Below are 144,179 nucleotides of genomic sequence, written 5' to 3'. Positions count from 1 at the left end.
AGATTCCCTTAATGTGCCCCTGTGCTAAATTTATTAGAATTTTCACCGTTTTTATAACACTTTATCGCCATCATGTGGTCAATCCAGGAATCTCAGTTTTGATAGTTGCTCATTTTTGGAGCGTTGTGAAAACAATAAATATACACTCACCTAAAGAATTATTAGGACCACCATACTAATACAGTGTTGGACCCCCTTTTGCCTTCAGAACTGCCTTAATTCTACGTGGCATTGATTCCACAAGGTGCTGATAGCATTCTTTAGAAATGTTGGCCCATATTGATAGGATAGCATCTTGCAGTTGATGGAGATTTGAGGGATGCACATCCAGGGCACGAAGCTCCCGTTCCACCACATCCCAAAGATGCTCTATTGGGTTGAGATCTGGTGACTGTGGGGCCATTTTAGTACAGTGAACTCATTGTCATGTTCAAGAAACCAATTTGAAATGATTGGAGCTTTGTGACATGGTGCATTATTCTGCTGGAAGTAGCCATCAGAGGATGGATACATGTTCTCATTCTGTTTACGCCAAATTCGGACTCTACCATTTGAATGTCTCAACAGAAATCGAGACTCATCAGACCAGGCAACATTTTTCCAGTCTTCAACAGTCCAATTTTGGTGAGCTCGTGCAAATTGTAGCCTCTTTTTCCTATTTGTAGTGGAGATGAGTGGTACCCGGTGGGGTCTTCTGCTGTTGTAGCCCATCCGCCTCAAGGTTGTGCGTGTTGTGGCTTCACAAATGCTTTGCTGCAGACCTCGGTTGTAACGAGTGGTTATTTCAGTCAACGTTGCTCCTCAATCAGCTTGAATCAGTCGGCCCATTCTCCTCTGACCTCTAGCCTCCACAAGGCATTTTTGCCCACAGGACTGCCGCATACTGGATGTTTTTCCCTTTTCACACCATTCTTTGTAAACCCTAGAAATGGTTGTGCGTGAAAATCCCAGTAACTGAGCAGATTGTGAAATACTCAGACCGGCCCGTCTGGCACCAACAACCATGCCACGCTCAAAATTGCTTAAATCACCTTTCTTTCCCATTCTGACATTCAGTTTGGAGTTCAGGAGATTGTCTTGACCAGGAGCAACCCCCTAAATGCATTGAAGCAACTTCCATGTGATTGGTTGACTAGATAATTGCATTAATGAGAAATAGAACAGGTGTTCCTAATAATTCTTTAGGTGAGTGTATATATATATATATATATACTGAGTGGATATAAAAAGTCTACACACCCCTGTTAAAATGTCAGGTTTCTGTGCTGTAAGAAAATGAGACAAAGATAAATCATTTCAGAACTTTTTCCACCTTTAATGTGACCTATAAAAATGAACTTTTTCCACCTTTAATGTGACCTATAAACTGTACTACTCAATTGAAAAACAAACTGAAATCTTAAACTAATACTTTGTTGAAGCACCTTTTGATTTTATTACAGCACTCAGTCTTTTTGGGTATGAGTCTATCAGCATGGCACATTTTGACTTGGCAAGATTTGCCCACTCTTCTTTGCAAAAACACTCCAAATCTGTCAGATTGCGAGGGCATCTCCTGGGCACAGCCCTCTTCAGATCACCCCACAGATTTTCAATGGTATTCAGGTCTGGGCTCTGGCTGGGCCATTCCAAAACTTTAATCTTCTTCTGGTGAAGCCATTCCTTTGTTGATTTGGATGTATGCTTTGGGTCGTTGTCATGCTGAAAGATGAAGTTCCTCTTCATGTTCAGCTTTCTAGCAGAAGCCTGAAGGTTTTGTGCCAATATTGACTGGTATTTGGAACTGTTCATATTTCCCTCTAGCTTAACTAAGGCCCCAGTTCCAGCTGAAGAAAAACAGCCCCTTGCCATGATGCTGCCCCCACCATGCTTCACTGTGGGTATGGTGTCCTTTTGGTGATGTGCAGTGTTGTTTTTGGGCCAAACATCTTTTGGAATTATGGCCAAAAAGTCCAACCTTGGTTTCATCAGACCATAACACCTTTTCCCACATGCTTCTGGGAGACTTCAGATGTGTTTTTGCAAAATGTAGCCTGGCTTGGATGTTTTTCTTGGTAAGAAAAGGCTTTCGTCTTGCCACTCTACCCCATAGCCCAGACATATGAAGAATACGGGAGATTGTTGTCCCATGTACCACACAGCCAGAACTTGCCAGATATTCCTGCAGCTCCTTTAATGTTGCTGTAGGCCTCTTGGTCGCCTCCCAGACCAGTTTTGTTCTCGTCTTTTCATCAATTTTGGAGGGACGTCCAGTTCTTGGTAATGTCACTGTTGGGCCATATTTTCTCCACTTGATGATGACGGTCTTCACTGTGGTCCATGGTAGATCTAATTCCTTGGAAATTCTTTTGTACCCTTCTCCTGACTGATACCTTCTAACAATGAGACTAAGAAAATTTCAGGAAAGACCAACTAGAGCAGCTGAACGTTATTTGGGGTTAATCAGAGGCACTTTACATGATGGCCGGTCTATGCTGACTTCTATTTAACAGGAATTTGAATGTGATTGCTTAATTCTGAACACAGCTACATCCCCAGTTATAAGAGGGTGTGCACACTTATGCAACCAGATAATTTTAGTTTTTTTTTTTTGTTTTCTTCCCTCCACCTAAAAGATTTCAGTTTGTTTTTCAATTGAGTTGTACAGTTTATAGGTCACATTAAAGGTGGAAAAAGTTCTGAAATGATTTATCTTTCTCTCATTTTTTTACATCACAGAAACCTGACATTGTAACAGGGGTGTGTAGACTTTTTATATCCACTCTGTATATATATATATATATTTATTGTTTTCACAACGCTCCAAAAATGAGCAACTATCAAAACTGAGATTCCTGGATTGACCACATGATGGCGATAAAGTGTTATAAAAACGGTGTGTGTAGACTTTTTATATCCACTGTATATATATATACGGTAAGTAGTATTGCTATGTCTAGTGAACATCATAAAAAATAATGCACGATGCCGCCTCTTTTTTTATACAAGTAGCTAGTAAACTTGAGATGTCTATCTATCTGTCATGATATTCATCCTTTTAGCCTTTTTTTTTACAAATCAGAGGAATTGTTTGAGGAACCTTAGAGTATGTTCACACGACGCGTTTTACACGTGAATTTTCGGGCAGAAAATCCACATCCAGGGGTTTTCTGAGATTTTTGTACTGATGAGTGACCTATCCTCAGGATAGGTCATCAGTATCAGAACGGTGGGGGTCCGACACCCAGGACACTTGTTCAATAAGGCACCGTCACTTCTGTGAGTGCTGTGGCCTTCTCAAAACTTTTCCTAGGCCAGTGATGACACGTTCATCAATCATGTGGCCTAGGAGCGGCTCAGCCCCATTAAAGTGAATGGAGATGAGCTGCAATACCAGGCACAGCCGCTATACGATGTACGACGCTGTGAGAAGGCCGCGACGCTCCCAGGATCACCAGTGCCTTCTCAATACAGCTGATCTGTGAGTCTCAGGTCTCGGACCCCCACCGATCAGATACTGATGACTTATCACTGTGATTTTGCCCTGTATACATGGTTTTGGGTTATTAGGCTAGGGCTACAGAGCAAAAGTTGTCACACGACCAAGAATCCATGGAAATGACTAGAGTCGTAGCAAAACTCGCATGTTTGCCACAACAGCGATCCCGGATATGCAAAAAACAATATCCAACCCTGGATTTTTTTGAAATTCTGGGCGGCAGGGGTGCACCACTAATGAGGCGAGGTGAGGCGATTGCCTCAGGAAGCACCAGGTAGGGGCAAGAGGGGCGCAACGGAAGGGGGATTATCTGTTTCTGCAGTATACTATTGGGAAGCACAGTGTGGCGCTGTATTACCCTGTATGTAATGTTTTCCAAGTATGTCTTTAACAGTAGGGCTGGAGGGAAGGGGTTAGGTTAAGAAATTGGCATTGGGGGGGTTGGGGCGCCGTTTCAGTTTTTGCCTCAGGCAGTAGAAAGGCTAGGTGCACTCCTGGGTGGTGGCAAACATGTGAGTCACGCTGTAACATAGTAACATAGTACATAAGGCCGAAAAAAGACATCTGTCCATCCAGTTAGGCCTGTCATCCTGCAAGTTGATCCAGAGGAAGGCAAAAAAACCCTGTGAGGTAGAAGCCAATTTTCCCCACTTTAGGGGAATAAAAATTTCCTTCCCGACTCCAATCAGGCATCAGAATAACTCCCTGGATCACCGACCCCTCTCTAGTAGCTATAGCCTGTAATATTATTACACTCCAGAAATACATCCAGGCCCCTCTTGAATTCCTTTATTGTACTCACCATCACCACCTCCTCAGGCAGAGAGTTCCATAGTCTCACTGCTCTTACCGTAAAGAATCCTCTTCTATGTTTGTGTACAAACCTTCTTTCCTCCAGACGCAGAGGATGTCCCCTCGTCACAGTCACAGTCCTGGGGATAAATAGATGATGGGAGAGATCTCTGTACTGACCCCTGATATATTTATACATAGTAATTAGATCTCCCCTCAGTCGTCTTTTTTCTAAAGTGAATAACCCTAATTTTGATAATCTTTCAGGGTACTGTAGTTGTCCTATTCCAGTTATTACTTTAGTTGCCCTCCTCTGGACCCTCTCCAGCTCTGCTATGTCTGCCTTGTTCACAGGAGCCCAGAACTGTACACAGTACTCCATGTGTGGTCTGACCAGTGATTTGTAAAGTAGTAGGACTATGTTCTTATCATGGGCATCTATGCCCCTTTTGATGCAACCCATTATCTTATTGGCCTTGGCGGCAGCTGCCTGACACTGGTTTTTGCAGCTTAGTTTGCTGTTTATTAAAATTCCTAGATCCTTTTCCATGTCAGTATTACCGAGTGTTTTACCATTTAGTATGTACGGGTGACTTGCATTATTCCTTCCCATGTGCATAACCTTACATTTGTCAGTGTTAAACCTCATCTGCCACTTCTCTGCCCAAGCCTCCAATCTATCCAGATCCCTCTGTAGCAGTATACTGTCCTCTTCAGTGTTAATTACTTTACACAGTTTAGTGTCATCTGCGAAAATTAATACTTTACTATGCAAGCCTTCTACAAGATCATTAATAAATATATTGAAGAGAATAGGGCCCAATACTGACCCCTGAGGTACTCCACTAGTGACAGTGACCCAATCTGAGTGTGTACCATTAATAACCACCCTCTGTTTTCTATCACTCAGCCAGTTACTTACCCACATACAGACGTTTTCTCCCAGTCCAAGCATTCTCATTTTATATACTAACCTTTTATGTGGTACAGTGTCAAATGCTTTGGAGAAGTCCAGATATACGACATCCATTGATTCGCCGCTGTCAAGTCTAGAACTTACCTCATCATAGAAACTGATTAAATTAGTTTGACATGACCGATCCCTCATGAAGCCATGCTGATATGGCGTTATTTGCTTATTTTCATTGAGGTACTCCAAGATGGCATCTCTCAGAAAACCTTCAAACAGTTTACCCACAACAGATGTTAAACTTACCGGCCTATAGTTTCCAGGGTCTGTTTTTGCACCCTTTTTGAATATTGGCACCACATTTGCTATGCGCCAATCCTGTGGAACACTCAGTATAGAGTCCTTAAAGGGGTACTCTCAACACGCAGTTTCATACTTACCTGCTCCCGGCACGCTGTCCACTTCCTGGTTTGGGTACTCGGCAGGGGGCGGGCTCCAACTTGATTGAAGTCTTCTCCTGGCCGGGCCGCGCGCTGGACTGAACGCGCACGCCGAGGCCACGCATGCGCCTTGGTGACTTCTTCCTGGTAAGTATACTATACTGGCCAGGAAGAAATCACCATAACGCATGCGCGGCCTTGACGTGCGCTTTCGGGACTGCGAGCGACCGGCCGGGAGAAGAGAAGAAGTCGTCTGCGCAAGCGCGGCCACCGCAATTCCTGAAAAGAGCGGTGGCCGTAACCAGGGGAGACGGAAGACAACAGTCAGGTAAGTATATGCTTATTTTCTTCTAAGGGGTGGGAATTAGTTAATTAAATATATTTGGAAAAATGATCACGGTCAAATCATTAACAGATTTAACAGTGATCATTAAGATGGGAATACCCCTTTAAATATCATAAATAAGGGTCTGGCTATGACATTACTTAATTCCCTTAGGATACGGGGGTGTATGCCATCTGGTCCTGGCGATTTATCTATTTTAATCTTTTTAAGTCGCTGTTGTATTTCTTCCTGGGTCAGACAGGACACTTTTAATGGGGAATTTACTTTTACATTCAGCATTTCATCTGACAGTTTATTTTCCTCAGTGAATACAGTGGATAAAAAAAATATTTAATAGCTTTGCTTTCTCCTCATCGCTTTCTGCGACTCCCCCCTCATTACTCTGTAAAGGGCCGGCAGCCTCAGATTTATACTTTTTACCATTTATATAATTGGAGAACATTTTAGGGTTAGTTTTACTCTCTTTGGCAATTAATCTCTCGGTCTCTAGTTTGGCCGCTTTTATTAGTTTTTTACATGTTCTATTTTTTTCCTTATAGTTTTTCAGTGCTACCGTGCTACCCTCCTGTTTTAGGGATTTATATGCTTTATTTTTCTAATTTATTGCTTTCTTTACATTTCTATTTATCCACATTGGTTTCTTCTTGTTCCTTAACCCTTTATGCCCATAAGGTATGTACCTCTCACAATGAGATTTTAGGATGCTTTTAAAAATATCCCATTTTGTGGCTGTATTTTTATTTTTGAGGACTTTGTCCCAGTTAGTTAGGCCTATGGCCTCTCTTAGTTGGCTAAATTTTGCTTTTTTGAAGTTTGGTATTTTTGTTCCTCCCTGTAGAAACGCTCGTTTGAAGGATAATTGGAAGGTTATTACTTTATGGTCACTATTTCCCAGGTGTCCCCCGACCTGCACAAAATGACCCAGTTAATTTTCTATGGATGCCCTGCTGCACTGTGATCCCTGGTCGTGTGAAACCTGTAGCCCCAGCCTAAGGCCTCATACACACAAACGTTATTTTTTTTTCTGTTTACGTTCCGTTTTTTGCGTTCAGTATGCGGTCTGTATATGGAACCATTCATTTTAATGGGTCCGCAAAAAAATGGAATGTACTCCGTATGCATTCCGTTTCCGTATTTCTGTTCAAAGATAGAACATGTCCTATTACTGGGGCCAGATGTTCCGTTCCGCAAAAAACGTAATGCAGACGGATGTCATCCGTATTTTTTGGGGATCCATTTTTTGCGGACTGCAAAATACTGAAAAAGCCATACGGTCGTGTGCAATAGGCCTTAGGGTCCATTCACACGTCCGTAGAATGGGTCCGCATCCGTTCCTCAATTATGCGGAACGAGTGCGGACCCATTCATTCTCTATGGGGCCGGAAGAGATGCGGACAGCACAGTGTGCAGTCTACATCTGCATTTTCTGGAGTGCGCCCCTGATCTTCCGGTCCACAGCTCCAGAAAAAAATAGAGCAATTGCGGACAAGAATAGGCCGTTCTATGGGGGTGCCGGCCGAGTGTATTGCGGATCCGCAATGCACTACGGACGTCTGAATGGACCCTTAGTCTTGCACTCCATTTCCCTAATCTGTGCCTGCCCTTTATTGATTGTACATTAGTGACACTATTAGTGTCCTCTTACGTGGCATAGAAGCCTTTGTGCACTCATAGACACCCCGGCACGGATATGACCGCCACCTCTGCACCCCCTATAACTACATACCTCCCAACTTTTGAAAATGGCAAAGAGGGACAATATACGCCGGCGCGCATCTCGGCCCTGTTTTCCATACTAGACCACGCCTCTAACTCCGCCCAATGCATAATTACTGACTCTGTCACAACTGCAGCAGCCGGGGATCGGCTAGGTGAGTTCCTTTATTTTTTTTACAGCATGTGGAGCCCCTGGGACAATTTTTTCTCTTGCTCTTCAATATTCCTTTAAATATTAGCACGTAATTTATGGGACTATAGATATTTTAACCCTTTCCCGACTGCCATACGGCTATATATGTGCTTATCTGCACATGCCCCGTGCAGCTAGTACGTATATACTCGTGCTGGCAGCGTTTCAATCCCAGCGCTGATCAGTGCTGGGATTAAAGGTCCTGCTCCTGCAATCTAGCAGGAGCGGGTCGGGTCCCGGCTGACAGACAAAGCAGGGACCCTGAGGAGAAGACAGGAGCGGTTTATTGCCGCAGGAGAGCGGTACCTGAGCGCATTGTGGAGGGAGCAGGAAGCAGCAGAGCCGCTCACGTAACCGCCAGGGGGTCTGCAGGGTCACTATACATGTTATATATCAAAACAATCGTCACGAAATAGGGAACCTATTGCAATGATACATTTTTGTGTCAGTTTTAACATTTGAGAAATAAAAAGCTATAACTAAAACAAAAATTACTTTTTAATAATAATTAGCGGTTTTCCTCCAAATTAAACCTAAAAACCTAAAACCTCGAAAAAAAATGTTCATAAAAAGTCCTGTGTCAAGTAAAAAAAGATATATATTTTCGTAATCAAACGGTCACTAAACCACCATGTGCACAAAATGACAAAAAGTTGCCTTTTTGAGCCCGGTCATGAAAGGGTTAAGGTCCAAATTACACCAAATAACGACGTTATGGTCTAATGTACGGGTAGAATCCGTACAGACAGTTTAGTAAGGAGCAATTTAGTAAATGTATTAATGCACATTTTTTATGCACTAATTCCCCAGGTCAAAAAGAGGGACATTTCAGGATCAAAGAGGGACAGAGGGACTTGGGTCAAAAAGAGGGACAGTCCCTCCGAAAGAGGTTCCCTTGGGAGGTCTGTTACTACACCCCTGGCCAAAAGGAGCCAAACTGATACATCGCTTTCTTAATGTTACTCTGTTTTAGCCTTTCGCAGAAGTCATAACCATCGGGCCCCTGCCAATGGCTTATCATAGTGAAATACCATTAATGTCTCCACTGAGACGACGTTTACCAGTCACGCTCTGGGGGGCCAAGACCCCATAACTAGGCCCCTGTACAGTTTTCAGACCTTACACCTGGATTCATTTGGATTTACTGTCACAATTGTAATACTTTATCGCCACCGTGTGGCCAGTGGAGGAATCTCTTGGGTTCTATAACAAAAGCTGGTTTTTGGAGCTGCTGCTCACTTCAGCTGAAAATGTTGCACACATTGTGCAAAGGGAATAAATTATAGTCTCTGCAGCTTCCACCTTCAAAGCAAAAAATATATACTTAAGGGAAACCTGCAAAAACAAATAAAGGGTCAGAGAGATTTACTAAAACTAGTGTACTGAAAATGCAAATTAAAGGGGTCAATTTCCAGAATTCTGGCTTCAAAAAGTTGCAAAATTGAGCATTGTGACTTATGGAGCTTATTTGCACCAAAGTTGTACGACCTATTAGGGGAACCCCAGCCTTAGGGTACTTTCACACTTGCAATTTACTGCAAAAAATGCACCAAAATGATACGCAACTGACAATACTAGCTAATTCCTCAGAGAACTTTGCCAATATCTTCCATTCAGGAACATATCGGAGCCCCTCATGCACCACATCACAGTGTCTGAGCACGCATTAATCTCAGTGATGCTGTATCATCTGTATTCAGTGAGCGCTTCCTAATACAGGGGAAGCCGTTCAGTGTCAGGCCCCTTATAACCAGAGTCGTCTGCCCTGCCTCTAATGTAGGAACTGCAATCAGTATAAATTCAAGAAAGAAAAAAAAAATTGTTACGTGACTTTAATTTGCACAGTAATAGAAAGCTTTTCCAATCAGCTCAACACTGCGCCATATTTTCTTAGTATGACTTAGCAAACTGCAGTTCCTCTCTTCCACCACCAGATGTCTCCCTTTGATTCCATATAGAAATGCAGCCCCTGTCGGTTTAGCTTTTATTTAGATGGGACATTTGCCATAATGCAATTAATATCATTAAAAAATAACAATAACAACAATAATATTTGAGACGAAAAAATGGTATTTAAAAATGTGAAAGAAACCAGGGAGACACTGCTGTGACCGGGGGGGAGGGTGGGGGGTGGAGGGGTGACGACCGGGACAACGCCTTGACCCAATTGAACAGTTATGTAACACATCAGCGCCTCTCTGGACTCGTGTGGTTTCCAGATATTAGATCAGACGCAGGAGGTTGTCAGTTGTCACCCAGCTTTCTCATACTCCTGACCAGCATATACGCCTAGATATATCACAGAACAGGAAGGGAGGGATGAGGCACAGTATATGTCAGCATATCCGTCATCCAGCAGTATGGAGACGCCGCTAGGTGATAGCTGCTATTGCATATGGCCGCTTAGTTAGTACTACAGTGTGCGCAGAATTATTAGGCAAATGAGTATTTTGACCACATCATCCTCTTTATGCATGTTGTCTTACTCCAAGCTGTATAGGCTCGAAAGCCTACTACTAATTAAGCATATTAGGTGATATGCATCTCTGTAATGAGAAGGGGTGTGGTCTAATGACATCAACACCCTATATCAGGTGTGCATAATTATTAGGCAACTTCCTTTCCTTTGGCAAAATGGGTCAAAAGAAGGACTTGACAGGCTCAGAAAAGTCAAAAATAGTGAGATATCTTGCAGAGGGATGCAGCACTCTTAAAATTGCAAAGCTTCTGAAGCGTGATCATCGAACAATCAAGCGTTTCATTCAAAATAGTCAACAGGGTCGCAAGAAGCGTGTGGAAAAACCAAGGCGCAAAATAACTGCCCATGAACTGAGAAAAGTCAAGCGTGCAGCTGCCAAGATTCCACTTGCCACCAGTTTGGCGATATTTCAGAGCTGCAACATCACTGGAGTGCCCAAAAGGACAAGGTGTGCAATACTCAGAGACATGGCCAAGGTAAGAAAGGCTGAAAGACGACCACCACTGAACAAGACACACAAGCTGAAACGTCAAGACTGGGCCAAGAAATATCTCAAGACTGATTTTTCTAAGGTTTTATGGACTGATGAAATGAGAGTGAGTCTTGATGGGCCAGATGGATGGGCCCGTGGCTGGATTGGTAAAGGGCAGAGAGCTCCAGTCCGACTCAGACGCCAGCAAGGTGGAGGTGGAGTACTGGTTTGGGCTGGTATCATCAAAGATGAGCTTGTGGGGCCTTTTCGGGTTGAGGATGGAGTCAAGCTCAACTCCCAGTCCTACTGCCAGTTTCTGGAAGACACCTTCTTCAAGCAGTGGTACAGGAAGAAGTCTGCCTCCTTCAAGAAAAACATGATTTTCATGCAGGACAATGTTCCATCACACGCGTCCAAGTACTCCACAGCGTGGCTGGCAAGAAAGGGTATAAAAGAAGAAAATCTAATGACATGGCCTCCTTGTTCACCTGATCTGAACCCCATTGAGAACCTGTGGTCCATCATCAAATGTGAGATTTACAAGGAGGGAATACAGTACACCTCTCTGAACAGTGTCTGGGAGGCTGTGGTTGCTGCTGCACGCAATGTTGATGGTGAACAGATCAAAATACTGACAGAATCCATGGATGGCAGGCTTTTGAGTGTCCTTGCAAAGAAAGGTGGCTATATTGGTCACTGATTTGTTTTTGTTTTGTTTTTGAATGTCAGAAATGTATATTTGTGAATGTTGAGATGTTATATTGGTTTCACTGGTAAAAATAAATAATTGAAATGGGTATATATTTGTTTTTTGTTAAATTGCCTAATAATTATGCACAGTAATAGTCACCTGCACACACAGATATCCCCCTAAAATAGCTAAAACTAAAAACAAACTAAAAACTACTTCCAAAAATATTCAGCTTTGATATTAATGAGTTTTTTGGGTTCATTGAGAACATGGTTGTTGTTCAATAATAAAATTAATCCTCAAAAATACAACTTGCCTAATAATTCTGCACTCCCTGTAGAGATGAGCGAACCGGTCAAGATTTGTTTCGGGTCTGATTCGCCGAATCTTTCAATCAAATTTGAGTATCGGGCCGAACCGAAGTTGCTCCGATTGCTCTGGAAGTTGGCATCTAACCTCCTCTAGCCTCCTAGGACATACCTTCCAACTTTTTGGAAGGTCAAAGAGGGATAATTTTGGTTCACTGTGTGAAAGACCAATGTTTCCTATCTATACACTTCAGTTATCTTTTACACAATAGCGCAAAAATTGATCTGAATATGGAAATTTCCAACAATCCAAATTGCATCTCATAATGAAATAATATACAAAGAGGAACCAGAATAGCCTTTTCTGGATCAATATTGTAAATGTAATACTGCAAATCTATACTTCAGATCAAAAAGAGGGACATTTAAGGAGCAAAGAGGGACAGAGGGACTTTGTTAAAAAAGAGGGACACTTGGGAGGTCTGTCCTTAAATTTAGTTTTTTTAGGAAACCTTTTTATCTCTTTTTCTTTTTTATGATTTTTTTCCCTCCCCCCTCCCCAAGCTCTGGAACGCAGTGACAGCAATAGTAGTAGTAGTGATAGTGGCGGCAGATGCTTTGCGTTAATGGTGCTAGCAGTAGGGGATTAACAGCGAGGAGCAGCAGCAGCCATATGGTACATGCCAGGCCGGCAGCAGTGGCATGATGGAGGCAGCGACAGCAGCCGTACAGAACGTGATGGTTGCAAAGTGGCATAAGTGGTATGATGGAGGCCACGGCAGTAGTCGTACAGAATGTGATGGTAGGCAGGCAGACAGCAACAGTGGTAAGATGGGGCATCGCCAGCAAGGCGAGATCTGTTCATCAGAATCAGCCGGAGGAATGTGAAAATGTCAGTATTGATGCAGCAATCGCGTATCTATGCTACTTAATTAAATTGAACCCCCCGAAAAAATATTAAATTGCAATCATTTGGAAACTGAATAAACGGAAACAGACGATTGAGGCTTAACGCTCAATTTCACCTTAATACACTCAGGTAGATTGCTTCCACACCTTGGGTATTGCTGCAGTAATCACGTGTATACTTAATTATATTTTGAACCCCACAAAAAATGAGGGGAACAAAATGAAAGTATTTGCTTGCAGGTAGCTGCTTTTGAGGCGCACCTGCCTGTCATGCCCTGCTCAGACTATGTACGGAGGTCTGCCAGATTAGCAGCATGTGTCTAGTCATTTGTTTTGTTTTGGAGTCGTGCTAGATCCGCCTCCCTTCAGGTGCTCTGGGTGGGGTCGTTGGTTTAAATTACTCTCACTCCCAGGGTTCCGTGCGGGTTATAGCTTCTGTCAGGCTGTGGAAGCAAGGAGTGAAGGATTGGCTTTTCCTGCTCAGATAAGATAAGTTGGTTTCTGATTTCTTTGGTTTGCTGTCTAGGCTGTTTGAGTGTCATCTGTCACCTCCTGGTTCTGAGGGAGCAGGCTGCCCCTTTTCCCCTTTCACCATCTCAGGGATTCTAGGGTATTCTCAGCCCAGGCACGAGGACACATTATTCCCACCTTCAGGGTCTGAATGTGGGCAAAGCAGAATAGGGAGAGCGGTTAGGGATTTGCTAGGAGGTGACCTTATCCCCAACTTCTCGCCTAGAAATTTTGTTTGTTTAGTTATCTGTGTATCTTATATCCTGTCCGCCGTGACACTGCCCTTCTGATAGCGGTACAGCCACAGGTCCTGTCCTCTCTCTCCCTTTCTGTTAGCCGCCCTGCTGGTCTCTATTGTACATAACACTCACAATTCTTCTTCTTTGCAATCCTAGCCTTTCCCGTCAATCTCCCTGGCAGTAGAATACAAGCTTGAATGATTTCTGACTATCCCTGATTGTTTTTTCCCTCTCTCTGACTCCCTAAGATGTTTTTTCTGGCAGACACTGTAATACCCTACCACCCTCATTCACAGCACAGAATGATGTTCTGCTGGGGCACCTCCCTACCTGCTGCAGCACTGGGGGGCTCCTCCAGGCTGTCTGTCAGCATCTGAGCAAATCTGGGCAAGCCCTCCCCCCACTTCCTCTCAGGGTCTTGTTAGAACCCTTCATCTTCTTTCCTGCAGACATGTGCACTAAAAAGGCTCTACACGCCGTTTTAGTGGATTAGTCTGAAACAAACTTGGAAAGATTCAGGTTCATCTGCTGTCCGAAAAATAGCAAAGTTGGGACCGAACTGATTCGCTTATCCTTAGTTAGTACCCATCTTTCCCAGAAACTGATATCACTAAGAAACAATTACGGTGGGGCGATGAGAGACTTGCAGCACATTAGCCTCTAATCAGTGGGCGATGGTGTCATCTCCAGCCTGCTGTGCGCCACACCCACCCGGGGCGAGAATGCAGATTAGTCTCTTCCCATAGTTTATTTTAGCATAAGCAGGCTACTGAGGAAGCGAGATACTGAGGAAGCAGGCTACTGAGGAAGCGAGATACTCAGGAAGCGAGATACTGAGGAAGCGAGATACTGAGGAAGCAAGATACTGAGGAAGCAGGCTACTAAGGAAGCAGGCTACTGAGGAAGCGAGATACTCAGGAAGCGAGATACTGAGGAAGCAGGCTACTAAGGAAGCAGGCTACTGAGGAAGCAGGCTACTGAGGAAGCAGGCTACTGAGGAAGCGAGATACTGAGGAAGCAGGCTACTAAGGAAGCAGGCTACTGAGGAAGCAGGCTACTGAGGAAGCAGGCTACTAAGGAAGCAGGCTACTGAGGAAGCGAGATACTGAGGAAGCGGGATGCTGAGGCAGTGGGATGCTGAGGCAGTGGGATGCTGAGGCAGTGGGATGTTGAGGCAGCGGGATACTGAGGAAGCGGGATACTGAGGCAGTGGAATACTGAGGCAGTGGGATACTGAGTAAGCGGGATTCTGAGGAAGAGGGAAAATGAGGAAGCAGGATACTGAGAAAGCAAGATACTAAGGCAGGTTACATGCTGAGGCAGTGGGATACTGAAGCAGTGGGATACTGAAGCAGCGGGATACTGAGGCAGTTGGATGCTGAGGCAGCGTGATACAGAGGCAGCGGGATACAGAGGCAGCGGGATACAGAGGCAGCGGGATACAGAGGCAGCGGGATACAGAGGAAGTAGAATACTGAGGCAGCAGAATGCTGAGAAAGAGGGATAATGAGGAAGCGAGATACTGAGAAAGTTGGAGGTGGGAAACCAGAGACAAGAAGGCATTGATTGTCTTCTCTGGTGTAACTGGGCTGCTCTGGAGACCACGCTGTGATTGGAATCCATAAACCCAATAACTGAGCTCATCTATAGACAGTCCAGTGTGGCTAGTGTAAACCTGAGCCTGGAAGCAGTGGCGTACATACAGGGGTCGCCGGGGTCCCTGTTGCGACCCGCTGCCCAGTGCTCCTCGTGCCTGCTACTTTAATATACTCACCCTCCCCGGCCGCCACTTTACTGTCCTGAGCGTGTACAGCGTCAGGACGTGGTGCGCGCACTATGACCTGACACTGCACGCTGTCAGGTGACAGTGCAGCGCCGGCTGGGAAGACAGACAGAGATGCGGAGCGTGACTTCTGCCAGAGGCCCGAAGAGGAAAAGTAGCCCCACAGCGCAGAACAGGTAAGTATTGGGGCCTGGGGGAATGGGGATCACTCTGGGCTGCCGCCACTGATTGATGTGAGCCAATAGGGGCTGAGTGGGGGTCTTTGGGCTGATCTGAGGTCTGATGGGGGCTGAGTGGGGTTTTTTGGGCTGATCTGAGGTCTGATGGGGGCTGAGTGGGGGTCTGATGATGATGGGGGTCTTTGGGCTGATCTGAGGTCTGATGGGGGCTGAGTGGGGGTCTTTGGGCTGATCTGAGGTCTGATGGGGTCTGAGTGGGGTTTTTTGGGCTGATCTGAGGTCTGATGGGGGCAGAGTGGGGGTCTGATGATGATGGGGGTCTTTGGGCTGATCTGAGGTCTGATGGGGGTCTCTGGGCTGATCTGAGGTCTGATGGAGCTGAGTTGGCTGATATGAGGTCTCTCGGCAGTGGCAGAGACTCACTGAGGCCAGCAGCAGCCATTTTAGTCAGATTGCAGCCCCTCTGCAGCTTTGGCTCTAACCTGACTGAAATGGCTGCTGCTGGCCTCAGTCTCTCTGCCACTGCTGCTCTTAGGGTGACCAGACGTCCGGTTATTAGACTCCTGGTCCAGCGCAAGGCCAGAACGGACGGCCAGAAGTCCCCCTTTTTTGTTGTCATGAATGATGGGACGGCGGGTCCGGCTCAGGCATGGTCACTTGAAGTACCAATGGCAGGGGGCAGGACCTGGCAGCATGTCTGGATCACACTGCGCGCTTACGTGACGTCACAAAGTTATCAGCGCTGCAGGTCCAACAGGAAGTTAGGAAAAGAGGAGCGCGGGAGCCACTGCTAGTCCGCCACTGCCCAGTAGTCTGACTCTATACTACAGTCACTCACCCCACCTCGCCTCCTTCTCTCTCACTCTGCCAGACATTTCTGCCAGCCTGAGCCCACACTGAGCCCCGCCAGCCTCCAGCACTCAGCCTTGCCAGTTGCCACTGACTTTCAGCGGGTCGATTCAGCAGCTTTCAGCTTGGATCAGTTTCGCACCGGGGCCCCATGGATCAGTTTCGCACCGGGGCCCCATGGATTGTGTGTACGCCACTGCCTGGAAGGAAGGAAGTTCTGGCACTGTTATGTATATACTGCATGGAAGGATTATGTAAGCACAATGTGGCAGTATTATGAAGCCACTGTATGGCAGTGTTATGTATATACAGTGTAGAAAATGTATGTAAACACAATGTGGCAGTAGCATGTGGGCACTGTTATACTATATGGAAGTATTATAAAGGCACTTTATGACAATGTTATCCATATACTATATGGAAACATTATGTAAGCACAATGTGGCAGTATTACACATATACTATATGACAGGATTATATATGACAGTAATATGAAGGTACGGTATGGTAATATTATGTGGCCACTGTATAGCGCTATGTATACACTGTGACTGTATGAAAGGATTATGTTAGCATTATATAGCAGTATTATGTAGGCACTGTATGGCACTGTCATGTATATACTGAAGGGAAGCATGATATGGCAGTATTATGTAATCTGTATGGCAGTGTTATGTGGACACTATATTGTACTATTGTGTCAGTAATATGACGGTAATATTTTTTATACTTTCCTTGCTGCCATGTACTGTGAGCTCTGTCAGGCCTGATACGTGACTGTATTATATGAACGCGCCGCGCACTGTTACCCCTCAATGAAGTCCCATAACATGCATTTTTCATAAATGACTAATGCACGGCAAATCCCGGCCACCTTGCATTTGATGCGTCGTCATCTCCAGGAGCCTCATATTTTCTACATGAATCTAAATTCAACAGACATTTTTTCAATTGGATCATTATTAGAAGTGAATTATTAGAAGTGATGAAGAAAATATTTCTTAGATGTAGCAGTGTCCAGTTTGACAATATTGCAGCGCCGAGTTTGTCATCTGACACAACCGATCACGGTAATGCACTTTGCCATCTGTAAACCACAGTGAATTAGCTCAATGCACAAAGTCAGCTCTGCTACATCTTATTTGAATGTGATACAATTCACATTAGTTTGAAAATTTCAGTAAAAGATGAATGGAGACATTCTGCTTCAGGAAAGCCGCAGCGCATCATTATTCCAGCAGCAGAATGTTGTACTGCAGTGGAGCACAGGACAGCCATGACACTCCCCATAGGATGACATGGGGCAGCCTTTATCCTATGTATTCTCTGCCCTGTGTGAAGGCAGTTCCCAGTAAATGAGTGACTAAAACATACACTGCTCAAAAAAATTAAGGGAACACAAAAATAACACATCATTTATTAAATATTCTTCTGAAATACTTTGTTCTTTACATAGTTGAATGTGCTGACAACAAAATCACACAAAAAAATGGAAATCAAATTTTTCAACCCATGGAGGTCTGGATTTGGAGTCACACTCACACAAATTAAAGTGGAGAAACACACTACAGGCTGATCCAACTTTGATGTAATGTCCTTAAAACAAGTCAAAATGAGGCTCAGTAGTGTGTGTGGCCCCCACGTGCCTGTATGACCTCCCTACAATGCCTGTGCATGCTCCTGATGAGGTGGCGGACGGTCTCCTGAGGGATCTCCTCCCAGACCTGGACTAAAGCATCTGCCAACTCCTGGACAGTCTGTGGTGCAACGTGACGTTGGTGGATAGAGCGAGACATGATGTCCCAGATGTGCTCAATTGGATTCAGGTCTGGGGAACGGGTGGGCCAGTCCATAGCATCAATGCCTTCGTCTTGCAGGAACTGCTGACACACTCCAGCCACATGAGGTCTAGCATTGTCTTGCATTAGGAGGAACCCAGGGCCAACCGCACCAGCATATGGTCTCACAAGGGGTCTGAGGATCTCATCTCGGTACCTAATGGCAGTCAGGCTACCTCTGGCGAGCACATGGAGGGCTGTGCGGCCCTCCAAAGAAATGCCACCCCACACCATTACTGACCCAATGCCAAACCGGTCATGCTGGAGGATGTTGCAGGCAGCAGAACGTTCTCCACGGCGTCTCCAGACTCTGTCACGTCTGTCACATGTGCTCAGCGTGAACCTGCTTTCATCTGTGAAGAGCACAGGGCGCCAGTGGCGAATTTGCCAATCTTGGTGTTCTCTGGCAAATGCCACACGTCCTGCACGGTGTTGGGCTGTAAGCACAACCCCCACCTGTGGACGTCGGGCCCTCATATCACCCTCATGGAGTCTGTTTCTGACCGTTTGAGCAGACACATGCACATTTGTGGCCTGCTGGAGGTCATTTTGCAGGGCTCTGGCAGTGCTCCTCCTGTTCCTCCTTGCACAAAGGCGGAGGTAGCGGTCCTGCTGCTGGGTTGTTGCCCTCCTACGGCCTCCTCCATGTCTCCTGATGTACTGGCCTGTCTCCTGGTAGCGCCTCCATGCTCTGGACACTACGCTGACAGACACAGCAAACCTTCTTGCCACAGCTCGCATTGATGTGCCATCCTGGATAAGCTGCGCTACCTGAGCCACTTTTGTGGGTTGTAGACTCTGTCTCATGCTACCACTAGAGTGAAAGCACCGCCAGCATTCAAAAGTGACCAAAACATCAGCCAGGAAGCATAGGAACTGAGAAGTGGTCTGTGGTCACCACCTGCAGAACCACTCCTTTATTGGGGGTGTCTTGCTAATTGCCTATAATTTCCACCTGTTGTCTATCCCATTTGCACAACAGCATGTGAAATTGATGGTCACTCAGTGTTGCTTCCTAAGTGGACAGTTTGATTTCACAGAAGTGTGATTGACTTGGAGTTACATTGTGTTGTTTAAGTGTTCCCTTTATTTTTTTGAGCAGTGTATATAGAAATACATAAAATATAGATAAAAGACACAAAACCAAAAATAAAAATAAATAAATAAAAATAAAATAGGTGGTTATATAAATAAAACACATACAAAAAAATGCAAAAAAACAGAAATCGAAATCCATTAATAAAATATAAATAAATAAACATACATAATTAACCTCTTCAGGACATGTACAGCAGAAGTCCATTCTTTAAAAATGGTGTCCACTCCTATGCACAGCGGGCTCCATAGCTGCTGAGTTTCTGCTGAGTTTTAAACAGCAGACACCGGGGAGCTAATGTTTGCAATCTGCGATAACGCCGATCGCAGACATTTAACCCTTCAGATGCCATGTTCAATTGTGACCATTGCTTTCCATTGGAGCACTGCGTTCCCAGGCTTCCCCTTGTGCAGATCAGGGAAGGTATTCATTGCTTCTTTTAGGAAACATGTTTTTAGTCCACATCCGAGCCGCATTTTTTGCGGGTCAGATGGGGAACCTATGAGGCTGCAAAAGGATGCATAGAGCACACTGTGTGCTGCCCGCATCCGTATGTCCATTCCGTGGCATCTGCAAAATGATAGAACATGTCCTATTCTTGTCCGTATTACGTACTAGCACATAGGCATGATCTATTTTGTCCGTCACGGGTCTGTGAAAAACACAAACACAGCACGGATGATATCCATGTTTCACAGACCATTAGGAGGAGAGGCTGTGAAAATTATTTTTCATCTGCACAGTGCCCATGAAACACGGATGACACGCGGAGAGCAAAAAACGGACACACGGACCAAACACTGATCTTTCATGGACATCTTCACAGATGAATCACTGACCATCTTATCACGGATTACATCATGGACGTGTGAATGATGCATAATAGAGCTGTAGTTCCCATTGAGCCCTGCAGGTGGCAGTGTTCAATAGGAAAATAGTACCTTTAAAATGCAATAGTATAAATAGTGTTTATTGCAAAGCGAGGGACAAGCGAACTAAAGATTGCGTGTCAAAAACTCCTGAGGGGAATTAGTAAAAGTGTAAAAAAAAAGCAAAAAGTTTTTAAAAGTAAAAAGTTGAAGTTTTTAAAAGTAAAAAGTTTTAAAAAATATAAAACATAAAAATTCAAATCACCTCTTTCACCATTTTCACTATTGCCAACTCCTAAAACTCCTGTACTAATAAAATATAAATGTATTTATCCCATACGGTAAATGCCGCAATGAAAAAAAAAAACGAAATGGCCAATTCGCCATTTTTCATCGCTTCATCTCCCCCCAAAAAATTAAATTAATAAAAAGTGATTGCCCCGCAAAAAAAAAAAAGAGCCCTCACAGCTCAGTATTCAGGTCAGAATATGGTGATGAAAAGAAAAAATGTATTTCGTTTTACCGCATAGAGAACGCCGTAAAAACAAAACCCATAAAACTGTGGCGGCATTGGGTTTTGTTTTTTTTCCACTTCCACCCCAGCACAACTTATCCTGCAAAAATACAAGCCCTCGTACGACTATGTGAATGGAAAAATAAAAAAGTTATGGGAAGTTATCTGGAAAGGCAGAGGATAAAAAGTGGAAAAACAAAAATGAAAAAAAAAATGGCTCAGTCCTGTAAGGGTTAAAATGATAAAAACAAATAGTTAAATAAATAAAATGCCTAAAATAAAATACAATACATAACAAATACATAAAACAAATATGTTAATAAAGTATAAATTTTAATGAATAATTAGAATGCTAAAAGGAATGGTTGACTATAATAATAAAATGCATAAAATAAAACAATAAAAAATATAATATAAATAATAGAATGTCAATAAAAAGAAATAAAGTGCTAAAATAAAGGGTTCAGTAAACTATATTAAATAAATGAATAAATAAAAGTGGAACAAACAATACGAACAAAAGGGAAAAAAAAAAAAAGCTAAGATTATAAAATATTAATTTAAAAAATACCTGGATAGGTTCCAAGTTCTGGTGGAAATAAACTTGCAGCTGCTCTCGAAGCTCTCCCAGGAAATGACTGTATTATTTCCTGAGAGCCCTAGAACGAGCACTTACCTACTTTATCTGCCATCAAGTGGCACTCGTGTCTCTATTATTGTTTTTTTGTAACACTGTATCATATGTTTGCCTCGGGGCTTTTTTTTGCTGTTGTTGCATAAATATTCACCCCCCCCCCCACTCCTTTTATTCTCTCTCAAACTTTGCCCGTCCTTCATAATTTACAAGGGATGAGACGCCCTTTTCCTATTTCCGAGCAGAGTCGCTATTGGATCCCGGTGCCCGTAGAGTCTGCGGTTGCCATGCCGACCATAATCACCTCCAGTTCACAGCGGCGGCGGCATGAGCTGGTGTTTTTCGCTCTGCAGCCTCTTTGATGACTTATATTCCGTGCACATGATATCCGCCTCTGTGGTTGCAGCTCAATTTTTTTTAAAAACAAACATTTTTTGAAATTATTATTATTTTTTTTGCATTTGCTTTTAAACCCGCTTTACCGTCCCCAGGGGTGAAATTCAATTTCCTGCAATGTAACTTTATTTAAAAAAAAAATAAAAAAAACATCCGACTAGCTTCCGAAAGATGCAATTAAGCTGAAGCCTTTGGGTAAAGCGGAAGACGTTTGGCGGAGACCAAAAAAAAATAAATCGAGCACTTGTCTTCACGCTCCGGAGGAAGAGCTCGTCGGTGTGAAAAGTGTGAAATTGCCGGGGGTGGTGCAATTTCTCTTTCTAATGAATTCCTGGTGAAACGCGTGGGGCTGCTGGTATTTCGCAGGACTTGGTGTCTTCCTCGGTCTCTTCTGATTTCCCTGGGTCTGCTTCCTCCAGCCCAGGAGACAATCACAGCTCGGCCAGCGCTGAGGGAATCGCTCCGCTTCGTCCTTTTGCCGGTGCGAAATGAGTCGGTGCCAGAGGAGGTGCAAGAGGCAGCTGAGTAAAGTTGCTCGATATTTTTACCATTTGGTCACCGGGACCCTGACACCAGGTAAGGCTTCACCATCTTGAAGAACCTGCTGCATTACTGTGTCATTTATGACCTATATCAGGAGCTAGCAGGGCTGGGTTTGTCATTTGGCACAACTCGATATCATGTTTTACATAGGACTGCAACGACGTTAACGTCAATCACCTTTTTTTTTTTTTAGTAAGCAACCTTCAGCATTCGCGGTGTGTCGCACTACAAGAACCAGCGTGCTCGGCGAGGGCCCTTCTAATGAAGGATTGATCTGTATCTGATAAAGAACAAATGACAAGGATTTTAGGTAGAAGAGATGTAGCAGAGTGGAGAATGTTACAGGTGCTAGTTTGCTGCTCGGGGTGATCTTATGATGCATTATCCCTGATTTTACAATGGACTGCAGGATGGAGAATTATCACAGGGCGTCACTGTGAACGTAATGACAGATGTAGCAGAGCTGTATTTGTATTTTAACCTTTTTTCATGCATAGTCATATATCATTCTTAATCATCAGAGACATATTGATTGGATATGCCCTAAATGTCTGCTTACATGGCTGGAGGTCCCAGCAGTAGGACCCCCCCCCTCCTACTTGGTGTATCCAGACCATATATCATAAAGTATTTGGGCTGGGAAAAGCCTTTTACGACGATAAGACTGGACATGTAAAAGTCAAAGGAGTGGTCATGATTCCTAATGACTTGTGCCAAATGACAAACTCAGCTCTGCTACATCTCTACATATACCAGTGATTTTTCACACTGTAACTAAAGAAAGCTATCTGCTGGTTGAGCAGAGGCAGGTGGACTTACAGGATAGGGTTAAACGTCTTTCATCATTAAGTACATGAGCAAACACGGCGGATGAAGAGATGTAGCAGAGTGGAGATTGTTAGATGTGCTAGTTGGACGTTTAGGTTTTGTCTGTTAATTGGTGTCACCAGTTGTTGTTTTTTTAAGTGCCTCGTGGACGGTATATCTCAGGGACTGTATAGACCCCACGCCGTGCCCGATGCCAAGTGCTGCTATTGCAAGGTCAAGGGGAGATGATGTAGTGTGCGATAGGGGAGTCGCTGGATATTGCAAAGACGTGTAAACATAGGGACCATTAAAAAGTGATGTGTGTTCAGTATATGTGTATATATATATATATATATATATATATATATGCAGAGAGAGAGAATTTTTAAAAAATATAGCAGAGCTGAGTATGTCATTTGGCATGAGAAACAGCACAATGCAACAAACACTGTGTGTTTCTACATATACATGCAGCGCCTACAGGACCATGCAACATACAGCATGTAGCATCTATACCAGGGATGGCCAACCTGCGGCCCTCCAGCTGTTGCAAAACTACAACTCCCAGCATGCCCGAACAGCCTACAGCTATCAGCCTACAACAGGGCATGGTGGGAGTTGTAGTTTTACAACAGCTGGAGAGCCGCAGGTTGGCCATGCCTGCTCTATACAGTGTCTGCAGTGCCATATACCGCTAAAGCTGGGACCGGTCCACTATGTAATGTGCATGGGGGTCTCCCATTTCTCCCTCTAAGGGCTCATTTACACGAACGTTTATTGCGTTCCGTATACGGTCCGTATACGGAACCATTCATTTCTATGGGTCCGCAAAAAAAAACGTAATGTGCTCCGTGAGCATTCCGTTTCTGTATGTCCGCATTTCCGTTCCGCTACATTTTGAGTCTTGTTCTATTATTGTCCGCAAATCACGTTCCGTGGCTTCATTCAAGTCAATGGGTCCGCAAAAAAAAAACGGAACACATATGGAAATGCATCTGTACGTCTTCCGTATCTGTTCCGTTTTTGCGGACCCATCTACTGAAAATGTTATGCCCAGCCCAATTTTTTCTATGTAATTACTGTATATGCCATACGAAAAAACGGAAACACAACGGAAACAAAAAACGGAACAACGGATCTGTGAAAAACGGTCCGCAAAACACTGAAAAAGCCATACGGCCGTGTGAACAAGCCCTAAGGCAGAAGTTGAGGAAATAAGGATCGGCATGTTGGATGTACACTGCCCAATCCTTTTGTTTTTGGGGAGATAAGCGCACATGCATGCTCGGCTGAGCTGAGTGTGCATCATGTGCACAGAGGGTTCCGGAGGAGATACCGTAGTTTTCAGCTAGCTAGGATCTATGGCTTTGTGCCCCCTTTAGTCAATCACAAACTGGCAGCGAAGTTATAAAGTTGCCCAGTGGTGCCATACTCCCCTGCGGGCCACTTACCTGAATTTTCCATGCACTGATGCCCATGCGGATTGTGTGGTGAGAGGCGGAGAAAAGACAATGGATTGCCAAGATTCTGCCAAGGTAGTAACATCACCAAAATACAGGGACCTACTTTATATAATAAAAAATATCATTAAGTGCAGTCCAGTACAGTACAGAGTGCTTAGAGAGTACATACAGTGACCAGATAAGTAGTGTACAGAGTGCTTAGAGAGTACATACAGTGGCCAGATAAGTAGTGAAGATGGTGCTTAGAGAGTACATACAGTGGCCAGATAAGTAGTGAAGACGGTGCTTAGAGAGAACATACAGTGACCAGATAAGTAGTGCACACAGTGCTTAGAGAGTATATACAGTGGCCAGATAAGAAGTGCTCACAGTGCTTAGAGAGTACATACAGTGGCCAGATAAGTAGTGCACACAGTGCTTAGAGAGTACATACAGTGGCCAGATAAGTAGTGTACACAGTGCTCAGAAACTACATAGAGTAGCCAGATAAGTAGTGCACACAGTGCTTAGAGAGTACATACAGTGGCCAGATAAGTAGTGCACACAGTGCTTAGAGAGTACATACAGTGGCCAGATAAGTAGTGTACACAGTGCTTAGAGAGTACATACAGTGGCCAGATAAGTAGTGTACACAGTGCTCAGAAACTACATACAGTAGCCAGATAAGTAGTGCACACAGTGCTCAGAGAGTACATACAGTGGCCAGATAAGTAGTGTACACAGTGCTTAGAGAGTACATACAGTGGCCAGATACGTAGTACACACAGTGCTTAGAGAATACATACAGTGACCAGATAAGTAGTGAAGACGGTGCTCAGAAACTACATACAGTGACCAGATAAGAAGTGCACACAGTGCTTAGAGAGTATATACAGTGGCCAGATACGTAGTACACACAGTGCTTAGAGAGTACATACAGTGGCCAGATAAGTAGTGTACACAGTGCTTAGAGAGAACATACAGTCACCAGGTAAGTAGTGTACAGAGTGCTTAGAGAATACATACAGTGACCAGATAAGTAGTGAAGACGGTGCTCAGAAACTACATACAGTGACCAGATAAGAAGTGCACACAGTGCTTAGGGAGTTCATACAGTGTCCAGATAAGCAGTTCCCAATTCCCAGTGATCAGAGAGTATATAAAGTGTCCAGATAAGTGCACACAATGCTCAGAAGCTAAATACAGTGGCCAGATACGTAGTACACACAGTGCTTCAAGAGAACATACAGTGACCAGATAAGTAGTGCACACGGTGCTCGGACAGTAGATAAAGTGGCCAGATAAGTAGTTCACAGAGTGCTCCAAGAGAACATACAGTGATCAGGTAAGTAGTGCACACAGTGCTCAGACAGTACATACAGTCACCAGGTAAGTAGTGCCATATGGGGACCAGTACACAACATGCCCTCCTAAAGCGGTGGTTCTGATCAGCTAGCCGCACACTGCGATGAGACACCGCTGCCACTTGTCAAACTCAGACCTGCTGAAAAAGATTTGTCAGATAAAGCGGAGAATAACTTGACATCACAGAGACGAGTTGGTCATTTGGTGCCAATCACGGCAGCATTTAACATAGGCCTGTAGTTAAGCCTCTTGTAACGCCAAAGTTATCACAACAACATACAAGCAAGCGATCCCACAAAGTGACATGACAAATTCAGCTCTGCTACATCTGCATGAAGTTCTCAGGGACGGTTTGTAAGTCTGTCCTGCCTCCTCCTCGTCTGTACTCCTCGCACTGTCTCGTTTATTGATGCACATTGCAGGATTTCATTTATCGCAGTTTTAATTTTCATTCTCCTCTTGGCACTAAATGCAAATTATGTGCTTTCCAGCACGGCAGGCAGTTTGCATAGTGCGCTGGCAGGAGAGTGCCAGGGGTACGGCACTGCCAATTTCCCCTATTATTACTTTGCCAGTTTAGCTCTATGTATAGATTTATGCTTTTTTTTTTTATTGCTCGGTTTTGCAGCCAGGAATGTTGGTGTCACCGGTTTGTATTATCATTTAGGAGATCATTACCTTATAATTCATGCCCTACGATGTCTTGAAAGTATAATCCTTTTTTATTTAAAGGGCCGGTGCAGCAGAGGCCGGTAGATTGCAGATGCAGAACTAATAAAAGGGGTTTTCTGGGATTTAAATATGGGTGGCCTATCTTCAGGACAGGTCATCAGTGATAGGTCAGGATTACCATCACCCCCAACAATCAGCAATCTGAATGCTCTTCGCATCCTCACGTCCATCGGTCACATGGCCCCTTACATTCAAGTGAATGGGACTGAGCTGCAATACCAAACACAGCCACTATACAATGGAGGGCGCTGTGCATGGTTCACTATACACTACAGCAGGGATCAGCAACCTCCGGCACTCCAGCTGCTGTGAAACTACAACTCCCAGCGTGCAAACATGCTTGGCACTTCTAACTCCAATAGAAGTGAATGGAGCATTCTGGGAGTTGTCGTTTCGGAACAGCTGGAGCGCCAAAGGTTGCTGGATCCCTGCACTACAGCATTCCTTAGTGTGGATGGGGCCTGTATCATTGTTCATTCTGCACCTCCTGGTTCATGAACGGAATTTTAGAAGAAGTGTAGACTGACACACAGGAAAGCAGTAGCAGGCAAAGAACAGTAAGGCCTCTTTCACACGACCGTTTTTTTTATTTTTTTTCGTCTACGGGCCATTTTTTGCGTTCCGTATACAGTCCGTAAACGGAACCATTCATTTGAATGGTTCTGAAAAAAAAAAACAGAATGTACTCCGTATGCATTCCGTTTCCGTATTTCCGTTTTTACGTTCCGTTGAAAGATAGAACATGTCCTATTCTTGTCCGCAAATCACGTTCCGTGGCTCCATTCAAGTCAATGGGTCCGCAAAAAAACAGAACACATACAGAAATGCATCCGTATGTCTTCCGTATCCGTTTCTATTTTTGCTGAACCATCTATTGAAAATGTTATGCCCAGACCAATTTTTTATAGTAATTACTGTATACTGTATGTGGCATACGGAAAAACGGAAGGAAAAAATAAAACAGAAACGGAAACACAACGAAAACAAAAAACGGAAGGTACTCCGTGTGCATTCCATTTCCGTATTTCCGTTCCTCATAAAAATAGAACGTGTCCTATTATTGTCCGCATTACGGACAAGGACAGGACTGTTCTATTAGGGGCCAGCTGTTCTGTTCCGCAAAATACAAAATTCACACGGACGTCATCCGTATTTTTTGCGGATCCCTTTTTTGCGGAAATACATACGGTCGTGTACGTGAGGCCTAAGGTACATCGCCCTCAATATGCGTGCATTCAGTTCATGCTGTTAGAACTTAGGGGGCAGAAGGGTAAAGGAAAGGCAGATGATTGGTCAGAGCAGACGGCACAGCGCTGATGTCACTACAGGAAGACTCCGCCCACAAAGGTACAAAATGCAACAGTGTAATAAAACAGGCTGGAAACAACCTTTCTGACTCCACTACATCGCACGCACAGCTACAGAAGCATAAAGATGAACTGATGTTTTATATATTTTTATTTTTAGGGGGTCTGTCTCTTTAAATAGAGCGCAGCTCTGCATTCTGCCATTGTGCAAACACAATTGAATTTCAATCCTGTTATGAGGAATACAAATGAAATAAATGCCCAGTTATGAATGGCTGACCCAGTGACCCTATCCGGCCGTCTCCACTGCTGGTGGGAATCATTCCCATTCAGTCCTGTGTGACCGTCCGTCGTCTGCAGCAATGACATTGTCCAAGGTCACAGCGCCTTCCCTTCCTGACGTTTTTTACATTGATGTTTTTCATTTTAATAAGATTATGGCCATTTACCAAACACAAGTGAAAGACCAGACATGCACCATTAGGCGGCATATCGGTGGGGGAGCTGACATGCTGCATTTTTATGAAGTACGCCGGACTCACCGCAGAGATCCGGCGCCGCCGGGCCCTGAAGCATGAGGCAGAATAAAGAAAGAAATGCTGTATTTTATCAGGAGCCGGCAGCAGTTATCAGAGGAGGCTGCGGACGTGCCTGATCTCTCACAGCACCAATCCTGCTGCCACAACAGTCTGCGGAAATCTTAGAGTTTGGGAAAATTGGAAAGTTAAAGTATTTGTCATATACAGTAATTTACATAAAAATGTACTATACAAAATACGTTGGGTAAATACATCGCATGTACTTATCCTGTACAGATCCTTACAAGTATCCTGCATTACACCCCAGAGCTGAACTCACTATTCTGCTGGTGCAGTCACTGTGTACATTACATTACTTATCCTGTACTGATCCGGAGTTACATCCTGTATTATACTCCAGAGCTGCACTCGCTATTCTGCTGGTGGAGTCACTGTGTACATACATTAATTATCCTGTACTGATCCTGAGTTACATCCTGTATTATACTCCAGAGCTGCACTCACTATTCTTCTGGTGCAGTCACTGTGTACATACATTACTTATCCTGTACTGATCCTGAGTTACATCCTGTATTATACTCCAGAGCTGCACTCACTATTCTGCTGGTGGAGTCACTGTGTACATACATTACTGATCCTGTACTCATCCTACGTTACATCCTGTGTTATACTCCAGAGCTGCACTCACTATTCTGCTGGTGCAGTCACTGTGTACATACATTACATTACTTATCCTGTACTGATGCTGAGTTACATCCTGTATTATACTCCAGAGCTGCACTCACTATTCTGCTGGTGGAGTCACTGTGTACATGCACATTATATTATTTATCCTTTACTGATCCTGAGTTACATCCTGTATTATACTGCAGAGCTGCACTCACTATTCTGCTGGTGGAGTCACTGTGTACATACATTACTTATCCTGTACTGATCCTGAGTTACATCCTGTATTATACTCCAGAGCTGCACTCACTATTCTGCTGGTGCAGTCACTGTGTACATACATTACTTATCCTGTACTGATCCTGAGTTACATCCTGTATTATACTCCAGAGCTGCACTCACTATTCTGCTGGTGGAGTCACTGTGTACATACATTACTTATCCTGTACTCATCCTACGTTACATCCTGTGTTATACTCCAGAGCTGCACTCACTATTCTGCTGGTGCAGTCACTGTGTACATACATTACTTATCCTGTACTGATCCTGAGTTACATCCTGTATTATACTCCAGAGCTGCACTCACTATTCTGTTGGTGGAGTCACTGTGAACATACATTATACAGTATTACTTATCATGTACTGAGTGTACGGGGAGGTTCAAGAAGTGGAACATGACCAAAGAATTTAAAAAACATCGGTGTCATGCTCCACCCCCTAAGGTCCTGCACTAGGCATGACACAATGTATCAGTTTTGCCTGGTGTGTTCCTTCACTGCTTGGATACGTTAATAATACTTTACGGCATATCACATGTCCAAGAGCTATTATAACCTCAGTGTAAATCATCGGCTTATCCTTCTCACAATTCTCTCCATATGATTCATGTTACACGTAACTGTACCCTTCCCCCCCCCCCCCCCCCCCCTTGCAGTCACATGTTCGCGGCCGGATGCGCCTTCTTCTGCATCTTCTTAATTCTTTATAATATCGCCTTTTTTCCTACAGAAAACATTGTATGTTGCCATGGAGACGAAATGTGTGATAAATAGATGCGCCAAATTGAAGTGTTGTCTCCCATCAGCTGCGAAGGTTTTACGTAGATAGAAAGCAAAATGCATCAATGTATTTCATGTAGTAAACAAATGCCTGGTGCACGTGAATGTGCTGAGGCTGATTTACCAACCCCCAAAATGTGAAAATACATACGTGCCTGTGTGCCGCTATATACACCGAGCACCAAGGAAGAATCGGGAAAGGGGTGAACATCAGCCTGTCCTAAAGAACAATACCAGTGCAGAGGATGGGTGTGGTACTGGCCCTGATGAGGAGCAGTATTACAGTACTTATATTCTTGTACATAGGAGGCAGTATTATAGTAGTTATATTCTTGTACATAGAAGCAGTATTATAGTAGTTATATTCTTGTACATAGGAGCAGTATTATAGTAGTTATATTCTTGTACATAGGAGCAGTATTATAGTAGTTATATTCTTGTACATAGGACCAGTATTATAGTAGTTATATTCTTGTACATAGGAGCAGTATTATAGTAGTTATATTCTTGTACATAGGAGGCAGTATTATAGTAGTTATATTCTTGTACATAGGAGCAGTATTATAGTAGTTATATTCTTGTACATAGGGGCAGTATTATAGTAGTTATATTCTTGTACATAGGAGGCAGTATTATAGTAGTTATATTCTTGTATATAGGAGCAGTATTATAGTAGTTATATTCTTGTACATAGGAGCAGTATTATAGTAGTTATATTCTTGTACATAGGAGCAGTATTATAATAGTTATGGGCAGGGCTAAATGCGTCTTGGACGTGGGTAAGGCATGCCGAACCTGAACTATGGCTGAGTTGTGCCGGAAGCCACGGGCGTGGGTAAGCCTGGAGAGGGCGTACCCTATTGGAGTGTGTGAAAAAAGGGGTGGGAGGGAGGGGCAAGTGAGACACACCACCTGAGGGAAGAAATTGGCAGGTATATATAGGGAGCTAACGCCCTGCCCTCAAATACAGGCTGAAATCAGCCTTAATACTTATGGGCAGGGCTAAATGCGTCTTGGACGTGGGTAAGGCATGCCAAACCTGAACTATGGCTGAGTTGTGCCGGAAGCCACGGGCGTGGGTAAGCCTGGAGAGGGCAAAAAGACAAGTACGCTATGTTGTCTACACTGGTTTATTCATATTCTTCCAGCCCGCATGACCTATAACGCCAACGACTGAAAAGCTTGAGAAATTTCCCGGTGTGGATTCGGAATGTATCTGTTGAAGCAAGATGACCTCCAGCGCCCCATGGATCGAATAACGTGAGCGGGGACTTGGTGTTTCGAAGCTGACGATGCCGTCCCAATACGGAACGAGTGACCCGAAATGGCTCCTGGGTCGTACCCCAGACCTGCCGCCAGAGAGCGGATGTTGGACGTGAATTGGTTTGAAGTGAGGGGTTTGTTCTTGAAGGGCAGGAGCAGACTGTCAGGAGGCGCTGTCTGCAACAGGGACAATAATTTATTGAGGATCTGGACTGGACACCAATTATTCCGGGTAGGGAAATATTTAATTTCCGTGGATGGCCCTGTCTGGTTTGTTTTGGTTGACGGAATGCTGAGTACATAATAGTTATAGTGCCACGACAGTTGTTCTTTGCGAAGACCGCCGGGTCTCGGAGAGCTGCCAGTGAACTCTCCTGGCAGGAGGAAGCCGTAAAAACTTAGAACATGGCCGCTTGGATGACCGTGCTGGTCAAGGGCCAAAAAGGATCGCCGTCCAGGGCAGAAGACAAATCCCTGAACAGCTTGCCGAACACCGGCTGTCTGCGGGTGGCAGCCTGTTTTGCATTTTCCTGTATTCCCCTGAGGGCCGCCTTGATGACCTGGTTGGACAAGATAGAAGAACAACCCGGATTACTGAGCATAAAATGGAGTTGAAGGCCTGCTAGGTATAATTTGATAGTATTATATGAGAGCTTTTGTTGGGAATGGCAGAAGGCTATGAACGCCAGTAAGTAAGATATTTTGTCGCGGCCGCCCTGAGAATAGAGAAGTCTAAATCTCTCAAACGCTTTCAACCCCGCTTTATAATTCCTGGACATATTTGGGGCTAATGATTGTGTTATGAGGTGTTTTGCTGTTGAGATCAGAGATTCTAATCCATCACTGGGGTGTTGTATGCTGGGATTGTGGCACCCTTAGGGTCCGCGTCGGGCATCTCCTTGCGGGGCTTTGCCTGCTTTTAGAATGATAATGGCCGGAGACGCTTCTAGGAATCTGGGGGAAACATAAAGTAAACTGAATAACGTACCCGTGGGGATAGGATAAGGACCGTGAGACCCCTTGACCATCCGGGAGACTCCTAACTAAGAACCGAGCCCGGATGGCCTGGAGTGGGGTGTGGCGGACTCAATATGACATATGGCGTGGAAACAACAATGGCTAAATTGAAGGTCCAGTTGTCGCCCAGCATTTGGCTCATCCTGGCGGGACCCAGAGGCAAGATAAATGATGTGACATGGTATCAGTGGTAGCTGAACCTGGACGATCTAGGTGACATACACTGTTAAGTTGGCCTGGACGATCCAGGTGACATACAACATTAAACTCGGCCTGGACGATCCAGATGACATACAACGCTAAAGTTGGCCTGGACGATCCAGGTGACATACAACATTGAACTCGGCCTGGACGATCCAGGTGACATACAACATTGAACTCGGCCTGGACGATCCAGGTGACATACAACATTGAACTCGGCCTGGACGATCCAGGTGACATACAACACTGAACTCGGCCTGGACCATCCAGGTGACATACAACACTGAACTCGGCCTGGACGATCCAGGTGACATACAACATTGAACTCGGCCTGGACGATCCAGGTGACATACAACACTGAACTCGGCCTGGACGATCCAGGTGACATACAACACTGAACTCGGCCTGGACGATCCAGGTGACATACAACACTGAACTCGGCCTGGACGATCCAGGTGACATACAACACTGAACTCGGCCTGGACGATCCAGGTGACATACAACACTGAACTCGGCCTGGACGATCCAGGTGACATACAACACTGAACTCGGCCTGGACGATCCAGGTGACATACAACGTTAAAGTTGGCCTGGACGATCCAGGTGACATACAACGTTAAAGTTGGCCTGGACGATCCAGGTGACATACAACATTGAACTCGGCCTGGACGATCCAGGTGACATACAACATTAAAACTCGGCCTGGACGATCCAGGTGACATACAACGCAAAAGTTGGCCTGGACGATCCAGGTGACATACAACATTGAACTCGGCCTGGACGATCCAGGTGACATACAACATTAAAACTCGGCCTGGACGATCCAGGTGACATACAACGCAAAAGTTGGCCTGGACGATCCAGGTGACATACAACACTGAACTCGGCCTGGACGATCCAGGTGACATACAACATTAAAGTTGGCCTGGACGATCCAGGTGACATACAACATTGAACTCGGCCTGGACGATCCAGGTGACATACAACATTAAAACTCGGCCTGGACGATCCAGGTGACATACAACGCAAAAGTTGGCCTGGACGATCCAGGTGACATACAACATTAAACTCGGCCTGGACGATCCAGATGACATACAACGCTAAAGTTGGCCTGGACGATCCAGGTGACATACAACATTGAACTCGGCCTGGACGATCCAGGTGACATACAACATTAAAGTTGGCCTGGACGATCCAGGTGACATACAACATTAAACTCGGCCTGGACGATCCAGATGACATACAACGCTAAAGTTGGCCTGGACGATCCAGGTGACGTACAACATTGAACTCGGCCTGGACGATCCAGGTGACATACAACATTAAAACTCGGCCTGGACGATCCAGGTGACGTACAACATTGATCTTGGCCTGAGTGGTCCAGGCGACAGATAATTTAAGTACGCAGTATATGTGGTAACTAAACTGATCGCGCGCCACTGACGAATCTTCCCAGCCAAATCTGCGTTTGGAAAACGGGGAGCCTGCCACGCGCAATTTTATACCCCTGGCACCTGCTGGCAGTGTGAATCCCTGCCTCCATGCCGAGACACAATTCTGACCTGCAGGGACCAAGTAGCTTACTGGCCCATGTGCTGTTGATTAATATATGTAAATACGCACACCAAAATTGCCCCTGACACAGGCTGGAAGCTGGGCTGCCGCAGCTTGGCGTAACGCCGGCAACAATGCCCACTGCTTCCCACCTGTGCCGCCTCTGCTATATAGCGTCTCTGCTGGGGCAATGATTTAATTATCCCTTTTTTTTTTTTTTTAAACTGGGGCGGATATTTCCGAATGGACATGTGGCGCGCTCATGGCCGCTGCAGGGAGGGGAAGGGGGACCCCCGTGCCTGCGACCCTGCTAGGACTGGGATGTGCGGTCCCCAAGTGCGAGCCTGGAGTGGACGGACGTGTGTGCCTTTCAAGGGGAACCTAGACTTGTACTCTTTCCCTAACTAAACATAGCTACCCCTGACTGCCCATTTCCTGCCACCGTAGGAGCTCCGGAAGGCAGAGCGAGCGGTGGACGTGTACAGGAGGGTCATTTCTTCGGCGCTCGGCTGAACATGCCTGTGGAGGCCCGGCGGTCACGTGTGCGTTCCACCGTGAACCGCACGCCATCCGCGAGAAGGGGAGACCGACCCGTGGCCGCAAGTATACGGCACGCTCCATTGGACAAGTACTTACCTGGTGACAGACCGGAAAAACAGTTTAAGTATTGCACTATACCGTGTAGCGAACCGAAACTTTTGAAACAACCGTGATGCTTGCACGTGCCGGCAGCTGGATGTGGCTCCTCTTGAGAACGAAAACTTCTCTCAGGAATGTCGCACTGTGCAGAGAATCGTACTGAAGAGAAAAAACAGACGTGAAGCTTGCTGGGCAGCTAGGTGTGGCTCTTCCTACAGATGCAAGTGAGACACACCACCTGAGGGAAGGAATTGGCAGGTATATATAGGGAGCTAACGCCCTGCCCACAAATACAGGCTGAAATCAGCCTTAATACTTATATTCTTGTACATAGGAGCAGTATTATAGTAGTTATATTCTTGTACATAGGAGCAGTATTATAGTAGTTATATTCTTGTACATAGGAGCAGTATTATAGTAGTTATATTCTTGTACATAGGAGCAGTATTATAGTAGATATATTATTGTACATAGGAGGCAGTATTATAGTAGTTATATTCTTGTACATAGGAGCAGTATTATAGTAGTTATATTCTTGTACATAGGAGGCAGTATTATAGTAGTTATATTCTTGTACATAGGAGCAGTATTATAGTAGTTATATTCTTGTACATAGGAGCAGTATTATAGTAGTTATATTCTTGTACATAGGAGGCAGTATTATAGTAGTTATATTCTTGTACATAGGAGCAGTATTATAGTAGTTATATTCTTGTACATAGGAGGCAGTATTATAGTAGTTATATTCATGTACATAGGAGCAGTATTATAGTAGTTATATTCTTGTACATAGGAGCAGTATTATAGTAGTTATATTCTTGTACATAGGAGGCAGTATTATAGTAGTTATATTCTTGTACATAGGAGCAGTATTATAGTAGTTATATTATTGTATATAGGAGCAGTATTATAGTAGTTATATTCTTGTACATAGGAGCAGTATTATAGTAGTTATATTCTTGTACATAGGAGCAGTATTATAGTAGTTATATTCTTGTACATAGGAGGTAGTATTATAGTAGTTATATTCTTGTACATAGGAGCAGTATTATAGTAGTGATATTCTTGTACATAGGAGCAGTATTATAGTAGTTATTTTCTTGTACATAGGAGCAGTGTTATAGTAGTTATATTCTTGTACATAGCAGCAGTATTATAGTAGTTATATTCTTGTACATAGGAAGCAGTATTATAGTAGTTATATTCTTATACATAGGAGCAGTATTATAGTAGTTATATTCTTGTACATAGGAGCAGTGTTATAGTAGTTATATTCTTGTACATAGCAGCAGTATTATAGTAGTTATATTCTTGTACATAGGAAGCAGTATTATAGTAGTTATATTCTTGTACATAGGAGCAGTATTATAGTAGTTATATTCTTGTACATAGAGGGCAGTATTATAGTAGTTATATTCTTGTACATAGGAGCAGTATTATAGTAGTTATATTCTTGTACATAGGAGCAGTATTATAGTAGTTATATTCCTGTACATAGGAGCAGTATTATAGTAGTTATATTCTTGTACATAGGAGCAGTATTATAGTAGTTATATTCTTGTACATAGGAGCAGTATTATAGTAGTTATATTCTTGTACATAGGAGGCAGTATTATAGTAGTTATATTCTTGTACATAGGAGACAGTATTATAGTAGTGTTATTCTTGTACATAGAAGCAGTATTATAGTAGTTATATTCTTGTACATAGGAGCAGTATTATAGTAGTTATATTCTTGTACATAGGAGCGGTATTATAGTAGTTATATTCTTGTACATAGGAGCAGTATTATAGTAGTTATATTCTTGTACATAGAAGCAGTATTATAGTAGTTATATTCTTGTACATAGGAGCAGTATTATAGTAGTTATATTATTATACATAGGAGCAGTATTATAGTAGTTATATTCTTGTACATAGGAGCAGTATTATAGTAGTTATATTCTTGTACATAGGAGCAGTATTATTGTAGTTATATTCTTGTACATAGCAGCAGTATTATAGTAGTTATATTCTTGTACATAGGAGCAGTATTATAGTAGTTATATTCTTGTACATAGGAGCAGTATTATAATAGTTATATTCTTGTACATAGGAGCAGTATTATAGTAGTTATAGTCTTGTACATAGGAGGCAGTATTATAGTAGTTATATTCTTGTACATAGGAGCAGTATTATAGTAGTTATATTCTTGTACATAGGAGCAGTATTATAGTAGATATATTCCTGTATGTAGGAGGCAGTATTATAGTAGTTATATTCTTGTACATAGGAGCAGTATTATAGTAGTTATATTCTTGTATATAGGAGCAGTATTATAGTAGTTATATTCTTGTACATAGGAGCAGTATTATAGTAGTTATATTCTTGTACATAGGAGCAGTATTATTGTAGTTATATTCTTGTACATAGCAGCAGTATTATAGTAGTTATATTCCTGTACATAGGAGGCAGTATTATAGTAGTTATATTCTTGTACATAGGAGCAGTATTATAGTAGTTATATTCTTGTACATAGGAGGCAGTATTATAGCAGTTATATTCCTGTACATAGGAGCAGTATTATAGTAGTTATATTCTTGTACATAGGAGCAGTATTATAGTAGTAATATTCTTGTACATAGGAGCAGTATTATAGTAGTAATATTCTTGTACATAGGAGGCAGTATTATAGTAGTTATATTCTTGTACATAGGAGCAGTATTATAGTAATTATATTCTTGTATATAGGAGCAGTATTATAGTGGATATTTTCTTGTACATAGGAGCAGTATTATAGTAATTATAATCTTGTACATAGGAGGCAGTATTATAGTAGTTATAATCTTGTACATAGGAGCAGTATTATAGAAATTATATTTTTCTACGTAAGAGCAGTATTATAGTCATTACAGTAAATTTTTGTACATGGGAGGCAGTAGTAAAGAAAATAATGTCCTTTCTTTACTTAAACAGCCGTCTGTTGCAATATAACCAACTGACATATTTGATACACTTCATAAAAGATATACGATTCTCCTATAGTCCTCCTAGGTTGATCTGCAGTAAGGAAAATTCTCCTATTAGATTGTTGCTCCATATTAGGGGAACTGACATCTTGTGGCAATGGCCTTAGTGTAAAGCATCCCCTTCTATGGTTCTATCCTCTACAGTAGACTTACAGGATGTTCTGTCATTATGATTAAAGGACTGTGTATAATACCGTCATTAGAATAGATCTGTGAGATCTTTTTTTCTATTGGACATGATTTGGAAAGGCACAGCCCTGTCTATAGAAGGTCTCACGGCTGACAATACATATTACAGCAAAAACCAAGCCATGAGGAGGAAAGAACTGCCTGTAGAGCTCAGAGACATGATTGTGTGGATGCACAGATCTAGAGAAGGAGACAAACATTGTTGCTGCACTGCAAGTTCTCAAAGCACAATGACCTCCATAGTTCTTGAATGGAAGAAGTTTGGAACAACTAGAACTCTTCCTAGAGTTGGCCAAACTAAGTAATCAGGTGAGAAGGGCCTTGGTAAGAGAGGTGACCAGGAACCCAATGGTCACAGGCTGAGTTCCACAGAACCTGTGTGCTAATGGGAAAATGTTTAGAAGGTCAACCATCACTGCAGCCTCCACCAATCTGGGCTTTATGGCAGAGTGTCCAGAAAGAAGCCTCTTCTTGGTTATAAGGGTAAATAATAGCATTCTTAATACAGAATGCTTAGTAAAATGTCCATTGAGGGGTTAAAAATAATAAACAAATTAAACTCACCCCATCCACTTGGTCGCATAGCGGATCTCCTTTTCTTTCTTCAGGACCTGGCAAAAGGACCTTTGATGACGTCACTGCGCTCATCACATGATCCATCACATGGTCCATCACCATGATGATGGACCATGGTAATGGACCATGTAATGAGCGCAGTGATGTCATCAAAGGTCCTTTTCCTCCCAGTTCATCAAAGAAGAAGACAGAAGAGAAGCCGGGCTGCGCGAATAAGTGGATGAGGGGAGTTAAATTATTATTATTTTTTATTTTTTTTTAACCCCTCCATCCATATTTTACTAAGTATTCTTTATGAAGAATGCAATTATTTTCCCTTATAACCATGCTATAAGGGAAAATAATAATGATCATGTCCTCATCCCGATCGTCTCCTAGCAACCATTCGTGAAAATCGCACCGCATCCGCACTTGCTTGTGATTTTCACGCAGCCCCATTTTCTGCGTTGCATGAAAAACGTAGAATATAGAGCATCACCACTCATGTGCACAGCCCCATAGAAATGAATGGGTCACCTCACGCATTGCACTCGCGCGGGAAAACTCGCCCGTGTGAAAGAGGCCTTAAGTATCAAAGAGGGACTTGGGTCAAAAAGAGGGACACTTGGGAGGCATGATCTATGCCTGGTTTGCTGCATCCTATGATTTTGTTTGAATTGTTAGCAGCTGCTTGGCATTGATCAGTCAAATAAAGTTTCCTGTCCACAATATCCAAGCCTCCAGCCTTCCCTCTGTTTAGATATGTACCTTATTATCCTCTGCAAATATTGAAGTTCTGCTCTGTTCGCCCTCAACAAAATCATTAAAAAACCTGCTAGAAAGAAGAGGGTCCAGTCACCCCCGTGGTACTCCACCGGTAATTGTGACCCGGTCTGAGGCTGTAGCATCAATAACCCATCTGACTATAGCTCACTTTATGCCTCCATAGTTATGGTCAGCAGCTCCCACCCACCTGCCCTGGGACTTGTCAGCAGAAGAGTGGTCCATGCATTTTATTATAGAATTAACGTCCTGATGGTGGAAACCACAAAATATGACTTGGGAGTTCAGCCTCCTGTAATAGCGCCACTTTCTTTATTCATTTATGTGTTTCTGTTTTTCATGAAGCTATGCATGGTTTAACCTCATTATGTCGTAAATTAATAATGAGGGACGGGGTAAGCAGACAGGAACCGCGCTTCCCTGGAGAAGACCGATTGAGAGGTGCAAATTGTGTTTCCTTGAAAATGTAGGACAAGGCGTGATCCATTCCACTACGGGTCAGAGAGGAAATGGGCCCCTTTAAATATTCTTTCACAATCTTTTGCTAGGATCTGCAAGCCCGCTGTGTTGAAATTGCACATTAAAGGCATGCTTAAAGGGGTGTTCTGGTTTACGCAAATGAAGTGCAGCACTGCAGACGGCAGTCATTATATAATACAACATTCGGTAACTTTCCAATATCTGTTATGTTTCATTTTCTCACCACTGCAGTAACCTTTGCTTGGGCCCTTTAATATTGATGGGAGTGGACCTTGGGCGACCCACCACAGATCATCCCCCCACTCCCTTGTACTTGTTCCGCTGATGTGCTACTTGCGGGAAGCGCGGGCATGAGTTCAGTCAGTTCGGTGCGCAATCCCATCTTGCGGCACGTGATCCTGTGAGACCCGTGACCTCCCGCTGCGGGTCTCGCGGGATCACGTGCCGCAGGACGGCATTGCGCACCGAAGTGACTGAACTCATGCCCGCGCTGCCCGCAAGTAGCGGAACAAGTACAAGGAGGGTGGGGGGATGATCTGTGGTGGGTTGCCCAGGTCCAATAAATATTAAAGGGCCCTGGAATAGCCAAATAAAAAAAAAATGCTACCAGGCCAGCATAACATTCGGGGCACTGGACAAAACATCCGGGGCTCAAGCCACCAATGTTTTGACTTAACGACCCCCCTGCTCTTAAAACAGCTATGTAAAGTCTCTTATGTGGGGAGGAAAGACTGAGCTTGGGGAGGATATATGAAGTTCTATGTTTTTATTTAGTATTTTTATGTAAAAGCTGTGTAACTGTGACCTGGACCCATAGAGAAAGCCTAGGAGTCCTGCTTTCTCTATCCACTCATGGAGAAAGCCTGTGAGTCCTGCTTCCCCCACACACTGATAGAGAAAGCCTGTGAGTCCTGCTTCCTCTATCCACTCATGGAGAAAGCCTATGAGTCCAGGTTTTCCCACTCACTCATAGAAAATCCTGTGAGTCCACGTTCCCAACACACTTATAGACAAAGCCTATGAGTCCTGCATCCCCCACTTACTCATAGATAAAGCCTGTGAGTCCTGCCTCTCCCACCCACTCATGGAGAAAGCCTGTGAGTCCAGGTTTCCCCACTCACTAATAAAGAGAGCCTGTCAGTCCTGAGTCTACCACCCACTCATAGAGAAAGCCTATAAGTCCTGCTTCCACCACATACTGATAGAGAATGCCTATGAGTCCTGCACCCTCCATCCACTCATAGAGAAAGCCTGTGAGTCCTTCATGCTCCACCCACTCATAGAGAAAGCCTGTGAGTCCTGCATCATCCACCCACTCATAGAGAAAGCCTGTGAGTCCTGCATCCTCCACCCCTCATAGACAAAGCCTGTGAGTCCTGCATCCTCCACCTCCTCATAGAGAAAGCCTGTGAGTCCTGCATCCTCCACCTCCTCATAGAGAAAGCCTGTGTGTCACAGTCATTACCGCTGGCTGTGACCTTCTGTCTATGCTCTCGCTGAAGCTCCGTTCTTCTGTATTATTTGTGGTTCTGTATGGGTTAACTCCCCTGTATTCCTATTTGGAGTTAATCCTCTGTCTGCTCCATGGGTGTGGTCTCTCTGCTGCACCCATGGAACCTGTATTTAAGGCTGAGGTTTCCTCAGTTCTGGGTCAGCTCTCCTGGTGTGTGTTGTCTGTCCTGTTCCTGGTTTGTACTCTCTCCCATGCTGCTGACTAGAGTTGAGGGAACACCTGGATGTTCGGGTTCGAGAAGTTCGGCTGAACTTCCCGGAAATGTTCGGGTTCGGGATCCGAACCCGATCCGAACTTCGTCCCGAACCCGAACCCCATTGAAGTCAATGGGGACCCGAACTTTTGGGCACTAAAAAGGCTGTAAAACAGCCCAGGAAAGAGCTAGAGGGCTGCAAAAGGCAGCAACATGTAGGTAAATCCCCTGCAAACAAATGTGGATAGGGAAATGAATTAAAATTAAAATAAAAAAAATTAAAATGAACCAATATCAATTGGACAGAGGTCCCATAGCAGAGAATCTGGCTTCACGTCAGCAGAGAATCAGTCTCTTCATGCCATAGCAAAGAATCTGGCTTCATGTCAGCAGAGAATCAGTGTCTTCATGCCATAGCAGAGAATCTGGCTTCACGTCAGCAGAGAATCAGTCTCTTCATGCCATAGCAGAGAATCTGGCTTCATGTCAGCGCAGAATCAGTCTTCATGTCATAGCAGAGAATCAGGCTTCACGTCACCCACCACTGGAACAGGCCACTGTCACACATTTAGGCCCCGGCACCCAGACAGAGGAGAGCGGTCCCGTAACAGAGAATCTGGCTTCATGTCAGCGCAGAATCTGTCTTCATGTCATAGCAGAGAATCAGGCTTCACGTCACCCACCACTGGAACAGGCCACTGTCACACATTTAGGCCCAGGCACCCAGGCAGAGGAGAGAGGTCCCGTAACAGAGAATCTGGCCTTATGTCAGCGCAGAATCTGTATTCATGTCATAGCAGAGAATCAGGCTTCACGTCACCCACCACTGGAACAGGCCACTGTCACACATTTAGGCCCCGGCACCCAGACAGAGGAGAGAGGTCCCGTAACAGAGAATCTGGCCTTATGTCAGCGCAGAATCTGTCTTCATGTCATAGCAGAGAATCAGGCTTCACGTCACCCACCACTGGAACAGGCCACTGTCACATATTTAGGCCCAGGCACCCAGGCAGAGGAGAGAGGTCCCGTAACAGAGAATCTGGCCTTATGTCAGCGCAGAATCTGTATTCATGTCATAGCAGAGAATCAGGCTTCACGTCACCCACCACTGGAACAGGCCACTGTCACACATTTAGGCCCAGGCACCCAGGCAGAGGAGAGAGGTCCCGTAACAGAGAATCTGGCCTTATGTCAGCGCAGAATCTGTATTCATGTCATAGCAGAGAATCAGGCTTCACGTCACCCACCACTGGAACAGGCCACTGTCACACATTTAGGCCCCGGCACCCAGACAGAGGAGAGCGGTCCCGTAACAGAGAATCTGGCCTTATGTCAGCGCAGAATCTGTATTCATGTCATAGCAGAGAATCAGGCTTCACGTCACCCACCACTGGAACAGGCCACTGTCACACATTTAGGCCCCGGCACCCAGACAGAGGAGAGGTTCATTCAACTTTGGGTTGCCCCGCAATATAATGGTAAAATGAAATTAAAAATAGTATTGAATGAGGAAGTGCCCTGGAGTAGAATAATATATTGTTAAGGGGAGGTAGTTAATATCTAATCTGCACAAGGGATGGACAGGTCCTGTGGGATCCATGCCTGGTTCATTTTTATGAACGTCAGCTTGTCCACATTGGCTGTAGACAGGCGGCTGCGTTTGTCTGTAATGACGCCCCCTGCCGTGCTGAATACACGTTCAGACAAAACGCTGGCCGCCGGGCAGGCCAGCACCTCCAAGGCATAAAAGGCTAGCTCTGGCCACGTGGACAATTTGGAGACCCAGAAGTTGAATGGGGCCGAACCATCAGTCAGTACGTGGAGGGGTGTGCTCAGGTACTGTTCCACCATGTTAGTGAAATGTTGCCTCCTGCTAACACGTTCCGTATCAGGTGGTGGTGCACTTAGCTGTGGCGTGGTGACAAAACTTTTCCACATCTCTGCCATGCTAACCCTGCCCTCAGAGGAGCTGGCCGTGACACAGCTGCGTTGGCGACCTCTTGCTCCTCCTCTGCCTTCGCCTCTGGCTTCCACTGGTTCCCCTGTGACATTTGGGAATGCTCTCAGTAGCGCGTCTACCAACGTGTGCTTGTACTCGCGCATCTTCCTATCACGCTCCAGTGTAGGAAGTAAGGTGGGCACATTGTCTTTGTGTAGTGTACGGGAACTGTAATACCCGTCACTACCAAAGTGTCACTTGGTGTGCTGTCGTCCCTCCTTAGTTATGGAGAAGTTGGTATATGTCAGTTTTATAAATTGTCATGTAATGTAATGTTATGTATTTCCCTGTTACTGTGAAACTTGCATGTACAGGCCTGCAGGGGTGTCATTCCAGCTTCTAGTCATTAGAGGGAGCTAGGGAGCCCTAGTTGATAAAAGGCCCAGTCAGGGAAGTGCAAGGCAGACGGAGTCTAGTGTCTGTAATCTACAGTTGGAGATTAGACAATGTCTGAGGCAAGTCCAGGCCTGAAGCCTGCTGTCCAGGAGAAGATTCCCTCCTGAATTCCCATATGCAGAAACAGGAATATGTTAGATCAAGAACCTGAGGAAGTTTCCAGCAGCTGAGAGAGACAGAGGCAAAGATCAGGAAAGCCAGAGGTACTCAGAAAGACAGAGGAGGTACTTATAAAAGCCATAGCCAAGGATTTAAAGCCAGAACTAGGTTAATGGGCCTTGGTGAAGATATGCTATATTCCAGGATCAGACAGAAATAGAGTGCTAGCTCCTGTGCTGCAAGTCCTGTGTTCAACACTCTGTAATTACCCTGCTATAACTGAATTGCCTGCATCGACTGAATTGCAAAATCGACTGTATGCTAAGGAACTGCATTTCCATTATTGTCTCTGCTTGAAAAACTACTAAAGTTGGAGTTCTGTTTTAAGACTACGTTTCCTCAATTTATTCCTGCATCCGCAAACGGCGTGCCACCGTTTACTTGGCACTGGCGTCACGAACTATCTTTACCTATACCTGCCCTTGCAGAGAGTCAGCTGTACCAGGTTAGTGTATATTGCACTACATCACCCAGAAACACCTACTACACACAACTTGAGTACGCTGCACCTCTCTTTTGGCGTCACGAACAGGATACGCACGCTTTCTAGTGCAAGAAGCGTGAACTTTGTGCCTTATACCGTTGCCCTGTGACCAAAGTGACAATTTTCCTGTTTTATTCAAGTGGACTTTGTGGACTGAAAAACATACCCAAAGTGTACCTAAAACCTCTAAAAAGCGCTGTGCAGTGTTGCGCTACCCAGAGGAAGAAAATCGCCGCATTGGAGTGTGGTTTTGTGGACTTTTTACAATCCTGCTTGCTGTCAGTGAATGGACAGCGTTTTGCTAAAGATGGCCGCTGAGCTGGCTGAATTTACTGCTGCGTCACCTTCATCCCGAAAAGGCGGGAAAAATTGGCGCCTTTCTGAGGAAAAAGCGGGAAGAAGGTCAAGGGCAGGCGCCACAGCTTATCTGGACATTTGCATGTCTGCCAGCATGGACACCGCCTTCCATATACTGGAATACCTGGGGGGCGGCTCCCCAGTGCAGTGGGAGGAGCTGGCTACTCTAATTGACGCGACCCTATCGCTCTCCTCAGAAGGATCGAGCATGTTGGATTGTGAACAGAGCGTTGCTGCAATGTCCGCACCTGAAATTGCACAGATGTCTAATGTTGGTGTAGAGCCAGAGGAGGCTCCACCGGCCTACTCTCCGGGACCGGAGCAACCCGCCTGCCGCCCAAGGGAGAAAGAACCCGAGCCCTGCTATGGCTCGTGGAGGGACTTTTTCCAACCATCTTTTAAATGGTCCTCCCTGATGGCGGAGATCCGAGAGGCCGCTATCAAGCGGAATACAAAGACCAAAATCATCTATGAGGAACTAACCAAGACCATACATGAGAAGCATACGCACACCCAACCCCGCCTGGAAAGGAGAAAGGGAGTGGTGCTGTCATTTGACAAACCCCGTGGCTACGGGTTTATTCAGGACTATCTAACTGGCAGAGACCTCTATGTTAATCGAAGGTCTGTCAAAAGAGACTACCTCCCTTCGTACCAGCACAGCCTCCGCGAGGGGGAGGAAGTGGAGTACACCCCTGCCGAGAGCCTACGAGGCCCTTATGCAACTGCCGTGACCCGTTCCAAGCGAGTTCCTGAGGACTGGGAGGCAGAAGAAGGAGAAGACTACTCTGGCTGCGAGCGAGAACCGGAACGCTCTCCAGAGCCGGCCAATCACGCCTTTCAGGAGCGGAGCTCCTTCATTGGGCCAAACGTCTTCTGGCAGCCAACCGTGTTGGAGAAATGGGTGAGCCCCTATCCTTCCCCCGAGCTGCCTCGTCGGGAGAAGACAATATCGGAGCTGGAGCAGTTAAAAGGACTTAGTGCTACCTTTCAGAACATCCGGATGGGACGGAGACCAGACGCATCGCCAGAACCTGCAGAGGCCGAGTCCGCGTCATCGGTGACTGTACCTGCGCCGGCGGCGCCAGCAGAGGACAGCGACTCCGACACAGAGAGCATCGGTGAGCAGATCGTCCGGCTGGAGGAGAAGTTGCGGGAGTTGCGCAAGAGGTACACCGCCAGGATCCAGACACCGCCGAGGAAGGATGAGGTAAGGGTGCCTGTCACCACCCGTAAACCGCCTTCTGTTGCCACCGCTCCGTCAGTGCCCCAGACCGGACCCGCGATTGCCGTAAACTGCTGCACACAGAGCACCGGACCGCTTGCTGCGGCGGTGCCAAGCCCATCACACCCTGCAGTGATCATGCCAGGGCCGGCACGGTCCATCAGAGGGTTCACCCCTAGGCCTATGGGGCCAATACCTATTAGGGGCCCCTTTACCTTACAGCTGCCCCCTGATACAGTTATGTGGGCCCATCCTCCTGTAGAGGACTACTACAGACGGTACTTGCCAGCGGAGCCAAGTGATTACAATATTTCACTGTGAATCAGCCTGCTAGGCCTTTGATTGATTTCATCAGAAGTGATGTTAACCCTTTCAGGACAGGAGTCCTATGTTTCTGGTCCTTTGTTGCGGCTGCCAGTTTGTCCACGGCTCAGTGGTAGGTGTTGACCACTGAAATATCAAAGCTAACAAGGCCACGTTTGTTTCCAGGACCTCCTGCCTGCTTTTGTTACCCCACGCCAAGTTGTGCCTGTTCCTTTAGTTGCACCTTTTACCCTTCACCCCCTTTTCAGGTTGATCAGGGGTATTACAGCACTTGTCTTTGCTGTCCTTTTATTGTGCAACTTCATACTAAGGAACCGTGCCCGGAGACAGACTCAAAAGTACCTGAGCCTCTGAGATTCTTACTCTTTTAAAAGTAATGTGCCCAGAGATGGACTCCACCGCATGAGAGCCTCTGTGATTTAATAAGAAATAACCTGGGTACGGACTCATGTTTGTTATTTGAGCCTCCAAGAACTTTTATACCGTTTTTCTACTGTTTAATCATGGACTTATTCATTGTCATGGACTATCCTGGTTATAATGTTACGCTGTGCCAGGTCAGCGCCCCCGTTCCATTCATTATCCTGAGAGAAGAGAACGACGCCCCTTGTCACTACCCTTCACTTTTGCCAATTGGACCTGATGTAAATGTAAATGCAGATGAATTACATGTATGTATGCCTGCATGTCTCTATTTTCTATTTCAGTTAGAGATTCCAGTTGGGCGACCCATGATGGAGTACGAGGTCGTACTCAGCTTAAAGCAGTGGGGTATGTAGTGTACGGGAACTGTAATACCCGTCACTACCAAAGTGTCACTTGGTGTGCTGTCGTCCCTCCTTAGTTATGGAGAAGTTGTTATATGTCAGTTTTATAAATTGTCATGTAATGTAATGTTATGTATTTCCCTGTTACTGTGAAACTTGCATGTACAGGCCTGCTAGGGGTGTCATTCCAGCTTCTAGTCATTAGAGGGAGCTAGGGAGCCCTAGTTGATAAAAGGCCCAGTCAGGGAAGTGCAAGGCAGACGGAGTCTAGTGTCTGTAATCTACAGTTGGAGATTAGACAATGTCTGAGGCAAGTCCAGGCCTGAAGCCTGCTGTCCAGGAGAAGATTCCCTCCTGAATTCCCATATGCAGAAACAGGAATATGTTAGATCAAGAACCTGAGGAAGTTTCCAGCAGCTGAGAGAGACAGAGGCAAAGATCAGGAAAGCCAGAGGTACTCAGAAAGACAGAGGAGGTACTTATAAAAGCCATAGCCAAGGATATAAAGCCAGAACTAGGTTAATGGGCCTTGGTGAAGATATGCTATATTCCAGGATCAGACAGAAATAGAGTGCTAGCTCCTGTGCTGCAAGTCCTGTGTTCAACACTCTGTGATTACCCTGCTATAACTGAATTGCCTGCATCGACCGAATTGCAAAATCGACTGTATGCTAAGGAACTGCATTTCCATTATTGTCTCTGCTTGAAAAACTACTAAAGTTGGAGTTCTGTTTTAAGACTACGTTTCCTCAATTTATTCCTGCATCCGCAAACGGCGTGCCACCGTTTACTTGGCACTGGCGTCACGAACTATCTTTACCTATACCTGCCCTTGCAGAGAGTCAGCTGTACCAGGTTAGTGTATATTGCACTACATCACCCAGAAACACCTACTACAACTTGAGTACGCTGCATTTGTACCGGGGATCCAGCAGGGTGGCAACCCAGTAGTCCGCACACGTTAAAATGTGGGCAACTCTGCTGTCGTTGCGCAGGCACTGCAGCATGTAGTCGCTCATGTGTGCCAGGCTGCCCAGAGGTAAGGACAAGCTGTCCTCTGTGGGAGGCGTATCGTCATCGTCCTGTGTTTCCCTCCAGCCACGCACCAGTGATGGGCCCGAGCTGCTTTGGGTGCCACCCCGCTGTGAACATGCTTCATCCTCATCCTCCTCCACCTCCTCCTCATCCTCGTCCTCCTCGTCCTCCAGTAGTGGGCCCTGTCTGGCCACATTTGTACCTGGCCTCTGGTGTTGCAAAAAACCTCCCTCTGAGTCACTTCGAAGAGACTGGCCTGAAAGTGCTAAAAATGACCCCTCTTCCTCCTCTTCCTCCTGGGCCACCTCCTCTTCCATCATCGCCCTAAGTGTTTTCTCAAGGAGACATAGAAGTGGTATTGTAACGCTGATAACGGCGTCATCGCCACTGGCCATGTTGGTGGAGTACTCGAAACAGCGCAACAGGGCACACAGGTCTCGCATGGAGGCCCAGTCATTGGTGGTGAAGTGGGTCTGATCCACAGTGCGACTCACCCGTGCGTGCTGCAGCTGAAACTCCACTATGGCCTGCTGCTGCTCGCACAGTCTGTCCAGCATATGCAAGGTGGAGTTCCACCTGGTGGGCACGTCGCCTATGAGGCGGTGAGCGGGAAGGCCGAAGTTACGCTGTAGCGCAGACAGGCGAGCAGCGGCAGGGTGAGAACGCCGGAAGCGCGAACAGACGGCCCGCACTTTATGCAGCAGCTCTGACATGTCGGGGTAGTTGCGAATGAACTTCTGCACCACCAAATTCAGCACATGCGCCAGGCAAGGGATGTGCGTCAAACCGGCTAGTCCCAGAGCTGCAACGAGATTTCGCCCATTATCGCACACCACCAGGCCGGGCTTGAGGCTCACCGGCAGCAACCACTCGTCGGTCTGTTGTTCTATACCCCACCACAACTCCTGTGCGGTGTGGGGCCTGTCCCCCAAACATATGAGTTTCAGAATGGCCTGCTGACGTTTACCCCGTGCTGTGCTGAAGTTGGTGGTGAAGGTGTGTGGCTGACTGGATGAGCAGGTGGAAGAAGAGGAGGAGGAAGCTGAGTAGGAGGAGGAGGAGACAGGAGGCAAAGAATGTTGCCCTGCGATCCTTGGCGGCGGAAGGACGTGCGCCAAACAGCTCTCCGCCTGGGGCCCAGCCGCCACTACATTTACCCAGTGTGCAGTTAGGGAGATATAGCGTCCCTGGCCGTGCTTACTGGTCCACGTATCTGTGGTTAGGTGGACCTTGCCACAGATAGCGTTGCGCAGTGCACACTTGATTTTATCGGACACTTGTTTGTGCAGGGAAGGCACGGCTCTCTTGGAGAAGTAGTGGCGGCTGGGAACAACATACTGTGGGACAGCAAGTGACATGAGCTGTTTGAAGCTGTGTGTGTCCACCAGTCTAAATGACAGCATTTCATAGGCCAGTAGTTTAGAAATGCTGGCATTCAGGGCCAGGGATCGAGGGTGGCTAGGTGGGAATTTACGCTTTCTCTCAAATGTTTGTGAGATGGAGAGCTGAACGCTGCCGTGTGACATGGTTGAGATGCTTGGTGACGCAGGTGGTGGTGTTGGTGGTACATCCCATGTTTGCTGGGCGGCAGGTGCCAACGTTCCTCCAGAGGCGGAGGAAGAGGCCGAGGCGGCGGCAGCAGCAGCAGAAGAGGCTGAGGCAGCGGCAGCAGCAGAAGAGGCCGAGGCGGCAGCAGCAGAAGAGTTAGCAGGGGGAGCCTGAGTGACTTCCTTGTTTTTAAGGTGTTTACTCCACTGCAGTTCATGCTTTGCATGCAGGTGCCTGGTCATGCAGGTTGTGCTAAGGTTCAGAACGTTAATGCCTCGCTTCAGGCTCTGATGGCACAGCGTGCAAACCACTCGGGTCTTGTCGTCAGCACATTGTTTGAAGAAGTGCCATGCCAGGGAACTCCTTGAAGCTGCCTTTGGGGTGCTCGGTCCCAGATGGCGGCGGTCAGTAGCAGGCGGAGTCTCTTGGCGGCGGGTGTTCTGATTTTGCCCACTGCTCCCTCTTTTGCTACGCTGTTGGCTCGGTCTCACCACTGCCTCTTCCTCCGAACTGTGAAAGTCAGTGGCACGACCTTGTTCTCATCATCAGGAAAAATAAGTGGTTGTGCGTTAGTGCATTCTATCTCTTCCACCCCTGGGGAAGGGCTAGGTGGATGCCCTTGGGAAACCCTGGCAGCAGAGTCTTCAAACAGCATGAGACTGCTGCATAACTTGAGGTTCAGACAGTTTCCCTGATATGCATGGGGGTGACGTGACAGACCGATGGGCTTGGTTTTCATGCGCCATCTGTGCGCTTTCTGCAGAAGACTGGGTGGGAGATAATGTGAACGTGCTGGATCCACTGTCGGCCACCCAATTGACTAATGCCTGTACCTGCTCAGGCCTTACCATCCTTAGAACGGCATTGGGCCCCACCAAATATCGCTGTAAATTCTGGCGGCTACTGGGACCTGAGGTAATTGGTTCACTAGGACGTGTGGCTGTGGCAGAACGGCCACGTCCTCTCCCAGCACCAGAGGGTCCACTAACACCACCACGACCATGTCCACGTCCGCGTCCGCGTCCCTTATTAGATGTTTTCCTCATTGTTCCCGTTCACCACAATTTTGAGAATGGCAAATTTGGGAATGCTTTTTCAACCCAGAACAAAAAGTGTGCTTTTACGGTCACTACAAATAACTTGACCAGCTAAAACAGTGCAGATTTGGTTGAATAGAGATGTGAGACCTGTTTTTTTTTGCGCTGTGTGACAGGTATAGGTTTAATCACAGAATCAGACTTCTATCAGCACGCTAGCGTGTGTCTTAGGTTTTTCTGAATGACACTATCAATACCTTCAATGTAAGATTTTCTTTTTGGGATAGATTTCAAGTAGGCCTCAAATACCAGAAACTAGTTATTTTGAGAATGGCAAATTTGGGAATGCTTTTTCAACCCAGAAAAAAAAGTGTGCTTTTACGGTCAATACAAATAACTTGACCAGCTAAAACAGTACAGATTTGGTTGAATAGAAATGTCAGGTCTATTTTTCTAGGCGCTGGGTGACAGGCTCAACTTGCCCCTGATGTAATATATGGCCAAAAAATAACCACACTGTTGATGGTTAAATGCACTTGGGTGACACAGGCTCAGCCTGCACCAGATGTAGTATATGGCCAAAAAATAATCAGACTGTTGATGGTTAAATGCACTTGGGTGACACAGGCTCAGCCTGCAGCTGATGTAGGATATAGCACAAAATAACCACACTATCGATGGTTAAATACACTTGGGTGACACAGGCTCAGCCTGCAGCTGATGTAGTATATGGCCAAAAAATAATCAGACTGTTGATGGTTAAATGCACTTGGGTGACACAGGCTCAGCCTGCAGCTGATGTAGTATATGGCCAAAAAATAACCAGACTGTTGATGGTTAAATGCACTTCGGTGACACAGGCTCAGCCTGCAGCTGATGTAGGATATAGCACAAAATAACCACACTATCGATGGTTAAATACACTTGGTGATAGCTCGTGCTGGCGCACCACAAGTCACAAAATGTCCGCCGATCACCCCAGAAAAAAAGTGATCTAAAAACGCTCTGGGCAGCCTCAAAAAAGTGAGCAAGTCAATAATAGCACTTTAATGATCCACAGCTGCAGATCGATCACAGAATGAAGTCTTTTGGAGGAGTTAATCTGCCTAATCTCGCCCTAACGTCGCAGCTGCAACCTCTCCCTATACTGATCATAGCAGAGTGACGTGCGGCGCTACGTGACTCCAGCTTAAATAGAGGCTGGGTCACATGGTGCACTGGCCAATCACAGCCATGCCAATAGTAGGCATGGCTGTGATGGCCTCTTGGGCCAAGTAGTATGACGCTTGTTGATTGGCTGCTTTGCAGCCTTTCAAAAAGCGCCAAGAAAGCGCCGAACATCGAACCCGAACCCAGACTTTTACGAAAATGTTCGGGTTCGGGTCCGTGTCACGGACACCCCAAAATTCGGTACGAACCCGAACTATACAGTTCGGGTTCGCTCATCCCTACTGCTGACCCATGGGATCTGTGTCTGTCTGTCAGTGCTCTGTGAGTTTCCCTACTTGTTAATTTGCGTCCTCTTTCCCGTCCATTTTGATGTCTTCCTTCCTGTCTTTCTGTTATCTGTTCTGTCAGTTATGTTTTAGTTACTTTGTGTTTATTCTGATGTCTGTGTTCAGCAAGCCTTTGCAGCAGAGTGGCATGACAAGGCCATGCAGTTTACTACTGGTGGAGCAAGTCCTTCTCTGCTTATTGCCACTCCTGCTCCCTTGCGTGAACTCCTGCTCGTATTATTAGTTCCCCTGTTTTGTATTCATATGTCTGTGTTCAGCAAGCCTTTGCAGCAGAGTGGCATGACAAGGCCATGCAGTTTACTACTGGTGGAGCAAGTCCTTCTCTGCTCATTGCCACTCCTGCTCCCTTGCATGAACTCCTGCTTGTGTTATTATTTGCCCTGTTTTGTATTTACCTGTCTGTTATGTTTACCTATGTGCCGTCTCTACCTTCTGGTACCTGTTGTCCATTCGCTCCTGCTGTCACTGTCTAGGTCACGCTCCAGAGTGGACCCTGGCAACTTCCTGCGGCTAAGTCTAACCCTACCATCTAGGGCTCTAGTGAAAACCAGGAGTTGCTTAGTTACGCCCCTCTGAAGTATTACTAGTCAGTGGCGCAGTGGGGGTTTTCTCCCACTGTGCTGACGGTACATTGAGCTCATGTTTTATCTGTGCTGCTTTCCATGTTTCTGTTTGTGCAATAAACTCTTATGTGTCTGTACCTGATTTCCGTTTATTGCTTGACGATGCGGTGGTCTCTCCTGGGACCTCCAACTCGTGACAGAATGAACAAGTAGGGAAACCCACAGAGCACAGACAGACAGACAGACACGGATCCCATGGGTCAGCAGCATGGGAGAGCAAGTACAAACCAGGAGCAGGACAGGACAAGACAACACACACCAGGAGAGCTGACCCAGAACTGAGGAAACCTCAGCCTTAAATACAGGTTCCATGGGTACAGCAGAGAGACCACACCCATGGAGCAGACAGAGGATTAACTCCAAATAGGAATACAGGGGAGTTAACCCATACAGAACCACAAATAATACAGAGGAACGGAGCTGCAGTGAGAGCATAGACAGAAGGTCACAGCCAGCGGTAATGACTGTGACACTGTGAGTCCTGCATCCTCCACCCCTCATAGAGAAAGCCTGTGAGTCCTATATATCTATCTATAGTCGTTTTTCATACTATTATTATCAGTCCTCCATAATCTTGTCCAGGCTCTATAATTTACTTTTGTGGGTCTTCCATTCCTGAAAATAACTGCTGATTTGGTTTACAGGATTGTATGTTATAAGGGTGAGAGAGAAGCGATTAGAAATCTGCTGACATAGGAAACCAAGCAGAACAAATGCTCCATCCCAACCTTCTTATCTCAGGACTGATAGGAGTAGTTGTGTTACCGATAGTCATCAGCACTACTACAGGGGTGGGCATATCCAGCGCTGCCTCGTCTGCTGAATACATGTAATCCAGGAACGTGAGCAGCTTCAGTGTAGGATCACAGCACGACCACTGTTTATGGAGAAGTCCCCTTTAGGGGATATAGCTTCATGATGGCATTGCTAGGATATGCCATCTCTTCCCATTTGGTGTTGGTCCAACTGAAGATTCTGGCCAGGGTCAAAATGAGTGCTGTGATCTTGCCCAACTGAAGATTTGTGCCCAGCAGGTGGAGAGTACAGATCATCAGAGCTATTCTGAGACTGCACGGTGCCTTAAAGGAATTGTCTACTTTTGGTTGAAAGCATGGTATGCATTATACATTTGCTGTGGTTATTATGATGCATTGACCACGTAATGCCCATGCATACCTCAGCACTGCATGATATATGGCGTAATAATTTATTATCCCTAAATACGGTAATGGCCCTTATAATAATTTCTAGAAGTCATAGAAGGCAACACATGCTGCTATCCTCTATTTCATTTTCTTTGGAATTGCTTTTCTCCTACACTTTCCTAAACAGCCTTCAGCAGTCGGGATGGATTCATAAATCATGAAATGGTGCTGGAAGTGTCAAGCATGAGAATTCTCCAAAGCAGAAATATACTGGAGAGACCAACACGTGGGGAATGTGACAGTGATGATCTCAATGTGCAGGAACTGTGCAGAAGTTGCAGTCTGGGGCAGTTCTTTGTGCTAAACATTGCACAGATACAAAGTAACACTTGGTGCCACTGCTTGTACTCCTATAGGTAGGCGAAATAAGCAGGGGTGGCTGCTATATCCTACAACCCAACAGTCAACTCCCAAATTGTGGGATATTTCATGCCTTGTCCCGCTCCTTCCAGGAAAATATCCTCATATCATAAACTTTAAAATAAAAAAAATTGTTTAAATTGTATTCCTTGTGTTTACACTATAGTTGAATGTGAATTAGTGTAAACTGACGCATGCAACAACCCCGTCAGTAATTTAAGTAATGGATAGTGAGGGACGAAAATCGGCCGCCATTTATATGCGTCTTAAAGAGAAACTCTCAAAAATGTGCCCCAAAAATTAGGCATTCACCTGACAGAAAAGAACTTGTGATGATGTGGCTGGAGGTACATTAGGCAGTTACTGGATAAAAATTTTAATGTAGGCACTTGAATATAGTCCCCAAAAATTAGGCATTCACCGGACAGAAAAGGCCTTTTATGCCGTAGTATATACATAAGACATGGACCATTCTTTGTTCTGGGTAGTGGCGGATGTGTGTGGGCTGGCATGAGGAAATTCAATTACACGTGGTCGTCACATTAGTGTTGAATTCCTCAGAGATCCATGTCTAATTCATTTTTAGAAATGTGAGGTAGTCCACACTTTCGTGAGCTAGGCGAGTGCATGAATCGGTCAGGACACTCGACGAGGGGCAAACCAAGAGTTCCATGGCAAATTGTGCCAGCTCTGGCCACAGGTCAAGCCTGCACACCCAGTAGTCCAGGTGTTCATCACTTCTCAGAGCATCCACATCGGCCGTTAACCCGATGTAGTCGGACACCTGTCGGTCTAGGTGTTCCCTGAAGCTGGATCCGGAGGGCGACTGTCGATGGGTTGGCTGCAAGAATGATCTCATATCCGAAGTGACCAACACATCTTCAAACCGCCCTCTTCTTGCAAGCGGGTAGGATTGGTACCCACAACTGTTTTGCTGTGGGTGGAAATTCCTCTGCCAGCGCCCGCAACAGCAGAATGCAGCATCTCTCGCAGCAAGGCCTGGAAATGATGCATTCTGCCAGCCCTCTGTGATGCTGGTAACATGTCCGCCATTTTGTGTTTGTACAGGGGGTCAAAGTACATTGCCACCCAGTACTGGTCCCTGCCCTTTTTGCTTTTTATATGTGGGCCCCTCTTCAAACACTGGAGCATGAAAGCCCCCATTTGCACTAAATTGGAATTGGTGGAGCAGCCTGGCTCCTGCTCATCGCCCAAGAGAATGTTGTCCTCGGTCTCCTCCCCCCAGCCACGGACAACACCAGGGATCCACAAAAAGTTTAAAGTCCCCCTCAAAGCCTGCTCTTCTTGCTCCGTCATAAGGTTCACCCAGTGGGCAGTAAAAGTTATGTACCTTCCCTGCCCATGTTTGCTAGACCACGTGTCTGTGGTCAGATCTATCTTGGCACCGACACTGTATGCCAGTGATACATTAACTTGCTGCTGAATGTGGCCATATAGCTCTGGGATGCCCTTCTGGGAAAAATATTTCCATCCGGTGACCTTCCATTGTGGTGTGCCAATTGCCACAAATTTTCTAAAGGCCTCCGAGTCCACCAGTTTATATGGCAGTAGTTGGCAGGCTAGCAGTTCCGACAAGCCAGCGGTCAGCCGTTGGGCAAGAGGGTTATCTGGCGTCATCAACTTTTTATGTTCAAACATTTGGGCCATGGAAGCCTGCCTTTTGCCCGATGAACGCGACGATGGCACGGTGGAAGGTGGAGTGGAGAACAAATGGGAGGAAAGAGGAGAAGGAAAAGGAGAAGAGGCAGGACGTGGAGCGCCGGGAGTGTGGCTTGGTGGGTTCTGATGGCGTTGGTCCCACTGGGCTCGGGGATGGGAGGCCAGGTGCCTTCTTAAGGCGGTCATCCATAGGTGAGTGTTGGGCTTACTGTGACTTATGCGTTGACACCACAGGCTGCAGATGGCAACACTATTGTCAGCAGCTGACACGTTAAAAAAATCCAACACTGCGGAGCCATGTGCCGGCGTCCTGGTAGCGCCAGAAGTGACCGTGCATGGTGGATGGCTCGCTCCAGATACATTTGCAGTCTGCTTTTTGCCTCCTGTGCATTGCAAGTTCTGCCTGCTTCTCCTCCTCCTCCCTATCTGCTGCTCTGTCTCTCCCTCTGAACTCCCTTCCTCTTCCTCTCTTGTGGGCACCCACGTGACGTCCATCGACACGTCATCATCGTCACCTTCACCACCCTGACATTAGAGATCTCGGAGTAGGCAGCAACAGCGGGCACCTCCCTCCTTAGACTGATCTGGGTATTGTCGTCAGACCGCTGGGTGGCGGCCGTTGCTATCTCCTCATCCGATGTCAAGAATGGCTGAGCATTGGTATGGTCTGGGAATGGATGGCAAAGTAATTCCTCTGACTCAAGTGGAGGGGCTTTGGTGGTGTTGGTGGTGGTGTCCAGGGGCGTAACTAGAAGTGACTGGGCCCTACAGCAAATATTTGTAAGGGCCGCCCCCCCAGCGCGCTTCGCACCTCCCTCCTCCTGTGTAAACCCCACTCCTTTGGCACAGTGTAGCGGCATACTGTATATTGTGGGGCACAGTGGATGCTATATGTGTATAACATAAACATATTTCACATGAAAACTTACAGTTACTTGACCCTTGGGGATCTCGGACGCCACTTCCACACTTGGCCGGGGGCTCGGCGGAGCTGATGTTGTGCTTTATCCTAATGAGAAAGTTTTCACAATAAGGATTTGGAGAAGGGGCAGTGGGGTCGCAGAGCAGGGAGAGGCTGGTGCTGCTACTAGGGGGTCATACCATGGGGGAGTAATAAAGCCCACCATAATGCCCCCCCCCCCCCAGTAGTAATAATTCTCCTTATAATGTGACAGTGCAAAAATACCCCCTTGTAATGCCCCCAGTTGAGCTAATGTCCCCATAGTGCCCCCATAATGTCCCAGTATAAAATACCCCTATATAGTGCCCCCAGTAAATTCCCCCATAGTGCTCCTCTCCCCCCTTCCTGCTAGTGCCCCCATAATGTACCAGTATAAAATGCCCCATATATAGTGCCCCAGTAGATGCCCCTCAGTGTCCGGCCTCTGATAGGCTGCCGGCCTAGTGTCCCCCATAATGCCCCCCCATCATGTGCCAGTATCAAGTGCCTCTCTCCCCCCCCCCACATGTCCCAGTATCATAGTGCCATCTCCCCCCCCCCACAAAAAAAGCGCCAGTATCAAGTGCCTCTCTCCCCCCCCATGTGCCAGTATCAGGTGCCAACCCCCCCCTCCCCCAGGTGCCAGTATCAGGTGCCAACCCCTCTCCCCCCCCCCCCATGTGCCAGTATCAGGTGCCTCTCTCCCCCCTTCATGTGCCAGTATCAGGGGCCAACCCCTCTCCCCCCATGTGCCAGTATCAGGTGCCTCTCTCCCCCCCCATGTGCCAGTGTCAGGTGCCAACCCCCCCTCCCCCCCATGTGCCAGTATCAGGTGCCTCCCCCCATGTGCCAGTATCAGGTGCCACCCCCCCCCCCCAGGTGCCAGTATCAGGTGCCAACCCCTCTCCCCCCCCCATGTGCCAGTATCAGGTGCCTCTCCATCCCCCGCAGGTGCCAGTATCAGGTGCCTCTCCATCCCCCCCAGGTGCCAGTATCAGGTGCCTCTCCCCGTCCCCCCATGTGCCAGTATCAGGTGCCAACCCCCCCCCCCCCAGGTGCCAGTATCAGCTGCCAACCCCTCCCCCCCCAAGGTACCAGTATCAGGTGCCAACCCCTCTCCCCCCCCATGTGCCAGTATCAGGTGCCAACCCCCCTCCCCCCCAGGTGCCAGTATCAGGTGCCAACCCCTCTCCCCCACCATGTGCCAGTATCAGGTGCCTCTCCCCCCCCCCCCCTCTCATGTGCCAGTATCAAGTTCCCCCCGCTCCCCCCATGGCAGTAACAGTCGGGTATTAAAAAAAATAAAATAAACACTTCTACTTACCTCCATGTCAGCGATGCGATGCAGCCTCTTCCTGTGTCCCGCCCTGTATGTCCATATATGGAGTCAGTGCTTGTATTTCAGAAAAGGTTTCTGCTGGGATTCGAACCCACAACCTTCTGTATCAGAGGCAAAGCACCTAACCTCTAGACCATAAGATATGCCTTGCTGCTGGTTGAAAAAAAATGAGACTTCAACTATTATAGCTGGCTAAGTGTACATCTATACACATGACAGCTGCTCATTTATAGAGATATAGCAGAGCTGAGTGTGCTGGGACAGCTGTCATATAGAGATATAGCAGTGCTGGGTGTGTTGGGGCAGCTGTCATGTGTATAGATGAACACTTAGCCAGCTATAACAGTAGAAGTCAAAAAATTTTTCACTCAGTTGTAATGCAGCCTTTATGGTTGTGAGGGTAAATGCTTTACCTCTGATACACTCAGACTTTGGAGGTTGTGGGTTCGAATCCCAGACACATCAGAAGATTTTAGGAGACAGTAAGATTAGATCACATTAGCGAGGGGGCCTGGTCAGCTGCTGTGAAGGGGCCCTGAACAGTAAGACATCGATATTTAACGAACTTGAAAATAAACTGTCACACACGCTGCCGGGACGCCAGGCCCCCTTGGCAGCCCGGGCCCCGAAGCAGCTGCTTGCCCGGTAGTTACGCCACTGGTGGTGTCTTTGGGGGTGCACACAGCAGAGAGTGAGGAGGGTGCAGAAGCGGAAGGCTGAGTGAGCCACTCAACCAACTCTGGTGCGTCCTTTGAAGTAATCGCACGCACCTTCTGCAACTTCCCACTTAGGCTCCGGCCTGGTGCACCTGCCCGACCCCTACCACCCCTGCGGAACTGCCGGCCTCTTCCTCTGCCTGTCATTTTTTTTATTACCCTGTGACAAAGTAACTAGAGAAAAGCAGTATTTTTGGAAGCAGGTATATTGCAGGCCTCAATCAATATTTGGTGGAAGCCGGTATATCACACCCCTCAATTTTTTGCCACAACAGTTATATCACACCACCCTGTTTATTTGGGGCAACAGGTATATCGCAGCCATCAGTCTGTACAATACAAATGCACTATAATATAATATTATAAGTATATCGCACCCCTCAGTAAGTCACACCTATCGATAGCACACCTATACCAGTCCTTAAAAGGAGTTTTGTGGCCCTATTAGCTAGCGTTTGGTGTCCCTAACAGCCTGTCTCTGCTCCACACAGCAACCTCTCCCTACACTGGCAAAACACAGAATGTAAAATAGCGGCCAGATCGGGTCTTGTGATAGGGTAGGGGGTGTGTCCATGTGCTGAAACGTCTCAATTGGCTTAATTGACTGAAAAAATACTGATTTGGTAGTTGTATGAAGAAACTGAGTCACAGAGGCCAACTACCTAAAACTTAACTTTTATTCTTATGCTATAAGATAGACAATATCCCTCTCTGGGGAAAAAAAAAAAAACAAAGATTGCTATCGGATCTTACCCTCCGATCCCACTGAGAAATTCCTGGGGGAACTCACTTCCATACTTAATGATGGAATATCAAAGAAGGTTATCAGTGATGCAGAATATCGTTTCTTGTTACCCAGCACACCCCTGACAGCCACATTTTATGGGTTGCCTAAGGTTCACAAGGGTATATCCCCTTTAAGAGGTCGTCCCTACATAGATAACATACTTAAGAACTTTGTGTCCTCTTTACCTTCGCATACAAGGGACACGATGGACTTTTTACGCAAAATCGAAGCCCTTAACATCGATCCATCGTGTTCCCTTGGAAGTATTGACGTAGAGGCACTCTTTAGCTCCATCCCCCATAAGAAAGGCCTCATGGCAACATCAGAGTTTTTAAAAACCAGAGCCGTGTGTCACAAACTACACAACACTTTTGTATTGACCCTTCTTGAATTTGTATTGACGCATAATTTTTTCCTCTTCGATGGGCAGTTTTTCCACCAGCTCAGGGGGACCGCTATGGGGAGTCCCTGTGCTCCGACTTATGCGAATCTCCTCCTGGGCTGGTGGGAGGACCAAGTAGTTTTTCCTGATACCTACAATTGGTGGGGTGACAAGATCGTCTTCTGGACCAGGTACATTGACGATGTTTTTATCATCTGGAGTGGGACTCCGGAGGAGTTTACCAGGTTCGTTGAGGCTCTCAACATCAACGAGCTTGGACTCTCCTTTACCTCAGAGTTCCATCCTGATTCACTAACGTTTTTGGACGTTAGGGTCACCAAAACAGAGGGCGGTCTTGTCACCTCCACCTTCAGGAAAACCACAGCCACAAACAGCCTACTGGACAGGGATAGCCACCACCCAACCAGCTTGAAGAGGGGCATTCCCCGAGGGCAGTATTTACGAATGAGGAGGAATTGTTCAAACCAAGAGGGTTTTTTACCAAGAATCAAGAAAATTGCAGAAGAGGTTCATAACACGGGGTTATCCGCAGCAAGTTCTGAGGGACGCTTTTCATAATGCATCTGTCTGTGAGCGAAGCTCTCTCTTGATACCTAGAGAGTCAAGGGAGAAAAAGGAGGAGACGATTAGAATTATTTCCACATTCGACACGAAAAATAAGGAAGTCAGGGAAATTATTAACAAATACTGGCCGATCCTCCGGATGGATCCGGACGTGTCAGATATTCTATCCTCCTGTCCAAGTATTTCATTTAGAAGGGGGAGATGTCTTCGTGACCGACTGGTTCACAGTCACTATTCAGGACCTGTTCCAAGGGGAACATGGCTCGATCGCAAGCCATTAGGCACATTTCGATGTGGGTTCTGTCTAGCCTGTAAAAACATTAACCCTTCTAAACAGAACATCTGTTCACTTACGGGTAGAATGTATGACATACGGGACTTTATAAACTGCCGCAGTAAGGGAATTGTCTATCTGGCCCAATGCACGTGCCCAAAAGATTACGTCGGTAAAACGTCCAGGGAATTCCGTAGACGAATCCTGGAACACGTGAATGACATCAAAAACAAGAAGGACACACCGATAGCCAGTCACATGTGGGATGTCCACAACGGGGACTTCCGATTAATCAAATTCTCCGCTCTGGAATTAATCAGACCTTCCCCCAGAAGGGGTGATTGGGACCGGAGGATCCTCCAGAAAGAAACGGAGTGGATCTTCCGGTTCCGCTCACAATCTCCAGGCGGTTTAAATGAACAACTAACTTTCTCTAGTTTCCTATAAGACATACGGTTATCCTGTCAGAACCGCGTTTTAGCTTCTTTCCTCACTTAAGACGAAACTGGATATCGACACGCGAAGTGTCAATCTTATTATCACTAGGACCTATCCAATGATTCAGGTCACATTATTATCATATGTATTTGTCACACACAGTATTAACGACCACCCTAGCTCCAGGTTGGAGGGCAAACATCTCCAATTCTCACCCATGTGGTGCCATACCAATATCCCTAACGTATGAGATGCCAATGGTCTGAAAATGATTTCATTATTTATCATATTTCTAATACTGGTTGTCTATCTGTTCTCTCATATGATCAGGATGTAACATTAATCGGGCGTAACACAAAATACATAGTTGCACCTCCCCCATCCTGAGATATATTTATATATATATATGGAGGAGTGACCCACATAGATTATTATCAGCAGACCTCCATAACCCCCTCATTGTATCACCCTACCTGTTGAGTTTCTGTAGTAATAATAGATCTCTGATGACCTCCCGTCAGAAACAACCAGCACCTCCCCTTAGCCGGCCTTGTACAGCAGGTGGAACGCAGTGGAACGCATAGCCACGCCCATAGTACGCGTCGCTGGAACGCAAGCATAACTGCGTTCCAGGCATCGCGTTCTTTTGATGACGCCGCAGGCCTGGATTGGCCGGTCTATGGTGGAACGCACGGCCATCTTGGAGCCTCGTGTGTTCCACCCAGCATGATCCAAGATATTAAAATATATATAACATGAGGACATTATGGCGATTTTTACATACAGAAGTTGAAACAGGAAAGGGGGAAGGCTTAGGCACGGATGCATAGGAGTATATCTGTATATATCTTTATTATGGCACCTGTGAACATAAGGGGCGGTGTGGAGACTGGACCACATGATGCCCTACCACCCTGGTGATTGGAGAGTCACTACTAAGTACCGCCCCACCTGGGGGTTTAAATTAGCTAGGGACTAGCACACAAATTGGAGCCTCATTTTCAGTGCCCCCTGGAGCACCCTAATCTGCAGGTCGCCGTCTGGGACTCATACAGCACAAGATAAGTATTAATCTGAAGCATTATCTTCATCTGAATTGGCTGGCAATTGTTATAATACATCATTGTTGTGAGATCCTTGGCGGTTATATGCGACCTTGGGGTTGCTCCAGTTATTATTTTCTATTGTTTTTTCTCTCTTGATTTTGGTATATGTGTTTTAAACCATTGGTGTGTGGCCACCTAGCATTGAGGGTGGGCCACCTTATTACCTTCACTGTCTCCTGATAAACCTATATGTAATAGGGGAAACGCGTCGAGACTGGAAGGGAGACCAACATTATCTATTGGATATTTATTCACGCATTGAATGACCCGGGCATCCATTTGGGCCAATCTTTGTGGTAAGGGCCTCTTCAAGGACAGACAGCTTTAGGCACGGGGACAGAGTGCCTCTACCATCTGGGGGCATCTCTGGGCAGAGAATAGACCAGGGACACCCTAGGGTTATACCAGGGACCCCATATGGTTGCCCAGCACCCAATGTAAGTAATTGAGTATCTCCATCTGTCTCTTGTCGGCCGCTTACGGCTGTTTTGTTGTTTGTCTGTGTTGTATTTATTTTTTTCCCCAGAGAGGGATATTGTCTATCTTATAGCATAAGAATAAAAGTTAAGTTTTAGGTAGTTGGCATCTGTGTCTCAATTGGCTGCCCTGTACCACCTGATGGATGTGTCATGGGTCAAAGATCAGCGCAATGCAACTTGGCGCCGACGGACATCGCCATATGTTCGCATATTTGGCAAACCGTGAACGTGCAAAGTTCGCCACGAAACGACCACCGGGCGAACTGTAAGGCCATCTCTAGTAATGGAGTCATCTTATGTGGTACAGAAGCTATTGGGTCACTGCAAGCATTAATTCTAATGAGGAACTGCAGCTTCTGCTTTCTCCTATACTTACACCCCTGAAAATGTACATTTGGGATTTCACCGTTGGCTAGTATGATACTGTACCAAGTGCTGCTTTTTGCACCTACCTATAGATGTTGTACAGTACAGAGAAAATACACACAGTGATGTCACAGCACAGAGATAATACACACAGTGATGTCACAGTACAGAGATAATAAACACAGTGATGTCACAGTACAGAGATAATAAACACAGTGATGTCACAGTGCAGGTATAATAAACACAGTGATGTCACAGCACAGAGATAATACACACAGTGATGTCACAGTACAGAGATAATAAACACAGTGATGTCACAGTACAGAGATAATAAACACAGTGATGTCACAGTGCAGGTATAATAAACACAGTGATGTCACAGTACAGAGATAATAAACACAGTGATGTCACAGTGCAGAGATAATAAACACAGTGATGTCACAGTACAGGGATAATGAACACAGTGATGTCACAGTACAGAGATAATAAACACAGTGATGTCACAGTACAGGGATAATAAACACAGTGATGTCACAGTACAGGGATAATAACCACAGTGATGTCACAGTACAGGGATAATAAACACAGTGATGTCACAGTACAGGGACTTGAGAATAGGGTACTTTTACACTTGCGGCAGAGTGATCCGGCAATCGTCATGCAAACAGAAAGCATTTGTAGATGGATCCGGATGCGGATTCGTCTTACAAATGCATTGCAAGAACGGATCTGTCTCTCCATTTGTCATCTGGAGAAACGGATCCGTTATATATATTTTTTCACATTTTTACCGGTCTGCGCAGACTCGAAGGACAGATCCGGCATTGCGGTATTTTGAATGTCGGATCCAGTACTAATACATTCCTATTCAGGCAAGTCTTCCGTTTTTTTGGCCGGCGATAAAACCGTAGCATGCTGCGGTATTATCTCCGTCCTGAAAAGTCAAAAAGACTGAACTGAAGACATCCTGATGCGTCCTGATCGGATTCCTCTCCATTCAGAATGCATGGGGATAAAACTGATCAGTTAGTTTCCGGTATTGAGCCCCTAGGACGGAACTCAGGGCCGGAAAAGAATAACGCCAGTGTGAAAGTAGCCTAAAACCTTTCCTTGACGTTCTAGACAGGTATTAGGTGTTGGTTAAACCCCAATGAATGCCATATACAGTCCCCTCTGCCGCACTGTATTATACTAGACCTTCATTGTATTCACAAACCTGTAACCTCATTGTCTCAACCTGATAATATCGCGATCTATGGGGACTTCTGGAATAGATGAAAAATCTCATTTTCAGTCAAATCAATCTTGCAACTTTCCAGTCTTCATAACCTGCATTAGAATAACGGGAAGGTCGCACAGCGAGGAGTTTACAGGAGGGGGGGGGGCTGAGAAGGTGCAGCCGCGTGAAGCCTCATCTATTAATACTCCCTCAGAGCGGACGCTCGCTTCTACGTGATTAGATTTTAGCTGAATGTGTCACGTTAATAACATCAGCGAGGAGCGACGTGACGACTGCCTCCTTAGAAAGCGCGGTGAGAAAATGAAAACTGGGACACAAGCTGCTGATTAGCATCCTCAGGGCTGAGACCTACCTGATCAGGAAAGTGTACACGTGTATATATATATACTGCGCCTGCGAGTCTCCAGGGGAGACGGGACTGACGAGTGCCGAACCTTGTGTGAAGCCAAGAAGATTTCTGTCCAATTACCTCTAACAGGCTTCTTGTGCCAGAGAGATGTGATAGTCTGCAGGAAGAAATAGGCCTGTCACTCCGACAGCCACCGACCAGAGCCTCTACGAGACTTCTTATCTTTTGTAGAAAAACATCTAAAACTTTACTGCTAGAACGTCAGGAACAGGGCTGCCTATTAGAAGGGCCATTCCGGTTTCAGCAAATTCAGCTGAAAAGTTGTTCATTTTTTATTTTTTTTCATATTTTGTTTTAAAAGTGCATCTGTCAGCAGTTTTGTACCTATGACACCGGCTGACCTGTTACATGTGCGCTCGGCAGCTGGAGGCATCTGTGTTGGTCCCATGTTACTATGTGGCCTCATCGCTGAGAAATATGAAGTTTTAATATATGCAAATGAGCCTCTAGGAGCAACGGGGGCGTCACCATTGCACCAAAAGGCTCTGCTCTCTCTACGACTGGAGCACCCTCTGCACTTTGATTGACAAGGGCAGGCAGTGTAAACGTCATCACTCCTGGACCTGTCAATCAGAGTGCACAGGGTGCGGCAGATGCAGAGCGGATCGGGAAAGCTTTCATTGCTCCTAGCGGCTCATTGGCATATATTAAAACTTCATTTTTCTCAGCGATGCCAGAACATATGAACATGGGACCAACACGGATGTCTTCAGCTGCCGAGCGCACATGTAACAGTTCAGCCAGTGTCATAGGTACAAACCTGCTGACAGATGCCCTTTAAGAACTCTGCTTGCTGTATTTGAATGGGAATCCGGCCGTGGGATGATCACGCAGGTGCATGGTTCTAACAAGCTCGGCATCTATATGATAATGGAGTGGCCAGGACTGATAGTTATCCTCTGGAAGGAAGCCATGATGGTTCCCATTCAATGACTGCAAGCAGAGATCTTTATAAACGGTGATGATTTGTTAATTTAGTGTATTAGAAAATGTTTGATTATTGATGAACCTTTATATGTTAAAAAATTAATAAAAAATGGGCTAAAGGGGCAAAATCATAACAGGTGGTGCACAAAATCGCTGACACGGCAGCGTGCATCAGTATTGTAAGGCATTGTCCCTCCAGTGCTGCTGTCTTCTACCGCACCATCTGGGGTCCAAGAAGTAGGACCCATGTGCTCCCTATTGTTAAACCACTGGTCAGGCCCCCTCCCCCATACACCCCGGTCCTTAGGCTCCTGCCCTGCTTCTCCTGCAGTTACAGACCTTGCCCTAGAACGTGTTATAAAAAAATAAGCAAAAAAGGAACAACAAAGCAAAAAAACGAACTCTCAGCGGGATTATTTCTGGATAAACTGCTTTGGTCTCAGACATCCAGTGGTTTGTGCAGCGGGTGCGGCATCCATTGCACTGCCTGAAGGTTCGCTGTGAATGAGAGAAGTAGGTCAGATCTGCCGCTAATAGTGTGAAGATAAATACGAGGCCTCGGCTTTTCATAGAGGGACGTTACGTAAACATCAGATGATACTGAAACGCTCAGCATGGAGATCCCCTTTAATTCACAGATTGCATCAGCACAGAGTATTGAATGTGATGATGTTAGGGAACTGGGCTGGATCGGTTTCTCTTGGCAAATTGTCATGGCGCATCCATGCTATTTCTGGAAGGACGGTTTTGTTGGTTGGCAAATTATACAGTGAGGTGAGGATGGTTGTGGAGGTCCCTGACCCAGGACTTTTGCCCTTTTTACCCTCTCTACATTCTGCCCCTGTAGAGTGAATCAACTGGGTTTATTATCCCTGTACTGTGACATCACTGGGTTTATTATCTCTGTACTGTGACATCACTGTGTTTATTATCCCTGTACTGTGACATCACTGTGTTTATTATCCCTGTACTGTGACATCACTGTGTTTATTATCCCTGTACTGTGACATCACTGTGTTTATTATCCCTGTACTGTGACATCACTGTGTTTATTATCCCTGTACTGTGACATCACTGTGTATATTATCCCTGTACTGTGACATCACCGTGTTTATTATCCCTGTACTGTGACATCACTGTGTTTATTATCCCTGTACTGTGACATCACTGTGTTTATTATCCCTGTACTGTGACATCACTGTGTTTATTATCCCTGTACTGTGACATCACTGTGTTTATTATCCCTGTACTGTGACATCACTGTGTTTATTATCCCTGTACTGTGACATCACTGTGTTTATTATCCCTGTACTGTGACATCACTGTTTATTATCTCTGTACTGTGACATCACTGTGTTTATTATCCCTGTACTGTGACATCACTGTGTTTATTATCTCTGTACTGTGACATCACTGTGTTTATTACCTCTGTACTGTGACATCACTGTGTTTATTATCTCTGTACTGTGACATCACTGTGTTTATTATCCCTGTACTGTGACATCACTGTGTTTATTATCTCTGTACTGTGACATCACTGTGTTTATTATCCCTGTACTGTGACATCACTGTGTTTATTATCCCTGTACTGTGACATCACTGTGTTTATTATCTCTGTACTGGGACATCACTGTGTTTATTATCTCTGTACTGTGACATCACTGTGTTTATTACCTCTGTACTGTGACATCACTGTGTTTATTACCTCTGTACTGTGACATCACCGTGTTTATTATCTCTGTACTGTGACATCACTGTTTATTATCCCTGTTCTGTGACATCACTGTGTTTATTATCCCTGTACTGTGACATCACTGTGTTTATTATCCCTGTACTGTGACATCACTGTTTATTATCCCTTACTGGGACATCACTGTGTTTATTATCTCTGTACTGTGACATCACTGTGTTTATTACCTCTGTACTGTGACATCACTGTGTTTATTACCTCTGTACTGTGACATCACCGTGTTTATTATCTCTGTACTGTGACATCACTGTTTATTATCCCTGTTCTGTGACATCACTGTGTTTATTACCCCTGTACTGTGACATCACTGTGTTTATTATCCCTGTACTGTGACATCACTGTGTTTATTATCCCTGTACTGTGACATCACTGTTTATTATCCCTGTTCTGTGACATCACTGTGTTTATTATCCCTGTACTGTGACATCACTGTATTTATTATCCCTGTACTGTGACATCACTGTGTTTATTATCCTGTACTGTGACATCACTGTTTATTATCCCTGTACTGTGACATCACTGTGTTTATTATCCCTGTACTATGACATCACTGTGTTTATTATCCCTGTACTGTGACATTACTGTGTTTATTATCTCTGTACTGTGACATCACTGTGTTTATTATCTCTGTGCTGTGACATCACTGTGTTTATTATCCCTGTACTGTGACATCACTGTGTTTATTATCCCTGTACTGTGACAACACTGTGTTTATTACCCCTGTACTGTGACATCACTGTGTTTATTATCTCTGTACTGTGACATCACAGTTTATTATCCCTGTACTGTGACATCACTGTGTTTATTATCCCTGTTCTGTGACATCACTGTGTTTATTATCCCTGTACTGTGACATCACTGTATTTATTATCCCTGTACTGTGACATCACTGTGTTTATTATCCTGTACTGTGACATCACTGTTTATTATCCCTGTACTGTGACATCACTGTGTTTATTATCCCTGTACTATGACATCACTGTGTATATTATCCCTCTACTGTGACATCACTGTGTTTATTATCCCTGTACTATGACATCACTGTGTATATTATCCCTCTACTGTGACATCACTGTGTTTATTATCTCTGTACTGTGACATCACTGTGTTTATTACCCCTGTACTGTGACATCACTGTGTTTATTATCTCTGTACTGTGACATCACTGTGTTTATTATCTCTGTACTGTGACATCACTGTGTTTATTATCTCTGTCCTGTGACATCACTGTGTTTATTACCCCTGTGCATTAGGAAAACCAAAATAATCATAAACTTTCAATGTTCTTAACTTGTTGATGAAGATAGTCATGGTGGATTGGGGCCCCCTATTTTTGCCTTATGATTACTTGCTAAACCGGGGCCCCTGAGGATCCCCAGCTGTAGATCAAACAGCCCTGTGGAGTCTTCCTTTAAAGGTGGATTAAGGACTCTGAAAGTAATAATGTATGAGTGTCTGATATATAATATACGCCGCACTGGTGTATTTATACCACTATAAGGCGTACTGTTGTGAAATGGATCCCTGCAGTCGGATTAATATTTCATGGAGTCAGTAAAGGTGGGGTCACCTGTATGTGCCGCGCTCACCTATTAGGCCCTGTTTATTCCTCTTTTGTCTGTAGGCGGTGAGACGTTGCCGCTGTTTTCATTGCCCGTCCGCTTTCACTCATCAGATATTCTATAGCAAGTGCCCTCCAGACAAAGCGCGATGTGAACGGCCTGTATACACAGGTGCCTGCTGATGGATACATAGACTGCACTGTACCAGGAGGATTACGTGATTTGGGAGGATTTCAGTACTACAACTCCCAATACTCTTCTCCGTTACATCATTTCGTCTTCTCATTGACAGATAAAGCTTCTTTACATTTTCTTAAAGGCAATGTCATGTTTACAGCCTTTAAATCTTTTTGACAGGTGAAGAAGCGTTACACTGCGCCTAAATGGGCCATCGTGCTGGCCTTATGTTATATGGTGCCCTGCGCGGTATCTTCTCCTCACCGTATGGTGTACTGCCATACAGTGTACAAATAACCCTGCCATAGAGTCCCTAACAACAAGGACCTGGACCAACAAGTAATAGTATCCATATCCTTGTCACAATGCCATACAGTGTTGCCACTGCTATACACTGCAAACAACTATACTGTACAGTATCAGCGCATACAGTGGTTAGATAGGTACCACCCTATAGTGCTCAAATAATGCCACCACTGTCATACAGTGCTCAAAAAATATTGCAATATATTGCTCAAATAATACCACCTTACGGTGCTCAAATACTGCCATCCAGCACTCAAGTAATACCTACAGTAATAATACCATGCAGTGCTCAAATACTCCTATCATTCAGCACTAAAGATACCATCATGCAGTGCTCAAATATTGCTGCCATATATTGCTGCCATATAACACTCAAGTAATACCACCTAACAGCACTTAAATAATACTGCGATAGATTGCTCAAATAATACCATCATACAGCGCTCAGATTTTACCACCATACATTACTCAAAGAATACCATTTGTACAGTGCTCAAACACCACCATATAGTGCTCATTTTTACCACAATACAGTGGTCAAGAATACCGCCATACAGTGCTCAATTAATACTACCATACAGTGACCTAATAGGAGCCAAATATAAAGCAATCTATTAAAAGAAAGAGCTATACAATGTCTAAATAAAACTGCTATACAGGTAATGTTAAGATTTGTGGTTGGGGCAAACCTGGAGCCCCAGGCCATCTATGATGCCCCCTTCAGCAGTCACACCCCAAAAGCAGACCCTGATGGGCCATTCATTCCTTATAGTACATGTGTGGTGTTCTTTAAGGATCAGAAGCGCTGTATATAGCGGCTCTCCATCCTGGGTACAAACATTAGGGTCCAGATTAGGGGTCTCTTATTCACTACCCAAAAATACATCACATAAACTCTGGTTATGTGCATCTGTAGGTCATCTAAAAGGAAGGGTGGCACCAATGTCCAGTGGTCTCCAACCTGTGGTTCACCAGCAGCACCTGGGATGGACTGAACCTAGAGGAGATATCAGGGCATCTTGGGCTAAGTGGCAAATTAAACTCTGCTACATCTGTATCTGTGTTTTTAATCTCACGTCTGATCCTCGTCTTAAGATAGCAGCGATTTCAGCCATGTCATTTCACAACCCCTTGAAGCGCCGAGTCCCGTGATAATAAAGAGCCCAAATAATCTGGTGAACGTGTAGTTCCCTCCTAATGGCGTGTTGCATCTTTTATGCAGCGTCTTCTGTACATTTTTAATGTGTCCCTCATCAATATTCAGGCACCAGAAGCAGGGCCGTCTTTAAAGGGAACCTGTCACCTCCTAAATGCATGTAAACCCGCCAGCAGTACCTCGGGGCAGCCCGCATCGTGAGACTAATCATACTTTTCATCCTGCAGTCCGATGCTGCATAAGGTCGGAAAACAATCTTTTATCCTCCGTCCGCGCTAATTTGCATGTCAGCTTGAAGTCAAGCGGGCAGCGGCCTCCTTGCTTCAAGTCAAGGTAACCACACCCCCTCTTGCCTTTGAGTGACAACCCGCAATTCAGCTTCGCTTTCTCGCGCATGCGCAGTGCCCTCTGTTTTACTGCGCAATCCCATGTCAGGACATCCTGGTCACAGGATGTTCTATTTACTATACAGTAGACTGACTCTACGTGCTGCATGAGAAGAAAGGAAAGGACATTTTGCAATTTTCGGCTAAAAGTCTTATTACGCCCCTCCGTGGGGTTGAGTAGTTTTTGAAGGGTGCACTATGCTATAACAAAATATATGTATGACACAATATAACGTCATTATGCTTGTTTGTAGTGTTCATGGGTCTTACAAGGGCCGGGGCATGAGCTGTAAGGATGGAGTGTGTATCGGAAAGTGGCTACCCCATCCTAAATGTAGCATCGAGGCACAATTTTAAATCAGTGTACTGCCCCTTAAATTCTGGTCTGGTAGCTGCAGGCAGGTAGAGACTGACCACCAAGCTCGGCTGTCTCTGTAACCCCCATAGACTAACACATGCACAGCCACCTCTCCATTCAGTCACATGGTGCCACCCTAGGCACCTGTCCTCCAATGCCTAGTGGCAAAGAGGGACCTGGCTGTCTCTTATGGGAGCCCCGTGGCTACTTTTGCTTTGTGGCCACTGAAAATGAGACATGTGTTAAAAATCTCCAGTGTGTGCAGGAGGGGGTACATACTTTGGACTTCCAAGGTATGAATTTATTTCCAGAATGAAAAAGATATTTTGTCATGCCCTGGAATAACTATAGGGTGCTCTGTGGAACCGCTGGGTGCCATTCCATACTTGTGCTAGGGGCCAGGGGAGAACCTAGGTCAGATTGACGTCCTCCTTTCCCACAGGCAGTGTGAACTCTTAGCAAACCTGACGGAGGAGAGGACTGACCCGAGGGGCATGCCATGCCTTTCCTACAAGGTTGTGGGGAGGAGGTTGTCTATTATATATTACCAGAGTTGCAGCCGGTGCCCTCCTTAATAGTGATGTCAGCCCCCGGGACAGATGTAAGCAGAGTTCAGTAATTTGTGTCTAATTATACGCGAAGGCTTAATATATGCGGGCGTACGGCGCGATCCTCAGGTGTTATTAACAGGTGTGATGGAAATTATCCGCTTGGCAAACACAGGTGCTCCTGCCGGATGATCTATAGCGGGGCGCCAGCGCCCCGTGATTGAACGCCCTCATCCATTCTTCTAAATTGCGCGCACAGATGCTTATCTTTCAGATGTCAGGAAACATCTATAAATAGTGAGGAGCGGGCGGCGTGATGCCGGATGGGACTCCGGAGCATTGCTGATTTATGGACGGTCTGAGACGCTTATCAGCCATGATGTCATGTAACCATTAACATGGAACAGGAAGGCTGGAAAAAATTCTTTATATAGAAGGTTCCCGCTCCGAATCCTAATGGCGAGATCTGCGTCTGTCCCCCAGCTCTTCCATGCTCCTGAATGGTGTATTGCAATAGGTAGAAGGAGATCTGTGTCAGTCACCCAGCTTTTCCAGACTCCTTTAAGGGGTTGTCCGAGTTATTTTTTTTGTTCATTGTGTGTTTCTAACTAATCAAATGTAAAGGCTTTACCATACACTTACTGCATCTACAGTGGCTGCTTTCTCAGATTTCACTGAGGGTCACATGACCTGTGATGTTAGCTTCTCTCCCTTCTCTGATGATGTTAAGAGGTCACTGTGCTGGCCACGCCCCTCTGCATTGCTATCCCTGTGCCGGCCACGCCCCCTGCACTGGCTGAGCTGCTCTCTCCCTGGATTCTTCAGGAAAAATGTAACCCTTCAGCAGCACAGACTCAGGGCTGAAGGCTTTACTGAGTAGCTACAGGCAGTGAGGAGACAAATGCTGGGCACAGGAACTGACAGACTGGATGAGTTCTGCAGAGCATTGCACAAGAACAGGTAGGGAGAAGATCCTGTGTGTATCAGCAGTGTCATTGTACAGCTGGGACATATAGTCCTACACATACAACATGCTACTCACTATCCCAGCAGTCAGACATGTCACTCAGGGCAGCTCTTGTATTTCCTCGCTTTGCAGAGCAGGAGGAGGGGCACAGATATTCATGAGGAAAACCTCAGAGATTGTTGTTCTGTATAGGCATTGCTGTGGCGTCCAGAGATTGGAGAGATCTTTAGGCTCTTCTTTAGGCAGGTTTGCCATTCAGGGGTCTGGGAAAGCTGGGTAACAACCACAGGTGGAGCTGTAATAATGGCTATATTGGTTGTCACTCGGCTTTCCCCAAAACAGACATGGTTAAAACCAACCAGAGGGAGGTTTAAAGTCATCTCACCATCACCACCTCGATCAGTTTGAAGCCAATCTGGTGATCGTCTGATTCCCGATGCTAGCAGTACCTTTTTCCCTGCAGCGCCCCCTTCTGGAGAACTGCAGTATTACACGCTCATCATACAATACATGAATGAGTTGGGTCGGCCACAGCAGGAGGCGCCCGTGAGCAACGTCCAATCCCCTTTAGTAACTTGATAGGAGAACTGACTTTTGCACTTTTTAAGGATTTCATGAAAATTCACATCACGTTCTCTTTAAATCCAATCTTTATAGACTCCCCCACCCCTCCCCAATTCCTTTAGGGGTCTTCTTATATTATTTACAGCCCTAGAAATGTATCAATATGTAACTTAATAGAATTCTCAGACTCTCAAAATAGAACGCGTGATACATTGTTGCGGCAGACAGTGCCCAGGGAATAAAGGGGGGCTCTCGTCATCGCCGTGTAGGCATTGATCGGCACATTCGGCGCCCGGCGTGTACTTGTCACCGCTCGTCATCTGTCTCCCTTTGTGGCCGGCTGATAGAAATTCTCCTGCGCGGCGCTCTGTAATCTGTTCTCATTCTCTGACGGTCGCTGACTTTTATTAGCCATGATGACTTTGCGGGTGCTTTGTTCGATGCCTTGCGTCGGGGAGGTTACTGGCCGACGTAGGAACTCCGAAAGGAATGGCGGACGTGAAGGACAGGACGTATCGGGACGTGTCAGGAACATCTGGGCATCTCTACTGGAGTGACAGCAAATGAATTGTAATTTAAAGGGGGTGACATTGAGACGATGGTGGGCGTCGGAACAGTCATTCGCAGTGACAGGACGAACGTGTCCGAACTTCTTTAGGTCCTGATAGATCCTTCACTGCTCATGAGGAAGAGCATCAAGAACTTGTGTCTTTTCATCATGGCACCTGGCAGATGGTTTCCATGTCAACAGTTTAAGATAGAGTCTAAATTTATCCCCCCTTGCGCACGTCGCGAGTCGCAATTTATCCTTGTCAAGCCTTCCCTTTGTTCGGTGCTTTACTGGAAGCTCCCGATCTCCGTCTTATACAATTATTCCTCAACTTATTGTTTGTTTGCTGTCATCTGGTTAAGCAAAGCTCCGTCCGACCAGCGCGGCCGCCATCATTTAATATTCCAGCGCAGAGGACGTGGAAACCGTCGATAACATGGCACAATGCATATACCGTATACCGTACCAATAATTCCTTAATTGATTAAAAATTCTTATCTGTACCTGGGAAAGCGGGTTGCTAATTAATAGGTCATAATTAACTGCTTCATGCCCCGTAGGTTATAGCTTGGTGCCCGATCAGGCAGCAGAATGTCGGGGGTCCGCCAGTCAGAGATGGGAGCATGCTCTCAGATACACATTTGGTCCTGGTGTTCATTTGCAGGAGCTGATTTGGCATTTCTGGGACCCCAGCCAGGGTTAAGTTTAGGGGCCCATGTTGTACCGCTAAGTTCCACCCCCTTACACTACTAATACAGTGACTACTTATGGGTTCCCCATACAGGATAATACCCCCTTATGTTCCCTCCAAACAGTATAATGCCTCCTTACAAGACCCCCAACCTAATATGGTGCCCCATATGTGCCACCAACACAGAATAATGCCCCATTATGTGCCCCAACACAGAATAATTCCCCATTATGTGCCCACAAACACAATATGGTTCCCCATATGTGCCACCAACACAGAATAATGCTGCCCTTCTTTGCTCCAAGACAATATGATGCCCCTTATGTCCTAGCAGCACAGAATACTGTGCCATTATGTGTCCCTGACACAATATGGTGCCCTTTATGTGCTACCAATGAGAAAAAATGCATCCTTTTGTGCCCAATCACAATATGGTGTCCGTTATGTACAACTAATAAAAGAATAATGCCACCTTTTGAGCCAGTCATAATATGTTGCCCTTTATGTGCCCCCAACATAGAATAATGCCTCATTATGTGCCCCGAAAACAATATGGTGCCACTTATGTACCCCCAACAGAGAATTTCGTTCCCATATGTACACCATTACGATATGGTGCCCCTTATGTGCCCCAAAACAGAATAATGCCCCCTTTTGAGCCCCCAAAACATTATGGTACCCCTTTGGTAGCTCTAAAATGACTGCTGATGTAGCCACATCTCCATGGCAGTAAAAGATCTGCTCAGGTCTCTAGGGCAGCTGGGCACAGCAGGCGCAATGACATCACTTTATCGCTCTTGCCAGCATTATGCCACCATTCGCAGGGTGGAGTGGGGAGCTGATGGCCCCCTGTTTCATCATTGCATTCAACTATATCCATGTACCAAGGAGGCAGATGCAGTTCAAATAGGTGCTGCTGCCAGGGGGACCCAGATGCCACACATTTGCTTGGTTAGCGTAGTGGCCATTCCCGCCACTGGTTGGATGGCTGGTCATATGATCACTGGGATATCAGCAGTACTAGATTCTTCTAGGTCTATATAAAACTTCTATTGGGGGTTGCTACCTGGAACCAATCCTAATCCACAACCAGAGGGAAGAGCTGGTCACAGAGCCATAGAGAGTCATCAGCTCTCGCTACATACAGATTCCCCTGACCAGCCAGATTTACCAGCATCTGTTCCAAGACATGAAGCAGTGGAATGACGTTGTTTATCCCGTAGTCCTGGCTACTGACAAATAAAGTGGCCTCCTCAAAGGGAACGAGCAAACGGAAGGTGTCATGCATGAGCTGCCACTGGCTACTATCGAAGTTACACAGGGGAGTACTCCTGTCCGCTTGGATCATCAAGAAATCGTTTATGGCCTTTCTCTGTTCATATAGTTGGTCCAACATATGGAGGGTGGAATTCCAATGGGTGGAAATGTCACATATCAGCTTATGTTGGCGGACACCGTTCTGCCGCTGCAGCTCAAGGAGGATGTGCTTTGCGGTGTACGAGTGGCTGAAGTGCATGCAAAGTTTCCTGGCCATTTTTAGAATGTCTTGCAGATGGGTGGAAGACTTCAGGAACTGCTTGACAACCAGATTGAACACGTACTCCATGCAGGGCGCATGACTCAGCCCTCCTTGATGCAGCGCTGACACTATGTTCTTCCCGTTGTCAGTCACCATGGTTCCGATTTTGAGTTGTCGCGGAGAAAGACACGATTTGATTTCTTGATGCATCACTCAGAGAAGTTCCTCCCGTGTGACTCCGTTCGCCCAGGCAGACGAGGTGTAGAACAGCGTGACACCGCCGTGCCCTGCACATGTGGTATGCTGGAGGGGCACTGTGACTTGTCCCTGTAGTGGAGGCTGAGGACACGGTGGAGGATGAGGAGGCCGAGGTGGACATTGTCGAAAGACCAACGGCGTGAGAACGTGGAGGCGGAAGTGGCGTCACCTGGCCAAGTTGCTGGTGTGGCTGGGCAGGAACGACATTTACCCAGTGGGCCATAAAGGACATATATTGTCCTTGACCGTAGTTACAGCTACTGACCAATTTTCCCAAATAAGGCTGCATCACAAACAAATTTCACCACTGAATGGCTAATCGACGCAATTACTCAGTCCCTACAGAAGAAAGTCTACATTCAATGACCAATTTTCCCAAAAAAGGCTTTATCACAAAAAAATTCACCATTGAAAGACAATGTAAATTCACCGCAGAACGGCTAATAAGAAGTACTTATTTTTCCCATTAATACACCCCAACAATGGCTGTATAACAATGTCGGTTCACTGCAGACCGGCTAATAAGACATATTCTTTTTTCCTATTAATACACCCCAAAAAAACAAATATAACAATCACAATTCACCGCAGAACGACTAATAGGACGTACGTATCTATCCTATTAATACACCCCGTAAATGGCTGTAGTACAATGGAACTTCACCACTGAACAGCAAATAATATTTTTTTTTTGCCACTAATACATGCCAAAAAGGGTTGTAATTTTCCCACTTCACCACACAACGGCTAATAAGCCCTTTTTCTTTTTTCCCCACTACTACATGCCAAAATAAGGCTTTAGAACATATAACTGCACCACACAAGGGCTAATGAGACCTCAATAACAAGAACGGTTTGCTGGAATTACGGAGGAATCATCTATTGCAAACCTGAAAGCAGCTGTATAATGGCAATTTGGATCCGCAGTCAGTGCAGCAAGGTGTAATAGGATTGTTCCTATTACCCAGGCTGTAACCTCCCCTATTGGACCCTGTTCTGCTTCAATACTGTGGATAAATTCCTCCCTATCCTTTCCCTACACTTCTAATGATCTTTCCCTGAACTTCTATTGAGCAAAATATAAGTTTTGAAGTCTTTCCTAGCACTGTCTCTAGCGCCTGCTGACGTCTCTCCCTGCACTAAGTACACTGGAAAATGGCTGAATCCAAGATGGCTGAGGTTATTTATAGGGCTGTGACATCACAGTGCTGGCTGCTGATTGGCTGCATGCATGGCATTGTGGGCGATACCTCATTCCCAGAGTTCCTTGCTCCATGTCCTCACATGTGCAGCAGCCATTTTAGGAAAAAATATAATTTGTTACCCCCGAAGCGTGAAGTATTATAGTAGTTATATTCTTGTACATAGGAGGCAGTATTATAGTAGTTATATTCTTGTACATAGGAGCAGTATTATAGTAGTTATATTCTTGTACATAGGAGCAGTATTATAGCAGTTATATTCTTGTACATAGGATCAGTATTATAGTAGTTATATTCTTGTACATAGGAGCAGTATTATAGTAGTTATATTCTTGTACATAGGAGCAGTATTATAGTAGTTATATTCTTGTACATAGGAGGCAGTATTATAGTAGTTATATTCTTGTACATAGGAGCAGTATTATAGTAGTTATATTCTTGTACATAGGAGCAGTATTATAGTAGTTATATTCTTGTACATAGGAGCAGTATTATAGTAGTTATATTCTTGTACATAGGAGCAGTGTTATAGTAGTTATATTCTTGTACATATGAGCAGTATTATAGTAGTTATATTCTTGTACATAGGAGGCAGTATTATAGTAGTTATATTCTTGTACATAGGAGCAGTATTATAGTAGTTATATTCTTGTACATAGGAGCAGTATTATAGTAGTTATATTCTTGTACATAGGAGCAGTATTATAGTAGTTATATTCTTGTACATAGTAGGCAGTATTATAGTAGTTATATTCTTGTACATAGGAGGCAGTATTATAGTAGTGATATTCTTGTACATAGGAGCAGTATTATAGTAGTTATATTCTTGTACATAGGAGCAGTATTATAGTGGTTATATTCTTGTACATAGGAGGCAGTATTATAGAAGTTATATTCTTGTACATAGTGGGCAGTATTATAGTAGTTATATTCTTGTACATAGGAAGCAGTATTATAGTAGTTATATTCTTGTACATAGGAGCAGTATTATAGCAGTTATATTCTTGTACATAGGAGCAGTATTATAGTAGTTATATTCTTGTACATAGGAGCAGTATTATAGTAGTTATATTCTTGTACATAGAAGGCAGTATTATAGTAGTTATATTCTTGTACATAGGAGGCAGTATTATAGTAGTTAAATTCTTGTACATAGGAGCAGTACTATAGTAGTTATATTCTTGTACATAGGAGGCAGTATTATAGTAGTTATATTCTTGTACATAGGAGCAGTATTATAGTAGTTATATTCTTGTACATAAGAGCAGTATTATAGTAGTTATATTCTTGTACATAGGAGCAGTATTATAGTAGTTATATTCTTGTACATAGGAGCAGTATTATAGTAGTTATATTCTTGTACATAGGTGCAGTATTATAGTAGTTATATTCTTGTACATAGGAGCAGTATTATAGTAGTTATATTCTTGTACATAGGAGCAGTATTATAGTAGTAATATTCTTGTACATAGGAGGCAGTATTATAGTAGTTATATTCTTGTACATAGGAGGTAGTATTATAGTAGTTATATTCTTGTACATAGGAGCAGTATTATAGTAGTTATATTCTTGTACATAGGAGCAGTATTATAGTAGTTATATTCTTGTACATAGGAGCAGTATTATAGTAGTTATATTCTTGTACATAGGAGGCAGTATTATAGTAGTTATATTCTTGTACATAGGTGCAGTATTATAGTAGTTATATTCTTGTACATAGGAGCAGTATTATAGTAGTTATATCCTTGTACATAGGAGGCAGTATTATAGTAGTAATATTCTTGTACATAGGAGGCAGTATTATAGTAGTTATATTCTTGTACATAGGAGCATTATTATAGTAGTAATATTCTTGTACATAGGGGGCAATATTATAGTAGTTATATTCTTGTACATAGGAGCAGTATTATAGTGGTTATATTCTTGTACATAGGAGGCAGTATTATAGTAGTTATATTCTTGTACATAGGAGGCAGTATTATAGTAGTTATATTCTTGTACATAGGAGCAGTATTATAGTAGTTATATTCTTGTACATAGGAGCAGTATTATAGTGGTTATATTCTTGTACATAGGAGGCAGTATTATAGTAGTTATATTCTTGTACATAGGAGCAGTATTATAGTAGTTATATTCTTGTACATAGGAGCAGTATTATAGTAGTTATATTCTTGTACATAGGAGCAGTATTATAGTAGTTATATCCTTGTACATAGGAGGCAGTATTATAGTAGTTATATTCTTGTACATAGGAGGCAGTATTATAGCAGTTATATTCTTGTACATAGGAGGCAGTATTATAGTAGTTATATTCTTGTACATAGGAGGCAGTATTATAGTAGTTATATTCTTGTACATAGGAGGCAGTATAATAGTAGTTATATTCTTGTACATAGGAGGCAGTATTATAGTAGTTATATTATTGTAGATAGGAGCAGTATTATAGTAGTTATACTCTTGTACATAGGAGACAGTATTATAGTAGTTATATTCTAGTACATAGGAGGCAGTATTATAGTAGTTTTATTCTTGTACATAGTGGGCAGTATTATAGTAGTTATATTCTTGTACATAGTGGGCAGTATTATAATGGTAAACATACCTGTTATGCCTTTTCTAACAATAGTATAGCTGTGCATTTGTCCTTGGTAAATATCTTTTTCTATTTTCCAGCAAAATATGCACCATGTTGTATTTTCAGCGCCATTCATTAAGTGGTGAGAGTGTCCGATTAGACCTCTCGTGACAAGCTCAGATTAATGATCCTATCAGGTTTTTCAATTCTCTGCATCTCCCCTGCTGCCTCCCTCATTTATAACATTAACAGAGCAGTCAGATCTAAGACTTATGTATCTGTGAGTGATCAGGCGATTTTACTGATGTACTTAATGTAATATATTTTATAATTAATGCTGTAGATTGGGGAATATTTGTTCCTAATTACACTGGTCTGTCTTATCGCTTCGTTTGTTAATTATTTTATATGAAGATGAGGAACCTTAATGGACATTTGTTTTCCCATTTGATCCACATATGAAGATTTTTCCCCTAGACCGTCCTCCTTAACCCAAGGGAAACTTACTTAAGAAATGTTCTCCATCTAATTGTTTTCATTGCAAGGAATATTTTCACTCTCTTTTGCTTTATATCAGTTTTTTTTTCTGCTCATAACTAAGTTTCGTTTTTCCTGAACGCCCCATAGATTGCAGCCACAGAACCAGCATGATTGACGATATCGCATTATATTAAAGTATTTCCATCCATGTGTCCTTGCTTATAGACATTTTCTTTCCGACCTCATCCACTGAAGCTTAAACTTTTTTCATCCTGTGCTGCCTAGTTCATGAATATAATGCTAGAAGTATAGTGAACTCTGACACCAAGCAAAATCAAGAAGAAAAGGTACTGAAGTGTGATATGCAGATGACATTTAGCGTCTGTGGAGAGCTGTTGACTATAGTTGGATCTAGTAGACCAATATAATTTATTGCCCGGGCTGGTTCCATCTAAGCAATTCTCGTTTCCATCTGCTGCTCCCACAGACTTTACTTGTCCCGACCTGTATATTACATAAGTCGCATAATGTTTGCATTTCGAAACATAAATTACTGGAGAACCCCTTTTAGATTGGTGTGTATCTTATATAACAGGGATGTCAAACCTGCGGCTCTCCAGCAGTTGCAAAACTACAACTCCCAGCATGCCTGGACAGCCTACAGCTATCAGAGCATGCTGGGAGTTGTAGTTTTGCAACAGCTGGAGGGCCGCAGGTTGAGCATCCCTGTTACATAAAGTCAATTAGCATAATCTATGTAGTAATGAGATTTGTCCACTGGAGGGCGCAGTGGCTGCAGCAACTTAGAAAGTCACATGCAAAAAACTTGTCACCTGTATAGTTATACTTATTTGCTGCTATTATTATAATAACTTAGGAATCAAATCTTCAACCTTTTGGACCTGGATCCACTTTCAATTTAAAAAAAATGAAGGCAAGACGTAATAAACAAGAATAAATCAAGAAATGGCAAACATTTGCAGATTTTATGTTTGAAATTTGACTGGGTGCTACCTTCCGAATGATCATTGCTCAGGGGTTAGAAAATATCTGCAATATCATCTGTAAGGAAAGAGCTTTGCAACCAGTGGTCATCACTGAGGGCTCCTAAACCTTAAATCTGGGGGTTGGGGGGAGGGTTATAGATCCCAAATTTTGGAGCCGCTCTCCAGCTGTTGTAAAACTACAATTCCCACCATGCCCTGCTGTAGGCTGATAGCTGTAGGCAGTCTGGGAGTTGTAGTTTTGCAACAGCTGGAAAGCCACAGGTTAGCCACCCCTGGTTTATGGTATGAAAGTCTGTGTTTTCTATGCCTTTCAATCACAGGGATTGTCCCTCCAAAAAATGGTATGGTATGGTGGTGTGTCAGTAGGCGTCACTAGGATTACGTTCGTCTTCTGACTTGCCGGTGAAGCTGTATGGCTGCATTGAAATTAGTTTACATGCATGCGTGCAGTGTTTACCATGCAGGCATGCAGCATACATGTAAACTAATTGCAGTGCGGTGTAATTCACACTTGCTTTGTAGCAGAAGGTGGACCAGAGATCTATTTTAGGCCGGAGGGGGTGGAAGTGGGTGGGAGGGGGTGAATCACGGTGACCTAGAAAGCTGCTGGAGACTCCAGACCCCAAGTCACCAGACTCCAGATCACAGCGTGTATTCATTGCTATATCAATGTGTATATCGTATATATATATATATCATATATCGTCTTTCACATTCCATAGCTTTGATTTTCAGATGTTACCCTTTCAGGGAAGGAGACTTATATATATGACCTGTGACCATGCCCTTGACCAACCATCAGTGATAGCCAAATGTCTAGTTTGCTCCAAAGTAAGAAGAATCAGGTCCCCAATTGTGTTGCCACCTTATATCTTACTCTGTGGACTCCAGATGGATGCATGTTTCCTGCGCTGCTACAATGTAGCAACTGTCAATGCTTGGTGCTTCTACCTTACAGAGGATCATCTAGACTGGATACAATTGTAACAAATCTTTATCTCAGTTCAGTTATCAGTCTCTTCTTCACCACTTAAAGGGGTTATCCTATGACTAATGTAAAAAAATGATAATGGGACATCATATAGGACATGACAATCTCTTTCTAACAAAGCTAGAACCAGCCCTGTACCTCACATGGGTCCAGAGATCTCCCCATTCATTGCTCTGCTAGATTTATATCAAGCTGACAGCTCAAGGGGAAGTGTCCTTTCTGCTGCAGCTCAAGGGGCGTGTCTCAGCTTTCCCTATCACAGCTCAGGGGGCGTGTCTCAGCTCTCCCTATCACAGCTCAGGAGGCGTGTCTCAGCTCTCACTATCACTGCTCAGGGGGAGTGTCTCATCTCTCCCTATCACCGCTCAGGGGGCGTGTTTCAGCTCTCCCTATCACAGCTAAGGGGGCGTGTCTCAGCTCTCCCTATCACAGCTCAGGAGGCAGTTGGAAGGATGAAACTGAGCATGTGCGGCCTTCTCAGGACAAAGAAATAAGAAAAAAGAAAAAGCAGGTGGCGCTGTACAGATAGATTTTATTGAATAGCTCAGTGGCTATGATCAATTTTTGATTACATGCAATTACAAAAGGTGCTGGTGCTGGTTTTAAAACTGTAGAATATTTTTCATGGGACAACCCTTTTAAGGGGGTAAATTGTGCTGTATACCATGCATGTATCTATAGGAGTTCAAGGTTAATGTCCTATCCTCTTGAGGATAGTTGCTGGATGTGGGCTGGTCCCACCACCTTTGGGCCAGGAGCTGGAGCTAGTGAGTGTGCAACCAGCATCCAACATGAGAGGAGCTGTTAAAGGGATACAACTACCCCGTGAGCTGTACCCGCCATACAGAAGCTGAAAACCAGTGCTGAAAGGGCATTGACCTTTACTGAAGGTTGAGGACCATTACAAAAGGGACAGTGCATTGACACATTTCCAACCTGTGACTCTCTGTCTGTGGTAAAACTGCTACTCCATGGGCTTTCAGGGCATGCTGGTGGTTGTAGTTTCAGCTAGAGAGTCAAAGGTTGGAGACCACTAGCCTAGATACACTCCCATGCACATATGACAAAAGGTAGGCCTCTATGATGGAGTTCCAACCGGCACTGAGCACCCCCATAAGCGGTGGCACCCCTCTCTTGCTGTCAGTCCAGGAGGCTGTTACAAGCAACCTCCCCCTCCCCCATCATCTATAAATCCAGCCTCATCTCTTGACTAATTCCCAGCCGTGTAGTTATGGTGAGGACCAGGACACGTTCGGCAGTCACGTCCTGAAGCTGATTTGGACTGCAGTTAATATTTTATGTCGGGTCAATCAATAGACGCAGAAAGCAGATGAAAACCTCACTTGTATCTACTGTCCAGAGAACTGCAACTACAATTATACAAGGCAAACCTTTAGACGCGGGATGAGACGAATGTTCCTCTTGGGCGTCTGCGTCTTTACTGGTGTAGGATTAATAGCTCCTAATCATAGACCAGAGACCCTGTGGATCCTCACCGCCGCCGCCAGGCCTCCTGCTCCGAGTCCAGCTAGTGTGGCCGTGATTAATGACGATTTCCACCTGGAACTACAGATGACATAAGCAGTAATTGTATATCATTAGTTATATCAGTTTCTGGGAGAGATGGGTGACAGCCAATATGGCTGCTCTGACTACTTCTAGAAGGAGACGTCACCGGGTTTTCCAGAATTACACATTTTAATAATTATACAATAATGTCTCTCAGTTCATTCACGCAGATGACTGTGCAGATTTGTTCCTCACCGTCCTGGGAATGTTGGGTTGTTTCTTCCTCACTCCCTCCTTGTTTTCTCTCATGTATTTCCATTTTCCTTTCTCTTTCTTTTCCTTCTTATGCATTTCTTCACTTTCTCTATTCCCTTAGTTTCTTGCTCCTTCCTTTCATTTTGTCCTCTTTTCATACGCTATTTCCCTTCTCTCTCCTCCTTCTTTCCTTTGTATGTTTCTCCCCTCCTTTCTTTCTGTTTTGCTCATTATTTCTTTCCTTCCTTCCTTTTTACTTCCTTCCAATCATCTTTACTTCCCTTTCCCTACAGTCACCCTGCTTATTCATTTCCCCTGTTTCTCTGTTCCCTTTCCTGCTCCTTTCCTTCATGTTATCATTCCTTATTTTCTGTCTTATTTTTCCCCTCTCTACTGTCATTCCGTGTATCTTCCTCCCCTATTCCTTTCTTTGCTGCTACCTTCATTCATCCTTTCTTTCTTCATATCCTCCTTTTTCCTTCCTATACTTCGATGTAATCCTTCCTGTCTCCCTTTCTTCTTTCTCTTTCTTTTATAATTTATTCCTCCTATCATCACCTTTTCATTCTTCCTTTATTCCTTTCCTTCATTTCTTCTTATCACTCTTTTATCTTTCATATAATCCTTCCTTCATTAATCTTTCCTATTTCCTATCTTCCTTCCTTTTCATTCTTTCCTTCCTAGCCTTCTTTTCCTTTCCCATCCTTCCTTACCATATTTTTCCCATCAACCATTTCTTCCATTTTGTCACCCTTCCTTCCATCTGTCCTTCCTTCCCTTCTCCTTCCCTCCTCTTTTCCTTCATTCGTTCTTCCTATCATTCTTCCTTCCTTTCTATCACCCTTCCTTCCATCTGTCCTTCCTTCCCTTCTCCTTCCCTCCTCTTTTCCTTCATTCTTTCCTCCTATAATTCTTCCTTCCTTTCTATCACCCTTCCTTCCATCTGTCCTTCCTTCCCTTTTCATTCCTTCTCTCCTGCTATGATTCTCCCTTACTTTCTCTTGCCCTTCCTTCCATCTATCCTTCCTTCCCTTTGTCTTCCTTCCTTTCTTCTCTCTTTCCTATCATTCTTCCTTTCTTCCCCCCCTTCCCTCCTGTTATGAGCGGGGGACAGTACCTGTGATATTACTTGCCCTCCAGACACAGATATTACAAAGATTCATCTTTATAGAATTCAAACAACTTTATTTCTTTTTAAATATGTAAATGTTTGATCCTCCGCAGATTATAAATGATGGGGAAATAGTTCTGAGTTTTTCCATATTGCTCATTCCAGTTTTGCTCTTGGCAAATATTGATGTAAATAAAGTTTTCATGAAATGACGCGGACCCCGATCGTCGTTTGCCTGCAGCCAATTCATTTAATTTTCTAATTGTCCCCTCCCCCACCCGCTGTAGACGTCAGTGCTCTCCATCTTGGATCTTTGATTTGCCGAGTGACTGATTGACAAGTTTACAAGTCTTCTGTAGTATCCAATAGTAATGGAATGGGCTGTGGAAGCAATAACAAGGGCATTCATTACTCTGCCTATTCATGGCGACTTATCTCCAAATCTCACATTAGATTGCACCGCAGAATTGTATGCGATAAGTACAGTGCAGTGTTACCCGGTCATGTGTACGATGTCACATGCAATCTGCTGTGATTTAGGGGAAGTGTCCTAGATTTTGCATTACATTGTGACTGCATAACATCGCATAGGTATATATCTTATATTAACATTTCAATAATCAGATACATGCAAAGAGCGGTACTCCCAAAGACACATAGACCCTGAACCGCATGTGTTCTGTAGTGTCTGATTGTACAACACAGCACAAGACACAAGCAGAAACTGTGCCGGAAATAGAAGTAGGTAAACCGCCCGCTTTTGGGTGATTATAATTTAATTCCAGTCATGACATTCAGTACGGAATGTGTATGTTCTTCCTGTGATCATCTATTCTATGGGTGTTACATTTCCTCCGACACTCAAGAAACATTCTTATAGGTTAATTGGCTTCTTATCAAATTGTGCTTGAGATTGGAGATGATGTTGTGGGGGGAAGGAAGGGAGGAGGAAGGGAAAAAGAAAAAAGTAGGAAAGAACAAAAATGAAAGAGTTAGGGGAGGAAGAACAAAAAGAAGAAAGTAAGGGAACAGGAAAAAGGAAGAGAGGTAGGAAAGAAAGAAGGAAGAAGAAAAGGAGGAAGGTGGAAAGGAAGGAAAGAAGGAAGGGTGAAGGAAGAGAAGGAGGGAGAAAGATAGGGAGGAAGGGGAGAGTAAGGAATGGAGGAAGGAAAAAAGAAAGGGAAGGAAGGGGAAAAAAAGGAGGAAGGAAGGGATGATGGAAAAAAAGAAAGGAAGGGAGGGAGGGAGAAAGGAAAGAAGAAAAGGGGTAGGAAGGAAAAAATGAAGGAGGTAATAAGGAAGGAAGAATGGCAAGGAGATATTTGCGTGGGTTTCCTCCAGGTTCTCCGGTTTCCTCCCACACCCCAAAGACATACTGATAGTCCCCTCATTGGGGACAGAGTGATGCTAATGTAAAGCGGTGTGGAATATGTCAGTGCTATAAAAGTGTGTAAAATAAATAAGGAGAAAGGAAGGGAGGGAGAAAAAGCAAGGAAAGAAGGAAGGAAGAAAGAGCAATAAAGGAAAGAAGAACAGATGTAGGAACAAAAAAGAAGGAGGTAGGAAAGAAATGAGATAAGATGAGAGAAAGGAGGGAAGAAAGGCTGGAAGGAAAACCATAGAAGGTTGAAGTAGTTAAGAAGAAAGAAATTTAAAGGAGTCAGTAAGGAAAGAAGAGAGATTTGTAGAAAGGAAATGAAGATGAAAAGGAAGAAAGGAAAGAGAAGGACAGAAGGAAGAAACAAAGTGAATTAAGTAGAAAGGAAATGGTAGGAAGTAGGAAGAAGGGAAAATGAATGAAGTAGGGAGGAAGTAGAGAAGGTAGGATGGTAGGAAACCATAGAATATAGAAAGTAAGGAGGTAGGAAGAAAGTACGAATAAGGAAGGAAAGAAGGCAAAGGAAGGAGATATGAAAGAAAGAAAGAAGGGAGAATTATAGAAATAAAATAAAATAGAAATAAAATGAGAAGGAAGAAAGGAAAGGTGAGAGGAATTAGGTAGAATCAGAGAAAGGAAAGAAAGAAGAGAAGAAAATTAGGAAAAGAAAAAGAGAAGGGAAATGTGGAAGAAAAACATAAAGAAGGGAAAGGAATAGAGGAAGAAAAACCTCTAGGGAACTCTGGGGAAGGTAGGTGATAATCCTCCTGGAAGCAGTAGGGATGGAGATAGCGGTTGTCACACAGCTTTCCTGTGAAGAGCTCAAGAACTGCCCTGGCTCTCCACATTGTATTACTGCATATGAAGCAGTGACCAAGATGGTTCCTCGCTGGATCTGCTGGCTAAGGATCCATTCACACGTCTGCAATTTCGTTCAGCATTTTGCGGAACGGAATTGCGGACCCATTCATTCATATGGGGCAGCATGATGTGCTGCCCGGACACGCACTTCCGGGTCCGCATTTCCGTTCCCGAGAAAAAATAAAACATGTCCTATTCTTGTCCGCAATTGCGGACGAGAATAGGCATATTCTATTAGTGCTGGCGATGTGCGGTCCGCAAAATGTTGAATGCACATTGCCGATGTCCGTGTTTTGCGGATCTGCACCAATCGCGAGTGTGAAAGTAGCCTTGGAAGAAAGCAGACGTAGAATAGCTGCTTGCAGAAAAATCAATCATCATCAGCTTTCCAGTGTTAATGCAGCACAAGAGGGGAGATAAGCGGCTGCCAGGCACCGCTGGTGTCGATTAAGAGGATGAAGAGAATAGACCGGCCCTCAATGTAAGTTTATTGTCACATTAAATATATGTGTTTAGGCTCAACAATCAGGACAAATCTCTGTCTATATCCTCTAGTAGGGCATATGGAAACCACTCAGTAGCTCCCCCTATGTGCCAGAGTGAAGAGTCACCAACAAGCAGCCCCAGATGCTACACGGTTGAGTCCCATTATTCTGACCACCAGCAAATCTCCAGAGTCACCGCCGGTGCAGCTCGGACAGCAGCTAGACGGGCCCGGAGTAGCTCCTTAAGGTCCTGGTAAGTTGTCACCCAGAGCATCCCACAGCTGCTGAAGGGGCCTGGGGAGATCCATAGAGCGAACACGGCCATTGAGGTGGTCCCACAGATACTCAGTTGGGTTCAAGTCGGGGGAATTAGGGGACCAGGGTAGCACTTGGAAGTCTTGGTCATGGCTCTTCCAACCAATGTTGGATATTTCTAGGCTGTGACATGTTGCATTGTCTTGCTGGAGGATCTCATCCACCCCAGGGAAGACAATCAGCATGTAGGGGGTGTACGTGATCTGCAAGGATGGAGTCACAGCCAGATAGGCTGAGGGCACCTTCCACATGGATGAGTGGCCCAAAAAATGCCACTAAAGCCTTCCCCAGACCATAACGCTGCCCCCACCAGCTTGTGTCCTTCCAGCAATGGCTGCAGGGTGTTCCCTCTGTGATGTTTCTCACCTGACACGCCAACGTCCGTCCGTTCGATGAAGCAGAAAACAGGACTCATCGGAGAAGACTATCCTTTACCAACCAGCGGAGGTCCATATACAAGGCAACTTGGTTATCAGAGGTGCAGTGACCATCCATCTGCTTCGGAGCTCCATATACAGTAGGGTTCGCTGAACTGTTGTGTTAGACATACGTCTGGTGTCCCCTGGGTCATTTTGGCGCTGAGCTGCTGCACTGTAGCGCGTCGTTCGCTCTTGCGCACCTTCCTAGCTGACGTTCATCTCTCACATCAGTGGCACATGGTGCTCCGCAGATTCCACGTTGCTTTTTCACAATTGTGCCATTTGTCCATTCATGATGCACTTTCATCACAGCAGCGCATGAACAGTTCACACACTGCACAGTTTCAGAAATACCCTCGGCCTAAAAGCCAATAATCGTCCCTTTCTGTGACTCTGATAAATCTCCTCTTTTACCCATGACAGCAACGAGGGGTCTGCGTGCAGGCAGCCTATCACACAACTTATATACCCACCGAGCCAGCTCAGCTTAGCACACCTTATATATCCACTGAGCCCGCTCAGCGCACCTTATATACCCACCGAGTCAGCTCAGCACACCTTATATACCCACTGAGCCATCTCAGCACAGCACACCTTATATACCCACTGAGCCAGCTCAGCGCACCTTATATAACCACCGAGTCAGTTCAGCACTCCTTATATACCCACCGAGCCAGCTCAGTGCACCTTATATACCCACCGAGTCAGTTCAGCACTCCTTATATACCCACCGAGCCCGCTCAGCGCACCTTATATACCCACCGAGTCAGCTCAGCACACCTTATATACCCACTGAGCCAGCTCAGCTTAGCACACCTTATATACCCACCGAGCCAGCTCAGCGCACCTTATATAACCACCGAGTCAGTTCAGCACTCCTTATATACCCACCGAGCCAGCTCAGTGCACCTTATATACCCACCGAGTCAGTTCAGCACTCCTTATATACCCACCGAGCCAGCTCAGCACTCCTTATATACCCACGAGCCAGCTCAGCACTCCTTATATACGCACCAAGCCAGCTCAGCACATTTTATATACCCACCAAGCCAGCTCAGCACACCTTATATACCCACCGAGCCAGCTCAGCTCAGCACACCTTATATACCCACTGAGCCATCTCAGCGCACCTTACATACCCACCGAGCCAGCTCAGCGCACCTTATATACCCACTGAGCCATCTCAGCTCAGCACACCTTATATACCCACCGAGCCAGCTCAGCGCACCTTATATACCCACCGAACCAGTTCAGCACTCCTTATATACCCACCGAGCCAGCTCAGCACTCCTTATATACGCACCGAGCCAGCTCAGCACATTTTATATACCCACCAAGCCAGCTCAGCACACCTTATATACCCACCGAGCCAGCTCAGCACACCTTATATGCCCACTGAGCCATCTCAGCGCACCTTACATACCCACCGAGCCAGCTCAGCGCACCTTATATACCCACCGAGCCAGCTCAGCACTCCTTATATGCCCACTGAGCCATCTCAGCGCACCTTACATACCCACCGAGCCAGCTCAGCGCACCTTATATACGCACCGAGCCAGCTCAGCACATTTTATATACCCACCAAGCCAGCTCTGCACTCCTTATATACGCACGAGCCAGCTCAGCACATTTTATATACCCACCGAGCCAGCTCAGCACACCTTATATACCCACCGAGCCAGCTCAGCACTCTTGACTTCTTTCATGAGCTACACCCCGCTGACATCGAAAGTAGGAAGAGGTCAGAATAATGGGACTCGACTGTGTAGCAATAATTCTGATAAACATGTTACCGTTTCTTTAAGGAATTCTCGTGAGTTAGGCTACACGCATACGACCGTATGTTTTTTTCAGTCCGCAAATTGCGGATCCACAAAAAAAAATGGATGACATACGTATGCCATTCGTTTTTTTTGCGGATCCATTGTAACAATGCCTAAAACGGACAAGAATAGGACATGTGCAGAGAGCACACCGCGTGCTGTCCGCATTTTTGGCGGACCCATTGAAATGAATGGGTCCACATCCTATCCGCAAAAAAAAACGTAACGGACACGGAAACAAACAACGTTCGTGTGCATGTAGCCTTATATTTTTACATTTACAGTGCGGAAAATGTTTACGGTACACCCACACAGGATGCAAATAGTGCGGATTTTAGACGCGGATTTGCCCAGGCGCAGTCTGCAGCGGATCACAGTCACAGTCACAGGGCTGTTATCAGCTCTCATTCACATGCTGCAGGATTTCTCATGTCAGTTTCTGTTGCAGATTTTTATCCTAAATTCCCCTCCCCCCCCCCCTTTTATTGTAGCGAGGTGACGTCTGTGGTGAAACCGCGTGATTTGGGGAAATCTGCAGGAGGATTAGCGGAAGGGAAATCTGCCATGTGTGAACCTGCCCTAAGTGCATCTGGCTATTTTAAGGGTGAAGAATTCCATTTTCCTCCATCCTTCATCTGAAGACGGCCCTTCGAGCACTGCAGCATTTCCAGCTTTGCCAGTAAGATGCTTCGGTGTGACCGAGCCGCTGATTAGTTGCACGCTGGAATCAATCTTAAGTTACTTCAGGCAAACCAGTAGGCGCCTCGGATCTACAGCAAATGTATTACTAATGGGCTTGCGGTCTGCCGGCCGCCCGGGCGCTGTTCTGCCGGGGGCTGGAAGAGCACAATACTCTGAATATCGTCTGTGAGCGTCCATCAGGCGTCGCGTACCTGAGCTGCAAACAGTGAATACCGCTAATTATTCCACATCAGCGCTGCCTGTACATAGACATACACCTCAGCATTGTCTGCTCCCTGACATTACGCCTCAGCATTGTCTGCTTCCAGGGGTTTTCCAGTTTTATAAAAAAAAATAAAGAATAAAATGCTCATTTGTTTTATAATGGACACTGCTAGAGCTTTGTGTTTCAAGATTTCTTCTACCTGTCGATGAATGGAAACATTTTATTTACCAACAGGGGATTATAAAACCTTTCTCCAAATGATGATCTTGTTACAATGTATCGGAGCTCTCTCCTGCAGTAAGTCATGCACCTGTGTCAGCATCATCGGCCAGGACAGGGAGGGGGTCACCCGTTCACTGACAGCAAGCAGAGATCTTGAAAACAGCAAAGGACTGACGTCAATAACACTGGAAACTCCATTTAAGGGTTATCAGGGTATTCATAGGGTATTGCCATATTGTGACGTGATGACCTATCGTGAGGATGCGCCATCACATTTCTGATTAGTAGGTGGCGGCGGGTCCTTTCTCTGGGCCCCTCACTGATACCGAGGATGGAGAGAAGTGGCGGAGTAACCTGGCAGCATGCCATCACTTTATCACACTTGAATGATGGACTTCACTGGTGACCATTTCATTGACTTGTAATAGAGCATGTTGGTTTCTTGCTGTCAAATTTGACAGAATTTACAGCAGAGACTCAGAAAGAGCCTTCAAATGGGAACAAAACCTGCAATGCAACAGCTCTCTGCAAACCGAATAAAGCACAAAAATGCATAATAATTGCTAATGCTACTCTTATAAACTAGAGATGCTTGGCAAATACATTTTGCACAAAATTATTTGAGCCCGTCCGCCGCACGTCAAGGCGATCTCTGTAAGACGGGAGCCTTAAAGGGCACCTGTCACCTGGATTTTGTGTATAGAGCTGAGGACATGGGTTGCTAGATCACCGCTAGCACATCCGCAATACCCAGTCCCCATAGCTCTGTGTGCTTTTATTGTGTAAAAAAAAACGATTTGATACATATGTAAATTACTGGTAACCTGAGATGAGTCCTGTCCCTGACTCATCTCACGTACAGGACTCATCTCAGGTTAATTTGCATATGTATCAAATCGGTTTTTTAACACAATAAAAGCACACAGAGCTATGGGGACTGGGTATTGCGGATGTGCTAGCGGTGATCTAGCAACCCATGTCCTCAGCTCTATACACAAAATCCAGGTGACAGGTTCCCTTTAATTGTAACTTTACTGCATTAAAGGGGTTTTCCAGGAGTAGAATATTGATGGCTTATTTTCAGGACAGGTTATCAATATCTTCGGGGGGGTCCAACATCTGGCACCTCCACTGATCAGCTGTTTGAGGCTGTCAGGAGAAAGAAGTCTCATGGTGATAAGCTACCATTAGGAGGGTCTGTTAGCTACTTTCTCCCCTCTCCCCATTGTACGGTCAGTGTCATACCTCTAGGGGCAGACATTTACTGTGTTAGTATTAGCTCCATCTAGTGGCCATTTGTGAACAGTTTCTAGCTAGCCAGCATTTAGTTCCCTAGTATGTCCCATGTGAGCCAGTGTTTTTTTTTTTTTTTACTTTCACCCTGGGGACATCATTGGCTCTGCTCATAGCAGCCATGTTTTCCAAGATCAACTGAAGGACAAAGCAGCATGATCCGTGATTCTCCTCCTCGCCCAGACTAACGTGGCATCGCTGGTACGTTTAGACCATTAGTTAGCAATCCTTTATCTCAAGCGCATGTTTGTACAGTAATGTGTATTAGCATGTTGCCGAATGCTCGTTCACTGTAGTGGGTCCGTCTCCTTTTTGTTCCTCAGTTCCACCCTTGCAATAAAAGTTGAGCTGGATGTTACTCCGGAGTCAATGAGTCGCTCGGAGGGGGTTTGGCTGTCCGCCATGTTCTGCCCCACTCACTGGCTTGCTCTTTCCATGACTTCTGAACAGGCTCGGACTGGCCCGCAGGGGTACAGGGGAAACCCCCCGGTGGGCCCCTGAGCAAGGTGGGCCCCTAGTCTCCCACCCCCTGCACAGGTGGCACAGGATACAGTAGACTTACTGCACTACATATAGATAGGAGGCGTACAGCCCTCCTTTTGGGCAGGAACTGCAGAGGGAAGCTCCCCCGCTTCTGCTGCAGCGCTCCATTCCACCATGTGTCAGCATCCAGTTTGACAGCCACTGCAGCCAATCATTGGCCACAGTGGTGATCCCCCTTCCTTCATGTGGTCCATTGACATGCTGCAAGTGGGGACACGTCAGTGATTGGCTGCAGCTGTCGTTAAACTGGATGTGGACACGCGGGGAGGGCGGAAGAGCGAAGGAGACAGAACCCAGTGGCAGGGAGCAGGTAAGTATGCCTCCCTCCAGCCAAGTGTGTATGTTGGGGGGGTTGGGGGGGTTTCTGCCCGAAAGGCCACCGAAGATTAAAAAAAAAAAATCCCTTTAAACTCAGCTCTGCTATATCTGTATATGACATGAAAGAGACAAAACAGTCCGTTATCTTGGCCGTTACTACCAGGATGCATATAGAACCCCCCCCCCCAAAAAAAAAAAAAACCTTAAAGGGTCTTGACAACCAAGGAAATATATACCGTAGATGCTTCTGGGTAGAAGTTTGCGTGAACATGTCTTTAACCCTTTTGAACTACTGTACCTTTAAGTGTACTACTGGCTTGCTGCCTTTCGCGAATTCCCAGTCACATGATAAAAATGCAGATTTTTTTCTGTTTTAATGCAGAAATATTCACGTCTTATCAGCCGGGGAATAATCACTTATACATGCGCTGCTCCCCAGGGTCTACAGATAAATCTGTACAATTGCCGGCAGCCTTACGCACCGCTGATTGTGAAGTGCCGGCGCGCCTGGAATCCGGCTTCCTGCAGCAGATTATTAAAATATTCCTCATCCGTAATTATTGGCCAAATACAGAAACATTTTCAGGGGCTGATACACTTTTCATTAACCCCCTCATCCCAACGATGGCAGTTGTTACATGTAATTCATTAGCAATGGATTCCGTATCTACACTGGATACAATGTATCATGTGTCATCTATGGCCATGGACTTGCCTCCTGGATTAAAGGGGTCGTCTCTCACTTCAGCAGACGGCATTTATCCTGTAGAGAAAGTTATTACAAAGCACTTACTAATGTATTGTGATTGTCCATATTGCTTCCTTTATTGGCTTGATTCAGTTTTCCATCACCTTATCCGCTGCTCGTTTCCATGGTTATGACCACCCTGCAATCCAGCAGCGGTGGACGTGCTTGGGCACTATAGGAAAAAGCGCTGACCTCTCTGGTGGCCGGGACTGTGGGAGTGCACATAGGCGCTATTTCTTATAGTGCCCAAGCACGACCCCCGCTGCTGGATTGCAGGGTGGTCGTAACCCCTGGAAACGAGCAGCGTATAAGGTGATGGAAAACTGAATCAAGCCAATAAAGGAAGCAATATGGACAATCACAATACATTAGTAAGTGCTTTGTAATAACTTTGTCTTCATGAAAAATGCCATTTGCTGAAGTGAGATAATCCCTGTAAGGAAAAATCGAGCTGAAAGACATAATTAAGACATTTTTAAAATTGGCGCTACCTATAACTCAAAGGCATAAACCTGTGCACTATAATACTGGAGGAACTGCAGGGGGCGTTACACTCACTGGTAACACTACAGGGGGAATTAAACTTACTGAGGGTGCTACAGGGGGCATTATAACCACTGGGGGCACAATAGAGGTAATTATACCTACTTGGGGCACTAAAGGGGAACATTATAACTACTAGGGGTATCACAGTGGCATTATAGTTACTGGAGGCACTACAGGGGACTATTGTAACAACTGGGGCATTACAGGAGTCTATTATTATTATTGGGGGCATAATATCTACTGGGAGCTCTACAAGGAGGCATTATGGAGGTACCCTATAGCTAATGCTCCACCCCTGCTTATTCTATGCCTGTTATCTGTAATGCCCTGCCCCCGCTTATCCTATGCCTGTTATCTGTAATGCCCTTCCCCCGCTTGTGATGTGCCTGTTATCTGTAATGCCCTGCCCCTGCTTATCATGTGTCTGTTATATGTAATACCCCGCCCCTGCTTATTATGTGGCTGTTATCAGTAATGCTCCACCCCTGCTTATTCTATGCCTTTTATCTGTAATGCCCTGCCCCCCCTTATCCTGTGCCTGTTATCAGTAATGCCCTGCCCCCGCTTATCCTGTGCCTGTTATCTGCAATGCCCTGCCCCCGCTTATCCTGTGCCTGTTATCTGTAATGCCCTGCCCCCGTTTATCCTGTGCCTGTTATCTGTAATGCCCTGCCCACGCTTATCATGTGCCTGTTATCTGCAATGCCCTGCCCCCGCTTATCATGCACCTGTTATCTGTAATGCCCTGCCCCCGCTTATCCTGTACCTGTTATCTGTAATGCCCTGCCCTGCTTATCATGCACCTGTTATCTGTAATGCCCTGCCCCCGCTTATCATGCGCCCGTTATCTGAAATGCCCTGCCCCCGCTTATCCTGTGCCTCTTATCTGTAATGCCCTGCCCCCGCTTATCATGTGCCTGTTATCTGTAATGCCCTGGCCCCGCTTATCCTGTGCCTGTTATCTGTAATGCCCTGCCCCCGCTTATCCTGTGCCTGTTATCTGTAATGCCCTGCCCCCGCTTATCCTGTGCCTGATATCTGTAATGCCCTGCCCCCGCTTATCATGTGCCTGTTATCTGCAATGCCCTGCCCCCGCTTATCATGCACCTGTTATCTGTAATGCCCTGCCCCCGCTTATCATGTGCCTGTTATCTGTAATGCCCTGCCCCTGCTTATCATGCGCCTGTTATCTGTAATGCCCTGCCCCCGCCCCCGCTTATCCTGTGACTGTAATCTGTAATGCCCTGCCCCCGCTTATCCTGTGACTGTAATCTGTAATGCCCTGACCCTGCTTATCCTGTGCCTGATATCTGTAATGCCCTGCCCCCGCTTATCCTGCGCCCGTTATCTGAAATGCCCTGCCCCCGCTTATCCTGTGCCTCTTATCTGTAATGCCCTGCCCCCGCTTATCCTGTGCCTCTTATCTGTAATGCCCTGGCCCCGCTTATCCTGTGCCTGTTATCTGTAATGCCCTGCCCCCGCTTATCCTGTGCCTGATATCTGTAATGCCCTGCCCCCGCTTATCATGTGCCTGTTATCTGCAATGCCCTGCCCCCGCTTATCATGCACCTGTTATCTGTAATGCCCTGCCCCCGCTTATCATGTGCCTGTTATCTGTAATGCCCTGCCCTGCTTATCATGCACCTGTTATCTGCAATGCCCTGCCCCTGCTTATCCTGTGCCTGTTATCTGTAATGCCCTGCCCCAGCTTATCATGCGCCTGTTATCTGTAATGCCCTGCCCCCGCTTATCCTGTACCTGTTATCTGTAATGCCCTGCCCCCGCTTATCCTGTACCTGTTATCTGGCAGAAGGACATTTGGAGCAGGTCCTGGACGCAAGGCTACTGCGTCCCCCCTATAGCGACACCCCTAGTATAAAGCATTGAATGTATATAATTTGTCGCAGGCTCTTATGTGTACAGGTCTGCAGGATGGGTTTGTACTTTGCTCACGTCTTCACAAGGTTATCTGATCTCTTGGAGCCACTGACCTTCTTGTGGTGTCCTCTGTGCTGCTCTTCACTCCTTCCTCTCCATCCAAATGCTGTGGTTCCCTTACACTGTATGCTGCCAGCTCCGTTCATCTCCAACTACAAACCCCATCATCTTAGTGCATACATATGTATAAATACAGCCATAGATTGTTTGGAAAAGGATTTTCCTATGTGGTCTCATATATTACTGTTCACATCCCAGACAACGGTTCCCTATACATATATTGGTCTATCATCTACTATGTTTTCCAGACAGAAAGCCACAATGTTCGCTTCTGTGTAAAACATTAACCAATTAAGGGTTAAACCCTTTAAATTAATGAAATAACAAATTCCAATTTTCACTTGCAGTACCACTTTTCACCATTTGCATTGCGCACACTTTCCATAGATCTCAATGCAACAGCGCCCCCACCAATTCCCATAAATCAACATTATACATTAGCAAGAAAAAGCTGTAGTGTAAAGTATTAGGGAGGGGTTTTGGGAGGAAACCCTAACATCATTAGAAATGAAATAGGATGTGGATTTATGTCTCAGATAGGCTACGCTTCATTTGGATTTTAAAGGTGCATTTTGAAGGACCGGTACCTAAAATGTCTTATATTTCATGTACAGGAGGCATCGGGGGGCGTTGCGGTCGAAATAGTGAATGCAGAGTTAGGTCACATAAGGGTCATTACCTGTCGGATTAATTCTGGCCATACCGTGGAGGACCAGCTGACCATCTGATGTGTAGGGGTGTCCCCAATGGCAGATGTCTTGGGAAAGAAGGATCAGGCTGTTACATTTTAACATGCCCAATCCTTCTGGTCTCAGAGGGGAATAACCCGCCACCAGAGATGTGTGGCACTTGTCTTCACCGGTCTCCTCCTCAGCATGAATGTGTATGAGGTACCTAGAGAGTATGGTCTGTGTAACAACTATCACCCTCATGGCCGGGACTCCCCAAAACTGGCACCATTGATTTCATACTTCAAGCTCAATTCCCTAATTTCTTGTCTTGACAGCATTATTTAGGTTACTATGTGGCAGTATTATTTAGGCAACTGTCTTGCAGTATTATTTAGGTCACTATCTGGCAGTACAATTTAGGTTACTATCTGGCAGTATTATTAAGGTAACTATCTCACAGTATTATTTAGGTTACTATTTAGGCAGTATTATTAAGGTAACTATCTGGCAGTATTATTTAGGTTACTATTTGGCAGTACAATTTAGGATATTATCTTGCAGTATTATTTAGGTTACTATCCAGCAGTATTATTTAGGCAACTGTCTGGCAGTATTATTTAGATTACTATTTGGCAGTATTATGTAAGTTACTATTTGGCAGTATTATTTAGGTTACTATCTGGCAGTATTATTTAGGTTACTATCTGGCAGTATTATTTAGGTTACTATCTGGCAGTATTATTTAGGTTGCTATCTTTCAGTACTATTTAGGTTACTATCTGGCAGTACTATTTAGGTTACTATCTGGCAGTATTATTTAGGTTGCTATCTTTCAGTACTATTTAGGTTACTATCTGACAGTATTATTTAGGTTACTATCTGGCAGTATTATTTAGGTTACTATTGGCAGTACTATTTAAGTTACTATTTGGCAGTACAATTTAGGATATTATCTTGCAGTATTACTTAGGTTACTATCCAGCAGTATTATTTAGGCAACTGTCTGGCAGTATTATTTAGGTTACTATCTAGCAGTATTATTTAGGTTACTATCTGGCAGTATTATTTAGGTTGCTATCTTTCAGTACTATTTAGGTTGCTATCTTTCAGTACTATTTAGGTTACTATCTGGCAGTATTATTTAGGTTGCTATATTTTAGTACTATATAGGTTACTATCTGACAGTATTATTTAGGTTACTATCTGGCAGTATTATTTAGGTTACTATCTGGCAGTACTATTTAGGTTACTATCTGGCAGTATTATTTAGGTTACTATCTGGCAGTATTATTTAGGTTACTATCTGGCAGTACTATTTAAGTTACTATTTGGCAGTACAATTTAGGATATTATCTTGCAGTCTTACTTAGGTTACTATCCAGCAGTATTATTTAGGCAACTGTCTGGCAGTATTATTTAGGTTACTATCTAGCAGTATTATTTAGGTTACTATCTGGCAGTATTATTAAGGTAACTATTTGGCAGTATTATTTAGGTTACTATCTGGCAGTATTATTTAGGTTACTATTTGGCAGTATTATGTAAGTTACTATTTGGCAGTATTATTTAGGTTACTATCTGGCAGTATTATTTAGGTTACTATCTGGCAGTATTATTTAGGTTGCTATCTTTCAGTACTATTTAGGTTGCTATCTTTCAGTACTATTTAGGTTACTATCTGGCAGTACTATTTAGGTTACTATCTGGCAGTATTATTTAGGTTGCTATCTTTCAGTACTATTTAGGTTACTATCTGACAGTATTATTTAGGTTACTATCTGGCAGTATTATTTAGGTTACTATGTGGCAGTACTATTTAGGTTACTATCTGGCAGTATTATTTAGGTTACTATCTTTCAGTACTATTTAGGTTACTATCTGGCAGTATTATTTAGGTTACTATCTGGCAGTACTATTTAGGTTACTATCTGGCAGTACTATTTAAGTTACTATCTGGCAGTATTATTTAGGTTACTATCTGGCAGTATTATTTAGGTTACTATCTGGCAGTACTATTTAGGTTACTATCTGGCAGTATTATTTAGGTTACTATCTGCCAGTACTATTTAGGTTGCTATCTTTCAGTACTATTTAGGTTGCTATCTTTCAGTACTATTTAGGTTGCTATCTTTCAGTACTATTTAGGTTACTATCTGGCAGTATTATTTAGGTTACTATCTGGCAGTATTATTTAGGTTGCTATCTTTCAGTACTATTTAGGTTACTATCTGGCAGTATTATTTAGGTTACTATCTGGCAGTATTATTTAAGTTACTATTTGGCAGTATTATTTTGCCACCTTGCTGCACAGTTATTTGGGCACTTAGGGAAATGCATGGAGCAGGATAGAATCCAAGGCTTGGTGCAGTAGAACCACAAGCAGTCCAGTTGTTACATCCAGCACGCAGACAGTTAAATACTATGCGCCCGTCTGAATGAGGCCCAACACACAATCATACCTTTCACTTCTGATTCAGCGTTTCCAATCAAATTATAACTGAAGAGATCACAAATTGTTGTGATATTTTTTTTTTTTGTGTGTGTTTTTTGGGGGGTTCAAATCCCCAAAAAACCTCAGAAACCCAGAAGAAGAAAAAAAAGAACCCAGAAGTTATCGTCACCGAACAAGGAGAGAGGACACCTAATATCTATCATTGGTAGCCATAGTAACTGCATTAAGCAAATCAATGTTGATGGTGGTGTCAGCGGTATGGGAGGGTGCACCCCCCTCACTCTATCCCACACGCTCTCGCTCTTTCTTCCTCTGCTTCTTCTATTTTATTTTCTTCACTTCTCCTTCTCACTTTTTCCATCCCCTCGCTTTTCTCCTTTTCCATCGTCCCTCATTTTGACCCACAAGGTGAACACCAGACTTTGAAGTCCATTTACGGGACCTCCGGACCATCAACTCTTCCTTTTTAAGTGCGTGGTTTTGGCAAACCGCTCTCTTCTCTTGCCAGAGTCTATTTTTTTTCCCCCTCTGATGGAGCAGGTCATAAGAATAAGTGAAGACCTTTATGAAGACTTCTTCTTGCTTCCTTCCTTCTCCTCGCAGCATACTTAACGGGGGGAATCCAAAGGACGATATGTGATTGCCTCCGGCTGAGATGTTCGGATAACCTCACGAAAGGGACTTGGAGGAGGTTTGAGGGACGGTGGAGGAAGGGACATCTCGTGTTTGGGGCTACTAGTAGGCGCGTGCCATGCTACCAGACCACCATGAATCTGGAAGGACTTGAGATGATAGCAGTTCTGGTGGTCTTGGTCTTGTTTGTTAAAGTTCTGCAGCAGTTTGGCCTCTTCGAACCCGTTGCAGTGGAAGGTAAAGTAAAAATACACTACGTTCTTAAGATCTCCAGGGTTGATCCTTACTAGGATTGATTTCAGGAAACTTACGGAAAGTCCTCGGGACCTTACCCGATGGGAGATGGGACGGAAGGTTCAAATACGGCAGGGTTGAGTATGTAGCAGAGCTAAGCTAGTCAGATGTAGTAGAGCGGAGTCTAGCATTTGGCTCAACTCATGAAGATATTGTGATGTATATTGGTCGGTTTTCCGTAGGACTGGACGTCAGCGTGACCTCAGAGTGTAATCTCAGGGTGCACATGGGGACGCCTTGAAAGGGTTAATTCAATCAGCACTAGATCTCTGGGCATCCTTGGTGAAGGATTTATGGGTTAAATTCTAAATTACCATTTGTGTTAGTGTTACCATGATTCAACTGAAAAGTTCTCATATTGTTACATTTCGTTACATTTTGTTATTATATTGCATTATGAATGTGAAATGATGATATTATACATGATCATTCTATTACACAGTAGAACATTATATTGCGTCAATTATAAATGCAAAAACCTTGCGATAAACCCTCAAAAGCATTTTTTGGGGGTATTTTATGAAGAGTTGATATAATGATCTTCGTAAGTAAATCACACCGAACAATGGTAACTGATTGCAGACGTCGAGGCTGGAACTTAACCGCGACTTTTGGCTGCTTATTACCGGTGACCAATGCGTGGCCTTAACGAATTACAACCATGCCTAAGACTTCGGCAACCAGTCGGTTTCTCACAATTCATGGTAAATGCAACTTCAATGGGAAAAAAAGTTGCCAGCAACCTTGTGACCATCGTCCGCAACTTTTTTTCGCTCATTAGACATCTGCAAAGTTGATTCATTGCTCGGTTTTTACTATCTTTTTGCTGAGAATCGTCCCACCTCTGACTTTACCGCCTTGCATGGAAGCACATGGAGGCCTGTAGTTCTATCTGTGCTACCTAACGACTGTAACTGCGTGCCGCCATACAGTATGGAGGACGGAGGAGAATGCCTCCATAACACTTCATCCAGAGGAACCTCCAGTGATTTTTATTTTGGTCGAATTCACACGGAAAGGACACGACGTAAAAAATCAAAAAGACATGCGGGTAGAGTAACCCCCCCCCCATTACATTATGGCTCTGTAGGATTCGGATGTGTAAAACTCAGGAACATACAGGGGAACATTTGTAACATTTGGTGATCCTCGACACTTTTCACAGTTTTCTATGTTTAAGAGCTAAGGGCTCATGCACACAAATGTATTTTGTTTCTGTGTCCGTTCCTGGTTTTTTTGCGGCCCGTATGCGGAACCATTTCCTTCAATGGGTCCGGAAAAAAAAAAAAAAATTTGAAATTACTCCATGTGCATTCCGTTTCTGTATGTCCGCATGGCCGTTCCGCAAAAAAGATAGAACATGTCCTATTCTTGGCCGTTTTGTGGACAAGGATAGTCATTGTTACAATGACGTAACACGGACGTCATCTGTATTTTTTGCAGATCGCAAAATACATACAGTCGTGTGAATGAGCCCTAAAAGTGAGATTAGACCTGGATTATGGCTCAATTACTATGTGCGGCTTTTGCAAATGTCGCAACCTATGCCAGGCGACCACGTGGTCTACTTTTACGTCACATTGCCCTCGCGCCAGATATATTATTAAGGTGCACCAGTGCGGGCGCACAAAGCAAGGCCAGACTTAAAACTCACACAAAAACAACTTCAAATAATAAATGACCCCCACAGTGTATAAAAAAATAAAATACATAGTAACATAGCTTGTAAGTCTGAAAAAAGACATCCGTCCATCCCGTACATCGCTATCGGCTATAATACAGTCATCCCAATGGCAGTAGATCCCACTGTAAAGGCTACGAGCGGAATATGTTAACTGTAATAGAATAATTTAAATTATGTAATAAAATGAAGGATAAAAGCGTAGAGTAACAGAGTACAGTGTGTTCCAGGCAGAGGAGCGTCGGCTCTTACCTTCTCTCCTTTTCTTCTTAAGTATTAATGACCAGAGAGGCCACAGACAGAATAGATTACATCGAGAGAGGCCAAGAGACTCATTCCTCCCTGAACCAGAGAAAGCATTGATTTTTTAACCTTTTTTATGTATTACCTACTTCTGTCACTTTGTTAAAGTGCACCTGCGGTTATAATTTTATTTAGATAAATCAGTAGAGTAGATGAATATCCTATATGAAGATAAATAATTGTATATATATATATATATCCTCTGTAAATGTTCAGAAACCATCTCAGTCACTGAGAAATCCTTCTGGGGTAAAACAGTACATTGAGAACATAGAGAGGGTGGGAGGGGTATGCAGCTGCAGGTTCTCATTTAGTGTTTCAGAGGGGCCATCTAAATGGCTACAGCAAAGTTCTGCCATCACTTTAGGAGGAACCCTCCCACTCAGCAAACATGATACGATTACAGAAACTGGAATCGATGGGGCAGAGCTTAGGCGGAGTTGCCTGTAAAGTGGCATTTTCAAAAAGTTTTAGGAGGCAGACCTGATTGCTTAGAAGCAGTGTCGGACTGGGGTACCTAAGACCCACCAGTGAAATTAATTCCGGGACCCACTGTACAGCTACATGCAAATCTTACCTACTCACACAGTGACAGAGAACTGCAAGACACTATAAGATGATTGTGGGGGTCCCTGGGGGTCTGGTCTGCCTCTATACCTAGAAGTAATCTCACCGGAAGTATCTATAATAATGAACTGAGTCGTTTTCTAAATAACCTACCCTGTTTTGTATATGTGCATAGGCTGGTTGGGGTGCTGTACACTGAGGTCAGTCTACTGTATCATGTGCCACTTGTGCATGGGGGGGGGGGGGCTAGGAACCCACCTGGGGATTCACCTGTATGAACCTTAAATGAGCTAGTGTCACGGATGATGTTGCAGATAGCTGGAAGTTATGAATAAATGTCCGACTGGCTTGATCCCAAACTAAGGAGCATATAGGTGACCCCTATAAAACCCTAAGAGCTCACCCTGACTGCTAAGCGCATACAAGGGTCTCAAAGGTAGACGATTGTATGCCCACGTACCTAAGACTGTGTGACACCTGAAAACCCTATAATAGTGAGGGGACACGACCACCGGCTCCCTGCACTTCATACGGAGGGAGTCAGGGTCACCTAGAATCAAGCCAGCAAGGAAACACAATACATTAAAGGACTTATCTGAACAAGCAGCAGCAGAAGCTACCAGCAGTGAACACTTCAATCCAGGAAGTAGTATAAACCGCAAAGTGAGGCAGTATGGGAGGGAATATAAAGGAAAGAGGATTAGTCTAAATAGGTGACACCTGGGAGAAGGAAATGAGATGAGAAAGTGAAACCAAAACAAAGAACATCATGCAAGAGGTAGAGAAGGACGTCTGTCAGACCTTCTCACAGAACTGACGGTGACAGCTAGAGTCCTGGAAAAAAAATCTGGCCAGTTATGCAATGATATTGAGACTGATATTTTACTGCTAAACTGCTGACAGCACCTTTTGTGGAGGTTTTGCAAGAAAAATTTGAGAACAGACAGGAGCTCTGCACAGCACAATGCTGCTCCTGCCTGTCCCCGCTGAACCCTGTGCATAGAACATCACAGGGCAGGGTAGAGCTTTCAGCAGAGGGCATGGACAACACCACCAGGTTTGCTCCTGCCAGGACAGCGCTAACTGCAGCGCATATTGTGCAATTCAGAATCGGTACACTGCAGCCATATAGGCGGTGTACGAATCCTGTATGCACTGTAGGGATTAACGCTTCAGGCAATCCGAACTTCAGGAGCCTCTTTTGGTGTTAAAATTAGAAAATAAATAAAGTATATTATGAAAATGATTTTTAGGGTATTTCTAGCAAAATTTTACTTCAATGTTCAGGTTATACTTTAATATTAGGAGTAGTGTGAACATGAAGTTTTATTCTGCCAGATTCTGCTCCTGCAAATGCAATGCTCAGCTTCACAGCCCCTTCCCATTTGCTTTCAGTGACGGCTGTAGTGGTCTCTTGGTTGGATGTGATGGCTTTCGCTTAGAACAGAGGTGAAGGGCTGTGAAGCAGCACAGTGCAGAGTGCACTTCACAGTGCAACTCTGACTTCTGGGAACTTGGGAACTTGCAGGAGAAGAATCTGGCAAAATAAAAGTTCATATTCTCACTACTCCTGACAATAACACCTTCACAAAAGGTTTGTTTTTCCTTCTCTCTCCAATTCCTTCTAGTGCTGTTAGCAGTTTAACATGGTTAAAACTACTGACAGATTCTGTTCAATATGGAAGGCTTTTAAACGTTTAAGCTACACATCTTCTTGTATGTAGTGATATGGACCATGCTGGTATAACCCGGGCATCTCCTGTATATAATTATATATGTACAGCTGGTATAAGTTATACATCTTCTTGTATACAGTAATATGGACCATGCTGGTATAACCCGGGCATCTCCTGTATATAATTATATACAGTACAGACTAGGGTTGTCCCGATACCGATACTAGTATCGGTATCGGGACCGATTCCGAGTTTTCTCGGCGGTACTCAGCCGCCGATACCCCGCCCCGATACATAAATAGAATACTATGGGCGTAACTATGGGCGGGGCCCCGCCGCTCACCGAAGTATTTATAAACGTGAATCCTTATCCTGTTGTTAAGTTGAACTAACGCTGCCCTCTCCCATGTTCCCATGTCCCCCCTGTATCCCCACAGCACTTACTTAAGCTTCCATAGCAGGCAGAGCAGACGGCACCAGTAACGTCACTCACTGACGTAGAGCGCCTGCTCCGCCCACTTTATGAGTGAAGCAGGCGGAGCAGACGCGCGACGTCAGTGAGTGACGTTACTGGTGCCGTCCGCTCTGCCTGCTATGGAAGCTTAAGTAAGTGCTATGGGGATACAGGGGGGACATGGGAACATGGGAGAGGGCAGCGTTAGTTCAACTTAATAACAGGATAAGGATTCACGTTTATAAATACTTCGGTGAGCGGCGGGGCCCGGTGTATTGGGGGACACTGTTATGAGGGGGATCTGTGGATGACATATAGCAGTGTCAGCCACAGATCCTCCCCATAACAGTTCCATCCACAGATCCCCTATAACAGCACCATCCACAGATCCCCCACCAAATAACAATGCCATCCTCAGATCCCCCCACCCCATAACAATGCCATCCACAGATATCCCACCCCATAACAGTACCATCCACAGATCCCCCATAACAGTGCCATCCACAGATCCCCCATAACAGTGCCATCCACAGATCCCCCATAACAGTGCCATCCACAGATCCCCATAACAGTGCCATCCACAGATCCCCATAACAGTGCCATCCACAGATCCCCCATAACAGCACCATCCACAGATCCCCATAACAGTGCCATCCACAGATCCCCCATAACAGCGCCATCCACAGATCCCCCATAACAGCGCCATCCACAGATCCCCCATAACAGTGCCATCCACAGATCCCCCATAACAGTGCCATCCACAGATCCCCCATAACAGTGCCATCCACAGATCCCCCATAACAGTGCCATCCACAGATCCCCCATAACAGTGCCATCCACAGATCCCCATAACAGTGCCATCCACAGATCCCCCACATGACAGTGCGTCATCCACAGATCCACAGATCCCCCAAAACGGTCACATGACATTTAAAAAAAGTATCGGTATTCGGTATCGGTGACTACTTGAAAAAAAGTATCGGTACTTGTACTCGGTCCTAAAAAAGTGGTATCGGGACAACCCTAGTACAGACCAAAAGTTTGGACACATCTTCTCATTCAAAGAGTTTTCTTTATTTTCATGACTATGAAGGCATCAAAACTATGAATTAACTCATGTGGAATTATATACATAACAAACAAGTGTGAAACAACTGAAAATATGTCATATTCTAGGTTCTTCAAAGTAGCCACCTTTTGCTTTGATTACTGCTTTGCACACTCTTGGCATTCTCTTGATGAGCTTCAAGAGGCAGTCCCCTGAAATGGTCTTCCAACAGTCTTGAAGGAGTTCCCAGAGATGCTTAGCACTTGTTGGCCCTTTTGCCTTCACTCTGCGGTCCAGCTCACCCCAAACCATCTCGATTGGGTTCAGGTCCGGTGACTGTGGAGGCCAGGTCATCTGGCGCAGCACCCCATCACTCTCCTTCATGGTCAAATAGCCCTTACTTTCAAAGTTTTCCCAATTTTTCGGCTGACTGACTGACCTTCATTTCTTAAAGTAATGATGGCCACTCGTTTTTCTTTACTTAGCTGCTTTTTTCTTGCCATAATACAAATTCTAACAGTCTGTTCAGTAGGACTATCAGCTGTGTATCCACCTGACTTCTCCTCAACGCAACTGATGGTCCCAACCCCATTTATAAGGCAAGAAATCCCACTTATTAAACCTGACAGGGCACACCTGTGAAGTGAAGACCATTTCAGGGGACTACCTCTTGATGCAATGTATACAGATATATAGTATATACAGCAGTGTACTGATACGTGAGGTACGAGGTATCATAGATGCAGTGTGCCCCTCTTTCCCACGGGCCCCATAGCAGGTGTGTGGTCTTCTTCATTGGAGGTACGCCATTAGGTTGAAAACAACCCATTACCCCATTTCTATATGAAATACCCTTATTTTTAAGAGACGGACAAGGAAAAAAAAAAAATTGGTATTTTTCGATGGCTGGAGAAAACTTAGAAGTTGTTATGGTCGCTAAAATTCATCAACATAAATACACAGACCTCTGTCAGTCCAGTTTTTCAAAGGACTGTCCTGCAAATATGACTATAAATGGGCAGGACTAGGACACATCTGCTTATCAGTGGGAGGCATTAATGTGTAGAACTGAGAGAGTTTAATAATGAGAGGTATGTGAGTATATCCTTGCACAAAGAAATTCTGACCTAAACCTACTTGTAAATTGTAGACTTAAAACAAGAAAGTTGACAACTCCTAAATTATTGATGACAAACCACACATCTCTTTGAAGCTTTCAGAGGATAATTTCATAGCACAATAAGGAGCCTTTTCAAAGCAGATATTTCATGTTCACTCACTTCATCGATCAGTTTCTTGGCAGCCTGAACGAATGGCCGATCAGTGGAAGTGATATTCCTATTAGGATCTCAGTCTAGAACTGGTCTGTTACTTGGAACTTGTTTTTAGGGTTAAAAGAGGAAGAGGCCAAACAAATTCATTATATGCAATCAGAGGACAATGGGGCATCCAGAAGTAACTGGGGGAGGCTATGATCTTGTGTTATATTATTATAGCAAAAATTTGAAAAGTGGGTTTCAAAAAGGGGAATCAGCCCCATATCTACTATAATACTGCTGCTATGTACAAGACTATAACTACTATAATACTGCCTCCTATGTACAAGACTATAACTACTATAATACTGCCTCCTATGTACAAGAATATAACTACTATAATACTGCTCCTATGTACAAGAATATAACTACTATAATACTACCCCTATGTACAAGAATATAACTACTATAATACTGCTCCTATGTACAATAATATAACTACTATAATACTGCTGCTATGTACAAGACTATAACTACTATAATACTGCTGCTATGTACAAGAATATAACTACTATAATACTGCTCCTATGTACAAGAATATAACTACTATAATACTGCTCCTATGTACAAGAATATAACTACTATAATACTGCCTCCTATGTACAAGAATATAACTACTATAATACTGCCATCTATGTACAAGAATATAACTACTATAATACTGCCTCCTATGTACAAGAATATAACTACTATAATACTGCCTCCTATGTACAAGAATATAACTACTATAATACTGCCATCTATGTACAAGACTTTAACTACTATAATACTGTTCCTATGTACAAAAATATAACTACTATAATACTGTTCCTATGTACAAGAATATAACTACTATAATACTGCCTCCTATGTACAAGAATATAACTACTATAATACTGTTCCTATGTACAAGAATATAACTACTATAATACTGCTCCTATGTACAAGAATATAACTACTATAATACTGCCTCCTATGTACAAGAATATAACTACTATAATACTGCTCCTATGTACAAGAATATAACTACTATAATACTGCCTCCTATGTACAAGAATATAACTACTATAATACTGCATCCTATGTATAAGAATATAACTACTATAATACTGCCTCCTATGTACAAGAATATAACTACTATAATACTGCTCCTATGTACAAGAATATAACTACTATAATACTGCTCCTATGTACAAGAATATAACTACTATAATACTGCTCCTATGTACAAGAATATAACTACTATAATACTGCTCCTATCTACAAGAATATAACTACTATAATACTGCTCCTATGTACAAGAATATAACTACTATAATACTGCGCCTATGTACAGGAATATAACTACTATAATACTGCCTCCTATGTACAAGAATATAACTACTATAATACTGCTCCTATGTACAAGAATATAACTACTATAATACTGCTCCTATGTACAAGAATATAACTACTATAATACTGCTCCTATCTACAAGAATATAACTACTATAATACTGCTCCTATGTACAGGAATATAACTACTATAATACTGCCTCCTATGTACAAGAATATAACTACTATAATACTGCCTCCTATGTACAAGAATATAACTACTATAATACTGCCTCCTATGTACAAGAATATACCTACTATAATACTGCCTCCTATGTACAAGAATATAACTACTATAATACTGCCTCCTATGTACAAGAATATAACTACTATAATACTGCTCCTATGTACAAGAATATAACTACTATAATACTGCTCCTATGTACAAGAATATAACTACTATAATACTGCTCCTATCTACAAGAATATAACTACTATAATACTGCTCCTATCTACAAGAATATAACTACTATAATACTGCGCCTATGTACAGGAATATAACTACTATAATACTGCCTCCTATGTACAAGAATATAACTACTATAATACTGCCTCCTATGTACAAGAATATAACTACTATAATACTGCTCCTATGTACAAGAATATAACTACTATAATACTGCCTCCTATGTACAAGAATATAACTACTATAATACTGCCTCCTATATACAAGAATATAACTACTATAATACTGCTCCTATGTACAAGAATATAACTACTATAATACTGCTCCTATGTACAAGAATATAACTACTATAATACTGCCTCCTATATACATGAATATAACTATTATAATACTGCTCCTATGTACAAGAATATAACTACTATAATACTGCTCCTATGTATCTGCCATGACAGCTGTCATTGCCTGGATTCTATTATAGAAAGAATATCAGGAATCTTCAGCTCCTCTGAAAGCTGCCCTAACATCATGTCTTGTGGTTCTCCCAATGGACAGTCAGTTTAATCAGAGTTGCTGCATCTATCTGAGTCCTCTGCATCTATCAGAGTCCTGTGGACTTCACGCTGTAGAAGCAATGTTTGATGTGTATCCATCCCTGACTCCTCCTGGCCGGTTCTCTATCTTTGCTCCAAGCCCATGTGGGATCTCAGTTTTAGCCAATACAATAATTGATGGACTGATGGGCGCAGCTTGACCCAGATCCGCTTACGGCTTAGTCTGAGGGGACAGTGTAGATGAAACATTAGTCAGCTCAGTGACCCTCTTTGGAGGCTAACATGGAGCAGCAAGCAACATCAAAAGTCTTGAGGAAAATGAACAGCATGAGTGAAGGCCGTCATTAAAAGACAAGTACATGAGGCTGGGTTTATGGGAATCCCCGCTGAGAGCTCGAGGTTCTGGCTGATGTCTGGTCTAAGCAGTCTGAATGCATCCACCATGCATCAAACCTGTAGTGTTATCCTCAAGGGTGGACTTGTCTGGTGGCTTCATGCTGATTGTCCATTATTTGGCTACTCACCCGCTGTCTTTGATGACAGAAACGAGCCAATCTGAAGGCTATTAATGGCAGTGTTCATTTGTGCGATGCCTCCCAGAGGACAATCCTCCCACCTGCAGAGATAAATTCGAGCTACCTTTTCAGCTAGCTGCCGGCAAAGCTGCAGCATTCTTATTTTATCTGATATGTCTGAAATGTCCAAGACGAGAGGTCAACACAGAGATGAAGATTTAACCGCATCCTGACCAACACATCCTTATAATCATGTAGAGTTTTTGCTTGTTTTTGTCAAATTTTTAATTTCTTATTGTACGTGTTTTTGCTTGAAGTGGATGGACAGATTTAGAGGTTGCCTTATATTGGTATTCCTACCTTAGACATTTATGGAATATTCCCAGGACATGGATGCAGGTCCTAATTTTGGGACCTGCAACTATCTGCAGAATGGGGGTCCCCCAAACCCTACCCTTGGTATGGCTTTCTACTTTGCAACTCCCACAAACCTGGCAAGCTTCTTCTGGGTGCAATGGTTGCCTCACTAGTTGAGACACGGTGGGGTGCATGACTCCAATTCTGGGGATAGGTGAAGGTCCCAGATTCTGGACCCATATTAATCGGACACTTAAGGCATATCTTGCGGATACAGGCACTTTCCTCCTCAGTGTTAGGACCACACATGTTCTTGAGGATCAGTAGAACACTTCATTCTTTACCAGGCAAGAAGTCAAGCGCATCTTTCATCGGTAATTGCATTGTGATGTGACCGCCTTTGCTCTCGTTAGCTGCCTCATCAGACGCTTACACAGCGTAATCACTGGGAGTCACTTTCACTGAATGTCACAGCACCCAGCAGGAAAACGAAGGTCATCTCCATTCTGGCTCCAGGAATGTTTTTTTGTTTTTTTTTACAAAAGTTACCGAAAAAATGTCTGACATTTCATCTCCAAAAGGGGGGGTTGTTCTTTCGACAGGTGGACTAAAGGTGACCAAACACCTTAAGAGCTCATAGCTACGGATTCCTTCCAACCTTCCACCTTGGCCAAGCATGCATGCATTTTCGATAGGGAAAGCCCATGACAGACACTTCTGGTGATGGCTCATCTCCCTTGAGAACTTTCAAACCTTTAGACTTTTTGAAAGCCAAGCTGTCCAACCTATATTTCTCCCGACATCTGCCATTAAGGACACCATCATACACGAGTAGGGCAGGGTAGGGAAACCATTATACTTGTTAGACGATTGGCCAGTCCCTCTGAAATGGGTCAACATTCACCTAATGTGTATGGTCACCTTAAAGAGGACCTGTCCTCCGACAACAGCAAGTCTGCTTTACTCCCTGCTTTACTCCCGATTGTGCTTCACTGGTCATGGTCTATCCCTAGGGTCGATCATCTGCAACTCTGAAGCCTTCCAACTGCAAGATGATGATGAAGAAACCTGGCCATGTCAATCAAGAAGGAGAGGGAGGGTCTGCCAGAGGAAGCAGGAGGAGCAAGGGTGCACAGTTTGGCATGAGCCCACCCTTGGTGCACTTAAGTGCTCATTTGCATATGAATAAAAAGTAATTTTTCTCCAGAATGAATTAACGGATCGCTAAGTAAAAGGTATCACTACATTCAGATAAGCTAGGAATACACAGCATTGTGCCTGGTGTATCGGTGAATTCGGTGGTAATAGGTTCCCTTTACTATGAGATATATTTTTGTATGCTTTACTGTGAATTACAGTAGAGTTTTTTTTTTTTCTTACAGCTTCAAAATAGGATCCATTGCTGGACCCTACTGCCCATGTCAGAGTGTAGGAGGTCTTGTAGGACCCTGAGGTGTTTGCCTATTGCCCAAGCAATGGTGTTCTGAGAACCAGTAGGACATGTATGAATTTTGAAACTTTTTGTTATCTATGAAGTCAGAGCCTTAATCGATTGTCTCTTCATTTTGAAACTGGCCACAGATGAGCAGATGTTCTTCAGATATCTATAGCTGGTGAGACATCCCTCACCCCTTCAGCTGCCAGACCATAGGGTTCTCCAAAGGAAAAATGGATAGAATACAAGTTTCAAAATTCTTATACCACATTGAGACTGTGAGAGTCCTACCAATGGTTCCATAGAGCACTTTTAAGGACTGGTAAGGCACTAGGGGCCACTTTGCCATTTGAGGCTAGAACCAGCCTGTGTCCAGTTCCATCAATCACACATTTATGACAAGGTGATTTCCAGGAACATAGACATGAAATACTAAATATAACCAGTGTTCCCCTTTGGATGCCCTTTGTCCTCATGTCGATACCAGTGGATATCAGCTTTCTAGGGAATCAGCGGAGTCAGCTTCTATGAATCCCAGTGCTGGGAAAGAGAAACCCTGTATCCTGTGAAACAAAAGCTTGATGTAGAGCGCAGAATAATTACCCATAGACCCACAGTATACTGTACAGGATGGAATATGTGTCTAACAATCATATTAGTGCAAGGGCATGGTGGTACAAGATACATTTTATGGCCAAAAGTATGTAGACACCCCTCGTAGTTATCGAGTTCGGTGGCAGACTACAGTATGCTGAAACGTGTGGTGAAAATAATCTGATATCCACTTGGTTCACACTTGCTACTTCAGCACAAGAACCATGTCCAGGTTACAACTGGTCAAAAAAAGCCTAAAGTCACCATACACAATGCCAAGTGGCTGCTGGAGTTGTGTAAAGCACGTTGTCATGGGACCATAGACCAATGGAAATGTATTCTCTGGACTTTTCACAATCTGGCAGTCTGGTGGTTTTGGCGAATGCCATGAGAACACTACCTACCAAAATATATGGAGCCTACTGGAAAATGCGGTGGAGGAGGGATACTGGTATTGGGCTTTTTGTCAGGGTTCATCATTTTCATTTAATTTTTTTTCTACTGGGCATCAGCAAATCTATCATTTGCCATCGGAGCTGACAGTCTCATTTGAACAGGGGCATGGGAGAGACGTTGGCAACTCCAGCCAGCATCCTGGTGGTACAACCACAGCCCAGCCAAGACCAGGAGAGAAGCCATATCTGTCCTTAAAGCGGTTGTCTCCTGTGGAACATTGGTGGCATATCGCTAGGATATATCATTAATGTCAGTGGAAGCTCAAAAATGAAGCTCCCAAAAATAACAAAAGCTTTCTGTGCATGCGGGGCTGCCATCTATTGATTTCAATGGGAGCGCCAAAATTAGCCAAGCGGCGCTCTCAGATATTTTCGGAAGTCCCATAGAATAGAATGGAGAGTGCACCACGCAAGAGCAGCCATCACTCCATTAACTTCTAAAGAATTGCCAAAAATAGCTGAGCACTCCCATAGAAATGAATGGTGGGCGTCCGTACATGTTCTGCATGCTCTTCTTCTGTTTAGGAGCTTCCTTGTACAGATACTGTAGGTGCGGGTCCCAGAGGTGGGACTCACATCTGTCTGACCTGATCCGTCTTGCTCCGCACCACATCGCGAACAGAAAGGGAAAGCGCAGATTTGAAAGTCCACTTACCCATAGGCGCCTCATGTGATGCCATACGGAGCCTCTGTGAGGAGTCATCTACTTCCTAGAAGCCATGATGTGGTGCTCCATAGATGTGTCTTCTACATACCGCTCTCCACCTGGTCACACGTCCCTAGCAGACTTTGCTGCGTGTTCTGCTGCTCATCCTCACTGGGGGGGGGGGGGGGCGGGGGGTCACCGCTCCAGACAGTTTTACACGTAAACAGGTTGTTTTCTGCTAATTTATGTGTTTTCCACCGTTCCCCGCGGCTGCTTTTAATAAGAGAGAAAACTAAGAAAAAAAAAGATGTAAAAATCCATTTCTTGTTACAATGTCACAAATCATCCCGGAAGGTCAAAGGTCAGTTCTAACACAAACGGCTCCTGCAAGATCTGGCTCTCTATTGCACACTATTGATTGGAGCAGAGCTGCGTTGTATTTCTGGAGCAGCTTAAATTGGAGCCGGTCAGCAGGGTCGACCCTATTAAACCAGAAACACTATGTGGTAGGGTTGATCCTGCTGATTATAATAAAACCTGTCTTGTGAAAATCCGTAAGGGGCGTTACCAAGGAAAAAAGACTTTTATTCTTTATGCAAATGAAGTCTTCAGTGCAACAAGTGACGTGACCACCACTGGAAAGCAGAGGAGCTAAGTGCACTCAGTGCCCGTCCATGCACGAAGCCCTTGGGAACTCTGCAACTGATTTTTACAACACATTTTAATAAGCAGTATCAACCCTGCCAGGCAGTATATCTGGATTAATAGGTTTAATCCTTCTGACAGGTGGACCTCTCACCTCTGCTCTTTCAGTAAATTCTTGCACTCCTTAAAAACAATTCTGGAGCATCTTTTCTTAGAACTCTGTGTTGTTCCTCTCTTATTCCTCCTACAGATTTAGGAATAAGTTGAAAACTGTTCCTAGTTAGGGGGTCCCCATTCACTGACTGACCTTGTGCAATAATTGCTGACCGTCTCAGATTGTTTATGGACATGCCCCTTAAATATGGGGAATGGAAACAGCCAGCTGTCAATTTAGTCATACATTTCTAGGAGAAATAACAGAGGAATAGCAAACACAAAGTTGGAAAAAAAAAAAGATACTCCAGGGAATACAATTACCGGTACTTACTAAAACAGACATGTCAGGTGGGGTGACAGGTCCCCTTTATACTTTCGCTTCCACCTAAGGGTTTGCCAATTGGAGGGGGAGAACCTGGAACCTCACAATCATGGAGCTTTCTCCCCTCTCCCATTCACTTGCATGCTCGGCCGATGGGGGGGGGGGGGGGGGGGGGGTTGATCGGGAGAAATAGCTGTTGGCCAGGTGAGAATTCGGCCATCAGATATCTCATGTTTTTGGCTGGCTTAATTGTTGCAGTACAGCTCTAGGCCGAATTCCTCAGCATTTTCAAGATCTCTGCTTGCTGTCAGTGAATGGGAACAAACATGAGGCTGAATATCCATGCAGAGCTACCAATGGGAGGTTTGCTACAATGTATCAGCCTTGATCAAGGTTTCCCCAACCACTGGCTGTGTTGAAAAACTACAACTCCCATCATGGACTGACAGTTTGCAGTTATCAGGGAACAAAGGGAGATTTAGTTTTGGAGATCACTGGTCTAGCACTAAACACATCACCAGCACAAATCTCACTCCTGACCGGATAAATTGCTACAATGTATCAGCAAAATGTTAAAATGTATCAGTCGGATTTCCAAAGCAAGTTGTAAAGACTGGAAAAATGTTTAATAGACTCTCAGTAATAAAAATATATCTGCCCATTGAGGGTCGCCATTTGGTAACAGCATGCAGAGATCTTGAAAATGGTGAGAAATGAAAACAGAAAGTATACTAGAAGATTTTAATACAAACTAGAAGCCCCCTTCAGTAATATAGCTGCTGTATCTCTTTAAAGGAAAAGGGTGTAATGTTTCAGATCCCCTGCGGGGGCGCTGCAATGGAATTGGACACTTGCTGTCAGATTGGATAGCCAAGGGATGTCTGAAGCAGGACAACCTGTGATCATCCTATTCGGAAGGCACCCCTCTAAAAAAAAAGGGATTGTCCAAAGTAATGCAAAACATTGCTGGGTTAAACCAGGGGAGCTTTAAGGATTGGTGACATGTTTTGGGGTCACTAAATATGTCAAATATAACGTGATGCCAAGTACAAGAAGACATTGATCTGGTCTTTGTAATGTCTGCTCAACGGCACAGAGGGATAATGGAGCTGTAATAGTAAATGAGTGTGCTCCTGTAGGATGTTAGGAGTAGTAGTGCTAATAATATTATGATGCAGGGTGCTGGATGGGGGTGATGCAAACAAACAAGTTCAGGTGAAGGTTACAACCCAGCAGAGGCGCAATGCTTGGTAGTTGCACCCCGATAAGCAGGGGCGTAGCTAAAGGCTCATGGGCCCTGGTGCAAGAATTCAGCTTGGGCCCCCCTTCCCTTTGTGCTTTGGGGCCAGTGGCAGGGGAAGAGAAAATTTAAATGGCACCACCCAAGCCAAATCTTGACCTAACCCCTTCTCTCTAGCCAGAGGTGTAACTTGACCAGCATGCGCTTTCTATAATACCGGTGTCTTCTTATGAAGCACAAGGGTCTTTGGGCCCCCTCAGGCTTCTGGGCCCAATAGTGACTGCTACCTCTGAACCCCCTATATCTACACCCCTGGGCAGCTGCAATGCAGTAACGTCATGGTTCCTGCTGAGCTGAGCAGGGGGAGAACACAGGATAGGGGGAAGGTGTGCTCCAATCATCTTGGGGACTGGGATAGGTGAGTATTACTTTTTTATTTTATTAAAACTACAGGGCAGCACTATTGTGGGGGACACTAAGGGGGCAACACTACTGTAAGGGGGGCACTAAGGGGGCCACACTATTGTATAGGTGGCCTTGTAAGGCTGCACGAAGGGCCAACACTATTGTAAGGGGCATTAAAGGGGCAACATTATTGCAAGACGGTCACTAAGGCTACTTTCACACTTGCGGCAGGACGGATCCGACAGGCTGTTCACCCTGTCGGATTCGTCCTTCCGCTACGGCAGTTCGCGTTGAGAGGCCGCCGGACTAAAAAGTTGGCCATGCAGTACTTTTAGTCCGGCGGCCTTTCGCCGTGCACTGCCGTGCTGCGCCGGAGCTCCACCCCCGTCCCCATTATAGTCAATGGGGACAGCGTGGCGGTCCGGCGAAATAGCGGAAGGACGGATCCGACAGGGTGAACAGCCTGTCGGAACCGTCCTGCCGCAAGTGTGAAAGTACCCTTAAAGGAAGCTAAATTGTGAGGAGGGCACTACTGAGTCAGCCTTACTGTGAGCAGCACTTATAAAGTGTGTGGGGCACAGCAATGTGTTAATAGGGCAATACTTCCAGCATTAACAAGAACAGAACGTGCAGGACCAAGTTGCATCAAAGCCTCCCACTGAACTGGTGAGCACATATGAAGTCACAGTCCAGTCCCAGCCAAATAGGTGTCAGCTATCCAGGGAACGGAACTTATGGAAAGGGATGTAACTATGCGCTGCTCCCCATACAGAGACCCCTCCTCATATTCAGACAGCTCCTCATACACAGGTTGCTGACCGTGATCTCCAAGTCTCTGCTCGTCACGCCACCACCCTCACCTCCCTCACTCGCGAGTCGCATCTTCTCCTCCAGTTCCGGCCAGTACTGCTACGGGAGCGGGACCTCCCTCCTCTGGCTGAGCCTGCGCCTACATACACTGCTCTGCCTCCGCCCCTCTGAACTTAGCCGCCGGCGCCACCTGCAGTGCACAAGTATTGTAAACTACCCGGGCCAGGGCTTTACTCTTTATCTCCTGGGGGGCCCCGTGGGCCCCAATGACTTAGGGGCCCAGTCGCAATTGCGACCGCTGCGACCCCTATAGCTACGCCACTGCCGATAAGGCCCAGTCTCTTAACACGCGGCGTGAAGCAGGAAACTCCCTTGGGTTAATAGTAGGGAGTTCATGCTCAGAGATGATGAAAGTCCCGCTGGTCATATTGATTTCTTTCTGTCCTTTGTGATGCCAAGTCATGTGCATGGTTCCCAGGCCACATGTGGTCACTCAGTCAGTCTCTAGGAGAAAATCACAGAGGTGGAGCAGTCACACTTAAAGGGGTGGTCTGGGTTCAGAGCTGAACCCGGACATCCCTCCATTTTCACCCAGGCAGCCCTCCTGAATCGCGCAGGGCAAAGGCATTTTCAGGAGTTCCGGTGACGTAGCAGGCTCTCCATGGGGCTGCCAGGAAGCCCGGTGACGTCTCCGGCACTGATGGGCAGGATTTAGCGCTGCCCTAGCCAGTAAAACAGCTAGGGCAGCGCTAAAGCCCACCCATCAGAGCCAGTGATGTCACCGAACACACTGCCGGGCGAAAGCTTCCACCCGGCAGTGTGTTATGATAAACAAAAGAGCCCGTGCCCTGCGCGATCTAGCGCAGGGCAAGGCAGCGCATCAGAGCACGAGATGCTCCGATGCTAGCCTCAGGGGGGCCTCCTGGGTGAAAATAAGGGTATGTCCGGGTTCAGCTCTGAACCCGGACAACCCCTTTAAGTTGCTCACGAGGCTTGTCTTGCAGGATGGTTACAGAAAGTCCATGCTCTAGTTCTGTCTAGTCTCTGCCCAACAATTAAATTGGGTCTCCACATGCTTTTCCCTCATCTCCACATGTGGTCCTCCAAAACTCAGAGGTTGCAGGTCTCTCGCTCTCGCTTCTTGGGGGGTACTACTATATTGGTCTAGTGACACCCCATCCAGGGATGGACTGAGAGCTTAAAGTCTATATACACCTTCGGAGGCATTTTTTTTTTTTTTAATGATTGCATGTTACTCATTTTTAGCAAAAATTTGCCTTTATTAAAACAAATATTGAACCATTCTGTCACAAAGGGTTAACTGTTTTTTTAGCTGTGTGACTGGTACTTTCACTTTCACTTTATGGCGGTCATCTAATAAACCTTATCTCTCAATTACTGAGAGGTCATAAACACTTATTTAAACCACATTATTATCAGTAAGATAAGAACTGAGCTATAATGAGTGTGTATAATGTCAGAGGGCAAAGATAAGTGCAGCGTACTCAAGTTGTGTGCAGTAGGTGTTTCTGGGTGATGTAGTGCAATAGACACTAACCTGGTACGGCTGACTCTCTGCAAGGGCAGGTGATGGTATAGATAGTTTGTGACGCCAGTGCCAAGTAAACGGTGGCACGCCGTTTGCGGATAGCAGGAATAAATTGAGGAACACGTGGTATTAAAACAGAACTCCAACTTTAGTAGTTTTCATGCAGAGACAATATTGGAATCGCAGTTCCTTGGCATACAGTCGATTTTGCAATACGGTTGATGCAGGCAATTACAGCTTGAGCAAGGTGATTACAGAGTGTTGAACACACAGGACTTGCAGTACAGGAGCTAGCACTCTATTTCTGTTTGATCCTGGAATATAGCAATTCTTCACCAAGGCCCAATAACCTAGCTCTGGCTTTATATCCTTGGTTGTAGCTTTACAAAAGTACCTCCTCTGTTATTCTTAGTACCTCTTGCTTCTCTGCACTTTGCCTCTGTCTCTCTCGGCTTCCTCAGGCTCTTGAGCTAAGATATTCCTGTTTCTGCATATGGGAATTCAGGAGGGAATCTTCTCCTGGACAGCAGGCTTCAGGCCTGGACTGGTTTCTGACATTGTCTAATCTCCAACTGTAGATTACAGACACTAGACTCCGTCTGCCTTCTACTTCCCTGACTGGGCCTTATATAAACTAGGGCTCCCTAGCTCCCTCTAATGACTAGAAGCTGGAATGACACCCCTAGCCGGCCTGTACATGCAAGTGTCACAGCAACAGGGAAACACATAGCATTACATTACATGACATTTTATAAAACTGACATATAACAACTTCTCCATAATTAGGAGGGACGACAGCACACCAAGTGACACTTTGGTAGTGACGGGCATTACAGTTCCCGTACACTACATACCCCACTGCTTTAAGCTGAGTACGACCTCGTACTCCATCATGGGTCGCCCAACTGGAATCTCTACCTGAAATAGAAAATAGAGACATGCAGGCATACATACATGTAATTCATCTGCATTTACATTTACATCAGGTCCAATTGGCAAAAGTGAAGTGTAGTGACAAGGGGCGTCGTTCTCTTCTCTCAGGATAGTGAATGGAACGGGGGCGCTGACCTGGCACAGCGTAACATTATAACCAGGATAGTCCATGACAATGAATAAGTCCATAATGGAACAGTAGAAAACGGTAAAACAGTATAAAAGTTCTTGGAGGCTCAAAGAACAAACATGAGTCCGTACCCAGGTTATTTCTTATTAATCACAGAGGCTCTCATGCGGTGGAGTCCATCTCTGGGCACAATACTTTTAAAAGAGTAAAAATCTCAGAGGCTCAGGTACTTTTGAGTCTGTCTCCGGGCACGGTTCCTTAGTATGAAGTTGCACAATAAAAGGACAGCAAAGACAAGTGCTGTAATACCCCTGATCAACCTGAAAAGGGGGTGAAGGGTAAAAGGTGCAACTAAAGGAACAGGCACAACTTGGCGTGGGGTACAAAAGCAGGCAGGAGATCCTGGAAACAAACGTGGCCTTGCTGACTTTGTGATTTCAGTGGTCAACACCTACCACTGAGCCGTGGACAAACTGGCAGCCGCAACAAAGGACCAGAAACGTAGGACTCCTGTCCTGGAAGGGTTAACATCAAACTTCTGCAGTGTAATAAATCAAAGGCCTAGCAGGCTGATTTACAATGGCATATCATAACCACTTGGCTCCGCTGGCAGGTATCGTCTGTAGTATTCTTCTACAGGAGGGTGTGCCCACATAACAGTGTCAGGGGGCAGCTGTAGAGTAAAGGGGCCCCTAATAGGTATTGGCCCCATAGGCCTAGGGGTGAACCCTCTGGTGGACCTTGCCGGTCCTGACATGATCACTGCAGGGTGTAACGTGCTTGGCACCGCCGCAGCAAGCGGTCCGGTGCTCTGGGTGCAGCAGTTTACGGCAATCGCGGGTCCGGTCTGGGGCACTGACGGAGCGGTGGCAACAGAAGGTGGTCTACGGGTGGTGACAGGCACCCTTACCTCATCCTTCCTTGGCGGTGTCCGGATCCTGGCGGTGTGTATCTTGCGTAACTCCCGCAACCTCTCCTCCAGCCGGACGATCTGCTCACCGATGCTCTCAGTGTCGGAGTCGCTGTCCTCTGCTGGCGCCGCCGGCGCAGGTACAGTCACCGATGGCGCGGACTCGGCCTCTGCAGGTTCAGGCGATGCGTCTGGTCTCCGACCCATCCGGATGTTCTTAAAGGTAGCACTAAGTCCTTTTAACTGTTCCAGCTCTGATATGGTCCTCTCCCGACGAGGCAGCTCGGGGGAAGGATAGGGGCTCACCCATTTCTCCAACACGGTTGGCTGCCAGAAGACATTAGGCCCAATGAAGGAGCTCCGCTCCTGGAAGGCGTGATGGGCCGGCTCTGGAGAGCGTTCAGGTTCCCGCTCGCAGCCAGAGTAGTCTTCTCCTTCTTCTGCCTCCCAATCCTCAGGCGCTCGTTTGGGACGGGTCACGGCAGTGGCATAAGGGCCTCGCAGGCTCTCGGCAGGGGTGTACTCCACTTCCTCTCCCTCGCGGAGGCTGTGCTGGTACGAAGGGAGGTAGTCTCTTTTGACAGACCTTCGATTCACATAGAGGTCTCTGCCAGTTAGATAGTCCTGGATAAACCCGTAGCCACGGGATTTGTCAAATGACAGCACCACTCCCTTTCTCCTTTCCTGGCGGGGTTGGGTGTGCGTATGCTTCTCATGTATTGTCTTAGTTAGTTCCTCATAGATGATTTTGGTCTTTGTATTCCGTTTTATAGCGGCCTCTCGGATCTCCGCCATCAGGGAGGACCATTTGAAAGATGGTTGGAAAAAGTCCCTCCACGAGCCATAGCAGGGCTCGGGTTCTTTCTCCCTTGGGCGGCAGGCGGGTTTCTCCGGTCCCGGAGAGTAGGCCGGTGGAGCCTCTTCTGGCTCTACACCGATGTCAGTCATCTTTGCAATTTCAGGTGCGGACGCTGCAGCAACACTCTGCTCACTTTCCAACATGCTCGATCCTTCTGAGGAGAGCGATAGGGTCACATCAATTAAAGCAGCCAGCTCCTCCCATTGCACTGGGAGGCCGCCCCCCAGGTATTCCAGTATATGGAAGGCGGTGTCCATGCTGGCAGACATGCAAATGTCCAGATAAGCAGTGGCGCCTGACCTTGAACTTCTTCCCGCTTTTTCCTCAGAAAGGCGCCAATTTTTCCCGCCTTTTCGGGATGAAGATGACGCAGCAGTAAATTCAGCAAGCCCAGCAGCCATCTTTGGGTATAAACGCTGTCTATTCACTGACAGCAAGCAGGATTGTAAAAAGTCCACAAAACCACATTCCAATGCGGCGATTTTCTTCCTCTTGGTAGCGCAACACTGCACAGCGCTTTTTAGAAGTTTTGGGTACACTTTGGGTATGATTTTCAGTTCACAAAGTCCACTTTAAATAAACAGGCAATTTGTCACTTTGGTCACAGGGCAACTGTATAAGGCACAAAGTTCACGCTTCTTGCACTAGAAAGCGTGCGTATCCTGTTCGTGACGCCAAAAGAGAGGTGCAGCGTACTCAAGTTGTGTGCAGTAGGTGTTTCTGGGTGATGTAGTGCAATAGACACTAACCTGGTACGGCTGACTCTCTGCAAGGGCAGGTGATGGTATAGATAGTTCGTGACGCCAGTGCCAAGTAAACGGTGGCACGCCGTTTGCGGATAGCAGGAATAAATTGAGGAACACGTGGTATTAAAAACAGAACTCCAACTTTAGTAGTTTTCATGCAGAGACAATATTGGAATCGCAGTTCCTTGGCATACAGTCGATTTTGCAATACGGTTGATGCAGGCAATTACAGCTTGAGCAAGGTGATTACAGAGTGTTGAACACAGGACTTGCAGTACAGGAGCTAGCACTCTATTTCTGTCTGATCCTGGAATATAGCAATTCTTCTCCAAGGCCCAATAACCTAAATCTGGCTTTATATCCTTGGTTGTAGCTTTACAAAAGTACCTCCTCTGTGATTCTTAGTACCTCTTGCTTCTCTGCACTTTGCCTCGGTCCCTCTCAGCTTTCTCAGACTCTTTAGCTAAGATATTCCTGTTTCTGCATATGGGAATTCAGGAGGGAATCTTCTCCTGGACAGCAGGCTTCAGGCCTGGACTGGTTTCTGACATTGTCTAATCTCCAACTGTAGATTACAGACACTAGACTCCGTCTGCCTTCTACTTCCCTGACTGGGCCTTATATAAACTAGGGCTCCCTAGCTCCCTCTAATGACTAGAAGCTGAAATGACACCCCTAGCAGGCCTGTACATGCAAGTGTCATAGTAACAGGGAAACACATAGCATTGCATTACATGACATTTTATAAAACTGACATATAACAACTTCTCCATAATTAGGAGGGACGACAGCACACCAAGTGACACTTTGGTAGTGACGGGTATTACAGTTCCCGTACACTACATAAAGAGCCGTCAGCTCCCCAACTGATGGAAAAGAGAGAAAATCCACAGGCTGCTGCTAGAGCATCTCAGCTCTGTACAGAAAAAAGGGCTCCATATTTTTAATTCAACCAATTCAACCAATTGAAAAAATATATAATTAGCTCAAAATGAGTGCAATGCAATAATTAAAAAAAAAAATGGCTCCAAAGATGTACATTCTCTTTAAAGTGGCCCTGGCAAAAAAAAAAAACTATAAGTGGCCCCATGTTGTAGGCGAGTTCAAATTGACATAAGATGGGGCAACACATGTAGGCAGGGCCAACAAAAGTAGGCGTGGCCAGCAATACCATAGTGCAGTACAAAATACTGCCCCAGCAGAACCAAATATCACTGTGCAGCACAAAATACTGCTTCAGCAGAGCCACATACCACAGTGCAGTATAAAATACTGCTGCCCTTGCCACAATATTCAACTGAGGACAGTGATACAGTTGAGTTCAGGAGGGCACCTGTGGCCATTGGCCGGGTGCTTTAGTACCTGATACTTCTAGCATTAATTAATGCTGAGAGCATCAGAAGGTTATGTACCCAGCAAGTGGCCACGAGGAGGGTTTGAGTGACCTTTGGGCATCAGCCCACTGGGAAATTTCCCTATAGGTTCTAGGGGGCTCCCACTCACTATCTTCCACCAGTGTATTCAAGTCGAAGTGTGTACCAGCCCTTGCAGCCCCAGTCCACACAGGTTTGTCTGTCTGTACCATGCCCAGCAACGCGCTCAGTCCTACTTTTAGCATTTCCAACCCTTTTCCGAGAACACTATAGCTCTGGGCGGGAGCTGCGCGTGTCCTGCTGCTGCTGGGGAAAGAGGTGAGTATGTGGAGTATTTTTTATTTTTTTTTACTGCCTGTGAAGGGGGCACTTTACTGTGCATATTATTGTCAGGGGGCACTTTACTGGGCATATTACTAACAGGGGGCACAGCTGGGCATATTACTGTGAGGGTCATAACTTGGGTATGTTACTGTGAGGGGCACATAACTGGCCATAACTACTGTAAGGGGGCACATATCTGGGCATAGCTACTGTGAAAGGGGCACATATCTGGGCATAGGTACTGTGAGGGGGCACCTATCTGGCCATAACTAATGTAAGGTCGCACCTATGTGGCCATAACTACTGTGAGGAGCACATATCTGGCCATAACTGCTGAAAGGAGGCACATATGTCGGCATAACTACTGTGTGGTGGCATAAAGGGGGAATACTTACTATGTGGGGGCATTTAGGGGACTGGGTGGGATTAGGTGTTTAGTTATGTTTTGGGCGGAGTTAGAGACGTGGCCTAGTGGGGGGAAAAATGTGCGCGCCGCACATGGTGTCCCTCTGCCTTCTTTTCAAAAGTTGGGAGGTATGGACTACGTGACACATGCTCTGCATCGGTAGCCAAAACCACTTCCTGTTTGTCCAGCCCTGCTCTTCGATTGGCCAGCACTGTTCACGTGACCCATACCGGCCAATCCAAGGACAGCAGGAAGTGTCTCGGGCTACCGAATGGACAGTCTGCATCAGGTAGTCCGAGAAATGGTGCTGCCATCTTGAACAGGAGCCCGAGAATTTAGGGATCTGAAAAAGATTAAAAGGAGGGCACCAGGTAAGTGTTCTGTTCCTTCCCCAGTTAATGTGATTTTTATTTTTTTATTTTCTTGAACCAGAGGGTCGCCTTAAGAAAAACTGGATAGGTTACATCACTTCCATTGGGTTGGGGTTGTGTGACGCAGATGTAGCAGTGCTGCAATTGTTGCGTGGCACAAGGATTTGTTGGTCGTAGCTTTATATCTGACTGCGAGAGCTTGCAATGAGACCTTCCAATTGGAGCTTGAGCGCACTTCATTGCGGTCACCACTTGGGGGCAGAGACTGTGCATTTCAAAGAAGCCTGGTGACTCTGTGACTGAATGGTCAGTCCATGGCTGCTAAAGATGGCTGCTCATATATAGAGATAGAGGAGCTCGACAGCCACATGAAGGGTTAAACAGGAGCATGACAATTAACCCCCTCCAGTTATTCTGTATTTGTGCCCTTTGTATTACATCCGCACGTGTTCTGCTAGGCGACTTTCCTCGTCTTTGCTGCAGGTAGGACTCAGAATATTGAATATTTATAAGGGAAGCAGAATTCTCGGGATCTAAGAAAATGCCTGGAAATTTCCCGCTGGGGGCGGCTTGAGCCAGATTATAATGGGGCATGTCAATTAGATTACTGTGAGTAATAGATTTCATGGTGCTGGTAATTGGAACATTCAGTCACTTCACAGGCTCGTCAGTGTTAGAGTGCATTGTAATTGTTCTACGGAAATTATAGGCTGGAGTGACAATCAAGTATCTCTTAAAGGGGCGGGATCCTATTAAACAGTCCTAGAATTCACCCCAACTCTAATCTAAAATTCTTCTCACCGGGACAGGTCTACGATAGGAGACCTCCCCTTTACTTCTATATGGGGGGCAACAACCTCGTAGGCACTACCCAGACTGTTACTGTTCATCTAAGCAAATATTCTCCAACCCTTCAAAGCCAAAAAGGTCCCTGAGATCCAGTCTGGGGGCAGAAGAGTGGATGTTAAAGCCTATGTACACATTTTTCTTTATGATTGAATTTTACTCAATTTGGGCTAAAAATATTTTTTTTTCTTAAACATGTTTAGCCGTTTCTGAGTACAAGGGTTAAAAATCTGTCTGTTTGCAAGCTGTGATTTTCTGTTTTCTTTGAATCCCGTCATCTGACGGCTTATGTGTAGCTCTTATCTCTGATCACTTATTTAAGCAATATTCTTAACAGTTTGATAAGAATTGAGCTATAATCTGTGTTTATGAGCCATCGGATTACGGGATTCAAAGAACGCAGAAAGTGACAACTTGCAAACAGACTGATTTTTAACCCTTGTAACTCAGAAATGGCTGAACATTTTTAATGAAATAAAAAAACTGTAAAAATGATTTTAAACCCAAAATGAGTAAAATATAATCATTAAAAAAAATTGCCCCAAATGTGTCCATAGCCTTTAAGTCGTGCACTTGCTCAATTTACTACTAAATGGTAATGTCCCTTTAAGAGCAAGATGCTTCTGAAGCAGTCACTGAATGCAGCAGGGTTTCATTCAGCATTAAATATGGAGATAAGATGATCGCAAATCTGTCTTAGGCCTCATGCACACGACCGTTTTTTTTTCCAGTCCGCAAAAACGGGGTCCGTGATCCGTGTCCGTTTTTTCTTCTGTGGGTCTTCCTTGATTTTTGGAAGATCCACAGACATGAAGGAAAAAGTCGTTTTGGTGTCCGCCTGGCCGTGCGGAGCCAAACGGATCCGTCCTGATTTACAATGCAAGTCAATGGGGACGGATCCGTTTGACGTTGACACAATATGGTGCAATTGCAAACGGATCCGTCCCCCATTGACTTTCAATGTAAAGTCAGGAGTCCCTATTAATATACCATCAGATCGGAGTTTTCTCCAATCCGATGGTATATTTTAACTTGAAGCGTCCCCATCACCATGGGAACGCCTCTATGTTAGAATATACCATCGGATTTGAGTTAGATCGTGAAAACTCATATCCGACAGTATATTCTAACACAGAGGCGTTCCCATAATGATGGGGATGCTTCAAGTGTGTACATGACTGCCCCCTGCTGCCTGGCAGCACCTGATCTCTTACAGGGGGCTGTGATCCGCACAATTAACCCCTTAAACAACGGAACAACGGCCACGGATGCACACAACGGTCGTGTGCATGAGGCTTTAGTGTCAGGAAATGCAGAATTGTAGCAGAGCTGGGTTTGTTTCTTGGCACATTCTTTGTAATATATTATATTGTGATCACTGCAGGGGGGTTGAGCATTTAACATGCGCCCCTAATGATAATGGCCAGCCCTGGCAGGGTTCTGCACTTTGTCCCTGTGGGACCTGAAATAAGACAAGGGGTGTACATACAGACCAACCCCAAAAACCACAGAGAATTACTGCAATGCAAACACGGCACTATAAAGAGTTACAAATCACATCATAATTTAATGTTTCCCTGTATTTTTCGGCCATGTCTTGTTGTCACATGACTCATCCAGGTCAAAGCTGTTGATGGCTAAATGGCTTTTTGCAGAAAAAAAATCCTTTTTTTAAACCATTCCCCCCTGAGATGTCTCCACTTCAGGTGATGAGGGAAATCCAAACGTTCTGGGCCATTAAGTAGAACTTCCAGTCCATTACACCTCATTTAAATCACAGCAGAGATGAAAACCCTATTACTTTACAGTGACCTCTTACCCCCGTAGACTGCGCACCGAGCTCAGTGCTGCACTAGCCGGTGGAACGTGATGCTATAAGGTGCACAGGACCTCGTGATGTCCAGAGATGTAGATGTCATTGCAACTGGAGATACTGTATGAGAAATGTAGTATTGAGCGGAGTGGAGGGGGCAGATAACACCGGGCAATAGAGTGCATTCTGATAAGATACACACATGCTGGAAACTGAACAGCTCGAAAAGATTGGAACTATCATAAGATTACGACTGTCACATTGATTTGCCCAATGGTTTCATGATTAGAACCAAAATGTTCCTCCCATTTCCCAGGTTTTGCTATTCCTTCCCATCACATACAGGAAAAAAAGCAGGAGGATCCTCAGGTTACTTTCTGCTACCCTGGTTTGCCTTGTGTCAAGGTTCCTCACAATATCAAAGGGCACAAGGGCAATCTGACCCAGTCTGTTCCTCACCATAGCAGCTACTGGATATGCCTCGGTGATAAGTATGGCCTTGCCCTATAGCAGTGGTCTCCAACCTTGCCCTAGAGCACTGGTGTTCATTATTGCCCATTGGCAGACATCTCTAACCGTGCCCTAAACAGTGGTCTCCAACCTTGCCCTACAACATTGGCCTCCGACCTTGACCTGTGTCAGTGGTTTATAAGCTTGCCCCACAGCAATGGTCTTTGACCTTGCCTTATGTCAGTGGTCTCCAACCTTGTCCTATAGAAGTGGTCTCCAACCTTGAGCCATGGTAGTGGTCTCTAACCTATAGCAATAGCTTGGGGATACCAATCTCTTGTGGTCTTTATGTCCAAATATCAAAATCTTTTTGTCTATAGAGACAATGCTAACTGTATGACCCAATGCAAAAACCTCTTTCCATAGGCTGGAGAGCCATTGCTAAATGTTTCTGGAACTCTTTATTCAACCAAAAAGGTTAATATAGCATTTGCTGGATTTGTCTCTATAAATAAGACTTTGCCCTACAGCACTGGTCTCCAACTGTGACCTGTGACAGATGTCTCCGACTCCAACCCTGCCCTAAACAGTAGACTCCAGCCTTTCCTTATAGCAGATGTCTCCAACCCTGCCCTAAACAGTAGACTCCAGCCTTTTCTTATTGCAGATGTCTCCAACCCTGCCTTAAACAGTAGTCTCCAATCTTGCCCCATGCCAGTGGTCTCTCTGTAGCTTTGATCTTTGTAATTAGTCTCCAACCTTGCCCTAGGATAGTGGTCTCCAACCTTGCCCTAGGATAGTGGTCTCTAACCTTGCCCTAGGATAGCGGTCTCCAACCTTGCCCTAGGATAGTGGTCTCCATCCAATATTGTCCTATGTCAGTGGTCTTCATACTTGCCCTAGGGCACTGGTTTTCAGCATTGCCCTATAGAAGTAATCTCCAGCCTATGGCCATAGGGTCAAGGCCAAGATCTTGAAATCTACATGTCCAAAAATATCACCAACCTGGCCTTCAAAATCTTACAATCTACAACCACCTATATAAAAAATACTGACTGTATGACCCATTTGGAAAGATCTTCCTCTCTTCCGGGGCTGGAAAGTCCATGCTAAGTGTCTTCAACCCTAAATTGAAACCAGGTTTTCTCAGGATGGGAATCCACCATAACAGTTACGCCTGAGAACCATTATTTGATCAGGACTGAAATAGAAACACTTGAAGGAAAAGGAAAAATCTTCACCCAAATCACTATTCTCCCCATGGTCTTGTCTCACGCCAGTTCCTCATCCCTTTATAATGCAGAACGGCGGCGCTTTAGTCATGGGTCATGGACTTTGGGGCCAAGGCAGGTGCCTCTGCTGCGATAGACACCCCTTATATAATAGATTTATGTATGTGCCAATGTCATTGGTTTCTTAGGGGACTGGGAACAATGATCTTGAGTTAAATTGCCTTCCTGTTCATTACCCGCCATTGTAGCATGTAATTAGAGGTCAATAATGCATGTTCATGGACTGCATACATTACACGAGTCCATAGAACACATCACAGGACACCGGGCCCCCAGTGAAAGCAATGTATTCACTGGTTATGCTGAGTATGGCGGCTACAAACCCCCGCCACCCTTCCCACCATCCAGAACTTATCTCAATGACTTCACTGCATTGTCTATTATCGATTATGTGGGAGCTATATGGCAGTATTATATGAATTCGTCAATGGAGTATCATTTGGACATTACATATTATTTTGGTATTATGTGGGCTGTATATGGCAGAGTTATCTAAGTAATTATGGTATAAGCTGAGTATGACGGTATTATTTGGGAATTAAGTTGTAGTTTTATGTGGGGTCTATATTGCGGTATTATGTGCGGCTCTGTAACAAAGTGTAATTTAGGGCTCATTATGAAACTATTTTTTTATATTTCATACTATTTGAAAACGATATGATAGTATTATATGGGCTGTATATGATAGCATTATTTAGCACTATATGGCCAGTGCTTGTTATCTAGGGAGCCATTCTCTATAAAACAGCTGCTAGTATAGTAGTGTTATGTATCACTTGCATGTCACTTTTGTGCATTCATTGAACGGCACTGTGAATTGGGTACTTTATAGTACTGTGTTTTTGCTACTATATTACAGCTGAATGTGTCCTCTGTATGGCAGTGTCCTGTGTCCCTTGCATGACACTGTTATATGGGCACTGTATGGCACTGTGATCTTCTACTCTATGACTACTGTGTGGTTGTTCTCTGTATAGTACTGTTATGTGTCCTTTATATGGCACTGGTATGGGAGCACTATATGGCACTGGTATGGGAGCACTATATGGCACTGGTATGTGAGCACTATATGGCACTGGTATGTGAGCACTATATGGCACTGGTATGTGAGCACTATATGGCACTGGTATGGGAGCACTATATGGCACTGGTATGGGAGCACTATATGGCACTGGTATGTGAGCACTATATGGCACTGGTATGGGAGCACTATATGGCACTGGTATGGGAGCACTATATGGCACTGGTATGGGAGCACTATATGGCACTGGTATGTGAGCACTGTATGGCACTGGTATGTGAGCACTATATGGCACTGGTATGTGAGCACTATATGGCACTGGTATGTGAGCACTATATGGCACTGGTATGTGAGCACTATATGGCACTGGTATGTGAGCACTATATGGCACTGGTATGTGAGCACTGTATGGCACTGGTATGTGAGCACTATATGGCACTGGTATGTGAGCACTATATGGCACTGGTATGTGAGCACTATATGGCACTGGTATGTGAGCACTATATGGCACTGGTATGTGAGCACCATATGGCACTGGTTATTTGCTAACTTATGTTGGTATTATTTATATTAGTCTTGAGTTCTTTCTTTTCAAAAACAGTAGTAAGTGTGTGACCTACATTTACCTACAGAGCTTGATCCAGGCCTTCTAAGGCTACTTTCACACTTGCGGCAGAGTGATCCGTCAAAACGTATGCCAACTGATGGCATTTTAAAGATGCATTGCAAGAACTGATCCGTCCGTCCGTTTGTCATACGGAAGAGCGGATCCGGCATTCCGGTATTTTGAATACAGGATACCGGCACTAATACATTCCTATGGAAAAAAATGCATTCTGGCAAGTCTTCAGTTTTTTTGGCCGGAGATAAAACCGTAGCATGCTGCGGTTTTCTCTTTTGCCTGATTAGTCAAAACTACTGAACTGAAGGCATCCTGATGCATCCTGAACGGATTACTCTCCATTCAGAATGCATGGGGACATACCTGATCAGTTCTTTTCCGGTATAGAGCCCCTGTGACGGAATTCTATGCCGGAAAAGAAAAAAGCTAGTGTGAAAGTAGCCTAACAAACTATACACACCTAAGGCTACTTTCACACTAGCGGCAGGACAGATCCAACAGGCTGTTCACCATGTCGGATCCGTCCTGCTGCTATTTCACCGTGCCGCCGGACTGCCGCTCCGTGCCCATTGACTATAATGGGGACGGGGCAGAGCTCCGGCGCAGCATGGCAGTTCGCGATGAGAGGCCGTCGGACTAAAAAGTCGGACATGCAGTACTTTTAGTCCGGCGGCCTTTCGCCGTGCACTGCCGTGCTGCGCCGGAGCTCTATAGTCAATGGGGATGGAGCGGCAGTCCGGCGGCAGGACGGATCCGACAGGGTGAACAGCTAGTGTGAAAGTAGCCTAAAATATATTCATTTCATTGTACGGCACTATAGTTTAGGCACTATATGGCACTGTCACTTTGGCACTGGTATGACGGCTCGTTCACACGACCGTTGGTGTCCCGTTCCCGTATTGCGGACCGCATTTGCAGATTCGCAATACACGGGCACAGTTCCGTTGTCATTCCGCATCACGGATACGGACCTATTCATTTCAATGGGTCCGCAAATCCGGAGATGCGGAACGGAAGCACGGAACGGAACACTACGGAAGCACTACGGAGCGGTTTCTGGGGTTCTGTTCCGTGCCTCCGCACCGCAAAAAGATAGAACATGCTCTATCTTTTTGCGGAACGGAGGGATCGCGGACCAATTCAAGTGAATTGGTCTGCGATCCCCATGCGCCTGCCCCACGGAAGGTGCCCGTGCATTGCGGACTGCAATTTGCGGTCCACGGCACGGGCTTCACACGGTCGTATGAATGAGTCCTGATTCTTTTTTTTTTTTTGTATTCCCAGCCCACATCTCTCTACTTCTCTGACCTCCTGGCTTTCCTAAACTGATACAATGTAACAAAATGCGCCTCTGTGAGTAGAAATGTTTCTATTCAATGACAGCAATGTCATTGTAATCGGCATCCTCCGTTTACAGTGGCAGGGTTGGAATGAGGCGTCCCTGCGCCACCGCGCGCTAATCTCCTTGTCTGCGGCTCATTCAGACTCCAGGATCTATTTTTTTTTTTCTTCCGCCAACTGTTTATCTCAGCGAAAACAGAAGGCGACTTCACGTGAAATCCCGGCTACAACCGCACGTGGGCAAATTACAAAACTAAATGATGAAACCTGGCGGCCGGAGCCTACACGACGCGTCAAAGTGAAGAGCGCCAACTAGGCAGACCTCTTCCGGGAGCGCTGGACGGCATCAGCAGACACAGCAGAGCGTAACATGAGGCTGTGGGCCCAAATGCAAAATCCATTAGGCTAGGGCTACACGGCGACATGTGGCGCTTGACAAAAAAGGGTACAACTACTGTACATTGCGACATGTGTTGTGCAACATTTTTTATAATGATAGTCAATGGTGTCGCACCGCAACGTGCTGCAACTTGGATGGATTTTTTGCGACTGTCCTGTCGCAGTTCAGGCAAGTCGCATGTCGTCGTGTAGCCCCCGCCTTAGAGCCCATTCACAATTTTACAACACGGACCAGTCTGCGGCAGAATCTGCGTGCAAATTTTACCTTGCAAATTTGGTTTTATTCTTTTGCGGTACGGACATACATATACGGACAGTACACAGTGCGCTGTTTGCATCTTTTGCAGCCCATTGAAGTGAATGGGTCCGGATCAGATGCGGACAAGAAATAAGTTTGTGTGCATGAGCCCTTATAGTGAGCAAAACCAGGTGCAAGTCAAAAACACTAAACTTTCTATTGTACCTTAAGGCCTCATGCACACGACGACAGTTGTTTTTCTCGGCCTCCGTTCCGTTTTTTTTGCGGATAGGATGGGGACCCATTCATTTCAATGGGTCAGCAAAAAAATGCTGATAGTTCATCCGTTTGTGTTCCGCGTCCGTTGTCCGTGTTTCCCTTCAGCAAAAAAAAATAGTGCATGTCCTACTTTTTTCACATTTGCGGACAAGGATAGGCATTTATTACAAGGGATGTGTAATGCCGCATCCATTTTTTTTTGAGGATCCGTTTTTTCCCACAGATCCCTTGTAATAAATGCCTATCCTTGTCCGCAAATGTGAAAAAAGTAGGACGCAAAAAACAACTGTCATGTGCATGAGGCCTATCTCTGTGGAGGCTTCACTGCTGGCTCACAATAACTGATCTAAAACTTAGGCCTCATGCACACGACCGTTGTGTGCATCCGCGGCCGTTGCTCCATTTTCAGTTTTTTTTCGCGGACCCATTGACTTTCAATGGGTCCGTGGAAAAAACAAAAAATGCACCGTTTGGCTTCCGCGTCCGTGATCCGTTTTTCCAGTCCGTGAAAAAAATATGACCTGTCCTATTTTTTTCACGGACAACGGTTCACAGACCCATTCAAGTCAATGGGTCTGTGAAAAATCACGGATGCACACAAGATAGTCATCCGTGTCCGTGATCCGTGTCCGTTTTTCCTATCATTTTCAATGCAAACTTGACTTAGTTTTTTTTTTCACTTTTCATGTCCGTGGATCCTCCAAAACTCAAGGAAGACCCACGGAAGAAAAAACGGTCACAGATCACGGAACAATGGAAATCCGTTTTGCGGACCGCAAAAAAAACGGTCGTGTGCATGAGGCCTTACTTGCAGTTTTTGGTGCAGATTTGATGTGGGTTTACAGCAGATCTCCTCCTTGGAGTGCTAAAATATACATGCGATTAAGGCTCGGACTGGCCCACCGGGGAGGCGGGGGATTCCTCGGTGGGCCCCCAGTCTCCTGCGCCCGGAGATAAGACGGAGGAATAATTATTTCTCTTGTTTCTCAGCAGAGATAATTATTGTAGCCACTAGGTGGCAGTATCGCACAGCTATGCAGCCTCCTACTGGTGTACATTGTACAGGAGGCCCCGCAGTATCGTCTAAACTTCCCTGGCTGCTGGCAGTGAATGAGGAGAGAACATGTCTGGCCATCCTCCTACCCTCCCTGCTGTCAGAAAACTGGCTGCTGGATAGAAGGACTCCTCTGCGGTGCTCCGCTGATTTCTCAGGTGTGTGACAGTAGTGAGCTGTAGGAGACTGTAAGGGGGAAATAGAGGATTTGTTTATAGTAGACTCAGATCTGTGTATGTGTGCTGCTCTCTGCAGAGTTCAGAGTGGCATTGGGAGGACTCTGCCCTAGGTCCCCCCAAGCCTCTGCTTTAGGTGCACCCTCATAAGTCCCCCAGCTCCAGATGCCCCCCCCCCAATGCCCCTCTCTAAATGCACCCCTAATATTGAATCTTCTCCAGTTGCCCCTCTAATACCCCTGCAGCTGCTCCAGGATCCCCACCATTACCCTGCCTCAGGTGACCCTAATGTCTCTGCTTCAGTTATGACCCTCCGTTTGTGCCCTTTGCTCACGTTGCTCCTCTAGCACCTTTGCTTGGGCTTTGTTAAAGGTTGTGACCTGCAAAGGGGGTTGGACTTATGCCCGAAAAATTCGGTGTCGCATTCTCCAGTATTGACACGTATGGTTTACATGGCGGCAGTGATGACATTCCGTATTTACAGGCATCACTGCTGCCATGTGAAGAGATACTGGTGGTGGAGTGGTGGAGGATTTAAAGGGGTTGTCCAGGTTTTCAAGTTATCCTCTCCACGCCATAGGGCATAACTATATGAATAGTTGGGTCCGATTCTGCGACCCCCCCCCCCCCCCACTGATCCCAGGAAGGGGTCCTGTTCCCCCTTTTCATGGCATGACAGGCTACACATATGCCCTGCTGCTCCATTCATTCTCTTTGGGACCACTGGAAATAGCCAGCGCTGTCCTCTGCCATCTCCAGCGACCCCATAGAGCAGGGGTCAGCAACCTTCGGCACTCCAGCTGCTGTGAAACTACAATTCCCAGCATGCTATATTAATTTCTATGGGAGTTTGGAGAAGAGCAGAGTACATATGCATGCTGGGAGTTGTAGTTTCACAACAGCTGGAGGGCCAGAGGTTGCCTACCCCTGCCACAGAGAATGGATGGAGAGGCAGGGCATATGCTCGACCTGCCACTCAGTCAAGAAGTGGGATCAGTGGGGGCTCCAGCGTTCAGACCCCCACAGATCACTTAGTTATCCCCGATCCTGTGGATAGAGGATAACTAGAAAAGTCGACACAGGCCCTTTAACAGGCGAGCATTTCTATTCTAGTTTGACACATATTTTGGGGCAGATTTTTTATTTTAATTTTTTATTTTTTTTTTACACCCAAACAAACCTTTAAGGATAAGGAATGTGAAAAGGTGAAACAGCAATGACACGACAGGTGATAAGTGTCTGATTGGTGGGGGTCTGACTGCTGGGACCCTCATGATCAAGGGAACGTGGTCTTAAGACCCTTGTATACATAGATGGGCGGTAATGTCATGAATGTCTCAGGACCCCTTTTTTCCTGATCAGTGGGTGTTCCAGCAGTCGGACCCCAGCAATCTGATATTTATCACCGATCCTGTAGACAGGCGATAGGTCATTATGGTAGGACAACCCTTATCATTATAATGTAGATTATGTGCAATATGAGGAGTTTACGATTTGGTAAATTTCATGCCAGACATTTATGCTTAAAGGGGTTAAATGGCATTTATCATGTAGTTAATACAAGGCACTTACTAATGTATTGTGATTGTCCATATTGCCTCCTTTCCCTCACTTATACATATCCGTGGTTACGACCACCGTGTAATCCAGCAGCGGTGGCCGTGCTTACACACTATAGGGAAAGGCTGGAAGTGCGCATAGGCCAACACCTTTACCTATAGTGTGTAAGCACGGCCACCGCTGCTGGATTACATGGTGGTCGTAACCATGGATACGTGCTGTGTATAATGTGACGGATAGGAAGCAATATGGAGAATCACAATACATTAGTAAGTGCCTTGTATTAACTTTCTCTACATGATAAATGCCAATTGCTGAAGTGAGAGACAACCCCTTTAACCCCTTTAACCCCTTTTGCTACACTTAATAGGATTAGGCATACATGTCTTGGTGTGTGCACTGCTTGTTTCCTATATGTGATTGGTGTGTGCTATATATGTTCTATGTATCAGTGGTGTATGTGCAGCATGTGACATCTGCATCAGTGGCATGTGAGCCACGTATAAGTGTCCACATCTGTCCAATGAGTGACTGGTGTGCGCTGCATGGGTGTCATTTTGCAGAGCGGCCATGCGGACACAGAATGCACACGGAGTCGCTCCATTGAAGTGAACGGTACAGACACCGTGTGCAGGAGCCCTAAGGTGGGCCCCCGGAATCAGTTACTGGTGGGCCCTAAGTACCCCAGTCCGACACTGATGAGATTTGTCTGATCTCACACACTTTGCGGGTCCTGTATTACGTCGGTAATCCGCCACATGTCCAGGCGGACTAAGGGCCAATTCACACAACTGATTTTGAAAAACACGCTTAAAAAATCATCAAGTAACCTGCATTTTTTAGCGTGAAAATACATGTTTTTTTTTGTGCAGTTTTTGATGCATCTTTTTTTTTAACCAGTGGGTGTTCGCTTCAATACAAAGGTGAGTTTTCAGCTTGAGGTTTTTGAAGCAGATCTGCCCCAAAAAATGTACAATATCTGCCTGGACTTTCATGGAGCAGTTTTTTTCTGCTTCCTATTCATTTCAGGCTACATGCACACGACCGTATGTGTCTTGCGGTCCGCAAATTGCGGATCCGCTGAAAAAAAAACGGAGGACATCCGTATGCCATCCTTTTTGTTGCGGATCCATTGTAACAATGCCTAAAACGGACAAGAATAGGACATGTGCTATTTTTTTTGCGGGGCTACGGTACGGACATACGGATGCAGATAGCACACAGTGTGCTGTCCGCATTTTTTGCAGACCCATTGAAATGAATGGGTCTGCATCCTATCCGCAAAAAAAACGGAAAGGACATTGAGATCCGTCATAGGGGCTCAATACCGGAAAAAAATGCATCCGTTTTGTCCCAATTCATTGTCAATGGGGACAAAACTGAACGGAACAGAACGGAGTCACCAGAATGCATTCCGTTCCGTTTAGTTGCGTTCCCATACCGGAGGGCAAACCGCAGCATGTTGCACTTTGCTTTCTGTCCTGGGATGTGGTGCAAGACGCCCAATGCAAGTCAATGGGGACGGATCCGTTTTCTCTGCCACAATAGAAAACTGATCCGTCCCCCATTGACTTTCAATGGAGTTAATGACGGATCCGTCTTGGCAAAGTTAAAGATAAAACAACCGGATCCGTTTATAACGGACGCAGACGGTTGTATTATCAGTAACGGAAGCGTTTTTGCTGAACCCTGCCGGATCCAGTAAAAACGCTAGTGTGAAAGTAGCCTAAGGCCTCATGCACACGACCGTACCGTTTTTTGTGGTCCGCAAACTGCGGATCCGCAAAAAACAGAAGCCGCCCGTGTGCCTTCTGCAATTTACAGAACGGGAGGCCCATTGTAGACATGCCTATTCTTGTCCGCAAAACGGACAAGAATAGGACATGCTATATTTTTTTTTGCGGGGCCACAGAACAGAGCAACGGATGCGGACAGCACACAGAGTGCTGTCCGCATCTTTTGCGGCCCCATTGACGTGAATGGGTCCGCATCCGGATGCGGACCTGAAAAACGGTCGTGTGCAGGAGGCCTAAAACCGATTTAGCCTTCTTAGGCCTCAGACACGACCGTAAAAAGCGGATCTGCAAATTACAGGTGAGGTCCAAGTGACGTCCGTGTTTTGCACTTTTTTGTGGACCTATTCATTTCAAAGGGTCTGTAGACCGCATTTTGCGGCCAAGAATAGGACGGATGCTGAAAGCATAAAGGTGATCCGTGTGCTACGCGTCCATTCCGTAAACAGATAGAACATGTCCTATACTTGGCCGGAAAATGCGGACCAGGGACCTATTGAAATCAAAAAAGCAGATGCAGCACGGACGTCATGCGTATTTTGCGAATCCGCGCTTTGCAGGCCTCAGAATACATACAATCATGTGCATGACGTCTTAGTGTCATAAGAGCTTAGGACCCCCTCATGCACCGCGGCCAAGGTGCGCCCCCATATTATGTGTCATTTAGGGCGGGTTCGCATTGGCGTTATAGAATTCCATTATAGGCTCCGGCGTTCCATTTTGCTCCGTCCTAATACATGTCTATGGGGACAAAGGACGGTTCCGTTTGGTTCCGTCCGTTATACATGACTATTTTTTCCGTCATGTATAACGGACAACCAGTACAGCACAGCCGCCTTGGGTCACATTACCATAAACCCGCGTGAATGCACGATGGGGCGACTCTACAGCGGCCGCAATCCTATGGGCACAGTGTAAGACTATGGATAAACAATGTGGCCGCCACGTAATGCGGTTTTTCCATCTGTGACACCGCATCCTCCGTGTAAAGTACCCGGTGCTCCTGCATCCAACCCCTGTGCCAAGGTAACCCTGCTCATGCGCCCTTCATACGGTCTGAGCTCCGTTGTGTTTTATTCAGCGGTCTTTTCGGAGAATGGCGTTCGGTGGTGACATTGGAAGGTCAGATAGGAGACGGCAATATCATTTCCACCCCGTTCTCATGGCAACAGTGTTTGACATTCCTACATCAGGGGATGATCGTTAACCCCCGAAGTGCCAGCCTAGAGCCGCGTGCGTACGAATGATTACAGATGAAGCCCGGTACAAAGAGATTATACATTGACTCCCAGCTCGACTTGGTTTCTTATCAGATTTGCGCTAAGGATTGCCTAGGCTGGATATGAGTGTAGCAGGCCCTCAGCGGTGGGACGCGGTGGGTCTCAATCAGGTCTTTAGACTCTGAATGTAAAGAACTGGATTCCTATTCACTGACGGCAAGCAGAGATGGCGAAAAATTGAAATGCAAAGTGTCACAAAGTCCCTTCCAAGTGAACGGGGAAAGTTTATCTGGGCAAAAATGGGACAAAGTGAGTAGCTGGAGAGGTGGAAGCATGGGGCGCCCCCTTCAGTAGAGACAGAGAATGTGCCACGTGCAATCATGGCTACTAATTGAACACATATTGATTTGCATCTTATAGGAAGAGTTCAAGAATACCGGGAAAAAACGGAACCGTCATATGTGCCCATAAACATTTATTAGGACGGAGCAAAACAGAATGCCTCTTAAAGGTTTCCGTTTTGCTTTCCAACCTAAAATTCCATTATATTCCTTTATCACAAATGCGAAACCGCCCTTAGATATTAGCAGTTGTGTTGGTCGACCACCAAAGTGCTCGGGGGCTCGGGCCGAACACATCGGGATATATAATGGAAGTCAATGGGAGAACCCGAGCATTAAACCAGGCACCCCCTGGTCTGAAGAGGGGAGGGGGTCTGGTTCATAGGAAAAGGTTAGAAATTGATGGAAACACCACTGAAATGGTTCGGGAACAGCATGGGGAGGATGTCTGGATGCATCTTGGACTCCCAGGTCGCTGCTGGGAACGTTGTTGTCCGAGTAGTACGCCACTTTTACAAACTGACAATAATACGCACAAAACAGAAGATAAAATCGATTTTAGAGGAAAATTTGTTAGGAAACATTCTTTCCTGTATATTTACTTGTATATAAAGTGCAAGTGCTGCCGAAAACTACAAGAAAGAGGCACTCCGATACAACCTGCATATCACATAAAGGAGGGCCTCATTCACATTGTGGTACAATAGTTCATGTAGTGGGACTCCTACACCCATAAAGCCTATGCACTAAGTGAAAGGGCTGCCAAAAATTACAAGGAACCGGCACTCCAAAACACCCTTTATTACACATAAAGGAGGGCATCATACACAACCTTGAAAAATTATGATTGATGACCTGCTGGTGACCCTCAAAAAGATTTGGAGCAAGGGCCTGCTGATCTGGCCCTCAAAAACATTATGGGCGAGGGCCTGCTGCCGCATTGGAGACTCTAGATAACCTGGGCCCGATCACACGTTCCCGTGATGGCGATGATCCATTCGGATGTCTGCACTGTCAACTTTCAATGTTTTTTTCAGCGCCAACCAGGGTGACCACGGGTAACGGGGAATCAGGGTTTGATTCCGGAGAGGGAGCCTGAGAAACGGCTACGGCTACCACATCCAAGCAAGGTAGCATGTGTGCAAATTACCTATTAGGTATAATTAGGTGAGGGCCTGCATGTGATCTGACCTTCTAAAAAATTATATGCGAGGGCCTGCAGGTGAGCTGACCATTGAAAAAGTTTACAGTTTACAAAAACGAAAGTCGGAGGTTCAAAGACGATCAGATACCGGCGGCGTTATTCCCATTACCCGCCGAGCAGCTTTCGGGAAACCAAAGTCTTTGGGTTCCGGGGGGAGTATGGTTGCAAAGCTGAAACTTAAAGGAATTGATGGAAGGGCACCACCAGGAGTGGAGCCTGCGGCTTAATTTGACTCAACACGGGAGACCTCACCCGGCCCGGACACGGATAGTGAGACTGGACTTGTAGGTGAGGGCCTGCTGGTGAGCTGACCCTGTGAAAGATTTTCGTTGCAGGCCTGCTGGTGAGCTGTAAAACATTATATTCGAAGGGCATATATGCGACGAATAAGTATGTTGATATGATGGAAGAGGAGGATGAGAAAAGGAAGATTCAACCATATACCCTTGTTTGTGGTGGAAGGGGTGCATGGGAATACAGTGTATTCTGCACATTAAAAACAACACATTTAAAGTGCCTTTATGTTCATGAGCTTTCCTCTGTTGGAGTAGAGAAGTCATGGTCAATCCAGGCCTTGTTCATTTTTATAAGAGTCAACCTGTCAGCATTGCCAGTGAACAGGCGGATGCGCTTATCAGTTATTATGCCCCCAGCAGCACTAAATGCCCGCTCTGACAAAACGCTGGCGGCAGGGCAGGCCAGCACCTCCAAGGCGTAGAGTGCCAGTTCATGCTACATGTCCAGCTTGGACACCCAGTAGTTGTAAGGCACTGAGGGATCATTGAGGACGCTGACACGGTCTGCTATGTGCTCCTTTACCATGTTCCCTAATTTTTCCCTCCTTCTGACACTAGGCCGCGCATCAGGGTGAGGGTGCTGGCGGGGTGTCATGAAACTGTCCCAGGCTTTGGAGAGTGGTGCCCTGCCTCTGTTGGAACTGCTGTGTGTTCCCCTCGTCTCCCCTCCTCGGTTGCCCAAGGAACTACGAACTCTGCCGCCAGCGTTGTCAGATGGAAATTGTTTGAGCACTTTTCCAACAAGGACCTTCTGGTTATTGCACCGTTTTGCTCGTCCTCTCCACCACAGGAATGAGAGAAGAGAAGTTATCTTTGTAGCGGGGGTCGAGAAGGGTGAACAACCAGTAATCCGTGTTATCTAAAATATGTATAACGCGCGGGTCATGGGAAAGGCAGCCTAACATGAAGTCAGCCATGTGTGCCAGAGTACCAACAGGCAAGACTTTGCTGTCCTCATCATGAGGATGACTCTCAATCTCCTCATCCTCTTCCTCCTCTTCTGCCCACCCACGCAGAACAGATGGAATTAAACTTCTATGGGTACTACCCTCTGTAGCGGAGGCAATCGTCTCCTGCTCCTCTTCATCATCCAATTCGCGCTGAGAAGACGAACTGAGGGTGGTCTGGCTATCCCCCAATGTCTTTCCCCATTTCCACCTCTTCTACATGCCAAAAAGCGTCTGCCTTCATTGTGAGCAGCGGGTGTTTGAGTAGACACAGAAGTGGGATGGTTACGCTGATAATAGCAGTATCGCCGCTCACCATCTTTGTGGATTCATCAAAGTTGCTTAAAACCTCACAGAGGTGAGACATCCATGCCCACTCCTCGCTTGTAAAGAGCGGAAGCTGACTGGAAAGGCGGCGACCATGTTGCAGTTGTTATTCCAACATCAAGTTCCAGCGCGTGCTCAGGTCACACAGCAGTCGGTGAGCTGGCAATTGCAAGCGCTGATGCAGCGTTCACAGACCGGCTGAAGCTGTCGATGACTTGAGGAAATGGGCACACACACGGCGCACCTTCACCAGTAGCTTAGGCAAATTGGGGTAGGTTTTGAGAAACCGCTGAACCACTAGGTTGAACACGTGGGCAAGGCATGGGATGTGTCTAAGCTTGCCGAGCTCCAAAGCAGCCACCAAGTTACGGCCATTATCAGACACAACCATGCCTGG

The sequence above is a fragment of the Bufo bufo genome, chromosome 6 (genome assembly GCF_905171765.1).
Source record: "Bufo bufo chromosome 6, aBufBuf1.1, whole genome shotgun sequence".
Lineage (NCBI taxonomy): Eukaryota > Metazoa > Chordata > Amphibia > Anura > Bufonidae > Bufo > Bufo bufo.
Note: the sequence above shows the minus strand (reverse complement) of the source record.